Source organism: Choloepus didactylus, chromosome 27, assembly GCF_015220235.1.
Source record: "Choloepus didactylus isolate mChoDid1 chromosome 27, mChoDid1.pri, whole genome shotgun sequence".
Taxonomy (NCBI): Eukaryota; Metazoa; Chordata; class Mammalia; order Pilosa; family Megalonychidae; genus Choloepus; species Choloepus didactylus.
Genome location: NC_051333.1, coordinates 19072843 through 19205369, shown reverse-complemented (window position 1 = coordinate 19205369; position 132527 = coordinate 19072843). Strand labels below are relative to the sequence as shown.

Below are 132527 nucleotides of genomic sequence, written 5' to 3'. Positions count from 1 at the left end.
CCCACCCCATCCCCTTTGCTGAAGAGCCTAGTGGGTGGGTGAGGGAGGGGGCTGAGGGCTCAAGTCAGAGCAGCCTGGGTTTGAATCCCAACTCCACCTCTTCCCAGCTGTGTGACCTTGAGCAAGTCACTTTACCTCTCTGTGCTTTCATTTCCCCATCTATAGATTGTTGTGTGGACTAAATGGGTTGATCCATGTACGACCCTCAGCTCAGAAAAAGTGCTCCACCAACATCAACATCATTATGGACTTAATGTGACTGCTTGGCCAAAATGATGTCTTTTAATTAATGTCGTTTTTTAAAATATATGATCCCTGCACATGGTTCTGGGCCCAGTCAGCCTGGGCTCAAATCGCAGCTCTGTCACTTTCTAGTTGTGGGATCTGGGGCCAGTGATACATCTGTAAGAGGAAGATAAAATAGAAATACTGGGAGAACAAAATGAGTTACAGGACCAATGTGCTAAGAAGAGGGCTCAGCCTGTGGGAACTATTCGCATTGGCCCTCCTGGCTGTCACACTACAGCCGCCCCCTGGCAGCTCTCACGCCCAGCAGCTCCTTGGGCCAGTGCCTGGCACCCAGGAAGAGTTCCATCCACTGGGAACCCTCCCCCCTTGCTCCCCAGCCCCCACTCTACTGGTAGTCAGATGCTTAGCTTCTCCTATATTTCTTTAAGCAAATAGGAATATGTATGTACCTACTTTCTCCCCTTTCTTGACCAAAATGTGGCTCCCTCCACATCCTGTTCTGCACCCTGTCCCCTTTCCTCCTGATCATTCCGCCGCAGTCCTCAGAGAGCCCCCTGCCCTATTCCACACTGCCCAGTACTCCATCGCGTGGCACCCTGCTCCCCTTTTCCACCACGAGTCAAGGAATAACCTTGTGGGTTCCTGATTTTCCCTCTTGGGTGGGTGTATCTCTAGACTGATTCCTGAAAGTGGAATCACAGGGCCAAAGGGGATGTGTTGGTGATTTTTGTGGCCAGTTTCCCTCCTCAGGGAAGAAGGCACGGCACCCGGGAGGGCCCCGGCTCTGCCACTCCTGTTAGGTGCCCGCTTTACGGCGAGGCGGGGAGGAGACTGCTCAGCGGTCGCGCAGCCGGGATGTGGCCCTGAGCCCGCCTCCCCGCCGCCCTGTCCAGCTGGCAGGCCTGGCCCTGTTTGCCGAGACCGTGTGGGTGACCGCCGACCAGTACCACGTGTACCCGCTGATGGGCGTCTCGGGCAAGGATGACGTCTTCGCTGGCGCCTGGATCGCCATCTTCTGTGGCTTCTCCTTCTTCGTGGTGGGCAGCTTGGGCGTGGGTGCCACGCTCTGCCGCCGCCGGTCCATGATCCTGACGGTGAGGCCCCAGAGGCGGGGACACGACGGGTTGGCGCGAAGAGGGCAGCGTGCCAACGGGGCATCGCCATAACCACCACCTCTGCGGAACTAGGCTGTGTTTAGTGCAACATCTCACTTGGGCCTCACAGGCTGCGCTGCAGTTAATCTTCCCATAACCCGAAACCCTGACTTGGCTGTTACCCCCATGTTACAAAGGGGAAAACTGGGGCATGGGAAAGGAGGGGAAACCACACGGGAGAACTGCTCTTCCTTTGGGTAGCATGGCTGGGATTTGAACCCCAGTTCATTGTTCTCCAGAGTCTATGCTCATGAGCTCTGCCAGTGACAACAAAAAGTTCACAGCTACCATTTAATGAGGACTCACCACTGCTAGGAGCTGTTCTAGATGCTTTTATTCCTCACAACCTACCATGAGATAAATATTATTTTTGTTACCTGAGCCCATTTGACAGAGATTGAAACTGAGGCTCAGAGAGGTGCAGTCACTTATCCAGGGTCACACAGCCAATGAGTGACCCAGCCAGGATCGGAACCTGAGCAGTTCAGCTCTTGAGCTTGCCCTCGATCTCTGCCAACAACAGACCCCCTTCCCGAGCACCCCATCCTGTGTCTGACACTAAGCTAAGCAGTTTAGAGACCTGAGTTCCATCATTCCTCCCAGATGCCCTCAGAGGTGAGTGCTTTTCTGCCCATTTACCAGATGAGGAAACTGAGGATCAAAGAGACCAGCAGCCAGGTGGTTGGGGAAACAGGGATTCCGACCCCAGTTGGGTTGGCACAGAGCAGGTGCTGTGCTTTTTTAGAGTCCCAGGAACAGCTACTTCTTCCTTCGTGGGCCCAGCCCAGTGCTAGGCTAGACAAAAGCCCTTGCCCTAGGAGGGCAATGTTCAGATGCGGGAGACAGAGAACAAAGAAGGGAGACTAGAAGCTGGGGAAGGGGAAGGGAAGGCCTCAGGGCCAGAGCAATCCAAGACCTGAAAGAGGTGAGGAAGTGAGCCACGTGTATATCTGGAAGTGCAAAGGCCCTGAGGCCAGAGGGGGCCAAGAGGCTTGTGTGACTGAAGCTGAAGGAGGAAGAGGAGATAAGGAAGAGAGGAGGAGAGGTGGGGGTGGGGGGTGAGGGATGGAGACAGAGGATATGCCGGGAGACAAAGTGGACCTTGGGGGCCTTGGTGGAGATTTGGCTTTACCCTGAGTGAGATGGAGCCATGGAGGGGCTTTTTCTTTTCTTTATGATTCTTTTTAAAAAAATCGTGTATTTACTCTGGCATAACAATTTAACCAGAGCCCTAGAAGTTCACCCAATTGGTAAAAAACAAACAAACAAACAAACACAAATTAAAAAGAAAGCATTACGGGAAATCGAGTTGCAAACATAGACTAGGGGACCCACCGCCTGCGCCAAGAAGCCAACCTTGCTCCTCTCGCCACCACCCTCTGCCCACCCGTGGTTTTTTCCCCTGGGGTGTTTGGGAGCTCATTCCAGTCACAGTAATTTACCTGTAAATACTTGAACATGCATTTCTTTGAGTGATAAGGACATTGTTTTACAGCAGCCACACGGGTTTTGCAGTATCATTCCTCTTTTGGCTCTTTTCAGGTCAAATTCATCTTAAAGTCTGAATGCATCTCAAAGGTTAGGCAAAAAGGGTTTTGCTTTTGCAGAAGGAACCAGGTGTGGGGAAGTGGGCTGAAAGGGTGGTGTGATCCGATAGTAGATCTGAGAATCTTTTATGCTGAAGCAGCCTGTTTACTGGGAGTCCCCCTTAAAGGTCGGGGGTTCTGGAGGAAGGAGAGAAGCTAACCCAAGGTTCGGTTAACAAGCATTTTGTTTCTAGTGATCAGTGGGGACCGGCAGTTCAGCAAATCATTTATGGGAATTTGGAAGGTCTGTAAGAGTTATTTAAGTCTTACCTGGAAGGGCAATTTGGTGCCCTACACCATTTTCTGGAATACGTCGGGTGGGTGGGGGTATTTCTTAGACTTTGCGGTTTCCCAGGATCACCAGGCATAAGTAAAAATTTCACATCATCCATGGGCTGTGCCCTGCTCGAGCTGGCCTTCTCTCTGCCTCTCCCCAGTACCTGGTGCTCATGCTCATTGTCTACATTTTTGAGTGTGCCTCCTGCATCACATCCTACACCCACCGCGACTACGTGAGTCCACAGGGCAGGGGGCTGACTTCAGTGGGGGAGGGTGGGGAGGGGGCCCCCTCCGCACCTAGCCTTGCTGGACGCTGTCCTTGCGGCCCTCCACAGATGGTGTCCAACCCATCCCTGATCACCAAGCAGATGCTGACCTTCTACAGCGCAGACACAGGCCAGGGCCAGGAGCTGACCCGCCTCTGGGACCGGATCATGATTGAGGTGGGCGAGGGTGGGGGGGGGGGGGCACTACGCCTGGCTGGGGGTGAGCGAGTACTTCACCCCATGTGGGAGACGCCCGGAAAGGAAAAGTCTCTTGCACAGGGACACAGGGTTGGTAAGAGGCAGAGCTGGGATTCGAACCAGCGGCCTGGATCCAGACCTCCGGCTTTTAAACAGGGCACACCCTGCCTCAATAACGACAATAAATAGCAAACCTTTTTGGAGCACCATCGCTTAGCGCCTTTCAAAGCCCTTGTAAAGCTTATTTCATCCTCACCAGCACTCCATGAGGGGTGAATTATGATCAGCTTTTTACGTATGAGGTTGAGTGACTCGCCAAGGTCACACGGCAAGAAGGACTCACGCCTTGCTCTTAATTAAACCCAACGTGATGGTGCATCTCCAGAGGAGGAAATCCATCACACAGCTCACCAGCTCGAAGGATGCCAGAGCCTATGTTTTTATCGTTCTGGGGCCCCAAATTCAAACACCCATTTTTGGCCAAGAGAAGTCAAAAATCTGTGTTTTCATGTCATTCACCCCAGTTTTTGTTTGTCAACAACTAATTCAAAAGAATTTTAAAACAAAACGCGAATGTGATCCAAATCCCCCACCAGTCTCCCGGTCCTGGGACAAATATCTTCTGATCCCTGGCCTCTCTGTGCCCAAGCCTGCCTGACCCGCCTCTCTCTCCAGCAAGAGTGCTGTGGCACGTCGGGGCCCATGGACTGGGTGAACTTCACATCGGCCTTCCGGGAGGCCACCCCGGAGGTGGTGTTCCCCTGGCCCCCACTGTGCTGCCGCCGGACAGGCAACTTCATCCCGCTCAACGAGGAGGGCTGCCGCCTGGGCCACGTGGACTACTTGTTCACCAAGGTGTGTCCCCGCTCCCTGTGCCCGTCTGTCTGTCTGTCCTTCTCTGGTCTCTGCTCCCCCTTGCTCCCTCTCTGGCTCCCCTAGCTCTCCCTCCCTCTCTTCTCTCCAGCTTTCTGTTCTCTCTCTCTACATCTGTCCTGCCTTCCTTATGACTGTCTTTTTCTGGGTCTGTGTCTCTCCCTCTTGGTGTCTGATTCTCTTCTTGTCTCTCTCTTTCTGGGCCTTTCTCTTTCTTCTTCTCCCTTTCTCCCTTTATCTCCTTCTATCTTTCTCTCCACTTCCCTCTCTCTCCCCCATTTGGCTCCCTCTCTCTCACATCTCCCCACCCCTGCCTCTGCCTCTCCCCAGCTCAGTCCCTCATTCTCCTTCTCTCTAAGGAATAGAGTCCTTCCATTCCTCCCCCCCAGTCCCACCCAAGTGACCCCTCTGTGCGGGCTCCTTTCCATGCTGCTCCCCCTGATCCTTCTCATCTGCCCTGACTTCACAGGTAAGAGGGCCCATGGTCTCAGCCTTTCTGGTATATCAGAATCACCTGGAGGGCTTGTTAAAACCATTCCAGGGTTTCTGATTCAGGCAGTCTGGGGTGGGACCCAAGAATTTGCATTTCTAATAAATCTCCCAGTGAAGCCAATCCTGCTGGCCACACCCTGAGCACCGCTTGTCTCAGGCCACCAGGCACGTCAGCGGGGTACACTCAGGGCCTGGGGAGCACGCAAGGGCTGCTGGACCCAGAACCAGCACCTGCAACTTTTCCTGGCTGCCTGGACCAAGACGGGGAATAAGGGAAGCGGCTATCAACATCTATGGAGTCTTTACCCCCGTGCTAGGCATTGTTCTAAATGCTTTACGTTTTTATCCTCTTTAACCTGGTCCCCAACCTTGTAAGGTAAAGGTGGTAATTCCTTCCCCCCACTTGACAGATGATGAAAGGGAAAGGCCACTCCCTAGTGGTTAGTGAGGGAGGGAGCTGGGACCCGAGTTCAGGCAGTCAGGCTCCAACCGGGAGTATTGAACACTCACTGCAAGGCGAGGGCAGGTAGGGAGAGAAACCAGAAGGAGGTTAGACTGAAAGGAGAACTGGCCCCAGAGGTGCCTGTGGCTGCTTTGAGCTGCTTGAGGGCCCTTCAGCCACTTGTCTTGGATCAGGTGTCATGGGGAAGGGGCTACTGCTCAACCCCTGAGCCTGCAGAGCCCTGGCAGTCCTCTTACAGAATCCCTGCCACCTCTTGGAGGGCGTTGCTTTCAAGATCCCCACCTCACAGATGGGAAAACTGAGGCTCAGAGGGTCAGAGTCACACCCTGGCCCCAGAGCCAGCAAATGGAAGATGGCCCCCAATGTGGTCCTGCCTGAGTGCAGGTACAGACCCTGAACCTCTGACCTTGGCCTCTTGCATGGCAGGCCAAGGGTTTGAGAGAGGCCAGTGGTACGGGCTCTGGCTCCCACAGCCTCATCTTTAAATGAGGAAGTATCAGAACTGGGCTGATCTTCAAGGTGTGATTCAAAGACTTGGAACTTGTGGGCAGCTTAGAAAGCCAGCCTTTAGTCCGTCATAGTCAGCCTGCTTGTGCAGGGCCTGGGCTCAACATAACCTCCCTGGCTCTCCAGAACCACCCTGGGAGATAGACACTGCCAGGATCCCCATTGCTCAGGTGAGAAAATCAAGGCTCGGGGAAGGAAGTGACCTTCCCAGGGGCTCATAGTGACTCGGCCCCAGCTGCCGGCCTCCCTGGGCATTTTCTCATCCCACACCCACTTTTGCCCCTGCCCAGGGCTGCTTCGAGCACATCGGCCATGCCATTGACAGCTACACATGGGGCATCTCGTGGTTTGGGTTTGCCATCCTGATGTGGACGGTGAGAGGCGAGGCAGGGAGCCTGTGGGCTGGGTGGGACGTGGGCGTGGGGCTGGAGCACCCCTCACCTGACTGCCTTCTTGCCCAGCTCCCCGTGATGCTGTTAGCCATGTATTTCTACACCACGTTATGAGGAACAAGAAGGGCAGGCCACGGGCAGAGCTCAGCCTCCTCCTCCTCCTCCGGCTCCTGCCTCCTCCCGGGGCTGCATGGTGGCCTCCCCTCTCCCCTCCCCAGCTCCTGTGCCCATCCCTCCTTCCACTCCCAGATCTCCCAGTTTCTGAGCCCTGCTGATCCTCGGGGGTGCCCTGAAGCTCCTGGATATGTGTGCCTGGACCCTTTGCCCCTGATCCCATTGCCCATCTTTCAGGTCTCAATTTAAAGTCCGGTCCTCAGGAGACCCTGGCCTGATCCCACCCCCACATTCACAGATACCTCTCTTTCAGCTCCCTGAGCTGCTCCTTCATGGCAGGGTCACCATTGTCCCTGAATAGCTTCTATATGGTTGTTTGTATAAGCTCGGGAAGACTGGGGTTGCCACGAGAGGAAGGACCAGCTCTGTCACTTTACCTTCCCCAGCATTGCCCAGCACCAGGCTGGGAGCATGGATTAGATATTCAATAAATACTAGTTGAATGAATGAAGTTGCTTTTTTCTGAGGCAAGGGTGGACAAACAAGGACTCTTTAATGGAAGCAGAAACCCAACCGGCATTGGCTGAAACATAAAATAGAATTTATTGGCCCATGAAACTGAGTCAATAGGACTGGCTCCAGGCATGTCTGGATCCACGGTTCAATCTAGGCTTACAGGAAACCAGCTTCATTCTCAGGCAAGATTTCTCTGGCAACATCAGACTTACATCATTATAGCTGAGCACGGCAGCCGAGAGAGGGTTTCTCCCCCAATAGCTTTAGTCAAAGTCTGGGAACTGACTCTCACTGTCCTGGTTTAGGTTCTAGGCTCAGTGTTTGGTTGGGGAGGGGAGGGCACCTTGATCTGTTGTCCTGCTAAGGATGTATCTGGGTGTTGAGGAGAGGGCTTGTTTATCAAAGGAAAAACGGGGTGCAGGACTGTTAGGAAGGTACAAGTGACAGAAATCTTCCTCTGAGGGGCTGTGGCTTCCAGCAAGTTCTCTAAAGGGTCCATGACAGCAAATGTTTAAGGACCTCATTATCCCTCCTTTATCCTCCCTGAAGCAGCCCCATCCTCTGGCCATTCTGCAGTGATTAAGCCTTGCCAAGAGGGCCTGGTTTCCTTCCCCATCAAATGAAGTTTCCCCGGATCCTCATTTATTCCTGTCTGCAGATAATATGCACATGTTGGATTCAGATTTTGGAGCTTTAAAATACTTAAAAAAAAAAAGTCTGTAATGGTCAAAGAGGTCATTATTTGCAAGAGTGAAAAGTTGGAAACAACCTAACATCCAAAAGTAAGGGATGGCTTGTATAACTCATGTTAAGTCCTTCAACTGAAATTCAGTTTGCCTGTTAAAAAGAAGATAGATCTGTGTGAGCTGATACAAAAAGACATCATAATGGATATAAATAATCAGAAAGCACATATTAGGATGTTCATTACAGTAACCTAAATGATGATGGATATCAGTCAGCTATGCTGTATCTATATTCTAAGGTACAATGCAATGGTAAAAATAATAATAATAATAATAATGACATAGAGCTGTATGTTTCAACCCAGTGCCCATCCGAGATGATGGCAACACATCTGGAATGCCCAACATCCCTCACCCCCCACCCCAAACACCCAGGGTCCAAGCTTGGGGTGAGAATCCGTGAGCCCCTCTGTTGACAGGAGGCCCCCTTCCCTGTGGCCCTCAATAAAAATGTGAAAACAAAAAAAGTGTATACAAATTTAGAAGCAGATTAGAGTTGGAATTCTAATTAGAATTTTATAAATTATAAAAATGTATCCCATGTTCCACTCCCCTAGATAACTGCTCTTAACACATGAGATATGTCCTTTTTTGGCTTTCAAAAGTTTATATGGACGCATCTCTATATATTTATACAAAGCACACATATTTGAAGATCAAGTTACTTTTCATAAACAAAAACACAGGGATTTCTAAAACACTGAACAACATACAACTTTACTTCAAAACCAGAGAATTTATGGACACTGCTAAATGTGATCCACTCCGTATTTTAACATGGGAGCCCCCCCTGTTAACTGGCCTAACTGGCTTTTCTGCAGGCCCTGAAATGGAACTTCTACCCCATCACTGAGCACGTATTTGACCTGCTTGTAAATGTGTCAAAGGAAGGGGGGATTCAGCCCTAATCTGCTTTTAAATCCAGGTGTGTCCTTTGAGCAAGTTCATAGTGGCTTTGCCTGTGACCCGGTTCTCTGGGAGAGGTAAAGAGCCAGCCCTGTGTTCTCGCCAGACCAGTGCACCACGCTCAGGCCAGTGATCTTGGCCAATGAGTCCCCTCTATGAGCCCCGACATGCCCCTCTGTAAAATGGGGGTATTAATAGGTCCCTAATTCCTGATGTAGGGTCCACCACTTTCTAAAAACCAAGAAAATGGTAGATCTTTGAATTATGAATCAGGGATTTTGTCTATCCTGTGTATTCAGAACCAAATGCAGAAGTAAACTGCCAGCTGAGGCTGCAGCCATATCTGGTGAACCCTAATTTCAAATGTTTGGGGTTCCACCCATCCTCGAGGTGCAGTTGCTGATTCACCCAAAAAACTCTTGTAGTCACACTTGAAAATGCTTGATGTTTTCACTAAGATGTATGTTAGGGTTAGCAGGGTGTTTTTGTGGGTTTTCTTTCTTTCTTTCTTTTGGAGGATATTTAAAGAATCTTTGTGGAGTCCATGGAGATTGATGCATGTAAAATCAGTTTTTTCCTTAAAAGTCACACTGCAAAAGAATATTTAATGGCACAGGAAAATATTCAGGAAGTTGTCAAGTGAAAAAAACAGATTACAAAATAGCATGCCAGATATGATCCTTTTTCTGATAAAAATATAAATACATGTGTTTGCATTAAAACAAAATTTAAAAGTCTCTCAAAAGTAAATATTGGTTATTGAGGAAGAGGAAGCACCTGCAGGGGATTTTTATTTCATTCCTTGGGCATTTGGGTTTTTTCCAAATTTTCTATGATTATTATTCTTTTGTTTTTTTAAAAAAATCAAGAAATACATGCTAATGAAAATGCCACTGTGGGATATGAGATGGGCATTGAAAAAAGGGATATTCCACGAAACACTTTCATGCTTTTCCTGAGCAGCTAAGACAGGCCAGGCCTCGTTGGATGCTGGTGCTTTGGGGTTGAGTGGGCCACTGGTCAGGCAGGCAGCCTGGGAAGTGGGGAGCCAAGGGACAGCTCTCCACCACTGTCCCACGCCTCCTGCTATCCTCCCTGGTCACATACTTGCAGAGTGTGGCTCAGCCAGCCTGGCAGCTGCATGGCCTGGCCGAGGGCACCCAAGCCGGCAAGACAGGTCTGTCTGCCCTGCCCACCCCACTCAGAAGCCTGCTCCTGTGGGTGAGAGGGGAGCAGAAAGGTGAGGTGGCCAGGTCAGGGCCGCGACTCCCGAGGGAATGGCAGTCACTTGATATCGCATCTCTACACAAGACCTCATCCTTCCATAGCCCCCACCACAACCCTCAGCACAAAGTCCGGCTCCTTGGCCTGGCACTGAAGGCCTCGTGCAGCCTGGCCTCCAGCCGCCTCCCCAGACTTCTCTGTCTCCTGTTCCACTGAGGCAAGCTCTGTGTCCCCTCTGTGATCATAGACATGGAAAGAAGCAATTATAATGTTACACAGCAGTCACGTAGGGTGTGCATCTCTCACCACATCCACTGTTGCTTACAATCCTTCCTTGAGGGCAAATTGGCTTATCCACCAAAATGTAAGGCCCACACCTCTTTGACCAACTGATTCCCCACTCCGGGAATTTATCCTGCATATGTAAAAGCAAAAACAGAAATGGCCTAAATCACACCAGAAGGGAACTAGTTAAATAATTGATTTCTTGCACACCTTAGAATACCAGGCACCAAAGTTGACAGGGAGCTGCATTTAGATTTGCTGCTCTGAGCCCATCTCCAAGAAATATCATTCATTGAGAAAAAAGCAACATGCAAAACAGAATGTATGCTAAATGCAATGTGGTATCCTAGGTTGGATACTGGCAAAGAAAGACAGGTATTAGCAGAAAAACTGGTGCAATCTGAATGAAGCCGGAGTTCAGTTAATCGTATTGTACTGATGTTAATCTCTTAGTGTTGATAAATGTGCCATGGTTATGTAAGATGGTAAAATCAGGAGAAACTGGGTGAAGGTTAAACAGGAGCTCTCTGAACTATCTGTGCAACTTCTCTGAGAATCTAAAATTCTTCCCAAATAAAAACCAAATATATGTTTCTATTTTTATACAATTCTAGAGAAGAGAAAAAGACAAAAAAAAAGTTTGTGTATGCACAGGGTATGTCCTTTCTTGTAAATTGCTTTATTTTCATGGTTAATTTTCCTTCACTCAGGAGGAATGATCCAGTTTGACAATTATCCCCAGATCGCTGATGAATATTTTTAAAACAAGAGACAGAGAGAGATAGCAGGAGAACAGGCTTTCTAGAAGCCTGGGAAGCTGAATGTTCTTCAGGTAAATCTGGCTACTGACTTTGTTGTCCCCGCAATGTGGCCTTGCTGATCCTGAGTTATGGGTGAGAATAATCTCCCATAAACGGAAAAGCTTGTATTGTTGGGTAAGGTCTTTGAGAATGATGACGTAAGTTCTGCCTATTCAAGAACTGATCTTTCCCTGCCCAGTGAGAATCCTTTTAAGCAGATGTCACTGATCTGAGAGCCCAGGAAGCTATGCTGAAATGGGCTGGGTGGTAAAATCCTAGGTGAATATCTTTCCAGGTTGATAATCACCCAACAAATTTTATTTCTTGCTTACCCTGCGTTCCACTGTTCCAGGCTCTGGGGGCCCAGCATGGGACAAAGACCCCAATATCTCCCCTCATAGACCTCATCTTCTGGCAGGGGAGAGAAGCAAGACCAATAAGGAAAGGAGATATGCCAGAGGATAATGGGGGCTAAGGAGAAAAATCAAAATAAAAGGATAATTTTAAAACATTAGCCAGGCATGGAAGCAGGGAGTTTCAGCACCTCATGTGTGAGCTTCCAGCAGTGGCCGTGGTGCCAGTTCCGGGTTATTTCCCACCATCCTGTTGGATACTGTGCCGTTCAGTTCCCACGTGCGCTGAGCGACCATTCCTGGAGCACGTCTGCCCTGGGAGCAGGGACGGAAACAGCCCCAGCCCGAGGGCCCGGCCTGGGAGCAGGCAAGGGTTGGTTATCCAGAGCAGGCTCAGGGCCACTTCGAATTCAATGTCAGCCGCTACACTGGGGTACTCATCACTCACTTTGTGCCAGTTATCAACTTACTGCCTCTCAGTTCAATCTGTCAGCAGACACAAGGCCAGGCCTTGTCAGGAGAGGGTGCCGGAGGGGCCCTGCAGAAGGAAGGGGCTTCTCTTTCAGATTCCAGGGTTTGGTTCTTGTTCCTATTGGGCTGTTGTTCTCCATATTGTAGCTGGTGACTTCCAGTGCCTTCTTCAACCTCCGCTGCCTTCTGGGGCGCATGTAGGGGCACACCACTTACCCCAAGCATATCTGTTGAAAACACAAAAATACAATCGCTAGTCCTCACTGACACTGACTACCTTCTCAGATAGTCTACATCTGAAATATGTGGAAGATATGTAGGAAATAGAAAGGTACAAAACAGAAAAAGTAAAGGAACAGGAAAATGGTCTTCTTGGAGGGCCACTGCCAGTCCTGCTAGAAAAAAATGAGCAAAAGAAGATTCCTGGTATTAAAGTTCCCTTAATAGAAATTCATTCAGAAAATAGAGAAACAAGTCTGGAAACTGAAGGAATTAGGAATTTTACATCAAGATCTATATCCAGAGTCATGGCAGGTGTGGCAAGCCATGGCCTGAGCAAAACAGGCCTGCACAGCAGTCTGCCTGACCAAGGCAGCTAAATGTTTAACCTATTGTCTTTGTAAGCCAGTAAGGAGAAAAAGGGTAAATTGACCTTCAAATGTAACTTTATGGGAAGCAGGCAGGAAGTGAGAGGCTCTTAGTCTCACAAAAAGAGCAAAATGTAATTGTTCAAGTGTTATTCTAGTCCTTCCTGCAGCACCCTTCAGGTCAGAGTGACCTATTCCTGCATGGATGTGCCCCCCACCCTTAGGCATGTCTTTGTCTAAAACCCATATAAAAGGGCTTGCTGTTCTCTGAATCGAGAAAGGGGTATCTGCCTGGTGAGAGAACAGCTGTTTAAATTCTGCCTCCCTGTGAGTAAGCCCTAAATAAAGTTCATGTTTCAGCAGATGCTGGGCATTTTCTTTGGTCTTTTGACTGGTAAAGCCCCCTTGGGCTGTGACAACAGGTGATACCTGTTGCTTAGAAACTGCTCTGGTCTGTGGCATGTCAATGCTTTTTGCTAAAAAAACTGTTTTTTTTTTTAGGCATTTTCAAAGTATTTCACAAAATGTGCCATTTAAAATCATATGCCATTACTAGATAAAGCCAAGTATGTGTGTATGTATTCTCCTTCTCAAGAGCTTGTTGTCCCAATAACTTTTCATCATTAAGAAGAATGTGTTCAAAGAGAAAATTCTTTAAAAAAAAAAAAAAAATTGAGAGTGTGGATGAAAGAAGAGAAGCAGAAAAGTTGATAACTCTTGCATCTGGGTGATGGGTCATGTGGGTTCATTAAACTATTCTCTGTAAAAAGTAAACACCTGCTGTGGCTTTGCCAGCACTTGGGCTTCCAGCCCCACTCTACCCGCCTGCCCACTGCTTCCCCTGGCTTTGCTTTCTCTGCCCTAGCCACACTAGACTTCCAGGCCATGCTTTCTCCTGCCTCAGGGCTCTGGATCCTGCTTTCCTGCTGCCTATAAGTCTCCTCTCTCCCCAGGCTGGTCAGCATGTGCTCTTTCTGCAGATCTTACTGCAGGCATCACTTCTTTCAGTAAGGCTTTTTTGAAAACACTGACCAGGCCAGAGTCCCGTTTTACTTTCTTAAAGCATCCATCTTGGGGTTTTTCTTCAGAGCATTTAGCAGTTTTAATGTGTGAGAATGAGATTAAGTTTAGCTTCACACAGGATAGGTGTGCCTGGTGGGGTGGGGCAGTTCAGGAATTGGCAGAAGGTTAAAAAGACAAACTGTAGTCCACAGTCAGTCCCCCTGTTTATCCACCCACTATCCACAGTCAGTCCCCCTGTTTATCTGCCCACTATCTACTATCCTTGGATGGTGGAGACTCAGGGTAGAGGTTCCCAAAATAGCCTCATAACTTGTCACCAAACTAGCCCAGACTGGCTCTAAAGAGGCCTGGGCATACCATTATACTCAGGGGTGGAGATTTGTTCCAACCATTCCAAATGTTGCACATTGGTGCAGAAACTTATTTCAAATGTTTCCAATTTGCGCAGGCTATTTAGGCTTGTTGAATAGAATGTAACCTCTGGAGTATCCAGCCCTGGAGAAACAGGGGAGGGACTTGGGGTTAGGTGTAAATACTGCTGGGTCTACGGTTCTGCGCACCAACCCCCACATTTTGGTTGGGTGTCCGTTCTTGCAAGATGGTGAATAAATTCTTTTCTTCTCGACAATACGGTGAGCGTTTATTCCTTTTTAAGAATAGTGCTTGTTTCTCACAAATGTGACTTGTAATTAATAATATTAGCCAACACTTAATTCACTTACTCTGTGCCATGTCCATTCTTAGAACTTTCTAGGCCTCAGCTCAAGTAATTCTCCTAAGGCACAGAAAGTAGAAAAAACCTGCTCACAGTCACACAATTGGTAAGTGCTGAAGGCAGGACCCACCCCACCAGTCTGGCTCCAGAGCTGGCTTCTTAACCATTCTGCTCTGCTCCTGCCCCCCCTGAGGCAGATAATACACATCTCTGCCACCAGACATTGAGGGCCTACATGGTGGATATTTGTTCTTTTCCTTGCTTGCCATTATATTCTTAGTACCCAACACCACATGGTAGTTAATACACACACACACACACACACATACACACACACTAAGGGGTCACTCTCTCCCCTTAGTCCTTCTTTGCCCTTCTCCCTTCCCCTGCTGGCTTGTGTGCTTTTCTGGGCTTCAGTTGCTACACTTGGCACATGGTTCTGGAGGGAAATATTTTGAGGTCTAATTCCCTTCTAGAAGATTAACTCTTTGAAGACAGGCGCTGGGCCTTCTCCAGGGCTCAGCACGGGTGGTACACGCCATAGGCGTTTGATAATTCTTTTGAGTGAATGCAAAGTCTCTTGACCACTGCAGCTGGGCCCTGGATAGGGGGCAAGAAGACCTGCATTCTGAGCACCAACTCTAAATTCCTGTGAAACCTTGGGTAAGTTCCTCCAACCTCACTCTGAGCCTCAAAAGTAATTATGACCTTGGGTTTTTCCAGAGATGAAAGCTTGGGGAAAGTCCTTTAAACCATGAAAAGTACAGGATTATTGTTACAACTGATATAAACACATGCAGTTGCTGAGCTCTTGCATCTTAGTCATCAACGTAGCTCCAGCTTCCTGCTGTTCCTCAAACATATTAATTCATTCCTGTCTCAAGGCCTCTGCACTGGCTCCTACACCAGTCAAGGCAAGTGATGTTGGCTGCAAGGAAAAAACTCAGTTTTAGGGCACTGGGGAAGAACAAAGTTTCCACTGTTCTATTAATTCATTTAATCCTCCCATCAACCTCAAGAGGCAATTACTATTATCCCCATTTTACAGAGAAGGAAATCAAAGCTTCAAGAAGCTTTTGCCAAAGGTTGCACAACTTGTATGTAGCAGAACCAGGATATACATAGAAGCAGTCTGGACCCAGCATCCAGCTTCTCAACTGCATGGCTGTCTGCTTCTCAACATTTATTAAAACTTAATTAGCAAAAACAATACAAACCCCATACACAGAACTCCTGCAACTGTTCCTATAACTTTGAATTTATTTCAAAATAAAATTAAAAAAAAAAAACTTAATTAGCATAGGGTAGGACAGGGTAGTCACTCAATAAGTAGCAGTTATTATTTGTGCCAGTTTGAATGTATTATGTCCCCCAAATGCCATTATCTTTGATGTAATCTTGTGTTGGTGGACCTATCTGTGTTAATTAGACTGTAATTCTTTGAGTGTTTCCATGGATATGTGCCCCACCCAACTGTGGGTGATGACTCTGATTGGATAATTTCCGTGGAGGTGTTGGCCCGCCCATTGGGTGGGTCTGAATTAAATTGCTGGCTCACTATATAAGATCATACAGAGGGAGTGAGCTTGCTACAGCCAAGAGGGACACTTTGAAGAAAGCACAGGAGCTGCAGATGAGAGACAGTTTGAAGACAGCCATTCAAAGCAGACTCTTGTTCCGGAGAAGCTGAGAGAGGACAAATATCCCAAGTGCAACTAACAAGTGACATTTTGGAGGAACTGCAGCCTAGAGAGGAACGTCCTGGGAGAAAGCCATTTTGAAACCAGAACTTTGGAGCAGACGCCAGCCATGTGCCTTCCCAGCTAACAGAGGTTTTCCGGACACCATTGGCCATCCTCCACTTAAGGTACCCAATTGCTGATGTGTTACCTTGGACACTTTATGGCCTTAAGACTGTAACTGTGTAACCAAATAAACCCCACTTTATAAAAGTCAATCCACCTCTGGTGTTTTGCATTCTGGCAGCATTAGCAAACTAGAACATTATTTCTCTACTCCTTTCAGATATTTGACTCTCTTAATCTTACAGTCCAACCCCCAGAACCAAGCTGACACCTCTTCCTACTTCACTCTGTCTTCTGGAGTCAGGGTTTCTGGGTTTCCATCCAGTCTCCACCAACCACTAGCTCTGTAAACCTAGGAAGGTTACATCCCACTCAAGGTCCGATTTTCTCACCTGTAACATGGTGGCAGTAACCATCCCTATGTCCCAGAACCCACTATGGGGACTGGTGAGATGATCAGACCAGCCATTTCTGGCAGCAATGTGGTCCAGGGGTTGAACTCCTGGGTTTGTCAGACCTGGTTCCAATTTCAGCCCTGATTTTTCCTTCCTGCCTCTGTTTCTTTCTTTTAGAGAAACAGCAAGGCCTGGTCAAGAAGCTTTTATTTTTTCCTGATGGCTTAAATTTTCTTTTATTCATCATATGAGAGTGAAGTCAAGTTTACAGTTTTTTTTTAAATTCAGTTTTATTGAGATATATTCACATACCATACAATCATCCATGGTGTACAATCAACTGTTCACAGTACCATCTTATAGTTGTGCATTCATCACCCCAATCTATTTTTGAACATTTCCCTTACACCAGAAAGAATCAGAATAAGAATAAAAAATAAAAATAAAAAAAGAACAGCAAACCACCTCCCCATCCCACCCTATTTTTCATTTAGGTTTTGTCCCCATTTTTTCTACTCATGCATCCATACACTGGATAAAGGGAATGCGATCCACAAGGTTTTCACAATCACACTAAGTTTACAGGTTTTTAAACAGAAAAAAACACTGCTAAGTGACTTCTTCCCCTGCTGGATTCCTGTTGGGTATTGAAAAATACTATCCGTTGGGTAAGGCAGAAATGGTTGCCTTGTTCAGGTGGCCAAGACCTCAAGGTGGGGTGGGGGCAACGTCAAAAGTAGTTAAGGAAGTGGGGAAAACCGTGTATCTTTCTAGTCCTTGCTGAGCAGGTTGTCTGTTTCAATGTGTGTTGCCATTATGTCTCTTCCTAGGGTGACTGTGAGGATTCCGCAGGATCACACCTGTCAGCACTCCGGACACTGCTCTAGCTGTAGCTGTCAGGATGGGAAACAGGGTATAGCCAGTGGTTAGGAGTTCGGGCTCTGCAAAGGGATTGGAATAGACAGTTCAAATTCCAGCTCTCAAATTTACTTACGGTGAGATACTTAAATAAATCAATTTCTTCTCCCGCCCAGATCCCCAGCTAGCTGCCGGGAAGAAGGCGCCAGACACAGTCCGCAGAATCTCGGAGCTTGAGCTAAAGCATAAGGGCGGAATCCAGCAGCCTGAAATCTTTGGTCTGGGCTTCCGCTCCCGGACCTCCGATCAATCAAAGGTAAAAGCCAGACTCGGGACCAGTCAACAGCGGCACCGGCGGAGCAATGCCCGCCTCCTTAGAGCGCCCTCTCTCCTTATTGGATGTGTCCAAGCGCGAACCCAAGGCTAAGCCACCTAAGAGAAGGGAGACAGCCAATCAGTGGTGCAACTGTAGCCGGGCTTGTGCGAGAAGCGGCGCGGTCCACAAGTCACGGAAAACTGGCCGGCGGTTCAAGCCCCAGAACCGATCAGGGACGGGGAGGGCTCAAAGTCTCCTCTACAAACCTGTCCACCCCGCCCAGCGCGTGCCGAGATGGGGGAGTGATGCGAGCTCGCAGCCTGTCGATGCCAAAGCCCTGCTTCGGCGAAAAGCCGGCTGCCTGGCGCTAGCCCCCGGGCCAATTAGCGGCGGGGTCCGCGCAATGGCCCGTTGTGTCGAGCGGTGGTGAGGGGCTGGTACAGGAGGTAACGCAGCACGGGAGGCCTGGCTTAGCAGGCCGTTGAGGAGGCAGCGAGAGTTTGAAGCGCGAGCCTCCAGGCCACCCACAAGCCAAGGCACCGCCCCCTCCCCCGTCTTTTCCGTCCCCGCGTGCTTCCGGGTGAGGCGGGGCGCGCTCTGCAGCCAATCAGTGGTGCGGCCAGGCCAGACGCGGGAAAGAGGAGCTGTCCACAGACCCCTGAAGCCTAACTGACCTTTGGGGTGTAGTGGCAACCTTCACGTCCCCTTACACAAGCACTTCTCCTCAGGGACTGAGAAAAAGGCTGCATGAGCTATTCAAGGTGGCATCCCTGGGCACTGGCATTGGGAGCCTCTAGGGTCAATCAAACGAAGGATGTTCAGGGCCCAGCCTCTTCACAGAGAGGGCGGGAAAGGGCAAACCTCGCAGCCAATCAGCATAGGGGGGCCGGCTGGACGAGGGATGAGCTCTCAAAGAGGCCTACACCCCGGGACCAATCAGACTCAGGGCCTTGCCCCTTCACAGGCCAGCAGGCAGGCGCGCACTCCGCAGCCAATCGGCGACTGGCCCGAGGCAGAAGCGAGGCAGCAGCCAGGAAAAAGAGAGCGGCAAGCGCAGCAGCCAATCAGCGTCCGCCTCGGGTTCCCGGCGCGAGGAACGTTCGGTGCACGCGCTGCGCGTCGCGCTCCTGGCCTCGTGGCATTTCCCACCTTCCAACGGCCACTCGGGATTGCGCCGCCCTGAGTGTATCTTAGGCTGAGTGGGGAGGACGAAGGGGCTGAGCCGGTGAGTGCGATGGTTTTTCTCACTCTTCTTCTTTGAGATTGGACCCGGCTCAGGTAGAGCTGGGGTTTGGGGGTACAAGTGGCCGCCATGAGGATCGGGGAGTGACGGCAGAGGGTTTTAGGCCCTGGAGGCTCCTTCTATCCTGGAAAGGCTGAAAGTGGGGGCTCCTGGGCACCCGTGGGCCCAGGCTGGACGGAGGCCAGGCCAGCATGTCCTTTTGTGTTGATCTACCGCCCCTGAGGGCAGCCTGAGTTGGAAGCGTGTGCTGGGGCCATTGGAGGGCCTTGGAGCTCTGCATAGGGTCTTTGGCCAGGAAGTGTGGCCTCTGGGCTGTGGCAGTTTGTCAGGGGTCTCTGAACTGAGCTTGAATCTGGTTACTGGAAGGAGAGGACTGTGGCTCTCAGCAGGTTACAGGGAGTCACTAGCCAAGAGATAACTAGCAGGTATTTGGGAGGTTTTCTGGGGCCTTTGGACCCAGCCTAGGCTGGGAGTGAGTGTTGTTGAGGTTGAAAGCACAATGAGAAGTGGTCAAGGGTCATTGGATCCAGGCTGTGCTGGGAACATGAGGTGTCAGGGTTTTGGGGGAGTCTCTGGACTCCATGTTCAGGTGATCTTGGCAGATTTTCCAATTTGGGGTCTGGGTTGGACTGTGTGGCAGGAGATTAGGCCAGTGGCCCTTTGAGGTCTCTGGGGAGAGGGCAGAAGGTGGTGTCTCTGAATCCCAGCCAAGCTATCTGCCCTGCATGGGGTAATGCCCTGTGGTGGCTCTAGAAAGAACTGGGATTGGGTCATGTCCCCACTACTTCCCCATGTTCTTTCTGGTCATTCTCAGAAGATGTCAGTCTGAAAGCATAGGGCAGGTACCTTCGGAGGGTGGCTGTTGTTTGAGAGCACAGGAAGAGGTATGTGAGAGATTCTGCTCTTTAAGAAAACACCCAGGTTGTCTTTACTGAAGATCTTTTTGTACTCATGGGGCAGGGTGTTGACATCTAATTCCACTCAGCTTTCAAGCTCTACATGGTTTAAGGCTTGCAGAGTGCTTTCTTGTACACACAGAGTTTTTAAACTGGGGTGGGGGAAGGGGAGAGCAGGCAGTCGTCTGCGAATGAATTTAAAGGGTCTGTGGAGCCCCTGGAAACTGTTTGTGTGTATGCATTTGGGGGGAGCAAAAGGGGCCACAAAGATAAAAGAGGATTATTTAACCTGTCTAAAGATGGGCTTCAAAGCAGTCTGGGAATCTTTTGTCATTCACATACAAAATGGTATGAGCATTCACAGTTTTCTGAGGTAAAGGGTTGATTCCATGGCTTACCTTCTCAAAGGGATAGTGACCCCACCCCACCCCCACCCCACCCCCACCGAGAGGTTAAGAGCTACTGAAATCAGCAGGCTCCAGTTATTACTTATGGGGCCTGGGCAAGACTACAAATGGAGATTCCCACTTTTCTTCCCACACCTGACAGTGCCCCTCACTTTCAGGCGTCTTACACATTAGCCTGCATGTCCAAGCTCAGTCTATGCACCCTCAAACCCACCCTGCCCCATCTCAAGTCAGGGCCTAGAGTGTGCACAGCAGTTGCATGATTCACTCTCATGAGCACAGACCTGGGGTTGAGGCCCACGAAGGCCCTGAAAATAGGCTCAGAGCTATTTGGGCTGGTAAGTTCAGAATTCTGGTTCCCATTGCATGATCTAGAAGTAGGGGGTTGTGGGCTGCAGGGGGCACTTCCTACGGACCCTTGAACTTTTCAGCCCATGGAGAGGGACACAGTCAGTCAGAGGAGGCTGGAGTGAAGCCCTCTTGCAAATTTAGGACAATACTGGTGTTCAGTATTGATCTTGAAAATAGCCCCTTTGAGGAAGCTGAGGGTCTTGAAAGAGTTAGCCCGTTTTAGGGTAAAATAAAAAGGACATCCACTGTGAAGATGCAGTGGAGCCTGTTTTCCAGCTTCTAGTCTAGTTCTTTTCCCACTTATCCCATAAAAAGGCATGGTATTTTAGGGTCTCACTATATCTGGTTTTCATATCATGAAGAGCAGAGATTTAAGGGATGAAAGGAACTAATTCACCCTATGATATCTATTATCTGGTATAAGCTGAATGTACTTAACTAAGAAGAGTGAACATCTTGAAAATTCATGTAAGATTTGGATAATTGGTCTTAATCTCTGTAAAATGTTGTGGAGAGTTTAACCGTCTTAATTTTCTTAAAGAGATGTGTTCCTGGAAGGAGTGGCAAATTCACAGAATTTTTCAAAATTGAATCTTGTTTAACTTGGCTTGGAGATGGGGGAGAGCTCAATATTTAAAATAAGTGAAGTACAGGGAGAACACATTTTATAAAACAAGTAATCATCCCTCTAATGGATTCATTCTGATGGTTTCATTTCAATTATGTGTTGAAGAGAATTATGTTTTGTATTGCTATGCTAACTTTTTTCATTTCTTTAATCATGGTAGCATATAAATAACTTAAAATTTTCCATTTTAACCATTTTTAAGTCCACAATTCATTTGTGCTGACATTTTTTACATCAAGCTGGATTGTGCCTGAAGGGGTTTATGATGCCAGGATCTCTAGGAAGCTTTTTGTTGTTTTCTGCAGACAGGGTGTGCCCAAAGCCCCTCACAGATTTCCCCCCTTACTGTCCCTATGGTCAAGCCTATCCATGAGAATTAAAAAATATCAGACTTCAAACTTTATTTAGTAGTATGAGTATTAGAAAGTACTGAGAGGCAGAAGTCATATCTCCTTTTACCACTTACTCCTCTTCCTATCCTTCCTACCCACTCTACCTTCTCTCAGGATGCAGGCTTATGTCCTCTTGGCCTGTGGTTTCCTGGCTCCACTCAAAGGGGACAGCTATAGGCAATTCCTGCTGAGTCAGCGGGGGAAGTAGAAAGTGGGCAAGGTGTCTGAGGCTGGGAGCAGAGATCTTTCAAGAATAACAACAGTCATCACTGTAAAGGGCTATTTGCTTCTGTTGTCACTGCTCCGTGCCGAATGGCCTGGGCTGTTCTGTTAGCAATGTTGGGAGAGACTAGAAAAGGGCCTAGAGTATCACTGGCATAAGGGTTGAAGTACAAACGGTTCTGGAGATAACCTCTGAGGAGGTATCTCTAAGGGGATATCCTTCGGTGGGGTAGACACCAAGTGAGAGGCAAGATGGGGTTTCCCATTCTTGGGGACTTTTGCTCACTAAATGGGGAGTCCCCTTGCCCTTTCTCCCTTTTAGGCTTCCCCAAAAGCCCACTGATAGTCTTTTCACCTACATTTGGCCTACAGAGGATGCTGCCCTTCAAAGCGGTCTCCAAGTCTATTGATCATCAATAGGCAAACCACACCAATGAGGGAAGCTGAGTCACAGGCATGTGATGTAGGGCTGGGAGGTGAGGGGGGACCACTGGGTGATGACGTGATCCCTCAGACCCCTTACCCCAGCTCTGTTACCTCTTCGCCGACACTTGGGTTATCTCATGGCTTTCCTCACTCATTCCATATCTTTAAGCATCATGTGTTTCTGTGTTGGAAGAAGGGGGTTTCTCTCCCTGTACATACATATCAGGGATTGATTGTTCCTTTATGTGTCCAGGCCAAGTGTCTTTTATGTGGGTGTCTGACGCGACTCTAGGTGTGGTGATGTGAGGTATTAGAAAGCTCAGAAATGGAAAATATTTAACATTCAGAGGAGTAGTAGATGAATACAACTTACCCATTTGCATTTTCCCTTTCACTTTGACTCATCTTCCCCTCTCTGCACCCCATTGCCCCTCTACCAGCCCCACCCACAGGCACACCCTGTATGATCTAAGATAGGTTAACACCTACCTGCACACAAGCTTGGATGAGAGGTAGAGGGAGGACAGGCATAGAAGGAGAGAGGAGGCGGCTAGTCTGAACATTTTGTGGTCTGGGAGCCAAAGGGAGAAACAGGAACTTAGAGACTTAATATTTGTGTCTAGGAGGGGACCAGAATCTCAGTGGGAGGCCAAGAGGGAGCCAGACTGACTTTTTTCAGGAAAGCAGCTTACCAGTGCCTGACATTCTTGTTTATCTTCCAGTTATTTTGTATGATATGCCAGGTATATGTCATGATATGCCAGGTATATGTCATAAATTCTTCATGATATGCCAGGTATATGTCATGATATGCCAGGTATATGTCATAAATTCTTCATCAGCATTTGTTGAATGAATGAAAAATTTACTACTGGAGCAGGAATTGAATAATAAGAAACAGAAAAAGAAATGTGAGTCTCTCAGACCTCATCCCTTCCCCAGATTAAAGAGTGCTAAAGTGTGAAAAGAGGGGAAATCTCTGGGGACCTTGACCCCTTGGGCAGGAAGTGAAAGAAACCCGGAGTCCTGATTTCAGAGAAATGTCATTTGTCATCAGCCAAAGAAAATGAGTTTTTCTCTCCAAAGACCACCACAGGCCTTTCCTGGGGTTGCCCCCTCCAGAGCTTGATGGGAGGATCTGAGTCACTCACACATCCCATTCCCCTATCGTGGCCCAGACGACAGGGGTCATTCCCACAGAGCAAGTGATGCCTCTTGGTTCCAAGTCAGGGAAAGGGAGGAGGCATGCCTTTGGCCCTCCTTCCCCTTCTCCTTGGAATTCAGATGTTTCAGTCCTTTTTACTTCTGAGGTAGAAGTAGAAACAGCTTCCAGCTACTACAGCTCTACTGTCTCCTCTAAGAAACAGAACTAATATTATTTGAATGACGTTATGTTATGAACTTAGAAACCACTTTCACATACATCATGTCATTTCATCTTCACCCCACCTGCAAATGAGGTAAGCAGAGATTATCCCTATTTCGTGGATGAGATAAATGAGGCTCAAAGAGGAGACTTGCCCAAGGTCACTCAACCAGTAAATGATAGAGATAAGATTCAAGTGCGGGTCTGATGTTGCCTCAGATGCAGTTCTTTGACTCTAGGAGTTAACAAATGAAATAAGGAGCTAGGAGATCAGGAGATAGAATGTCTGGATTCTGCAAGTAGAAGGGGTGAAGCAGAGTCAAGGGTATAAAAACCACACCCCTTTGGGGGACTGTGGCAGACTGATGAGTGGGGCATCCAATAGAGGACTATGAGGTCAGGGGCGGAGCTAGCTCCAGGGGCCCCCCCAGAAGTCCCAACAGCGTTCAGAGCATGCGGTGTCCAGGGAGGAAGCTACAACTGGTGAGTGGTTGCTTCTCCTCAGCTGAGGCTTTTCTCCTATTACCTCCCCCCAACTCCCACACTCCCTGCCAACCTGCAGCCGTCTCCCTGAGGTGTCCAAGTAGCAGGTAGCCCTCTCTCCCACAAGGGTCCTTGCTCATGGTGAGTCCACCCCCAGGAATATGGCTGTTGAGAACTGAAACATTTAGGTTCTGTTTTTCTATGTAAGTAGATTCCCAGTTTTCTTTTTGTAAGTCAATGTGGTGGATTTGATGTGTGATAAACTCCTGCTTTACTGGGTTCTATCTTTCAATTCTCTACTTTTTGGCTCACAAAAAACAAAATTAAACCATCTCCTTATCCTAATCTTGAGAGGAAATAGCCTCCCCCTCTACAGTTCCCATTTCCCTTTGTCCCACTTCCTCAGGGATCAAAACCTTCTCCAAAACCCCTCTCCATCCTTGGATCAGGAGCCTTTTCTCCTGTGGTTTTTGCACCTGCTCTCTTAACTCACTGGAAGGTAATCTTTGGTCTCTTTTGGTTCCTTCTCTGAGGATACATTCTAGAAGCTTCAGCCTCAGGGGGAATGCCTTACAACCTGCCTTCCTGTAGCCATGAACCCTCTCTTGCTTCCCTCTCCACCTCTCAGGAGACTTAACTCCACTTGATGGGCTTGTGGTAGGAGGACACACCAGCTCTCTAAACTCTGCACATGAAGCTGTGTCTTCACAGGGCTGGCTAGGTTTGGTGGTGATCTCTATTTGGCCTGCCCAAAGGTCTTGCTCTGCAGAGGGGCTTAAAGAAGCGGAAATATCAGACTGCTATCTTTTAAGTCAGAGATTGCCAAGTGGCAGCCCCCACCTATACTAGTCTTCGTGGTTTTGTTAACTGCCTGGTCCTTGCTCTTTAAGTCCTGAATTTAACCTGATTTCCATCCCCACGCCCCCATCCCTGTTATGATTCTGCATAAGCTTAGGCTCTCCCTTGGGCTTCGTTTATTTGCTCTGTTTCATGTCAGAGAGTTCTGATCCAGGACCAGCAACTCACTCTTTCTCCCCTCACCTTCACAGGCTTGAGAATATGCCGTTCCTCCCTCCCCTTTCCACCATGGACCCCACACTGTCGCCTTCCCCTCAGAATCTCTGAGATTGGTACCCAGACAAGGCACAATGCCCTTGAGCCACACAAGACTGCTCAGCCCCTACAGCTCTGACCGGCTAGTACGGTTGGCAGCCAGGCTCTGGCCAGCACTATGTGATGCCCTGATCACTGTGGGGAGCCAGGAGTTCCCTGCCCACAGCCTGGTGCTAGCAGGTGTGAGCCAGCAGCTGGGCCGTAGGGGCCAGTGGTCTCTGGTGGAAGGTATTAGCCCTTCCACCTTTGCCCAGCTTCTGCACTTTGTTTACGGGGAGAGTGTGGAGTTGCAACCTGGGGAGCTAGGGCCCCTTGAAGAGGCAGCCAGGGCTTTGGGGGTACAGGCTCTGGAAGAGGCATGCAGGAGGGCTCGAAGGGACAGGGCTAAAAAGGAGTGGGATCCAGGGATGAAGAGACAACAGGAGGACTCAGAGGAACCCTCAAGGGATTTTGAGAGAGGACTGGGGGGCCTTGGAGAGAAGCAGAGACCAGAGAAGTTTTTCAGAGCTGGTGGGAAAGAACAGGAGATGTTGCACAAGTCCAGGCCACCAAGAGAGAGCCCCAAGGTAGCAGGGGCATTGTGGGAGGGGCAGGGGGAGCCAATGAAATCAAACGAGGAGAAACTCAACCAATCCCCTGTTGGCCATGGGGGAACAGATGGGAAGCCAGGAGTGATCATGTGGGTGAAAGAGAGTCCAGGGGGCTCTGAGGAAAGTCTTCAGGGACTATCGAGCTCCCTCCAAGCCAGCATCATCCCCAAGCCCTGGAGGGCTGAGGCTCCTTGCTTAGGGAAGGACCAGCCTGCCCTGTGGAGCATCCTGCTGTGGCCGCCCAGATATGGCACTCCCTTCTCCCATAGCACCCCCAACAATGGAGCCTGGCAGGAGGTCTGGCCTTGGAACCAGAGGTGAGTGAAGAGCATAGTGCAAGACCTCCCAGGCTGGGAGGGAGTGGCCCAGAAGAGGCAGTGGTGATGGCGGAAGGGTGCCACATCTCTTATCTCTACTGTACATTTCCTGAGTTGGGGATGGGACAGGAAGCTCCCACCACAGGGGAAGCCAGAGCCCAGCCACTGAAGGAGACCTAGGACACCCACCTCCCCAGGAAGGGGACAGGGTTGGTCAGGCCCCTAGGCTTTGCCAAAGCTGTAACTCTACCCCCCCTCCCCCCACCAGCAACTTCCCCAGGACCCCACTGTCCCTGAACCCCCACAAAGGGCTCTGGAGCCAGAACCTGTTGTCCTCCAGCCCCACCCCAGGTAAGCTCCTCGCTGCCCTGAACATGCCCTATAATATGATCTCTTCTCTGGGGCAGGGGCTCCAGGAGTTCAGCCTGAGTAGGGCCCCTACCTCACTCTGCTCCCTCTAGGTTCCCTCCCCCAGGGCCCCCCACAGCTCAGCCCTGGGGAGATCAAAGCCTCTGATCAGGGGGACACTGGTGAGTAGGGTAAAGGTGCTTTTGCCCCAACCCCACCGTAGCCCCTGATGTCTTGCCTGGGTGTTCCAGTGACCCGGTTCTGGGATGCCCAGCCCTGCCCTCCTTTGACTCCTTTATGCCCACAGGTGCTCTTGAAACCTGCATGGGTCATGACAGGAATGCAGGCCACCCATCTTGCCAACATCCTCCCTCAAACCCTCCTGTTCGGGAAAGGCCCTATTCTTGCTCTGTCTGTGGAAAGAGGTTTTCACTCAAGCATCAGATGGAGACGCACTACCGAGTCCACACAGGTATGGGCTCCTGCCCAGTGTGAGTTGCCTGCTTTCTTCCCAACTCGTCTGTGCGCTCCTGCGTCCCTCTCTGCGTGCCTGGCTCATGCGCACCTGCTGGCCCCTTCGCCTGATGTACCCCTAGCTCAGCTGGCTTTTGCCCTCTTCTTCCCTGCGTCACTGGCCTCCCCCTCTGTCCGCCATAGGCGAGAAGCCCTTCTCCTGTGGCCTCTGTCCCCAGCGCTCCCGGGACTTCTCTGCCATGACCAAGCACCTCCGTACGCACGGGGCCGCGCCCTACCGCTGCCCTCTGTGCCGGGCTGGCTGCCCCAGCCTGGCCTCGATGCAGGCACACATGCGCGGCCACTCGCCCAGCCAGCTCCCGCCGGGATGGACCATTCGCTCCACCTTCCTCTACTCCTCCTCCTCTAGGCCGTCCCAGGCCTCGACTTCTCCCTGTAGCCCCCCTTCCTCCACCATCTGAAGGGGTGTCAGGAGCCTCTTTAGCCTTAGCCAAGAGCCTAATGAAAGAATGAGAAGTGTGCCAGCGGTCCCGCCCGCCTCCTGACCCGGCAGCTAGCAAATTCGGCTCCAGATGCGCAGCAGAAACGGTGCCGAGAGCCTTCTCACGGACGACCGCGGGCTGCAGAAGTCTGGGCCGGCAAGCCTGAGTGGGGTGAGGGCAGTGAAGTTTGCACGAGTGAAGATCAACTGTACGGGCGCTGATGACTACATCATCATAATAAAGAGTTTCCTGTGTTCTCCACTAACGACAAGAAAGCCGAGTCCAGACTAGTCTGTGTGCCGGGGTCCCCAAACCTCGAACGTTGTCCTTTAGCGGCCCCTGGTGGCCATGCGGGCCTCGAGGCTTCGGTATCCTGGCAGACATCACAGCAGGCCCTGAGCGGGTTGTGAGACCCCAAGTCACTCGACCCATTCACAGCAAGCAGGCCACGGGCACCGCGCGCAGAGTCTGTCTGGGCGCGCCCGGCCCGGGGCTCCAGCGGAACGCGTGCTCCGCCTTGCTTTCGGCCAGCCGCCCTCTCTCCCCTAGCCTCTCCCAGCCTCCCTCCTCCCAGCGGTGCCGACCGGCCTCCGGGTCACGCCTGAAACTGAGACAACCCTTTGCCCCCGCCCCTTCCGAAGCCCACGCCTTCCGCAGTCGCGAACTCCATTCCCCAGTGTATCCGGGGTCCCCAGGACCGAAGCCTGCTGCACCTTGGGAATGGCAGTCCACGCGGGCTGGCTTGTCGGGACAAGGGCAAGGGAAGGCGTCTGGGGTGGGACCACACCTCCCAGCAGGCCCAAGATTGCTTTCAGGACCTTGCTCGGGACGCCATAGTTCCAGCTCTCGCGGCCCTAGCTCCCGGCGGAAGAAGCAAGGCGCCTGGACTACATTTCCCGAAGGCGCCTGCGCTTCGCACCTCTCCGAAGGCGACGCGGAGTCTATGTTCCTCAGGTGCAGGCTGAGGGGGACGACCAACGGACCGCGGACTCCCGCTCCCGTGGTGCCCCGCGCGTGGCCAGCCCAGCCCTCGGCTCCCGCCAGCCCCGCGGCGTCGCTGGTTGTTGTCGTGATCCAGAGCCGCCCCGCCCCTCCTCTCCCTCCCCTCCCCCCGGCCCTGCGCACGGGCCGCCCCTCCCCCCGCCTCCCCGGCCCCTCTCACGGTGCCAAGATGGCGGCGGCGGCGGGCGGCGGCAGTTGCCCCGGGCCTGGCTCCGCGCGGGGCCGCTTTCCGGGCCGGCCGCGGGGCTCCGGCGGGGGCGGGGGCCGCGGCGGACGGGGCAACGGGGCCGAGAGAGTGCGGGTAGCTCTGCGGCGCGGCGGCGGCGCGGCGGGGCCGGGCGGAGCCGAGCCCGGGGAGGACACGGCCCTGCTCCGTTTGCTGGGACTCCGCCGGGGCCTGCGCCGGCTTCGCCGCCTGTGGGCTGGCCCGCGCGTCCAGCGGGGCCGGGGCAGGGGCCGGGGCCGGGGCTGGGGCCCGAGCCGGGGCTGCGTGCCAGAGGAGGACAGCAGTAACGAGGAATCCGACGATGAGGTGAGGCGGTCGGAGGCGTCCCCAGCGCGGAGCGGGGCGGAGGCAAGGGGCTTCAGGGTCTGCGTGGCTCCCGGGTGGCGTGGGAAAATCGGTCCTCAGGGCTCCTACCGGGAGAAGGAGCCCTGGAAAGAGGCGTGAGAGTATTGAAATAGGCTGCACGGAGCTTTCGGTGGAAGGGGCTTCTGAAAGTGTATAGAGAAGTCCCGGTTGCAGCTGGCCACTTGGGCCCGAGGCGGGTCCTGCTGAAGGATCCTAGGCTGATTCTTCTTGGTAGTCAGCAAAGCTAGGGCAGTACAGGTTTCAGCGAGGAGGCAGTGGGGACTACATGCCGTCTCCGTGGTGGTTGACAGCAGCAGCGTGGCTTTGGTGGACCGAGGCCAGGGCTGTCTGGGTTGTAGGCTTCCCCCCGGACCCTGTAACCTGTGACACATCCCTGGTTTCACCAGTGCCCCAATTTCCTTTCTGACCTAAGGTGGAGGGTAGAGTGGTGGAGGGCTTCCTCCTGGGGCATGGGTTGAAAGGGCACTAACAACTGTGGAATGGAGTGAAGGGTGAGACTTGGCTTTCTGGCAGGTCTGAGTTCAGCTCAGTCCAAGCTCTCAGAAAAAGCAGGAAGGTGCAGGTTGTATTACTTAGGACCAATGGTTAGTAACCAGTTGGGGGCCCTCCTTTCTCATCCTTGGGTACCCCTATTCCGTTTTTCACTCATAAAGAAACTATGACCCACGAGGATGTAAAAGGTGGGTCCCATTTTTCCGCGAGTTGGAGTATGAGGGAACTCTTGAATGTAGTGTCTACTGCCTAACCTGAGGGGACCATGTTTTGTTCCCCTTCTGAGCCAGTGGGCCAATGACTGACGGCTGTGCTGGGGTGGGGATCAAAATACCCTGTGGTTCTGTCCGTAGAGAGGGAGCTTGTTTTCTACTCTCTTTTAGACTTAATTCTTTTATAAATAGGCAGGGGTATGTTAAAGGGGAAGCTGGGGATATTCCTTGATATCTGAGTCCCAGGTGGAACGAGGGCTTTGGTACTGACTGCTGTTTCTCCCCTCCACCCCTGGCCCCCTAAATCAGGAGTTTCAGGGTTTTCATTCAGATGAAGATGTGGCCCCCAGTTCCCTGCGCTCTGCGCTCCGATCCCAGCGAGGTGAGTGATGGGAAACTCTACCTCTGTAGCTCTACAGAAATGTTATTCTCGCTCTTCATGCCAGCTCTTCCCTATACACCTAGAGTCTCCATCAGTTACTGAGTGTGTTCTTTGTTCAAAGCCCAAACTAGGCTGGGCTGTGGGGGAAATAGACAAGTAAGATTTAGTCTTTGCCCCGCCCCACCCCAGTCCCTGGAGTGCCTTCCTCAGTCTTCAGGGCCAGGTTGACCCATCTCCCCACACCTATTCTCCTTTTAGGTCGAGCCCCCCGAGGTCGGGGCCGCAAGCATAAGATGACCCCCCTTCCGCCTCCTCGCCTAGCAGATGTGGCTCCTACACCCCCAAAGACCCCTGCCCGGAAACGGGGTGAGGAGGGCACAGAACGGATGGTGCAGGCACTGACTGAACTTCTCCGGCGGGCCCAGGAACCCCCAGCCCCCCGGAACCGGGCATGTGAGCCCTCCACCCCCCGTCGGTCTCGGGGACGGCCCCCAGGACGGCCAGCAGGCCCTTGCAGGAAGAAGCCACCAGCAGTAGTGGTGGCAGAAGCAGCTGTGACAATCCCCAAACCTGAGCCCCCACCTCCTGTGGTTCCAATAAAACACCGAACTGGCAGCTGGAAGTGCAAGGAGGGGCCAGGCCCAGGACCTGGGACCCCCAAGCGTGGAGGACAGTCTGGGCGTGGAGGCCGTGGAGGCCGGGGCCGAGGCCGAGGAGGGCTCCCTCTTGTGATCAAGTTTGTTTCAAAAGCCAAGAAAGTGAAGATGGGACAGTTGTCCTTGGGACCTGAATTAAGTCAGGGTCAAGGTCAAACTGGGGAAAGCTGGCAGGATGCCCCCCAAGGAAAAGTTGGCTCTGGACAGGGAGGGGGTCCTTGCTGGAAGAAGCAGGAGCAGAAGCTGGAGGAGGAGGAAAGGGAGGAGGAGAAAGAAGAAGAGAAGGCCAAGGAGGAGGGGGGAGAGAAAGAAGAGAAAGTTATAGCTGAGGAAGAGATGGTGCTAACCAAGGAAAAGGAGGAGGCAAAGCTGCCATCACCACCTGCAACTCCTCCAGCCCCTCCTCCTCCACCCGGCCCACCTCTGTCAGCATCTCCTCCCCCCCCACCTTGCCCTCCACCACCCCCATTGTCCCCCCCACCCCTACCACCTCCTCCACCGCCGCCTGCCCCAGATGAGCAGGAAGAATCCCCTCCTCCCGTGGTTCCAGCTACCTGTTCCAGGAAGAGAGGCCGGCCTCCGCTGACTCCCAGCCAGCGGGCGGAGCGGGAAGCTGCTCGGGCAGGACCAGAGGGCCCCTCCCCTCCCACTTCAACCCCTAGCATCACCACGGGAGGCCCTCCAGAAGACAGTCCCACTGTGGCACCCAAAAGCACCACCTTCCTGAAGAATATCCGGCAGTTTATTATGCCTGTGGTGAGTGCGCGTTCCTCCCGTGTCATCAAGACACCCCGGCGATTTATGGATGAAGACCCCCGCAAACCCCTAAAGGTGGAAGTCTCACCTATTCCGCGGCCTCCCATTGCCATCTCCCCATTGGCCCCACAGGAACCAGCACCAGCTCCCTCTCCACCACGTGCCCCAACTCCCCCACCTACCCCAGTTCCACTCCCCGAGAAGAGACGTTCCATCCTAAGAGAACCCACATTTCGTTGGACCTCACTGACCCGGGAGCTGCCCCCTCCTCCCCCTGCCCCTCCGCCAGCTCCACCCCCAGTGCCTGCCCCTGTAACCCCATCTCGAAGGCCCCTGCTCCTTCGGGCCCCTCAGTTTACCCCAAGCGAGGCCCACCTGAAGATATATGAATCGGTGCTCACTCCTCCTCCTCCTCTTGGGGCTCTTGAAGCCTCTGAGCCAGAGTCTCCTCCTGCCGATGACTCTCCAGCTGAGCCTGAGCTGCGGGCAGTGGGTCGCACCAACCACCTCAGCTTGCCTCGATTTGCTCCTGTGGTCGCCACTCCTGTTAAGGCCGAGGGGCTCCCTCATGGGGCTCCAGCTCTAAGCAATGGGCAACAGCCCCAGACTCAGCTACAGCAGCCCCTGCAGGCCTCGCAAGCCCAGCTACTGCCCCAGACACCACCACCATCACAGCAGGCACAGCCACAGTTACAACCACAACCACCGCTGCCACCACCACAACAGCCACCACCATTGGAAAAGACCCAGATTGTGGACCTGGGTTCCTTACCACTCTCTGGGGTGGAGGAGAAAATGTTCAGCCTTCTCAAGAGAGCCAAAGTACAACTATTCAAGATTGACCAGCAGCAGCAGCAGAAAGTGGCATCTTCTATGCCGGTGAGCATGGGCCTTTGGCCAGGCTCCTGCACCCAGTCCATCTAGCCGTGATTCTCTGCAACCCCTTGACCTGCCTCCCTAGGCACCCTCCTTCCTGCATTATAGGGACCCCTTAGTCCTTCTCCCATTCCCCAGATTCCCGAGTTCCTTTTCTGGCCCCACTTCTCCCCATGCTATCCCCCATCCCCATCTTTCCAGCCATGACCTTGTTTATTCCCTCCTACCCTCCAGCTGAGCCCTGGCGGGCAGATGGAGGAGGTTGTGGGAACTGTCAAACAGATGCCAGACAGAGGTCCTGTCAGGTCTGAAGATGAATCCGTGGAAGCTAAGAGAGAGAGACCTTCGGTATGGAGTGGGAGAATGGCCTCCTGAAGAAGGCTGATTGGAGGAACAGGGCTGCAGGAGCACAAGGAGCAATTCCCCATGTATATTCCCGGTTTCTCCTCCCCCAGGGCCCTGAGTCCCCTGTGCAAGGCCCCCGCATCAAACATGTCTGCCGTCATGCTGCTGTGGCCCTAGGTCAGGCCCGGGCCATGGTACCTGAAGACGTCCCCCGCCTCAGTGCCCTCCCTCTCCGGGATCGGCAGGACCTCGCCACAGAGGGTAGGAAGGGAGGTGTGGTGGGAGACTTGACAGTTGGGTCCGGATTGGGGGTGAGAATAGGAGTATGCTGAGAGTGGGAGCCAAGTCAGGTGCTAGGGGCCTGGTGGCAGGTGGGTTGGAGTCCTGGGTCTTAAACAAAATGGGTTTGTCTAGGGGTACCTGGGACCTGAACAGTGTGGGAAAGTGGGAACCAGAGAACTGATTGAATAGCAGAGAATAGGGCAACTAGAGGTAGCAGGCCTGGTAGCTTTGTGGCTCCATGCCCTCCTCTCCATCTGCTGCAATAGATACGTCATCAACATCTGAGACGGAGAGTGTCCCATCACGCTCCCGGCGGGGAAAGGTGGAGTCAGCAGGGCCCGGGGGGGACTCAGAGCCTGCAGGGTCTGGAGGGGCCCTAGCCCACACGCCCCGGCGCTCACTGCCTTCTCACCACGGCAAGAAGATGCGGATGGCACGGTGTGGACACTGTCGGGGCTGCCTGCGTGTGCAGGACTGTGGGTCCTGTGTCAACTGCCTGGACAAGCCCAAATTTGGGGGCCCCAACACCAAGAAGCAGTGCTGTGTGTGAGTAGTTAAGGTGCAGCCTCCATTCCCACCTGTGATTGTTTGTCCCTCAGGCCTCCTGCCCTAGCTCCTCTTCTGCCCAGCCAGAGCAGTGGGGTTGGCATCCTTGTGGAGGGCTTCCTCTCTTCCCCCAGACCACCAGTCACCTCCCCTGGTAACGTGCTGCTCCCCTCCCCAGATACCGGAAGTGTGACAAGATAGAGGCTCGGAAGATGGAACGGCTGGCTAAAAAAGGTAGTGAGTTTTGAGGAGCATTTCTCCCCAAAACCTTTAGATTTGTGGTCTGAAGGAAACCACGTCTTCTTTATTTCCCTGTCTCCCCTTATCTTTGCAATCCACCACTCTTTTCTTCTTGCCCATCATATGCTTTTGTGTTTCTCCCATATTCATTCTCTTTTGCCTCACTTTCTGGCTTTTTGCCATCCCAGCTTTGCCTCTGTCCCTCGCTAGCTCTAATCCCACTAAGTCCCCTGTTCCCACAGGCCGGACGATAGTGAAGACGCTGTTGCCCTGGGATTCCGATGAATCTCCTGAGGCCTCCCCTGGTCCTCCAGGCCCACGCCGGGGGGCGGGAGCTGGGGGACCCCGGGAGGAGGTGATGGCCCCCCCAGGGCCCGAGGAGCAGGACCCCCTCCTACTGCAGCGCAAGTCAGCCCGGCGCTGCGTCAAACAGCGACCCTCCTATGATATCTTCGAGGACTCAGATGATTCAGAGCCTGGGGGTCCTCCTGCTCCCCGGCGTCGGACCCCACGAGAGAATGGTGCGAGTTACCTGCTGCTTCCTCTAACAGTCAGTCCTGTGTTTTTGTGGAAGGGACAGGGTTCCCAGACCCAGGGCTCTGTCAGTCTGGTAGAGAAAGTGGCTGAGGGCAGAGAACGGAGAGGTTTTAAGGTAGACACGGATCTGGTATGTGAGGTTTTCAGTGAGCTTATTGAGCAAGGCCTAAGAGTCATCCTAGTGGTCCTGGGAGTCTAGGTAACAGTGGAACAGGGCTGTGGAAGAGGAGGTTGCTGGCTGGGCAGGGCAGGGCAGGGCAGGGCAGGGACCTTACTGCTAATGTGTCCCACCTAGAGCTGCCAGTGCCAGAACCTGAGGAGCAGAGCCGGCCTCGCAAACCCACCCTGCAGCCCGTGGTGCAGCTCAAGGCCCGAAAGCGCCTGGACAAGGTCAGCACAGCCCCACACAAGAAACCCAAGCCGAGCTCAAGGCATGACTCCTGTCCTCCAGGAGCTTCCCGGCAAATCAGAGTAACGGGCACACCTGATTGCCGTGGTATGTCCAGAGGACTGGCACAGAGGCATGAGGTGGGCCTGCTGGTGTGGAAAACAATGTAGGATCTGGGGGAAAGGGCAGTGGGGAGAGGAGTCTGCAGAGAGCAGGGTCTAGCAGCCTTCTGACCACCACCCCCATCCCTTCCTAGGATGCTTTGGCCCCTGGCCCCTTTGCTTCTTTTCCCAATGGCTGGACTGGAAAACAGAAGTCCCCTGACGGTGTACACCGGGTCCGTGTGGATTTTAAGGTACAGAGTTGAGGTGGGGTTGGTGCACAGGTGATATTTGAAAGAAACGTTTGGATTGTGTCAGGGAAGCCAGGACTTTATGCATGGTCTGGCTTGTACTCCTGGCTGCTCTCTGATCTCTGTCCTGTCTTCCCTTAGGAGGATTGTGACCTGGAGAATGTATGGCTGATGGGCGGCCTGAGCGTGCTCACCTCCGTGCCAGGGGGGCCGCCAATGGTGTGCTTGCTATGTGCCAGCAAAGGCCTGCATGAGGTTGGAGCCTTGCCTTTCTTGAGCCCCCTCAGAAGGGTCCCCTCCCCTGACCGTCTGGCTTCAGCCTGTGCCTGTCATTTATTCCCACCCCAGCTGGTGTTCTGCCAAGTCTGCTGTGACCCTTTCCACCCATTCTGCCTGGAGGAGGCAGAGCGGCCCTTGCCTCAGCATCATGACACTTGGTGCTGCCGCCGCTGCAAGTTCTGCCATGTCTGTGGGCGCAAAGGCCGAGGAACCAAGGTTTGGTCCCAGGGGTCAACTTGGGGATGGGGCGGGGGGAGGCATGGAGGAGAAGGCTGTCCCTTCTGCCAGTAGGTGCTGCTATTGCTGTCTTCTCCAACATCCAACAGCACCTCTTGGAGTGTGAGCGCTGCCGCCATGCTTACCACCCAGCCTGCCTGGGGCCCAGCTACCCAACCCGGGCCACACGCAAACGGCGCCACTGGGTGAGAGATGCAGCCCACACCCCTTGCTTTGGGGTCTGATTAATGCCACCACCACCCCCAAACTCGGTGTATGTAGGCCAGGACTGTCATGAAGAGGGGAAGCATTGGGGAACCTTTTGACAATTTCCTTCTGAGAACTTTGATAAGCAACAAATTTCCTCTTCAAAAATTTCATATAGACATAATTTGTATGCAGAATTTGTGTATAGTGGCTTTGGGGCTCATGGATTCTGTAGTCCCGGGCTCAGAATCCTCTGCTTTAGCCTAATTTCCACTCCTCCCATCTTCCTGTTGTGAGTTTCCCCATTTCATTTCTCTCCTACCTTTCCTCTCTCACCTCGTGCCCTTCTCCTCTTTCTCTCCCTTCCTCCTCTTTGTCTGTCTTTATCTTCCCCATTTAACTGTTCTCTTATCTGACCTTCCTCATCTATTTCCTGCTTCCTTCCTCCCCGCCATCTCCCTTTCATACTGCTCCATCCCAGTGTCTGGCTTGCCCCTAACACACCCCGTTTCCCCAGATATGCTCAGCCTGCGTGCGTTGTAAGAGCTGTGGGGCAACTCCAGGCAAGAACTGGGACGTCGAGTGGTCTGGAGATTACAGCCTCTGCCCCAGGTGCACCCAGCTCTTTGAGAAAGGTGGGGACCAGGAGGGGCCCTGGGCCCTGGGGCCAGGGGTGGGGCAGGATCCTAAACACACGGGACAAACAAATGCTCTTCTGGTGGCTTTCCACCTTTTTCTAGCTAAGGAACATTTTCTTCCTTTCGAGGTACTTCTCCACGGATGCCCATCTAGTATGTAAAACAGGAACACAGAGCTACTCAGAAGGCGGGGAATAGGGGAGTGGGGTGGGAGAGGTGGAGGGCCTAGGACCTTATCCTCTCGATGGTCCCGGAGATGCTACCCAGAACCTTAAGTCTGCAGGAGCAGTTGGGAAACCCTAAACCCTCATTTGTTTAGGCAGCACGTTTTGTAAGGTTTTGTTTTTTATGAGGTTTTGGGGCTGCAGAATGAGAAAGGAGGTCAGGTCCTCACCCAGCTTCTTGTCAGTAAGGCCAAGTAAGGGCCAAAGATGAGGGCATAATGGAGGCAGCCCTTGCGCAGTCAAGGGTTGGTGGGTCTCTGAACTAGGACTCTGAGGGGTAGGTAGTAACCCCAGCCCCTTTGACTCTCCCTTTCCTGCCTTTTCATCCAGGAAACTACTGCCCAATCTGCACACACTGCTATGAAGACAATGACTATGAAAGCAAGATGATGCAGTGCGCGCAGTGTGACCACTGGGTGCACGCCAAGTGCGAGGGGCTCTCAGGTGAGGGGGCAGAGTCCCAGAGCACGCCTCAGCCCTTAAGAGGACAGGTGGGCTAAATATTCCTTGGCGACTGAGAGGCTGCTGGGAGCCCTCGCATCTTCCCTAACCGTTTTCTCCTTTTCCACCCCGGCTTTTCCAGATGAGGACTATGAGATCCTTTCAGGGCTGCCAGACTCAGTGCTGTACACTTGTGGGCCATGTGCTGGGGCCACACACCCCCGCTGGCGAGAGGCCCTGAGTGGGGCCCTTCGGGGGGGCCTACGCCAGGTGCTCCAGGGCCTACTGAGCTCCAAGGTGGCAGGCCCACTGCTGCTGTGCGCCCAGGTCTGGAGGGCTCAGGAGGCGGGAGGGGGTGAGGCCAGGCCCAGCACTGGCCCTACTGACCTTCCCCCTTATTGCAGTGTGGGCAGGATGGGAAGCAGCTGCACTCTGGGCCCTGCGATCTGCAAGCCATAAGTCAGCGTTTTGAGGAAGGTCACTACAAGTCTGTGGTGAGAAGGACATGGGGAGGAGCGGGTGGGTGCCAGGACGAGAGGTCTGGGAGTGGGGTGGGGGCTCAGAACCTGACAAACCCCCTTACAGCACAGCTTCATGGAGGACGTGGTGGGCATCTTGACAAGACACTTGGAAGGAGAAACCCCAGAGCGCCGGGCTGGAGGCCAGATGAAGGGGCTCCTGCTGAAGGTGAGCTTTCTGGGGGATGCCTGAAGGATGTGTTGAGTGGCAGCGGAGGTTGCGGGGGGGGGGGGGTTGTCCTTCCAACCCTGCCCCCACCAACTGTTCTGGGGAAGCCAGTTCTTCTCACCCTGTTAACCTACTCCTCAGCTGCTAGAATCTGCATTCGGCTGGTTTGACGCCCACGACCCCAAGTACTGGCGACGGAGTACCCGGCTGCCAAAGTGAGCAAGGCTGGGTAACGGGAGGGGAACCGGGGAGTGAGGGCAAAGGCACAGGCATCTGGGAATCTAGGGTTCAAGCAGGCTGAAAATAGATGAGGAGCAGAGTTAGGATCGGGAGGCTGGAGAGGAGGGTAGTGGAACAAGAATGAGATTCCCCAGTGTTTCTAAACTAGCAGAGACAGATTTTTGGTTAACTCTCATTTTGTTGCTACTCTCTGCGAGGCAGTGTTACGGACACAAGTAAACAAGTCAGATTGGGCCCTGTGCTTGAAAAGTTCATGTTTAGGGGGCTGGGCTGGCACTGGTGACCCATGTGATAACGGTAGGGTAGGGAAGTCCAGGGGACTGTGCATGCCCAGAGGAGGGCCCTGCCTGAGCCTGGGATCAAGGAAGGCTTCCCAGAAGAGGTAATATCTGAGCTGAGATGTGGAGGAAAAGTATTCCAAGCATGGGTTACAGCATTTCATGTATGAAATGGCATTAGAGCCTGAGTTGCTTGGGGGATTGAAAGAAATTTCCCATGAAGAGAGGACAGAGGGTGTGTCATGGCATGTTTAGGCTGATATTAGTGGGTGGGGCAAGTCCAACAGTATTTATTAAGAGATGTCAGATGCTGACCTTGCCTGTCCACAGCGGAGTCCTTCCCAATGCGGTGTTGCCCCCATCCCTGGACCACGTCTATGCTCAGTGGAGGCAGCAGGAACCAGAGATCCCAGAATCGGGGCAGCCTCCGGGGGGCCCCTCAGCAGGTATTGGGAATTAGGGTCTGGATACTAGGGCTCCTGAGTCAGTGGGTCAGACTCCAGGTCCTGATTCTTGTACCTCCCTTCCCACGTCCCTTCCAGCTTTCCAGGGCAAGGAGCCAGCTGCTTTCTCACACATGGAGGACCCCCGTCAGTGTGCCCTCTGCCTCAAGTATGGAGATGCGGATTCCAAGGTGAGGGCTGCTGTGTGAAGCCCCAGGACGTGGGGTCTGGTCCCTGGGATCCCCCCTTACACCATCCCTCTTCTGCCCCAGGAGGCAGGGCGGCTCTTGTACATTGGGCAGAATGAGTGGACACATGTTAATTGTGCCATCTGGTCAGCCGAAGTGTTTGAGGAGAACGACGGCTCTCTTAAGAATGTGCATGCTGCTGTGGCTCGAGGGAGGCAGATGGTAAGGGCATGAGCCTGGAGAGGTGGGTGGCCCTCAGGGTCCCAGCTCTTCTCTCACATTGTCTTCTAGGGCTCATCCTTTCATTGCTTGTCCTAGGTGCCTTTTTTCATTGTTCCAGGACTCTGGTGCTGTAGTGATAGCAGCTTTTTTCCTGTTTGTGACTTCTGGCCATAGCTGGGCCTGAAGCCTGAGAGACTAAAAGTTAAAAGACTCCTGTTGATTGGACCTGAGGGCTGGATGCTTCCTATACAGTATGCCCTTTAGCTTTTACCATGTCCCTGTGAGGTGAGCTGTAGCCTGCGACAGAGGCATTCATGCATTCTGTCGGTGATGAGAGTTATCTATCGTGTGGGGTGGTTGGGAGGATTAAGTGAAATGATACAGGCTCCATGTTGGAACGGTGTGAGAACGATGATAAATGCTGCTCAGTAAATGTTAACTGTTGTTATTTTTCACTCTAATGCAACAGTCTGTGTCAAAAAAAAAAAAAAATCTGCAGTAGTTTGTTAAACACCAGACCCTGGATGCAGTTGGGGAAGAGGTTATGTTGGATGACGGCCTTTGCTGGGCTAGATGCTGGGCCAGGCGGGGGCCTGAGCAGAGCCTCAAGGACAGAGGTGACAAGTGCGCCAGACTCTGGCCCCGGTCACTGGCTTCTCCCCTTAGCAGCCCCTTCCACCCACAGCGCTGTGAGCTCTGCCTGAAGCCTGGAGCCACGGTGGGCTGCTGCCTCTCCTCCTGCCTCAGCAACTTCCATTTCATGTGCGCCCGGGCCAGCTATTGCATCTTTCAGGATGACAAAAAAGTTTTCTGCCAGAAACACACAGACCTGCTGGATGGCAAGGTGAGCCAGAATTGTGGGGGAGAGAGCTCTCCATAGCTCTTGCTTCCCTTTGAATACCCTGATTTCCTGGGGATGCCTCATATCCTCTCAGGGATCTCAAGCCCCTCAGTCTTGGCCCTTGCTGCCTCTCAGTGCTGCCTCCTTGTATGTTCTCCCAGAGTCCTTTAGGCCAAGTCCCCAGCTGTTCAGTCCCTGCCTACAGAGCCTTCCCCTCACATCTCCCCCCACCACCACTACCACCACCACCACCACCACCACCAATCCAGCACCCCCCATTCACCAACCCACCTCCCAGGAGATCGTGACCCCCGATGGCTTTGATGTTCTCCGCCGAGTCTATGTGGATTTTGAGGGCATCAACTTCAAGCGAAAGTTCTTGACGGGGCTTGAACCTGATGCCATCAATGTGCTCATTGGTAAGCCACCCGGTTCCCACTTACAGTCTTCCTGACCTTGTCTGGCCCCACCCCTCCTGACCTTCACTTTGTACCATAGGCTCCATCCGAATTGACTCCCTGGGTACTCTGTCTGATCTTTCGGACTGTGAGGGTCGGCTCTTCCCCATTGGCTACCAGTGAGTAGTTTGGGGATGCTCAGTGGGGTTGGGGGACCAGGGGCTGGATTCTGTTCCCAAGTCATCCTACCTTCTGTTCCCATACATCTACCCATCAGGTGCTCCCGTCTGTACTGGAGCACAGTGGATGCTCGGCGGCGCTGCTGGTATCGGTGCCGAATTCTGGAGTATCGGCCATGGGGGCCTAGGGAAGAGCCAGTTCACCTGGAGGCAGCAGAAGAGAATCAGACTATTGTGCACAGCCCCGCCCCTTCTTCAGGTACAGTCTTGGTACTACTTTCTTTTTTTCCTCAGTGCTGTCCTCCTAAAACAGTTACCCACCGATCTTTATTCCCCTCTCCTCTAAAGTGACTCGGGGGGGGTTCGCTAGTTTTCAGTTGTTAACAACGGCAATACCAAATAACTTATTGGCTGCTTGTTATGAGTTGGGCCTGTGCTCAGCATTTCATAGGAAATGAGGAGGAGAGAGCACCATGGTCTTAGCTTGTGAGTTGGGGACAAATGTAGCAGACATTTATGGCTTCCTGACTCAGGGCTACATGCTCACATAATGCTCCCCATCACTCTCTGAGGAAGGTACAAGCTCCACTTTACTGTGGTAAATATGGTGGAGTCAGGTGACAGTGGTAGAGCCAGGATTTGAACCTGGATCTGCTCCGTACCCAACTGGTGCCCTTACAGCCATGTTGGCACTGAGGGATGGAGCTGGGAGCTAGAAAGGGCTGGGAGAGCTATAAAGGGAGAGGCTATCATGGGCTGAATGGGAGAGGAGATTGGGGTGGTGGTGGTGGTGGTAAGGGGTTTATTCCAGTTAGGAGCATGACATGAAATGGAGATGGGAGGAGGGAGTACCTGCCCTGGCTGGAAACGGGAGTGTTGGGGGAAGGAGGAGGCAACAACCAGCTTGCAAAGATCGGGTGGAGCCAGGTAATGGGAAGCCTCAAGCACCAGGATGGGGCGGATGCATTTGATGTGGCAGGGATATCCAGAGCAGGTAAGAAAGTGGTGGAGAGAGGACAGTGCCCCTCGTGGCATGTGGGAGCTGACCCAGAGAGACCAACAGGCAGCCCTGACATCTTCCAGGAAGGTGGGGGAAATGGCAAAAGATGGGTTGGGTGCAGTCACCAAAAGACCTTGACCCAGAAGTATGTGTGGACGTTTTGCAGTTGTCACAGTGGGAGTTTGGGGCCTGGGTGACATCTGGCAATGTGTGGGACAAGGGCAGAAAAGGCCCAGTCAGCTCAGAAGAAGCAAGGGCATATGAAAAGGCTTTACCAGAAGAGCCCCTGCCTCCCTGACGCAGTTCTCTCACCTCTTCAGAGCCTCCGGATCATGAAGACCCCCTGCCAGATACAGATGCCCTTATCCCTAGAGCACCTGAGCACCACTTGCCTGTTCAAAATTTGGACCCCCCACTTCGGCCAGATCCCAGCAGCATCCCTCCAGCTCCCCGCTCTTTCTTGGGGGCTCGAATCAAAGTGCCCAACTACTCACCATCCCGGAGGCCCTTGGGCGGTATCTCCTTTGGACCCCTGCCCTCCCCTGGTGAGCACCTGGGAGTGTTGGGGGGAGGAAGGGTGGGGTGAGCCAGGAGCTCTTGACTGACACTGACCCTTCCCCCCACAGGAAGTCCATCTTCTTTGACCCACCACATTCCTACAGTGGGTGATCCAGACTTCCCAGCTCCTCCCAGACGCTCCCGTCGTCCCAGTCCCCTCGCCCCCAGGCCACCACCATCACGGCGGGCCTCCCCTCCTTTCAGAACCTCCCCTCAGCTCAGGGTGCCCCCTCCTACCTCAGTCGTTACAGCCCTTACACCTACCTCAGGGGAGCTGGCTCCCCCTGGCCCAACCCCATCTCCTCCACCACCCACTGAAGACCTGGGCCCAGATTTTGAGGACATGGAGGTGGTTTCAGGACTGAGTGCTGCTGACCTGGACTTTGCGGCCAGCCTATTGGGGACTGAGCCCTTCCAGGAAGAGATTGTGGCTGCAGGGGCCATGGGGAGCAGCCATGGGGGCCCAGGGGACAGCTCAGAGGAGGAGACCAGCCCCACTACCCACTATATCCACTTCCCTGTGACTGTGGTGTCTGGCTCTGTCCTGGTTCCTGGTGGCCTCCCTGGAGCCCCCCGCATTGAACAGCTGGATGGAGTGGATGATGGCACAGACAGCGAGGCTGAGGCCATCCAGCAGTCTGGAGGCCAGGGGGCTCCCCCTTCAGGGCCAGGAGTGGGCCGGGCTGGGGTCATCGGGACTTCAGGAGACAGAACCCGACCTCCTGAGGACCTGCCATCGGAAATTGTGGATTTTGTGTTGAAGAACCTCGGGGGGCCCGGGGAGGGGGGTGCTGGGCCCAGAGAGGAACCACTCCCCCTACCGCCTCCCTTGGCAAATGGCAGCCAGCCCCCCCAGGGCCTATCCCCCAGCCCAGCAGACCCTACCCGGACGTTTGCCTGGCTCCCTGGAGCCCCAGGGGTCCGGGTGTTGAGCCTGGGTCCTGCCCCTGAGCCCCCCAAACCTGCTACATCCAAAATCATCCTTGTCAACAAGCTGGGGCAAGTGTTTGTGAAGATGGCTGGGGAAGGTGAACCTGTTCCACCCCCTGTGAAGCAGCCACCCCTACCCTCTCCCATTCCTCCCACAACCCCCACCTCCTGGACTCTGCCCCCAGGACCTCTGCTGGGTGTGCTGCCAGTAGTAGGGGTGGTCCGCCCCGCCCCGCCCCCACCCCCTCCTCCACTGACGCTGGTATTAAGCAGTGGTCCCCCCAGCCCACCGCGCCAGGCCATCCGCGTCAAGAGGGTATCCACCTTCTCCAGCCGTTCCCCTCCAGCGCCTCCCCCAAGCAAGACCCCCCGGATGGATGGAGATGCAGAGTTGTTGGAGAGTATCCCTCAGGTTCCAGGTCTTGGTAGCAGTGGGTAAGTGAGCGCTGGGGGTGGGATGGGGGAAGGTAAGGGAAGTGAGCAAGAGAAGGTAGTTCAGCCTTTTCATGGTTCCCCCCAGGTTTAGCCGAGTGAGAATGAAAACGCCCACAGTGCGTGGAGTTCTCGATCTGGATGATCCTGGGGAGGAAAGCCCTGGGTAAGTGGAGTGGCCAGTTCGCCTTTTCCCAAAGGCCCTGGACCTGTGTCCCTTTCCCCTGCTGACAGGTCTCTCCTCACAGGCCCCTCCCGGAACGGTCCCCTCTGCTGTCACTTCCAGACAGTCGTCCTCCCCAGGTCCCCGATGGTCCCCCTGACCTGCTGCTTGAGTCTCAGTGGCACCACTACTCAGGTAGGGACCAGCATGCTCCCTTGCTCTTTCCTTTCATGTGCTTGGTTCATCTGGGTCACAGACAGATACAGGATTGATCCACTTCAGAAAACACTGCACACTGAGCGTGAGCCAAGGCTAAATGCTAGAGTTACAGAGATGCCCTCGGGGAGCTGATGGCCCAGTGGCAGAAATGGATGAAATTACAGCTCATTGTGAGAGGTCTTTTGAAAGTCCTTTGCCCAGGATGCCCAAGAGCCCAGGGGAGGTCCTCAAAGCCTAATCTGCCAGGGCCAGAGGCTTAAGTACCTAGTAAAGCCAAAGATGAAGTTCCAGGGAGCATCCAGAGAAGATGGAGCCCATCTAGGGCCTAGAGGAGGGACAGGAATGGAGGGAAGAAAATCAGTAGGGTCGAGGACTGGTGTACCGCATGGGTAAGTGGTGCAGGGTGAGGTGGAGGGTGGTGGTGTCTGAAGACAGAGTGGTTGATGAAGAAACCAAAACACACACAGGTACTCACCATATAGCTCAGCTAAGGATGGGGGTGAGGCAGCAGTTTAGAGGGGTTTGGTGAACTCTGAGCCAGCAAAATCAAGGATAAGGAGGACGGATGATCATGGATGGAAAGGGAGTTGGGAGGGGGCATGATGGTCTATTTTGAACGGGAGTCCCCTGAGATGGAGGAAGGGAGGTGAGGATTTGTAGAGATAATTAGTTAGGTCACAGGGTGGGGGCAGTTAGGTGTAGTTGCAACCAGTGACTCAATGAATCTGGAAATCCAGGTCTCTGCTAATAGAGGAATCTGTTAAGATCATGGTAGCTGAGGGCAGTGGGAGAGTGAGAGGGCTGTGGTCAAATAAGCTGGTAATAGAGCAGCCTGAAGCCCAGAATTTGTTGTGGCCCCAATCCTGTCCAATTGTGTGGATTTTGTCATTACATAGAGTTCAGCTGCCGAGTACGGAAGTGAAGCAAGGTGGACTGCAAATACTTAACTGAGAGGCTGCTTGTGGGGGTCACAGGTGGCATGAAGATGTGGCAGTGATCATGAGAGGCAGGCCCTGCCCTTAGGGACCAGGCCACATTTTGTTAGGAGAAAACAGACATGGACGTGAGCAAGTGCACTGCAGGTTAGCTAGGGGACTGTGAGAAAGTCCCTGGGGAGGCCCCTATAGTCAGTCCTGCTGTGTTCAGGGGGCAGGATGGAGGTGAGGATGGGGAGCACCATGAAAGGAGGAGGAAGAAGTTGTCAGGGGTAGATCCCTGGGGTGTTGAGGCCTGGAGACAGTGGGGGTCACCCAGCAAGAGTCAGGTTGACAGCCAGGCCTCTAAACCTCACCTGGTTCCTGAACTCCAGGCTCCTACACCCTGCTGCCTGCTCACCTTCAGCACCTGTGGGTTGACAGGGAGAGTTTCTAAGAGGCATCTCAAATTCAACATGGCCTAAGTTGAGCTCTCAACCTGCACCCCTAATCTCATCCTCCCCACCCTTCCCATCTCAGTTTTATCCTTCCAATTGCTCAGGCCCCAAACTCATCGCCCCCTCCTTTCCCTTACACGCTTGTCCTTGACCTCCCCTTCTTTCCCTTACACCGACATCTCCTGCATCAGCAAGTCTTGTCTGCTCCCTAAAACCTGTCCAGAATCTGACCACTTCTTCCTCCTCCACTCCACCCACTCCAGGCTGAGTCTCTTCATACTCTCCCGCCTGGACTACAGCAGCAGCCTTCCCCGTGGTCTCCCTCCTCCTCTTTTGCCCCTCACAGTTTGTTTCTTACACAAAGCCAAAGGGATCTTGTTATTACCCGAGTGGATTCGGGGCCCTTCTTGGCTCAGAGCCCTCCCCTCATTCTCACCACAACCCACCGGGTCCTTCACTATCCGCTTCTCCCCCACCTCCCCACCCCCCATTACCTTGCTGGTGACTTCTTTTCTTCTGCACCTTATTCACCTTGCTCCACCCACACTGGCCTTCCTGTCATTTCTTGAACATACCAAACGTACTCTTGCCTCAGGGCCTTTGCATTGGCCATTCCCTCTGCAACAGACACTTCCTGATTTGTCTGTATGGCTCCCTGTCTCGGTCCTCCTCTCTCTGCTCCCAGTAGAGTCCAGTTCCCAGTGAGACCTTCCCATGCATCGTGAGCATGCATGCACACACTCCTCTCATCTCCCCAGCTTCCTTTTCTCTACTGCTTTCCACCCTTGTCTGACCCCGTACGTTATTTGCCTTTTTCTTTATTGTTTCTTCCCCAACTAGAATGTAAGCTCTATAGGGTAGGGACTTGGGTTAGAAAACATTTGTTGAAAAAACAAACTCAAAGTCCACATGTAAAACAGAACTATTACCTAGTCAGAATTAACCCTCAAGAAATCCGTTAAATAGTTCGTCATATACAACATACTTACTTCCATGAGTATGGACCTGTGTGATATATGTATGATATTTACAGAAATGTGTTATATATAAACAAAACCCATGTGCAAAACATAAATCTCCAGTATTTTCAGTTTTGTGTGAGAGACAGCAGAATGATGGGGTCAACGGGCACTGACAGAACTGGCTTTGTATGAGCCACAGCAAGCCACAGCACTCCAGGCCTCAGTGGGACTACTTATGTGGCCAGGAGGGCCTGCAGAAAAGGAATCACAGACCCCTTAGGAAAAATAACCTCCATGCTGCAGGGCTCTTTTGGCAATTGGAGCAGGAGGAGGGCTGTCAGATCCTGGAATCTATTCTTGTGCCTGGGGAGGAAGGGGGCACGACATCTGCTAGAAGGGCATGGGGGAGCCCGGGGTGGGGTGTGGCTTCTGAGTCCAGGAAGGGTGATCCCACCAATTCTGACATGCTGCCTGGGACAGGTGAGGCTTCAAGCTCTGAGGAAGAGCCTCCATCCCCAGAGGACAAAGAGAACCAGACCCCGAAACGGGCTGGCCCACACCTGCGCTTTGAGATCAGCAGCGAGGATGGGTTCAGTGTGGAGGCAGAGAGCTTGGAGGGTGAGTTGGGCGTGCCTTGACCGGGAGGGCAAGTGTCTGGCAGAACACCGTTCTGACTCGGCCCTCTCCCCAGGGGCATGGAGAACTCTGATTGAGAAGGTGCAAGAGGCCCGGGGGCATGCCCGGCTCCGGCATCTCTCCTTTAGTGGTAAGTGGGGGGTGGGATGACTCCCCAGGGGCAAGATGGGCCATGCCACTCATGTGTTCTCACCTTTGACGCTTCCCAGGAATGAGTGGGGCAAGGCTCCTGGGCATCCACCACGATGCTGTCATCTTCCTGGCAGAGCAGCTACCTGGGGCCCAGCGCTGTCAACACTATAAGTTCCGCTACCACCAGCAGGGCGAGGGCCAGGAGGAGCCACCCGTAAATCCCCATGGGGCAGCCCGTGCTGAGGTCTATCTCCGGTGAGAGCTCTGGAGGGTCCAGATTAGGTCAGTACATATTGGGAAACAGACCCGGAGAGAAGACCCTAGACTACTCCAAAAATTATTTCTAGAGTTGAGATCAGAAGAATGAACTCCACCCATTTCCCCTTTGGCTGTTTCTTAAACAGCAGCCATATTGTCTCCTGCCAGCAGCAAGTCCAGGCAAAGAATGGGTCCGCAGCATCTCCTTGAAGGAATGGCTGTGAGCCTCCCCCCCCTTGCTCCCTCCTGCAGGAAGTGCACCTTTGATATGTTCAACTTCCTGGCTTCCCAGCACCGGGTGCTCCCTGAGGGAGCCACCTGTGACGAGGAAGAGGACGAGGTGCAGCTCAGGTCAACCAGGTATGGAGGGCAGGCTGGGGTACCGGGGGTGGTCTGGGAGGGTCCTAAAGAGGGTGGCCAAGGGTGAGAGAGAGTCTTTCCTGGGTGCCAGCCTGGGTGACATGGCCATCCCCCCCCAGACGTGCCACCAGCCTGGAGCTGCCCATGGCCATGCGCTTTCGTCACCTCAAGAAGACGTCCAAAGAGGCTGTGGGGGTCTACAGGTGAGTGGGTTGGGCGGGGGGGGGTGGGGGATTGCCCCTTAGGATGGATGAGCACCCTGCCAGGGCGGTCTCCATTCTGTCCCCCTACCTCTGAGCTCCCCCTCCCCACTCTGCCCTGCAGATCAGCCATCCACGGGCGGGGCCTGTTCTGTAAGCGCAACATCGACGCTGGCGAGATGGTCATTGAGTACTCGGGCATCGTCATTCGCTCTGTGCTGACGGACAAGCGGGAGAAGTTCTATGATGGGAAGGTGGGCTCCACCCAGTCATGGAAATGAGGTGGGGGAAGCTGGGTGGCTCACAGGGTCAGAGCTCTGACCCCCTCCCCCTCCCCGCAGGGCATCGGGTGCTACATGTTCCGCATGGATGACTTTGATGTGGTGGATGCCACGATGCACGGCAATGCTGCCCGTTTCATCAACCACTCTTGTGAGCCCAATTGCTTCTCTCGCGTCATCCATGTGGAGGGCCAGAAGCACATTGTCATCTTTGCCCTGCGGCGTATCCTCCGTGGTGAAGAGCTCACCTATGACTACAAGTTCCCCATAGAGGATGCCAGCAACAAGCTGCCCTGCAACTGTGGTGCCAAGCGCTGCCGTCGGTTCCTTAACTGAGGCTGGGGCTGCCCACCATGGCCCCCCACGACCCCGCTGCCATCTTGCCCCTAGTCTGGGGGCTCCCAAGTCCCTCCCAGAGCATCTCACCCCACCCATATGTTCAGGGTGGATGTGGGCATGCAGGTGGCAGGGGCCCTGCCTCCACTCCTCCAGCCTACTCAGCAATTGCCCCCTTCCTGCCCTGGAGGCCCAGGATGTAGATATTGTACAAAAGTTTCTAAATCCCTTCTTTTCTATGCACTTTTTTATTTAAGAGGGTGGGGTCCCAGGTGGGAACCCCCTCACAATAAAGTCTGTCAATGTTTGGATAGGTGGTGGTCTTCCCATTTGTATGGTGCTGGGTAGATGCAAATAGGAGCTCCCTGCTGCTGAATTCAGGAAGCCCATCACCCTCAACATTTAGGTGAGAGGTCACTATTCAGAATTAAAAGTAAATTGTGGGGTCTCTTAAGGCTTCCAGGTTGGAGCATAGCTGGGTCCTCGGGTTGTACTATTCCTGGGATAGCAGGACTTTCTTTCCTGGTACATCACAGGAATGGGTCCTTCTCATGGGAAGGGGAATGAGAGGATGTCTGTTCTCGCTTGGCCTAATTAATTAGGACTGTACCCTCAAGAGGGCCCCTGAATGAGGTCCAGACAGCAGGCATTTATTTCAGGGCAAACTTTATGTGGAGTACTAGGCTCAGCACACCCCAGATCAGCTGAGCTTGGACAGAACCTGCAGCTTATTTGTCCATGTAGTTCTCAAGCAAGGCCCGCAATGGTGAACGGCTGGGCAGCAGCAGAGAGTAGGTGAATGTTCACCTGGCAGTGGGCAGCCCGTATCTCGCAGCCAGGTGCCAAGTGGCACCACAGGCCATGCTCCCACCCAGCCCAGGCTTGGCCCAGCAGCACCATCAGCACTTCAGTAGGCCTGACAGCTGTGAAGCCAGAGTTGGTAGCTCTGGGGGACAGAAGCAGGAGTAAAGGGGGAGGGAGAGCAAGCTTCCAGTCCACCTCCTCTAGTCGGGGCCCCATCCCTGACTCGCCAGAGCACTGGAGCAGAAGCAGAGACTTCCTTACAGGCGTCCCCTGCCTCCTCTAGGAAGACTGGAGAGGACAGTGCAAGAGGAATGGGGTGTTAGGGCCACTGCAAACCAAGCCAGGATAAGGGGAGGGAGCCAACTTCCCCTTGGCAGCAGCGCGAACAGGACGACAGAAGCAGGGCCAGCACCACGGGCAGGGGCAAGATCCTATAAGACCTGCAGAGAGTTGACTGGCCGGGATGGTTTGGTGCTCGGAAGTCCACGGCAGACTGGGAGCTGGATTCCTGGGAGCTAGGGACGCTCGCCTTTCCAGATGTCAGGACACAGGAGTTGAGAGCAAAGCGGTGTCTGCCCCATTCCCACATCGTCAGCCCAAACCTCATCCTTATCCTTCGAAGGGGCTACACCCTCGCCTTTAATCCCTTGGCTAGCCTTTGAGTCCCGGACCTCTCTAGAACCCCTTCATGGCGCACCACCTCCTTTTATCTCTAGGCTCCTTCAGTGGGGCTAACCTTCCTCCTGGATCCAGGCCCCGCCCGCCCGACACCTAGCCACGCCCTCCAACCCCGCCGGGCCCCACCCCCACCCCCGCAAGCGGCGCCCTCGCCGTGGCCCTCGGAAACCCCACTAGCACCTTTCTGCAGCTCAGTCCGGATTGGCCGCGGCTCCCCGCGGGAGTGGAGGCCGTGGCCCCGTCGCCGCAGGGACTACACAGCTCCGCGCCGATGGGGTTGCTCTGTTCGGGAGCACATCCTATCTACGAACGGGTATTGCCGGAAGTCGCCGAGGTCATTGAGTCCACAATTTTCCCTAAGCTCGTAGCCTGGGGGGCGAGAGGAGCTCTCGTTCAGCCGCCAAGCCCGCCCCCCTTTGCCCAACAGGCACCTCCCTTCGATTGTACTCACCCCAACCTCTCAGTTATGTCCCCGCCCCTGCAGTCCCGCACAAGCCCGGTTTTCTGGACGCCGTCTCTACACAGGGCCCCTCTTTTCACTACCCTACCTTGGCCACGCCCCCTAAGACCCACCCGCTTCTGCATCAAGCTCCGCTCACAACCGGATCATCTGCATAAAGCCCGCCCTTCCCACGGGCCCCTCCCTCGCCTCTCATAGGCCTCGCCCCTTTCGTTGCGCTTTCCGAACTCACACCGTCCCCTTTCGCTTAGGCCCAGGCCCTTACCACTGTCTTCCCTGCCAAAGGCCCCCCGCCCCTACCTCTAAGCTTGAGGTCGCACCCTATAGGGTCGCACCCCTTACCCCGCCAGTTCCGCCCGGATATGTGCGCATGCCCAGTCGCTGCTCCTCACCTGCACAAGGGGTAACCCGAAGCTCTGGAACTGCCGCAGCACACGTTGTCTGAGTTCCATTGCTCTAAGCGGCGGATACCGGGAGGCTTCGGGCGGCGCTGCCTAGGCCAGGACGATTGCAGCCGTCCGGAGGTGGTGGTGGGGCCCCATCGGGGCGGGGCTGCAGCCTGGGGTGCCGGGACCACAGGACTTCCGACTGGGGCCACTGCCGCACTTTCCAGGAAACCAAGGCGGAGGAAGGAAGCAGTGGACGTGGGGGAAACGGGGAATCTGCATCCCCTCCCTATTCCCAGCCCCCGGACCATCATGAGAGAGGCCCACAAGCCTTCAAGGTGACTAAGAGCAAGGACTCTGGTGCCAGACTGCATAGATTCGTGTCCCATCTCGACCAATACTCACCTTCCCACACCACCCCCCTTTTCCCAACCGTAAAATGGGATAACAACGGTAACTGCTGCATAGGATTATTGGGGAGAATTAAACCCTAACTAGAGATAAAGTGTTTATAAGGGAGCATCATATACAGGATGCCTGACATTGAGGACCCCCCCAACTCCCAGCCACTCCACCTTAGTTTCTAACCCTCATCTCGGGGCTGGAATCCTCCTACCTGCCACAACTAGTGTCTCTCTTTTGAGTGGCCTCAGATGGAGGTGCAGAGGTTTCCAGCACAAAGGTGTCCCAACCCCACCAGTCCCATTTAGGAGTCTCTGGGGCCTGAGCCCTGAGCCTGCTGCTTCTCCACCCATTGTGCAGAGCACAACAGCTGAGGTTGTGGCCTGAGCCCCAGCCCCACTTCCCCTTTTCATCAGATATGGGGGTGGAAGGAAACTCCAGTCCATAGACAGTCCCACGCTAACTACAAAACCTCTCAACCCTTGAACAAATATGGAAATTTATTAGGGGAGGGGCAGTAGGAGACAGTCCCTGCGTCCAACAGAGTTCCCTGTGAGCCCCAGAGCCTGGGGAAGACTGGGATGGGGGAGGGAATGGAGCTTTGAGGAGGGGTCGGGGCCAGACACATCTGTGCCTGTCATGGATGGAGGGCAAGGGGGCCAGGGTCTCAGAAGCGGCCATGCCGGTGGTCCGGGGAGCGCCGTCGATTCCTTTCTCGGGGACGGTGTCCAGTATGGGACCTCGGGGGTGACCTGAGGGCAGAAGTGGAGAGTGAAGAGTCAGAGCCCCCAGCTGTCTCCCTGCTCTGAGAGGGGGCAGGGAGGTGTTGAGATAACTGGGGTTCCGGGGATGGTTTTGGGGTAGGGACTCAGAGGCTGACCTCAGATTTGGAGATTCAGGTTGGTCTTGGGGTGGGAGTGCAGGCTGGTTTGGGGGTCAGAACTTAGATGCTGGTCTCAGGACAGGGCTCTGGGCTACTCTTGGGCTAGAAGGGCTTGGGGCACTGTTATTGAAGCACAGGATCAGTTGTCTTGGGGCAGGGTAGTCCTGAGGTACCTGCGTCGGGGTCCCTGCCCATAGAGCTGCCGCCTGAGGTTCCGGGAGATGGGCCGCAGGTGCATGAAATTGCAGAAGCCACCACGGGTACATTCCCTAGGCAGAAGACAGACAGATGGAGCAGGCCATGATCACTGGCAGCCCTGCCCACACCCACAATCAGGAATTGGGGACTCCAGATGCCCATCTCACCCCTGCACCACCATACCCCATCTCATACTGCCGACAGCATGACTCCCGGAAGTCGGTGACAGGTGACAGCTCAGCATGCACAGCCTGCCCATTGAACCAGCGGTTATTGAGTTCAGCCACTGCCCGCTCCGCATCCTCCTCCCGCCGGAACTGAGGGAAAAGTGGATCGGGGTCAACAATCCAACTCAAAGATCTTTAGGGGACTGGTTAGCAGTTCTGGGGTTGGATGGGATTGAGTGGTGAACACCAAACTATGAGGCTTCAGTGGTGGCCACTGGGCAATGAACTGCTTCCACCTCCAGGCACCTTGACATAGACATTGCCCACGAGGTGGTCCCCGAGGTTGTCACACACATTCATCTCTTCAATCTCCCCATACTTCTCCTGCAGTTCCGTGAACACCTCCTAGGAAAGAGGAGGAAGAACTCAGCTGAGCTCCTAGGTCACAGGACCTCCAACCCACCCCTACTAACCCTTACCTCAAAGAAGTTATCATAATGTTCCTGCACCTCCACGTCGCTCACGTGACCTGGAGAAGGGGGTCAGGGTGGGGTCAGGGAGTGGCCTCTTGGGGCTTTCTGCCCTGCCGAAGCCCAGACCCTCACTCACAGTGCGATCCGTCTGCAGTTTGGGCAGTGTTCTGTGGATTCCGGTACAGGTTGAGCAGCACTATGGTCTGAACAGAAATTAAAAGGGGGCGTGGCCTGAGCTTGGAGGGCGGGGCTGCGTGCAGAAGGGGCGGGGTACGAAGGCTGGGGGTGGAGCCTGGCGAGAGTACGGAGCCTAAACCCCATGAGCATTATCAGCCAGGCTTGGCCCTAAGGAAACCAGAAAAAAGGAGAACCTAAGCAGTGACGGACAGCCCAGAGGTGTAAACTGTAATGTGGGGGCGTGGCTAAATTCAGGGGGAGGAGCCTGCAGAAGAGGCCCGACAGGAAAAAAGTGGGTGGGGTTTAGAAACCCGGAAAAGGCGGGACCTCGCGATGATGGACAGCAGAAGGGGACCAGCCGAGCGGCTTTAACCCCCTCGGTTCCGTGCCGGGTCTCACCTGACTGAATGTCGGTTTGTTGTGAAGCCGGGAGCACCGGTCCCCGTGCCGGCAGGCCCCGATCTTAAAGTAAAAAGAGCAGTTAACCCTGGAAGAGGGGCAAAGACAGAGGTGAACCGAGGGCGGGGAGGTTGGGCATCCCAGAAACACCGCCCCGAGCCGCCCAGACACCAGGGACTCCAGTGCCCCGGCCCCGGCCTCCCAGGGGTCACTCCCCGCGCCCATTCTCACTTGTCCTTCTCAGTCCCGAATATCGAAGCTAAATATTCAGCCATTTTTACCCGAAGCCGCCGACTCTGGCTGCGATGACGTCACTTCCGCTCTTAGAAGCGTTGGGAAGTGTAGTTCGTCTCTGCCTGTGAGCCCTCCTCGCGCTCTCAGCAACCCCTTAGTGCCCTTGCTCACTGGAGGCCCTCGCTCTCCCCACAAAACCAGACAGGAGTTCCCCGAGAGCGCATGCGTGCAACAGTGCCTCGCCAGAAAAGACTACAAACTCCAGAGATCCCAGCTGCATCTTGCGGAAACGTCCGTAGTCGAAAGTAGCAAGAGTATCCAAGCCCGAGGAAGTAGGCTCCACTGGTGAGTTCGCGGTCGTTTCGTGAACCCCAGTATACATAAAGAGCGTCTCAACCCAGCCAGCTCGCTGGTGGGGGGCGGGGGTGCCCATCTTTCAGCAAAGCCACCCCTACGTTTGTCTTCGTTAGGAGCGTGGTCGTTCGCGATCCTCGAATCTGTCACTTGGGTCTTGCCCGCAGACCTTTGGAAAGACTCGGTCCCAGCGCAACTATGAACTTGGAGCGGGTGTCCAACGAGGAGAAATTAAACTTGTGCCGGAAATACTACCTGGGTAAGGGCCGGTCGCCTGGGGTGCCGGGAGAAGAAAGGGCTGCGGAGCTGGACAATACGCCTGAGGGAGGAAGGACCTAGACTTGTGGTTCTGAGATTAAGTGGGTAGGGACGCGGACTCCTGGGTCTGAGGGAAGGGAAAGCTTGCGCCTGAGGAAAGAGGCTGGGGCCTCAATTTCTGGGTACCAAGAGAAGAGGGAGCTTGGGGGGGGGCGGGGGTTTGCTGGACTCCTCTGAGGGAAGAGGGCATTGGGACCTGTGTCCCTGGGGGAGGAGGAATCTGAGGGAGTAGACTCCTGGGACATGAGGTAGGAGGAGTCCGGGGGGACTGGACTCCTGAGACACAGGGAGGAGGATGCTGAGGTACGAACTTTTGGGTCCTGAAAAAGAGGTGGCTGGAGCCCAGGAAGGATCCAGGATTCCAGAGATTTCCATTTGAACTTGGGCATGGGAGAGCCTTTGGACTAAGTCTTGTCAGAGCCTGCAGAGCCTGGTGAGTGATGAGGAAGGTCCTTGTTGCCATATGCGCCACCTTGTCTTTTTTTCCCTAGGTGGATTTGCTTTCCTGCCTTTCCTCTGGCTGGTGAACATCTTCTGGTTCTTCAGAGAGGCCTTCCTTGCCCCAGCCTACACAGAGCAGAACCAAATCAAGGGCTGTGAGTCCAGGGCCCCAGTGAAGGGAGGGCATCGGGTGCAGGGAGGAGGAAACTGCAGTCTTGGTGGGAGGGGATGACTGAGGCTCCAGAATCCTGGGGCTTTGTCAGAGAGAAGAGAGGGTGAGAACTGCCATGGGGTGGCCCAGAAAACAGTTGGAGACTAACCTCCCCACTACTGTTCCCCCTACAGATGTCTGGCGCTCAGCTGTGGGCTTCCTCTTCTGGGTTATTGTGCTCGCAACCTGGATCACCATCTTTCAGATCTACCGACCCCGCTGGGGTGCCCTTGGGGACTACCTCTCCTTCACCATTCCCCTGGGCACCCCCTGACACCTTCTCCTTCACAGGCCTGGTTGCTCATTCTCCTAGGGTGGGCTCTTCTGCTCTAAGCCCACTCTTGAGCCTCCTAAGACTTATTGTCCCCCAATAAAGGACCCTAATTCTCAATATTGACTTCCTGGGATCTTTTGGAGGTAGAAGCATAATATGATTATTAATATCCAGAAACAATTATTGAGTGCTTACTTTGTGCCCAGCAGAGCTTCACACGTGTGCATCTTTCACTGAATACTACTCACAGTCCTCTGAAATAGAAACTTTCTGCTCCGGAGCCTCTTTTACAGATGAAGAATCAAGAAAGCAATAGTGCTTCCATTTCTAGGGGCTGCTGTCCTGTACTGGTAGTGTGAGAATTTGAAAACGTAACTTTCCCACCCTGGGTCTCAGTAATCTCAATAGGAGTGTGGATCACAATACTACCACTTAGGATTGATCTGGGCCAAGACTTACTATGTGGTTATCAGAAGTTTCCCATTCTCTAAAGGAGGTGTTGTCAGCAATGGAAATATTCAAGAACTTTCTAAGAGAAGGCTTCTTTGACATTTAAAATTATTTAATTTAAATAAAATTTAAATTATTTTTAATTTAAAATTTCAATCATCACCTTAGCATGCCCAGTGTCCTTTTTGGGACATTGTTTCTTTCTCCTTTCACACTTCACATAAAATGTTTTATTTCTTTATTGTCTATCTTTTATCCTCTAAAAGGTAAGCCCCCTTAGGGCAAGGGTTTTTGTCTGTTTTCTTCCCTGTGATATCACCGGTACCTAGAAGAGTGCCTGGCACGGGGTAGGCTCTTACTATTTGATAAATGCATGAGGTTGTGCCAGAAGAGAGATTAACAGTTAGCTGGCACAGAGAGAGGTCCTGCTCTGAAATCCAGCTCTAATTCCAGACTCGTCTTCCCTCTTAGGGACAGGAGGTTAATTAAATCTTGACAATAGCTAACTTTGGGTTACTCAAAGCTTCTAGCACTACAAGTCCCAAGAAGCGTCGCGATGCCCGACCCTACGTCTCCCACCGTGCCCTGCGCGGCGCAGGCGTCTTTGCTCCATCTGAGTCTCAGAAGCTAAAGCTGTACCTCTCAGGAAGCGCCCGGGCTGTCGTTGGTTTGTTTCCGGAAATGGGGCCGCAGGAAGGTGGGACTGTTGGGCTGGGGCCGACGTCGGCAGCTCCCAAGTGGTCGGGGTACAAGATCGATGGGTGCGCTGACCAATAGGAACAAGCGGCTGCAGAAGCGGCCCGCCCACAGAAGGCGAAGCAGGGAGGTGGCAGCAGCCGCGGTGGTCGTGGCCGGACGCTGCTCTGGGCCGAGGACTGTCCGCACACAAAGCTTACCTTTGACCTTTCCCGCCAGCCTCCGTTCTTGACTCGTGACCTTAGGCTCATCTGACCCAGCTAGCCAGACCCCGGGCCCAAACCATGTTCCCGGTGAAGGTGAAAGTGGAGAAATCAGGTGAGGAGCCCGAGATCGGGGGCCTGTAGGGGAGCATCCGGCTGATCGGAATCTGGAAGTTCCGACAGACATGATTATCGCGATAATGCCAGCTACGCGACCAGTTCCCGCAGCTCTTCTGACCATCGCTAACCCGGGCAAAGCGCGAGTCCTGCCACCTTCATACTCTCCCGGTCTGTGTTCAGAGCAGCTCTGAGATTGATGGTGGTGGCTCAGGCAGTATGGTGCGGTAAGACTTGGGGACCTCGAGCCGCGTGACTCTTGAGACGGTCCCTTTTCTTGGCTCTGCCTCAGTTTCCCCATCTCCAGCAGTGGTCGTGAGCCAGGCATTGCCTGAAGCACAGGGACGCTTTTAATCCTCACAGTCCCTATATCGCAGTAATCTTGGGAAGTAGAAGGTGTGGCAGATGGGGGAATTGAGGGTCAGAGAGGGAAGGTCATTTTGGGTTGGGACAGAGCGCATGGGCACCCTGGACTGTGGTGGTAAGGGTGGTGGGAGGGGCATGGAATCCAGACAAAAAAACATAATAGTAAGATTAAATGTGATGTTAGAAGGGATGAGTGTTACTTCAAAAACAAAATTGGAGAAAGCAAGGAGAACAGGAGTGGGGCAGGATGAGGGAGAGCTATGAGGATATGTGGGGGAAACAGTGAATCAAAGAAAATAGCTGAAAAGTCTCTAAGGGGGAAGCCTTGTCTAGCATGTTCAGGGAACAGCAAGGAGGCCAGTGTGGCTGGAGTAGAGTGGATGAGAGGCGTAGTGTGAGGAGATGGGGCAAAGAAGTGATGGGAGAAGGGAACAGATCCTGTGGGGACTCTTGCGCCACAGTGAGGACTTTGGCTTTTGCTCTGAGGGAAATTGGGAGCCAAAGGAGGGTTTTGAACCACGGAGTGAGTTAATAAGGATGCCCCCACTCTCACCCCCAATACCAAAAATTTATGATTGGAAAAGTGAAGGGGGCCTGACCACAAGTGGTGGGGTAAGGGGCTGGTGAACACCAGGCTGAAGGGCTCAGATTCTGTCCCCCAGGCACTGAGACATCATGGAGGTTCTAAGCAGGGGGGGGAGCTAGGCCAGATTTAGTTTTATGATGATTCTCCTGGCCACCTTGTGGAGGTTAGGTCAGAAGGGGAGACTGAGTCTGGGAGCCCCAGGGGAGGACAGGGCAGGACCAGGGTGGTGGGGTAGGGATAATGTAGGTGGGAGAGACACTCAGAAGGCCAAGTGGACAGGCCATGGGGCCTTTGGATGGCCCCGTGGGGTAGGGGTGAGGAAGGGAGAGAGGTGTCCAGGGCAAGGCCCAGGGAGACAGTGGGGCCATCCCTGAGATGGGGACCCAGGAAGAGGGGTATGTTTAGTGAGATAGCAAGGCCAGTGTGGAACCTGGTGGATGGGAGGGTCCTGGAGGATGTCCAGGGGAAAGGGTTCAGGAGAAGCTGAGGACAGGGATGTGGGCATTATCCATCTCCCTTGGCTCCTGCCCAAGACTCTGCTACAATTTCAGCTGCCCTCAGAACCCCAACTCCACCTTGTCTCTCCTTTGAGCCATGTCAGGACTCATCTGTGTCCCCTGTTCTCCTCAGGAAGTCCCAGGGCTGGCAAAGCATGTCCCCAAGTGTCCCTCCAGACTGTGAGCACTGGAGCCAGAGCTCCTGCCAGTTGGAAGGGGAGAGTGAACACCCCACAAGGGTGAAAGGAGAGTATTGCTAACATCATCAACTCTGTAAGTTCTGTGACAAGGGGAGGCAAACAGGTCCATAGCGCCAGGCAGAGGCCATAAGTGAGTGAAGTGGGCAGTGGGGCCTGTGGCATGCAGGAAGGTGGGCCCCGGAGCGCCTCGTTTTCTGGAAAAAGCCCAAAATGGGTATTTTAGATGAAATCTCTCAATCTTTACCTGTTGGCAGCTCACTGAATTTCAATCCAGATGGAAAGTAACACTACTGCCTCAGCCATACAAATGCATCGGGAGGTCAGATTCCCAGTGTGAGCTCCTGCTCTGAAGCCAGAGGTCTTGGGTTCAAACATCCAACTCTGTTGTCTCCTAGCTGTGTGGCTGGGCAAGTGGCCTAACATCTCTGTGCCTCAGTTTCCTCATCTGTAAAATGGAGATAAAAATCATATCTGCCCCCAAGGGTTATTTAAGGTTTCAGTGGGTTTGTGTGTAGGATGCGTGGAACAGTATAAGGTAATGAGCACTCGGGACGTGTTACTGTTATTGCATCCTGCCAAGAGACTCGTACAGCGTGAGACTTATTTAAACCTTGCAACAATCCAAGTGTGTAGGGATCACTCAGAGACCCACTTTCATGATGAGGGAAGGGGTTCAGTCAGGTGAGGTGATTTGCCTTGACTCATGCAACAAGCTGGTGGCATAGCCCTGGAACCCAGAGCTCTTACTCACTGCCTCCGTTGTCTCTGCCTACTGTACCTCTCGTAGCCTGGGCCTGGCTGTATGATGGGCTGGGATGGAGGGCATACCTGCCCTTCCCTGGCCCAGTCAGCTGCCCACCTGCCTAGGGCCTGGGCACTGACTCCCACTGGGTACCCTCTTCCCCCAGAGTTGGAGATGGCCAAGGCCCGGAACCAACTGGATGCTGTTCTGCAGTGTCTGCTGGAGAAGAGCCACATGGACAGGTTAGGACCTGGCCCCGCATGGGGCCACAGGGGGCTGGGGACCTGGGTATGTTGGACCCTCTGGTCCTGGGCAGATCTGGGTAGGCAGGTGCCCAAGTGGGAAGCCACTCAGTGCCTTCCCACCCTGGGCCCTTGGGACCCTGAGCCAGCAGTTCTTTTCTGCTACCAGGGAGCATCTGGATGAGGAAGCTGGGAAGACCCCCTCAGATACCCACAATAAGTACGTTTGTTTTTTCCTGTTTTACGGGATCATCTGGATCTGAGGGTTTGTGGTAGATAACTTCTTCCCCCATCTCAGCCCTGACCACTGTGCTCTGTGCTTCCCCGTCCCAGCCCTGAGCACTCGACATGTATAAAGGCCCTGTGGCAGAGGAGGCTTGGCTTCCCTCGTGGTTGGCACCTGGAGCCCCAGAGACATGAGTGGGACGCAAGGCCCAAGGGGTCGGTGGGGTTCATGTGAGCATCTCATGCCCCAGTGGGGGGTTTTGAGTAGGTGTATGTTCAAGGTGGGATCAGCTTGTTGACACCGTCTCTCTCCACAGGGACTGCTCCATGGCGGCCACTGGCAAACGGTAAGGTGACGGGGACCAGCCAGCTAATGAGGGGTTCCCAGCCCCCGCCCAGATCCTGACGCTCCTCCTCCCTTCACAGGCCATCCGCCCGCTTCCCCCACCAGCGGCGGAAGAAGAGGAGGGAGATGGATGACGGGCTGGCGGAGGGAGGGCTGCAGCGATCCAGTGAGTGGGTGTGAGTGGGCAGCCCGACAGGACAGCAGGGGACCAGGGGGTTGCATGGGAACGTTCACACACCTCCCACCCCACCACCCCCAGACACGTATGTGATCAAGCTGTTTGACCGGAGTGTGGACTTGGCCCAGTTCAGTGAGAACACGCCGCTGTATCCTATTTGCCGTGCCTGGATGCGCAACAGCCCCTCAGTGCGTGAGCGTGAACGCTCACCCAGCTCACCGCTGCCTCCGCTGCCTGAGGATGAGGAGGTGGGATGGATGGTGGGCCCCGGCTCGGCAACCAGGGAAGCAGTGGGTAGATGGGCACAAGGGACTCCCTCCCTGAAGCTAGTGGGGTGGGTGGGCCCAGGTCCCTGTGTCCCTCAGACATGATCGAGTGGGCGTCACTGAAGCCCACACGTGAACCCCTAGGCTGGAGGTATAGCTAGAGGACCCCAGGGCTAGAGGTATGGGGGAGGGGACAGGGTTCCCTGGAAAGGGAGATACAGCCTCCAGATCAGGGGTGCCCAAAGGCTGAGGGCTGGACAGGGGTCCTCAGGGAAGAGAGATGTGGTCACCTGGCCTGGGGGTAGGGGCAGATGGGAACCCCTGGGCTGGGCAGGGTGGGTGAGGTTCCTGACCTGAGGAGGCGGATAGAGTTCCCCTGGGCAGGAAGATGGGACTGCCTGACGGGGGTGGAGAGGGATCCCTGGAACAGAGAGACATGGCCACCTGGCCTAGGGAGTGGTAGGAGGTCCCCAGATGACACAGGCGTGAGCCTCTGGACAGGGTTCCCTGAGGTAGGCAGGGATAGATGGGGTCCCTGGGGCTGGCAATCCTGACCCCTAGGCTGGGTAGGGTCCCTGCCTTTCAGACATGGCTCCTGTCAGTGAGGGTCTTAGCAAGTCTCAAGTCTCTGGTCACTGGGAAAGGCTGGAGGAGTGGCATGTATACCCTGGCCATCTTTTCTGACTGTCTTGTGCTGGGTGCGGGCCCTTGTGTCCTAGGGATCAGAGGTCACCAACAGCAAGTGTCGTGACGTGTACAAGCTGCCTCCACCCACAGCCCCTGGGCCACCTGGAGATGCCTGCAGGTCCCGCATTCCATCCCCACTGCAGCCCGAGACCCAGGGTACCCCTGATGATGAGGTGGGTATGCAAGGTTGGGGGGGGCACACATGGCCTCGGGGCACAGCCACCCAGTCTAGCCTCTGTCCCCACAGCCCTCCGAGCCTGAGCCTTCACCCTCCACACTCATCTACCTCAACATGCAGCGTTGGAAACGCATCCGCCAGAGGTGAGCACCCCCTGACCTGCCTGCCCCCCAGTGGCCTCTGCCCCAACTGCTGAGCCCTCCCTCTGCCCCCAACCCCACCCCAGGTGGAAGGAGGCATCTCATCGGAACCAGCTCCGTTATTCAGAAAGCATGAAGATCCTAAGGGAGATGTATGACCGACAGTGAAATACCCGTCCCCCCACCCCAATAAACATCTCCCTCCTCCACACTGGCTTCCGCGTGCTCCGGCCCATCGGTCCAGACACGGGGCTAGCACAGCTCCAGCACATTTATTGGGGGAGTGGGCCGACAGGAAGTTCAAGGAGTGAGAAGGGTGGGGAATGAAGGGGAACGTCTGCCTGGTTAGGTCTTGGAGAACAAAGGGAGGAGGAGAGTGGGAGGTGGGTTGCCTGGGGTATCTGGCTGGAGACTCAGGGGTTGGGACAAAGGCTGAAGGGGTCTAGTTAGAGTTGGGGAAGGGCTAGTGTATCTGTGCAGAGTCTGGGGAGACTGGAGGATGTGTGTGCAGTTTGAGGGTCCGGATCCCTGTTGACCTGGGATAAGTGGGGTGTGTCCAAGGGTGGGGATCAGAAAAGGGGTTCAAAAGTCTAGGGGTGGCTAGTTGGGATTCCAGGTTAGAGGATGGGCTTGGGGAGAGTGGAGTGTCTGGCTGGATTGAGGGGAGGATCCAGAGTCTGGAGAACCATGCCTGGTTGGTCTGGGGTGGGAGGTCTGTGCAGTCTGGAACAGTTGGGGGTAGGGTGGGGGGTGTGGGGGGAGTAAAGCCTTGATTGATCTGGGGTCAGTGGGGAGGGGAGCTGGAGGCTGGGGGTAGTGCTGGTATAGGGTCCGAAAGTTGGAGGGATTGTCGGTGGAAGGGTCTAGGACACGGTATCAGGACTCGGTCTTCGATGGAGGGGGCGGGGTCCCGGATGGGGGTGTGTGGTCTTGGCGCCCGCGGGACATCTGGCTGGGCGGAGTCAGGTCGGCTTTAAAAGAAGGGGCCGGGGGCGGCCCCGGGGTTCAGGAGTGCCCGGACCCCTACTTGGCAGCAGCTGGCGGCGACAGCGGAGCCTGGGCCGGCGCGGGAGCCGCCTGGATGGACAGGACGCCCTCGGGGGACAGTGCGGACGTCACGGCGGCTGGGTCCACCCCGGATGGCAAGCGGTAGCGGCGGTGGAACTCGCGAGCGATGTATCCGTGTTCATCCTGGGGGCGGGGAGAGGCCTGAGCGGCCCCGCCCGGTCCCTCTAGAAACCGCGCCTTCGCCCCGCCCCGCCGGCCCGGGCTTCCCGTGGGCGCGTTCCGGCCCCTCCCCCGTCGGCGGGCTCACCGGGCGCTCCTCGTGCCGCGCGTGCACCTCCACGTGCTCGCCCACCACCTTGACTGCGATTTCCTCCGGCGAGAAGTGCTTCACGTCCAGCAGCACCGAGAAATGGCCGGGGTCCGTCGGCACCTGCGCACGGCCCGCGTGGGGCGGGACTGTCATCGAGAGCCCCCGTGGGCCTCGGCGCCACCCCTGTGACCAGGCCCTCTGACCCGGGCCTCCGGAATAGGGGAGCCCTCCGGGTGACCGAGTAGGGTCCCCTCTTCTCCTGTCACTGGGATTCACCTCACACACGGGGTGGTGCGGCTTCCTTTTCCTGTACGGTCGGGGACTTCCACCCTCACAGGGTAGCGAAGCCTGCCCCCTCCCGCAGTGTCACTGACCCCATAGTGACCACGCTCCCTGGGGCACTGACTCCCCTCTGCTTCTCAGAGTCACCGGAGCCCCTCCGCACCCGGGCCAGAAATCACCAAAATTCCTCTTCCCCCAGTCTCCAGGCTCGAGTCACAGGACCCCTCCCACCCTCAGCAGTTACCGGGTCTCCTCCCCCACTTCAGAGCCAGGCTCCTTCCCCAGGTCACAGGATCCCCTTTACCTATCCGGGAGACACCGGGTCACCACACTGTGTCTCTAATCTCTCTTCCCCCAGAACACAAGAACATTCCTCCCCTTGGGAGTCACTGACCACCAGCACCCCCTCCCAACCTCTCATAATGACTGCACTCCCCCCTCCTTCCATCTTCCTTGGGTCACCAACCCTCTTCAGAGTCACCAAGACTCCCATCAGAGTGGACGCCCCACCCTAACAGTGATGAGCCTTTCCACCCCCTCAGAGCGACAGAGATTTCCCACTCCTTTCAGTAGCCCGGTGCCCCCACTGCCCTCGGAAGGCTGGATTCCACCCACAGGGGGTTCCGGAAGCTCCTCTGAGTGGCCGGGACTCTCCAGCCCAAAGTCACCGGACATTGCCTCGGCCCCCTCAGGATGACCGGGACCCCTGGCCTTCGGAGTGACCGGGTTACTGCCCCACCCCGAGGCTTGGCACCTGGGCAGAGGGCAGTGCCACGCTGGGTGCGCGCAGGTAGTAGGGGGCGAGCGCTGCGGGCCAGAGCGCAGCCAGCTCGGCCTCGAGCAGCCCCTCGCCGAAGCGCTGGTCAAAGAGGCGCCCGGGCGCCGAAAACCCGGGCAGCGGGGCCGAGACGCGGCGCATCCAAGTCGGCTGCACAGGCACCGGGATCTCCATCTTGCTCCGCTGCCTCCCCGGACGCCGCAGTGCCCCTATGTACGCGGCAGCCGCCTTATAGCGCTCCCCTATGCCCGCCCCTCGGCGAGCTGCCCAGGGACACAGGGACCGCGGCCAGACCCGGCCATTAGTAGAGCCTTATTTAGAAACCCCCAACAATGACATGACCATTTATTAAGCGCCTGCTGCATGCCTACAAAGGCGGCCAGGGAGGTGTCATTAAGATCCCCCAACTTCCAGAAGGGAGGCAGCCTTGACAAAAAGGGGAGCACAGCGAGGTGACTGGGACCCAAAGCCAAGAACCCCACCGCAGAGACCCCGGTCTCTTTAATCCACCCCCACCCTGCAGGCAGCTTTGGAGATGACGCAGATGGCGGCCTTGGGGGCAGATTCCTGGGTAAGGGAAATGCGATGGCCGAGCCAGGCTGTCAAGAAGACACAGAACAGATCCTCCGCCGCCGCCCCCCCCGCCCCAGCTGGGTCCTGGGCTCCGTCCCCCGGCAGGCCGGACCTAATTCTGTGCCTCTGACTCAGCCTCGGGTACACAGGGCAACGGTATCTGCCAGGTGAGCAGCGGCCAGGGGTCGCAGGCACGAACAGTCCAGGCAGGCCCCCCGGGGGCCGGGCGCCCGGGGCCGAGGCCCGAAATAGCTCCTTTTGATCCTGCCACCTCGGCTAGGAGCCCAGGCCTGGCGCCTGGCTCAACCAGCTGCTCCTGCATTAAAGAGGGAAGTGGTTAGATGACCGGCAGGACTGGCCAGCTGACTCAACAAAATGGAGGGACGGCGGTTAGAGAGGGGACAGACTCCCTGATTGCCCTTCAACCGGAAGAGCGGTGTTTAGACTGGAATCTGAAAGAGATTTCCATAGCAAGACTCATAGCGGTCAGAAAGCAGGTCTGCGGGAAAGCGCGCAGGCTTTAGAGCCCCTCCTAACCCCAAGCCCAGCCTCAGATCCTTTCCATTGGTTCACAGGCCTGCCAATCACTGCTGCTTAGTACAGATTCACCAATCAAACCTGCTCTCTCAGGCAGGCCAGTGTTACAGCCAGTCATGAGACTTCTCCCTTTGGCCACTTTCCAGTTAGCTTTATTTTCATCTAGTTCATTGGCTGTCTTGAGGGCCACTCTTTTTCCGCGCTGGCACTACGGGAGAGGGGTGGGGCTGAGGGGCATTGCTAAGCGACAAAGATGCGCACGGCGTCTGCGGGTGAAGGAGCCGAGCAAGCCGAAGCGCCCTGGGGGCTGCGGGATGCACCGCACGTAAGATCCTTCTTCCGGAGGCCACAGGAGGCCTAGAGAGGACAGAGCCCAGGGGGAGGGTCGCGATCCTCGCGTTCAACTGCCCTGGAACCACAACTCCCAAGATGCTTCACGGCCTGTGGCCTCTCCAGCCTTGGACTTCATCATGCCGAGGGGCTTTCTAAGTGTCTTATGTTGTGCTTTGTGGCCCCAAGGGCTTCTTTCCTCTACGGGTGTCCAAGGGCATCTTGGGAATTAAATCTCTTTCTTTTGAAATTACCCCTAGACGCCCATGATGCTGTCTTTCAACTTTCTTGAGTACGGTGGAGCCCAGTGATTCGTGGGGATTGTAGTCCATCTGTGTTTTCTCCTTAGCGCCCCAATGATTTATGGTCTAGCAATGGTTCTAAACACGACGGGCTGCGCTTTGAAATCACCTGGAACGCTCTGAAAAGTATACGGATGCCTAGCCCCACTTCCAGATACCCTGATTCTTTTGATCTGGGATGAGGACCGAGCATATATGTATTTTTAAGAGGACTTCCTAGGCTGGATCTCGCGTGAGAACCATGGGCTAGCAGTTTCTGGGTCCTGCTCTGACGGCTCATGGGAATTGTGCCTCCAGTATATTTATATTGAATGAGCATTGCTGCCTCATGGGAATTATGGTCCATCTCTTCCAGGGGTCCATGGGAATTGTACTTTGGTCCTGCATCCCCACCCCACCCCCGACTCCATTTTCCCCTTGCAGTCTGCCTTGGATGGGGGTGAGGGGTTAAGAAACAGCCCCCTCACACTCCCCCAAGGGCCCTGCCCTTGTCCAGCCCTCTACCACCGGGGTCTTCTATCTCTGTCCCGATCCCTCTGGGTGGTTACCATTATGGGATGTGTTCCTTTCTCTCTGAACTGAGACATCATGTGTGTCTTTGTGCCCTTACAGGAATGATTCCTCAGACTTTACTTTTTCTTCTCCTCCCCTCCTCTGACTTAGGCTGTGAACCCATCCCAGCCCCAGAGATCCAGGGTACCAGCAGTTCCCAAGGCTCCAGCCACAGTTCCCAACTCCCCTGAGCTGCTTGAGGAGTCCTGGACATCCAGCACAGGCACCGCTTCCTCACCTAGCACCTCCGAGGGACAGATGGGAGCCCCACCACCACCCATCCTGGCAGACAGCAGGGACTCCGTGGTGGCCAAGTAAGTACCAGCAGCTCCAGGGGGGTAAAGAAAGTTTGGGTCAGAGGGAGGAGGAAAGCATCCCATAATAGTTATCATGCCAGCGCTGTTTATGCAGCACTTTTTTAGGAGCAGGTACTTCATGCGCGTTATTAAGAGCTTAGGTTCTGGAACTAGACTGTCTGGGCTCAAATTCCAACTCTGCACCTTATCTGTATGATCTTGGCCTCAGTTTCTTCATCCCTAAATTGGGGATACTAAGAGCCGCTATCTCCTAGGGCTGTTCTAAACTTTCAATGAGTTACTGTATGTAAAGCATCCATAACAATGCCTGTCACAAAGTGAGCACTTTGATTTGTAGGATACAGGTTCAGCTGCTATAACAATGAATCTCAAATTAATCAGGGCTTAAGCAAAAGAGAATTTTTGTCTCTCTCTCCCAACAGTCCAGGCAGATGCACCCGGCACTGATAAAGCAGCCCCTAGGTTCCTTCTAACTTGTTCTCCCATCCCTAGGCTGTCGCCTTTACCTTCATGGACCAAAATGAGCCCAACCACATCCACTTTCCAGAATCACATCTCCTCATACCTTGTTAGTCCAAACCTAGTCACATAGCCACAAGGCTACAAGGACATCTGGGAAGTGCAGGCTATAGTAGAACAGCTATGTGCCTGGCTAAAAATGGCATTAGTATGTAAGAAAAAACAGAGAGGGGTGACTATCAGGCTCTGCTGTATTGCTTGCTAAACATTAGCTACTGTGATTATTATTATTTTTATTATTTGGCTCACCTCACCCCACCCACTTCCCATGCCTCGATGCCCACAGGTACATAAACCGGTTCCGCCAGGCTCAGCCCACAAGCCGAGAGGAACGCCAGCCTGCAGGCCCAACCCCAGCCGACTTCTGGTGGCTGCAGTCTGAGTCTCCAGCCCCCAGCTGTCAACTTGAAGCAGGTACCTGTCTTGGTCACATCTACCCCAGCGCCTAAAACCTTTCCTGATCAATGCCTTTGGCAGCCCCTTCTCCTGGGCCCCCTAACTCAATGGGGGCTTCTCAGCAGGGGCCAACAAACCAGAAGGAAGACCCAACACAGCAGTCCCAACTCCTGCCAAAGTGGCCAGTGCATCCAAGGCTATGGCCCCCCTTCAGGAAATGAAGCAGGTGACATCTCTGTCCACTCTCTGCCCCCTCCATGCAACTGAACTGATGGCACCAGCCCTGGGAAAGAAATACAGCAGATCCCCAACTCAAAGAAACTTAACCAGAAAGGAGGATTTGTTGGCTAGTGCAACTAAGAAATCCAAAAGTTGATGCTTTCAGGCATGGCTGGATCCAGGTGTTAGGACAGTATTGCCAGTGTTGGCCCTCTTTTATGGGCTCATCTCAGGCAGGCTTTCCCCACACAGTAGCCAAGATGGACCCTGGAGGCTCTCAGCTCCCATGGTATTAACTTAGCTACTCCAGGGGAAAGAGAGGTCTTCTCCAGTAGCTCCATCCAAAGCCCCAGGGCTCACTATTATTTGCTCATCCTTGTACCAAGCACTGAACCAGAGGACAGAATGTTGTGATTGGCCAGGCCTGGTCAGGAAGATGGGGTCATCCCTTGGCAAACAACAGGGACTGCACATGTCAGGAGGGGGGATTCACAGATGAAAACTGGATCGAATGCTCTTGCCCAAGGAGGCCATAGAGGCCAGCAGGTGAGGGTAGCAGGTGGAGGGCAGACCTGAACGTCAGGCCCTCCATCCACAGCCCCTTTCAAAGCAGGCTTTGAGGTGGGGCTGGCCTCTGACCCCTCTCACCCCACAGAGGCTCAACACCTGGGACTCACCCCTCCTGGACCTGGAGACGCTGAGCCTGCAGAGCAGAGCTGCTAAGCTCCTCAAACGCAGGTATGCCTCCCAGCCCCATCAGCCTCCCCAACTCCTTCAGCTCCAGGCCTGGCCTCTGGGACCCCCAGTGCCTCCCTTCTGCTTTCTTTCTGCAGCAAGGCCTCCATCTCCTCCTCCTCCCTTAGCCCCAGCGATGCCAGCGGCTCCTCATTTCCTGGCAGCTCCGATGGCATCTCACCCTTCTCCGTGACCCTCACCCCTGACTTCAGCAAAGACCCTGGCCCCAGGGTACCCGGTGAGTGCTGGGAGGCCAGGACTGAGGGCAGCCCGGGAGTGACTCCCAGCTCTGTCCTTTACCAACTTCGAGAACTTCGACCTCTCTGGGCCCTATTTCCCCTACTATAAATGGAATAATAATTGTACTCCCTCCTATCGATAGTGTGAGGATTAAATGGGTTGGTGAACGCATGGAACGTATTGGCACAGCTCTGTTAACAGTAGCCATCAGTAGTGTGACAGATCTGCCATCCTCTGTCTGCAGTTCTAAATTTGACGCCATGTTTGACTTATCAGCCAAATCAACCTGAAGAACACAAGGCTATTTATAATCCCCATTTATCTCGCTTAGGGTGAATATTCATACTTTTTGCTATGGATATATTATGTTGAGCTATATGAAATTTTTGTTTATGTACATCAGAAAATGGTTGAATATTGGCAATTTCATTCCTCTCAAATTTATGCCCCCAGATTTCAGAGATAAGACCAAGACCTGGGTTACTATTACTGCTGTTGTAGTTGCAGATTTATTCTGTGCCCAGCAGTGCACACACCAGATTCTATCCACATCTCCTGGGTCTCCCATTCCAGTGGAGGCAGGCAAGCACAAGTAAACACAGGTGCTTGTGCCCAACTCCACCATTTTTTCACCTCTCCCTCCTAAGTCTCAGTTTTCTCATCTGTAAAATGGGGCTAAAACTAGTACCTACTTCATGGGTTGTTTTGGAAGTTAAATTCACTCATTCATTCATTCATTTACTCATTTCACAAACACTGAACACCTTCTACTATGAGCAGCACTGGGTATTTCACAGCCTAGTAGCGGGGACAGATGGATGGGAGTTGGCCAGAGAACAGCCACAAAATGTCGCAGACAAACATGAAACTTAAGCAGAAGTGAGGACCATTCAGGAGACGATCATGGAGCTGGGAAGTCAGGGAGGACTTCCCGGAGGAGATGCTGTATTAAGTAGAGACCTGAATGATGAAAGCTGGCACAAGAGCTCTCCAGCATATACATAGGACCTGAGATGGGAGGGAGCACAGTGCAGGCAATAGACAGGAAAAGGCAAGAGCCAGGAGTGAGAGTGGTGTGGCATAAGGCAGGAGAGGACAGTGGGGGTCAGATTATATTGGGCCAGGTAGGCGTGGTGAGACATTTGGTCATTATATTAGCACTGGGGAGCCACAGAAGGGTCCTGAGCAGGGAAGGGACATGATCTGTCTTGAGTGTCAAGAGACTCCCTTTGGCTGCTGTGGACCCCAGCAAGAAATACTAAGGTTTGACTTGGGCCAGAGTATGAGGGCAGAGAAGAATGAAGTGACCAGGTTTGGAGGTGGCAGGTTGTAGCAGGTGAAGGGGAGGGAGAGGTCTGGGATACTGTGGCCCTTTCTCATCTGTGCAGCATCACATGGCAGGGCCTCTGAGAAACGATGGCAGCCCTGCCGATCGTGGCTGAGGAAATGATGCTCTGGTGATGGGAATGATATCTCTCTGGTCCACTGCACTGAGGACAGGGCCCAGGTCTGTCTTAGTCACTGCTGTGTCCCCAGCATAGGGCTGGACATGGGTGGAGCACAATTAAGAGTTCATTTTGCATTCATGTCACAAATATTGATTGCACCAGGCCCTGATGGGGATATGGTAATGAACAAGACAGACAGCTCCTTGTGGAGCTGGCATTGTGAAGAGAGAGACTAACAACAAATAAGCAAGGCTGTGTAATGTTTAGTGTGTTAGAAGATGGTAAGTGCTAAGGAGAAAAATGAAACAGGCAAGAGGATAGGGAGGGGTAGGGCTGGGGGTTGCTGCCATTTTGCATGGGGTGGGGGGCAGGGAAGGCCTGGTGAGGCAGGAGACATTTGAGCAAAGATCCAAAGGGTGTGAGGGAGTGAACCCATGGGATACCTGAGGGAAGAGCATTCCAGAACATTTCCTTTTACAGGAGACAGGTGCAGCCAGGGGAGGGTTCTGAGCCGAGGAGGGCCCTGGTCTGACTCCCTCTGGCTGCATGTGGGGAACAGAGTGGGGGGACTGGGGGAGTAGGGAGCCCAGGAAGGAGGCTGCTGTGCTGGTCTAGGTGGGGGCAGTGGAGGGGAGACTCTGTTTTATTCACTACTGTAACTCCACTGACCAGAACACATAGTAAGAGCTAGATAAGTATTTGCTGAGTGAATGATGACAGGCTGAGAAGCCAAGCCCATGGGTGCTCTCTCCTCTGACCCTGCCTCCCTGCCCTACTTCCCAGCCCTGGGAAGAGTTTGGACATTATCTGGAGAGCACCTCTGAATAATCTGATACAGCAGAAGAGATGGAAGCTGAGCAGGCCCCTGCCTTACCCCCACCCCGACTCCTACTTTCCCCACAGCAACCCTAGCAACGGCCCCCACCCCTGCTCCAGCCCCGGCCTCCTCCCGGGCACCCTTGCGGCCAGAGGATGACATTCTGTACCAGTGGCGGCAGCGGCGGAAGCTTGAACAGATTCGCGGGGGCGAGGGTGACGGACCCTGGGTGTCGTCCCGGAAGCCTGCCCTCACCACTCCGGTGAGATGAGGGGGTGGCGGCGCCTGCGAAGGGCTGGAGGGGGGAATCTGAGGGGGACTGAGGACCCTCCACCCTCCTTCTCGCCCTCCCAGGTCCCTGCTCCCAACTGTCTACAGACCGCTCCTGCCCCTGCGGGGACCCTCGGCGCTCTGGGGACCCAGCCTAACTGCAGGCCCCAGTGGGGCAGGGTGGCCCGGCCCGGCCCCCCGGAGGCCTTCTGTGTGGAGGCGCCTCCTACACTCGCGGGAGCCCCTCCGCACATCTTCTGGGGCCCCAGTCCCCACGGGTTCTTCTGGGTCCCGCAGCCCAGTCCCTGGGCATCTCTCGGGGCGGTTCCCCTAGCACCGCCGGTCCCCACCCCCGCCCCCCCGGCCGCCCCCCAGGGCCCGCCCGACCCTGCGCCCGACAGCCCCGCCCAGCCCGAGAGGAGGGACCCCAAGCCTCGGAGGGGCAGAGCCCCGCGCCGGGAGCCTGCTGGGCGAGTCACGGCAGCCGGCGAGGGGCCTGGCCCGCAGCTCAGGGGCGCCCTGGGCCAGGTGGTGAAGGCTCGGCTGCTCCCCGACAGCCTGGAGGACACGCCCCCTCGCCTGGAGGGCCCGCCTCCCCCCGAGGCCGGACCCCCCAAGGTCAAGGGCACACCCCCTCCAGCCAAGGCCCCGCCGCCTCCGTCGGAATCGCAGTCGCCAGCCGCCGAGGCTCCGCCGGGTGGGTCTAAGGTCGCGAGGCGGAAAGCCGAGGCCACGCCCCCCACGGCGGAGGCGGAGCCTGGGGAGGCGCAGGAGCCTGTGGCCACGGCCCCGCCCCCCGCCGGCCACGCCCCCCCGGAGTCGCTGCTCTCGCAGGCGGCCCGGCTCCTGGAGGCCGCTGAAGGTGAGCGGGACGCGCGGCCTCCGGGATCTGGGTGGCGGTCCAGCCCCCTCCGGTCCGGTCCCCTGGAGCTCTTTCTCCACCCCCCACCACCCCCTAGACTCCGACGGCAGCGAGTTCCAGGGTGACCCTGTGCTGCAGGTGCTGAGGGCCCAGAGGGCAGAGCTGCGGCGGCGGAAAAGGTGATCCTGCAGCACCCGGGCCTCCGACACCCCGCCCTGCGTCCCCCTAGACCTCCTGGTTTGCCCGCCCTCCCTGAGCAACTGAGCACATGCCCCAACCTCTCCTCTTCCGCTTTTTCTCCAGGGCCGTGGACGCAAGATTATCCCACCTGCTAGAGCACTCTGAGGACCCCGAGAATGGGTCCCCTCCGTCCAGGTCTCCCCCTGGGTCCCCAAGGAGGCGGCTGCGGAGGGAAGGAGACTCCCTCCAGGCCAGGCGGCTCTGAATTGTACACATTCTATTTTCCCCAATAAAACCTTTTCTCTTTTTTTCAGGGTGTTGCTGGTTGTCTCTGACAAATGGGTGGTTCTGAAAAGGCACAAGGAGGGTGTCAATTGAGGAAAATACACTCGCCCCCAGTTCTGCCCTGGCCCCTTACACATAAACACAGCCCATTCCTGACCCTTGAAGCAGAATCTCTTGTGGTTTCATCCCCCTTGGGAGCAGAGTAGGAGGTCCAGTCCAGTCTTCAGGCAAGGCTGCCATCTTCCTTATCTTACTCTCAATTAGGAGTGGGTTGTCCTGTCTCAGATGGTACCAAAAGGACTGTTGTTGGCATGAAGCCATTAGAGTCATCCAAGTGTAGGACAATGGTCAGTCCTCAGTCCACATCCTGCTTGAGTCACCGCAGCATTTGATGCAGCCAGTCCCTCCGTGAAGCACCTCCCCAGCTTCCAGGACCCCACACCCTCCTCTCACCTCTGGTCATGACTCAGTCATTGCCCAGTCTGTCAACTGTGGCATGTCCCAGGGCCCTGGCCTTGACTTTTCTATCCACACCACTCCCTAGGTGCTGTCATCTAGTTTCATGGCTCAAAACCTCATCTCAATTCTCTTAGTCCCCAGATCTCCATCTCCAGCCTAGACCTTGTTTTCGATGTCATGTGAAAGTTCTTTGGGTGATGAGGCAGATACTCAGCCCGCTGAGAATGCATGAAAGGACAACTTTATTAGACGAAAGGCCCTGGCATGGAGGGGGAGAATGAGGGCAGTGGAGGGGCCCAGTGGGCTTCCCCAACCTAACCTCCTGCTGGCAGGGGGTGGGGGCTTGGTGAGCACATGTGGGTCCCAGGCTCTTGCCTTTATTGTGACCCAGAGGGAGCAGGTAGGACTTTCCCATGGATACTGGGGATTGGGAATTTTAAACTATAAGGTGCAAAAAGTAGAAGCCCCAGGGCCTTTTGGAGAAGCTGAGGACAGTTTCTTATCACCCAAGCCATATGGAAGAAACTGCCCTGCTAGTGAATTAGGCAGTATGAAAGGGCAAGAGGCCTTTTGGAGAAGATGTGGTAGGAGAAGATGTGGTAGGAGAAGACGTGGTAGAAGTGCACCAAACCTTGTAGAGGTGCAGGCCTTGCTAATCAGAATTACACCCAGGGCAGGGCTAGCCGGGGTGTTACAACTAGGCCAGGCGGGTTGACATGGCACCAAATATATTTCTCTTATGCCATTACAATCTACCCTGTGGCATTTTCAGGATGGTCAGGGTCTGAGGACATTTGGGGACATTTAAGCCGTTCATTATGTTTGAAACGATCAGCCTAAATAAGTGCACCATAATCATCATTAGAACTAGTCCTATGACTTACTGATCATTGGAAGACCTGGTGGAGCCGGTCTCCCCAGGTAATGGGGCTTAGCATGAGAAAAGGGCCCCCACAGGCCTGAAGATAAGTGAAGGGGTGGGAGGAATTATACTTTTTAACAAAGATGTTGGAGATATTATTAATCATGTGTGTTTGTCATTGCATCTTTTGTAAATTATATTGGACTTGCCCTGAGTTGTTGATGTATATGTGACAGGCCGTGGTGGTCACAGCACCTACGTGGCCAGCAGATGAGTTGACCATTGCGGAGGGGGTGGTTTACAGTGTTGCCTTAAAGCACAGGTCCGCTGGGCAGGCAGTTGGCAACCTCTGCAGGTGTAATCCCAAGTCCAAGTCCCAGGGCTGCAGCAACGCTAGGTCCTGTAGTCCAGCTCCATGGTGGATTCAACCAGAGGCAAGGTCCTCTCCAGCAACGAGCTCCTGGGCAGGGGCAATGTCGCCTGATGTGGGGATCGCCAGGGGCCAACCCAGGGGTGGGTATCCCTCCCAAGTAGCAACCCATAAAGGATGGGAAATTTTGTCACAGGCTTCTAAACACCACTGGGCAGCTCTAGTCATGACATCTCTGTAGATTTTGTAAAATGCTCTTAGTCACAGAGCTCCATGACTTTTAGGGAGTTGTCTAGGATGCACCCAGCAAAGGCTTTGGCTGTGTGTTCTGGTGCAGACCCCTGCACCTCCCTCCGCAGGAAGGACTTGTTTGCGGGTGTCAATTTTTTTGTAGGCCCTCTTTGCAATCTAAGCTCCTACCTTAGAATAGTATGTCTGGCAAGTCGGGGTAGAGAACAATTAGCTATGCAGGTTTGATTTGATTCCAGTCTTGAGGCCATCAGTGCTGACTGAGACTCTTATTTAGGGTACGCTGGGTTGAGAATCATTTGTGCATTGGTGCCGGTGAACCCATTTGATATATAGGTTGCATAGCTTTGGGTCCTCAGCCATGCCTGGCGGCCTGCAAGACACAGGTGGTTGAGGAGTGACTGCCAGAAATCTCCTCTGTCCCATCCCTGGGTCCAATTTTAGGATTAACTGAGTACTTCCTGAGCCTTCCTGGGCCTGCATGGTGAGGCCTTGTGGGTCAGTCAGTAAGCCTGTAACCCGTGCAGCCAGCAAAAATATCAAAAATATCAAAACCCAGAGCTGGAATGAACACTGACATCATGCCAGTTGGCAAGGACTGGTTTCTGGGGCTGCTACTTATATCCTGACACCCGAACCTGGCATTGTTTTCTCCCTTGCGGCAAGATTGCATAGTGCTTTCTCTCGGGGCTTGCTGTACGTCATGTTTGCCAACCTGGATGTTGTGCCTTGTATGGGTAATGGACTCTCACGGCAGGATAAAAGGAGGTCATTTTTGCTGTGACTGGCATCCACTAGACATAGCTTTTCTTCACCTATAAAGGTGACCCAGACCGTTCCCCTGCTTGGGTTTGGGAGCTATAGTCTCTCCTTCCTGATGGCTCTGGCAGTGATGGGAAGTGTCCCATGTAACTGATACGGCAATGGGAGAAGGGTTTAATCACCACCCCTTGGAATGCAACCCCATCTGTGGGATGCCAATGTTTGATTTTGGAACAAAAGTCACAGTCTTTAGAGACTATTTTGGCCAGTGATGTGTCTAGAGGCAAGATTTTTTTTTTTTTTTTTAAATATGCACACTCTGTCAGGGCAGAGGAGCCCTGGAGGCCTGAGGTCCTTTGGGCTGAGACCACCAGTTGGTAGGAGAAGTTTGGAGGGCCTGAGTGGGCAGTCTCCGAGGGACTCACCAGATGTGCTATGTAAGAATGAATTTAAGGTCATGTCATTGAACAGTGTGATTGGTGTGGTGAGTGGAGTGTTTGGAAATGGGTGAGGCTACAAGCTGTTTCTAAATGTGGAGCCTCCCATAAGAGCCTTTCTTTATGAGAAAATTACTTTGTTTCCATTGGCCTGACTCCCTTGCAGCCTTTTGGCCACCACTCCAAAATCAGTGAAGATTTGGAGATTGGGCAACTGGCAGCTCAGAGCGTCCTGGAGCACTAACTGGACCACTTCCAGCTCTGCCAACCGTCTTGGGTAAGCACAGTGTTGAAGCTGGGTGATATGTCGGGATATGCTGTGGCCCTCCAGGGAGCTGTGTCACGTACGATAGCATTGCCATCGGTGAGATACACTGACTCTCTTTCCCTGTCAGACAGTTGGTTCCAAGGAGCTTCTCCACTTGGCTGGAGGAGGGGGCAGTCGGGGCACCATTGCCAGCATCACAAGATCCATGGGCAAAGGGCTGAGTGTGGGGGAAACCACATCCCACTGCAGTTAGGAAAGGCCCTGCGTGCCAGGTTTAGCCCTCCACTGCACGTACCATTTCCATTTTCCCAGTGAGACTTCAGTGGCCCTGCTGAGCTCCTGCTGGGAATTCTCTCTCACCCAGGGCATTATGGGAATCTGCGTGCTCAGGCTGACAGGTTGTGGCCCTGCAAGCACTTCTGCTTCTAAGAGCCCAGTGAGGAGCCAGGGTTTGCCATGCTTAGACCAAGGACCCCAGGGGGCATATTTGAAGGTAGCCAAGGCCTCTAATTTAAAATCTGTTCCTAGTGAGACAAGGGTCATGGTGTGGGAAATGACTGATTGTGCCAGTTCTAACATTTATTGTCAAGGCTCTCCCCAGTGTACATGAGCTGCCATGAGGGTGAAAGATGTGGGATGTGTTACCTCCAGAACATGAATCATCCTGGTAGCTGTTAATCCTAACATGTCTTAGCAGCTGAAGTGGGCTTGTGTTTGATGGTGTGGGAATCTGTCTGCCTCAGAGGACCAGACGATGTCCAGGACTTTGACAGTTTGATGGCCCTTGTGTTTTATGGAGTGCTATTGCTCAGCCTCATTTTTGTAAATGGTATGTGTGGCTAGATCCTCTAGGAGGCCCCTCTTTAGAGTCACCCCTTGATCAGATGTCAACTATACAGTGCCAGTATTAAGTATTATTTTTATTCTAGTAACATATTTAATCTCAAATCTCCCCTTTTAACCACATTCAAATATATAATTCAGTACTGTTAATTATGTTCACAGTGTTGTACTACCATCACCACCATTCATTACCAAAACTTTACAATCAACCCAATAGAAACTCTGTACAGTTTAAGCCTTAACTCCCCATTCCCTAACCACCCCTGTCCCCTGGTAACCTATATTCCAGATTCTGACTCTATGAGTTTGTTTAATCTAATTATTTCCTATCAGTGAGGTCATACAATATTTGTCCTTTTGTGTCTGATATTTCACTCAACATGATGCCTTCGAGGTTCATCCATGTTGTCACACGCATCAGAACTTCATTCCTTTTAATGGCTGAATAATATTCCATTGCGTGTATATACCACATTTTATCTCTCCATTCTTTGGATGGACACTTAGATTGCCTCCATCTTTTGGCAGTTGTGAATAATGCCACTGTAAATACTGATGCATTAAGCAATTTTTTAAAGATTATTTGTTAAGGTCCTGGCAGTAGCAGTTAGGAATTCATCTCTCCCTCTCTGTCTCTCTCTCAAGTATTGGCACTGAGTAAAATGTTGGCCAAGTCACTCACAGCAAAGCAATTGCCCGTGCTTCTGAATATATCTTTCATTACTTAGGTGATGCTAGGAAGAAGAGCTTTGCTGGGCAGGACTGGTGCGTTATGGTTGATAGAACTGATGGGTAATTGCCTTTCATTGGTGGAGAGTTTAAGGAGATCTTGGATTACAGGCAGGAGCCCCGCAGTACTTTGTTTCATGTGAAACTGTGGTGTTTATCCCCTTGATTGACAGGGGCAGCTCCACGGGGGGTGGGGTGCGCGTTTGGCATGGCCCACCGAGGAAACCAAAGATTTGATCTTATTCCAGGTAGTGGTTAAAGCATCTATGGTGCGGAAAGTAAGAACAAAAGTGCTACAACTCGGGGTAGCTGTTTAATAAGTGTTCCAATAGTCACCGCTCCCAGGAGGGCAGGGGACTCCACCTTTGCAACTCAGAAAGCCGAGGCTGATAAGCCAGGATCTGTGATGCTGATGTGAGTCCCTCACCTCCCACCAGGGGCTCTACCCCACCCACAGCCTCCCTGGGAGTATTGAGAATATGAGCTTTGCCCATAAGGCTGAGCAAGACTCCCTGTAAGAAAATTTTCCATGACAAAGGAGGCCTTTTCCCAGGGCCAGAGATAAACTCTGGATCTCTTTTGTCTGAATGCTCTAGAAATGTTATGCCCATTGAATCATCTCAATCTTCTAAAGCAACACTCGGGCCTCATTCGTTGTTTCCCAGCAGGCATCTGCCGTGGCAGTAACACCTTCTATGGACAGATGTGTCTCATTTTTTTTTTTAGTCAATAAGGGAGGGACTTGGAGTCTTTAGTGATACCAGCCAATCACCTCACTTTTTTCTTTCCCTTTGGGGATGAGAGTGGCAACTTGGACCCCATGTTAAAGATGCTCAGCATTTTCCCTTGTTCTTTTGAACAAAATTTTTATCAAAATGATATGCTCATTATGCCATTCCTGTTTTATGCAGGAGGTCCCTTAACTTCCTCTATATCATTGGCCTTTTGCCCCAGGTATGGGTATGGCCCTCCTCCCTTTTAAATACGGTGGGACCCTGGTGGTCGAGGATAATTTTAGCACAGAGGCCAGAGGCTGGGAGGGTCCTGGAGTTAGTTGTCATTTAGATTCCTTGTCACTGCCTGATAATTGTCTCATCTCCTGTTGTTGGGAGGGGGGTGTATTCATAATTCAAACCCCTTAGCAATCAGTCACCTGTCAAAATTTGGGGGGAGGTCCCTCTGCCCTGCCTGCCACCTCTCTCTGTCCATGGTTTCCCAATCGACCTCAGAGGGGTTAGGGCCTGCAGCCAAGAATTGTTCCCCCTATAGCCCCTGGGTTCAGGGGATGAGAAGTGACAGCAGTGAAGACAACGGCAACAGAAGAGTCACAGACCCTTGAGTCCCTTTAGCCAGCCAGATGCCACGTTATCCCAGTCAGGAGTATTCCCCGTCCCCATGAGCTCTGGCAGGGAAAATAGTCCCTAAACCCAGAGATGTATAATGCCCTGGACTAGGGCTGGTAGACCCAGGTCACACAGAAGGATCGATGAAGGCTCCCATCTCATATAATGCCATCTCCAGGCCTTGAGGTGACTTGGCAAACACAGCCAAAGGCGGGCCTACAAATCCTTCTCCCCAGAAAACTAAGACGTATAGACCTGGGAATGGTCCCTCCTGTATTTTAGGGAAGCCTCCATGTCTTCACAGAACAATAGCCAATTAATTTACACCAAATTTGCACTGACCTCACCCCAGTCTTGTTCTCTCTTTTGGAGGAGCAATAGGGACACATCGTCCCCCTTCTTGCCCTGGTGAGGCAGGTGGCCAAATTAAGCAGTCTCCAGGGAGTGGGCCAGGCCTCGCTGCAGGGCCATCTTCAATGGCACCGCAATTGGGGAGGGCATCCTAGGCAACACCTGACAGACACAAAGGGTAAAGCCAAGCAGCGCCTATGAACACCAGCAAGCAGGGAGCCTTCCCAGGTGGCTGACACCACTGGGGCCAGCAGGTTGGAAAGCCAGAGCAGCATGAAGGCAGTTCTACCCAGCTGCCATCAGTCAGCGTCCAATCACCAGGCTTGCTGTGCCAATTGTTTTGGATGTTATGTGAAAATTCTTTGGGTGACAGGGCACAAACACAGATACCCAGCCAGCTGAGAGTGCATGAAAGGACAGTTTCATTAGATCAAAGGCTCTAGAAGGGGAGAGGGGAGAAAGAGGATGGCAGAGAGGCCCACCAAGCTTACGTAACCTAGGCTCCTGCAAGGGTCCACGGGGGTGGGGGGTGGGGGTAAGCACATGTGGGTCCCAGGCTATTTCCTTTTTTGTGACCCAGAAGGGGTGGGTAGGACTTTCCCATGGATATTGGGGATTGGCAGTTTCAAACTATACTGTGCAAAAAGCAGAAGCGGCAGGGGCTGTTTGGAGAAGCTGAGGACAGCATCTTATCACCAAAGCCGTATGGAAGAAACTGCCTTGCTTGTAAATTAGGCAACATGGAAGGGCAAGGGGCCTTTCAGAGAAGTGGCAGGGGCCGTTCAGAGAAGCTAGAAGTGGCTCTTATCCAAACCATATAGAGGTGCAGCACTTGCTAGTCAGGTTACACCCAGGGCATGGCTAGCTAGGATGTTACAATTAGCCCAGGCAGGCCGATGAGGCACCAAATAGAATTTCTCTTACGCCATTACAGACCTGACTGCTGAACCTCAGGCTTCCTCATTCTGCTGCTTGCTTACCATCTCCACCCAAAGTCTGACATCGCCAACTCCACAGGGCCTAAACCAAGCTCCCCATCTTCCCCCCAAATCCACTCCTGCCCTGCTTTCCCCATCTCCATCAATGGTGGCTCCGTCCTTCCAAGCCTCATAGTCCCCTTCGACTCTTTTTCTCTCACACCCAGTCAGGCGAGCAGCAAATCCTGTCCCTTTAAAACCTACCCAGAATTCAACCCCTTCTCCCCTCTCCACTGCCCTCATTGCAGTCTAGGTTTCCATCACCTCCTGTCTGGACGATTGAAAAGTCTTCTGTTGTTATAAAACATGCCTGCAAGTTCTTTGACATACTTCCCATCAAGAGGCAGAGTCTATGTCCCTTCCCCCTGAAACTGGCTGGGCCCCTGGGACCGCCTCAGCAAATGGAATGCAGAGAAGTGACGCTGCTTGACATCCCAAGCTGGACTGGGAGAGGGGATACAGTTTCCGCCGGGTGCTGTCTCTTCCCCCACCCCCCTCTCTCTCATTTGCATTAGAATAAAAATTTGAGTAAAAAATCTGACTGCCATGCCAGGAAGGGATTTGGGTTACAAGGCTATAGGCATTTGTCAGGACTCAGTGAAATTTATGAGTTTCATTGTATGTAAATTTTCCCTCAAAAGAAAAATAAAAAATATCAAACTCGAGTTAAAGATATGTATGCTGATGTATTTAGGGGAGAGTGTACCAAAGTCTGCGATTTACTTTGAATGCATCCCAAAATTAAATGGATTGATGGATGAAAAGGTTAATGGATAGATGTGAGATAAAGCAAATATAATAAAATTTTAATGGTAGGATCTAAGGGGTGTATATACGGGTTTCCACTGTAACCTGTTTCAACTCTGCTGTATGTGGTGCTTTGGAGCTTTATGTACCCCCAGAAAAAACATGTTCTTAAACTTAATCCATTAAGTGGGTGTGAACCATCATAAGTAGGACCTTTTGATGAGGTTACTTTTGTTAAGGTGTGGCCCAGGATGGAACTGGAGTCCTTTATAGGAGAATGAAATTCAGACATGGAGAGAAAAAGCCCTAGGGGGTGCAGCCAGAAGCTGAATATCAAGGGAACCCGGAAGAGAAGAGAAAGACCAGGAGACACTGCCATGTGCCTTGTGATGTGACAAGCTAAGGACCAGGATTGCCAGTAGCTCAGCCCAGAAGGCCAGTTTTGGGGGAGAAAACATTGCCTTGATGATGACTTAATTTGGATTTTTTTTCCTAACCTCAGAACCGTGAGCTAATAAATCCCCATTGTTTAAGCCAGCCCATTGCATGGTATTTGCTTTGGCAGCCAAGGAAACGAAAACACTGTACACTGGAAGTTTCTCAAAATAAAATGAAGGAGAGAATATAGTATCAGGCATACTTTGATATCCACGTTTATAAAAAGGGGGCATGAGATGGATTTCTGTTAAAAGCAGCTGCTACATGTCACAGATGTGGCAAATGTTTTCAGCCTTTTGATTCAGCCTTTTGAACAAACTATACATTTATGCTGAAATGAAATCCACAAGAAGGAAAGAGCTGTATAGCCATAAGGAGAAATAAAGGATGTTTATAATAGCAGAACCTGTTCTGGTTGGGAAGTGAGTGGGGATGAAAGAAAGTGTCACTTAAGCTGAGACAGGTAGGAATTAACTAGTGAAGAGAGCCACCCTAAATATTCATGTTGGGTAACAAACCACCCCAAAATTTAGCAGCATAAAGCAAACCATTTTATTATGCTCATGAGTTCTATGCATCAGAAGCTTAGAGCGTAGTAGGGACACTTTGTCTCTGCTGCATGAGGTCTGGGGTTCAGCTGGAAAGACACAAAGGTTGGAGGTGATTTGACAGCTGGGGACCAGAATCGTCTAGATTTCCTCTAGATTTTACTCACTGAGATGACTCCAAGGCTGGCTAAGCTGGGACTGTCAACTGTTTTGTCCACACATAGTCTCTTCATGTGGCTTGGGCTTCCCCAAAGCATGGCTGCCTCAGTGTGGTCTCACTTTTTACCTGGTGCCTCATGGCTCCAGAACGAGTCATTCCCATGGACCTAGCCTTAGAAACCACACAGTATCAAGCCCACTATATTCTATTAGTTGAAGCAGTCACTATCCTGTCCAGATTCAAGGGGAGGGGGAAAAAAACCCACAACTTGATGAGAGAAGTGTCAAAGAATCTGTGGCCACGTTGTAAAACTATCACAGTGGTTGTTGGGGGAATATTCCAGGAGAGAGAAAAACATGTAGGAAATCCCTGTGATGGCAGTGAGGTCAGCAAGTTCAAGATGTGGAAATAAGTCCAAACTCCCTCAAGCCCCATTTTATACTCACATAGGACTATAAACCTCTCCTTCTCAGTTGTCAACACAGTTGTTTGTCCACCATTTGAGGGGTGTTTTTATTTCTGCTTTAATGAGCTCAAAAATTAGGGATACTCACCCTGTTGAAAGAAGCCTCTCATTGTGCCATCCAAAGCAAATTTCAGGTGGTGACATCCAAGTGCAATCTACTTTTGCCTTTTTTGGAACATTGGTATTTTAGAGAAATATAAACATAAAAGGAGCGAGCAAGCAAGACTTTTTCTAAATGTAAGTAGCTGAACAAGGCATTTGCAAACATTACATATCCCCCTACTTCATCCCAACCAAAGACAGACATGCTATTTCTTGGAAGGGGCACCTAGGCTTTAGCACATCGTGCTTAAGAATAAGAGACAACAGTCACGCAGCCCAATTTTCTGTCACTCCCACACCTAACCACATCAGTTCTACCTTCAAAAAAGATAGAGAAACCAAAGCCTCTCACCACCTCCACTGTTAGTAGCCCACCATCAGTTTCCTGCCTGAACTATTGCAGGAGCCTCATCCCTGATCTCTCTGATTCTCCCCTCCATCCCCACATGTATTCCCCAGTAGCAGCAGAGGAATCCTGTCAAACATTCAAGTCAGATTCCATCCCTTCTCTGCTCAAATACCTCCCATGGCTGTCATCTTAGAGTACAACCCAGAGTTCTTACAATAGCTGAAAGATGAGGCCCTGTACGATCTGCCTCTCCTTTTCTCTCTGTTTGCATCTCCCCCGCCTCCCGCCCTCCACTCAGACCACCTTGTTCCCTTGCTCTTCTCCAAATCCTTCTGGAACACTCTCTTGCACTTGCTGTCCCCTCTACGTGTGTTTCTCTCCCACCATATACCCATATAGCTTGCTTCTTCACTTCCTTAAAGTCTTTGCTTCACACTTCACCTTCTCCATGAGGCCTTTTGACCACTCTATTTAAAACTGCAAATTCATCCCTCCCTCAGCATTCCCTTTCTCCAATCCCAACCTACTTTTCCTCTGTAGCACCTTTCCCTTTCTAACATCCTATATTTAAAAATATTTATTTTGTTCATTGTTTGTCTCCTCCCATCAGCTTTTGAGCTCCATGTGACAGGGTATATTTTCCCGTTTTGTTTAATGATGTATCCACAAATTAAGTGATCAGAGGTTTTGCATGAACAAATGAGCGGGCCAAGGACATACCTTCTAAGGTGAGAGCCCTGGCGGGGGCGTGACCAATGGGAGAGTCTTCTTGGAAAGGGCGTTGTCACAGACAGGGCCCGCTTCTTGGGGTGGGACTAATCCCGGAGACCATGGGACAATCCAAGGAAGAGTGTCAGATGAACAGCGCCTGAGAGTGGACTCAGGAGAGGGTCCATGGCTTCATTGTGGAAATATCGGAGGCAGCGCATAAAGACCCTGGGGGTGTGTCTCATCAGGAGGCGGATGAGAGCCAATGAAATGCAGCCATGGGCGCGGTGCTGTCAAACTCCGGGGGGCGGGACCAAAGGGAGCCCGAAATGTGACCCAAACTGAAGCCAATGGAGACGCCAGGTGGGCGGGGCGTCGCCTCAAGGCCCCCAGGTGGAGCCAATGAGAAGCCGCACCGCCTCCCCGCTGTCCCGCCCCCGTGGGGCGCGCGCCGGAGCCTTGGTAGCCGTTAGGGGCGGGGCCTGCAGCCGCCCGCGCGCGGCTCGCGCCCTCCCCTTTGTGTCGCCATGGCGGCGGCGGCGGCGGCGGCGAGGACGAGCGAGGGGTCGAGCGCGGCCGGGGCCTGAGCCTGAGGAGGCTACGCGACCATGGTGGTGAGGGGCCCACGCGGCTGTCCGTCCGTCCGCGTGTCAGTCCGTCCGTCTTCGCGCGGCCCCGCCCCGCGCGCCCCGCCCCCGGCCCCGCCCGAGCCCGCGGCCTGCGCCGCCCCTCACCCCTTGTCGCGGTCCCTGGCGTTCCGCAGAGGGGTCCTGGCCCGAGCCCTTGCCCCGGCCCCGTCCCCTCAGCGCGCATCCTCATCCCAGCCTTGAATGGGGGTGACAGTGGTCGGGGACCGCGGGCCGGGGAGGAGAAGCTGGTTCAGGGAAGGACCCGCTCCCCGCAAGCGACCCCTGCAGGGGCTGCTGAGCACCCTCTGGGTCCTTCCCCAGCCCCCACCCCGGCGCCGTCCTCAGCATCCTCATCCCAATCCCCACCTCTCCGGGCGCCTGGCCTCCTGCTCCTCAAGCCTCCCCCCCACCACCAGCCCCCTTTTCTCATCCTGGGCTCCACCCCCACCTGGCTCCATCCTCAGCCTGACCTTTTCTTCTCTTTCTCCCTCATTCTCACCCGGTCCCGGTCCCTGTCTGGATCACCCCTCCCCCATTAGCCTGGACCTTTACCTCAGCCTCTCCAGCCCTTCCCCTCCTCCCTACCCACCCCAACCCCAAGCCAGTACTGTACCTGCAGCCTGGTCCTTGGGTCCTCTCCATCTCTTCCTCACCCCCTCCCCCACCATCGCCCTCTCCCATCAGGCTGCTCCTGCTCATTCATCCATTCATCCCTCCTTCGCTCACTTAACAGACGTTCTCTGAGGCCTCCTCTGTGCAGGCCCCAGGTTCCAGGCACAGAGAGAGTCAGATCCCATCCTACCCTGGGTTGCTTCATGGGTTGGAGGGGGACAGATCCCCCAGGGTGGGACCTGAGGATGAACTTGGGGTTGCAGGGACATGTAGGAGAGGGAAGCTAGAGCCCAGTCTGGGGAATCCCCATCTGGCTGCTGGTTAATTTATTCATCAGATTCCACCCAGCCCCAGCTGTGTGGCTGGGCTGGCACTGGGCACTGGAGACCCAGAGGGGAATCAGAAACAACCCTGCCTGTGAGGAGCCCCAACTCTGTCCTGGGCAATGCTGGGGACTGAACCCAAGGTCCTGCTCCTGGGGAGGTCACAATCTAGTGACATCTCCCAGTGGTCAGGGCTGTAATGGTGGAAGCACAGCAGTCATCCAGGTGGAGATGGGGAACCTCGGGGGTTGGAGAGAGCCCAGAGGAGGTGCCTGATCTAGCCTGCAGGGTCCAGGTGAACTTCCTCGAGGAGGGCACATGTGAACTGAGACCTGAGGGATGAGGAGGAGCGAACCTAGTGAAAGGGTGGGGAAGGGGGTTCCAGACAGAAGGAGTGGCCTGTGCGAAAGCCCAGAAGGAAATGAGAAGACAGTGCTTTTGTTGGACTCTTAGAAGTTCATAGAGTGGGGATGATGGGGAGAGATGGGGCTGGAGAGGTAGACAGAGACCAACTCAGGGAAGCCCAGAATGTCAGACCAGGGAGTTCAGACTTTATCTTCAGGACAACAGGGAGCCATCCAAGGTCCAGGATATACAGAGAGACAGGGGCAGGTCTGTGTTGTGTGCAAATGCTTCTGGTGCTTGTGGAAGAAAAGCTGGTGGGATGGGGAAGGCTGGAAAGAGGAAGACTGATGAGATGAGGGGCTGTGATTGTCCTGAAAGCTGCTGAGAGGCACACATAGGAGGTGGGGGCTTCAGAAGGGTTTTAAACAGGGAGGGATGGGACCAGCGTGCTCTTTCCCTGTGCGCCTGCCTCGCCCTGGCTGCTTTGCCCCCGAGCCCTGCTCCTTCAGCCCCCCATTGCGGACCACACATGGAGAAGCAGACCCAGCCTCAGCCCAGCGCTCATCGCCCCGTGACCCCCGTGACTCTGACCTACCCTCCTGCTCCGAGCTCAGGGTAGGGTGCAGAGGAACCCAGGCCTCTGGGCTCGGGCTGGCAGATAACAACGCTCCCGTTGTCTCTCTGCTCGCACCTCGGGGGGCCGCCGCTGCCTCTCTGCTCTGCAGGCTCGCAGCACTGACAGCCTGGATGGCCCAGGAGAGGGGTCTGTGCAGCCACTGCCTCCCACGGGGGGTCCCAGTGTGAAGGGGAAACCTGGGAAGAGGTGAGGAGTGAGGGAAAGGCTCAGCTTTGGAGGAGGGCCAAGCACAGGAGCCGCTGGTGACGTGTCACCTGTCTCCTAGGCTCTTAGCTCCTCGAGGGCCCTTCCCCCGGCTGGCCGACTGTGCCCATTTCCACTACGAGAATGTTGACTTTGGCCACATTCAGGTATGGGGACTTTGCACCGGTTGGGAAGATGGCTCCCACCCCACCCGAGGCAGTGTCAGCCACTTTACCCCTGAAACATATCCCTGGGACTGCCTGCTCTACCGTCTGAGCCGTCAGTGGCAGCAGGGTTGCAGGGGCCAGGACAGAAGGGGAGAGCTGCTCATTCATTCATTCATTTGTTCCTTTGTTCATTAAAAAAAAACAATTTTTTTATTGGGTGCTCTGTGCTGGAGTCCTGCACTCTGACCCAGATATCACCAGACCCTGTCCCTGGGGAGGTCTCTGTGGGAGACACAGACTTCTCAGATAGTGCCAGTCTGAAGTGGTTAGGATTGGGACAAAACCGAGGCCCTCACTTCCCTCTGCAGCTCCTGCTGTCTCCAGAGCGTGAAGGCCCCAGCCTCTCTGGAGAGAATGAGCTGGTGTTTGGGGTGCAGGTGACCTGTCAGGTGAGGTCACCCCTGCCTCTCGTCTGGCGTGAGGGACTGCCCAGCATGGTTCTCAGCTCAGCATAATGGGACCACTGTGCCCGTCTGTCCCTTCTGCTCCCACAGGGCCGCTCCTGGCCGGTCCTCCGCAGCTATGATGACTTCCGTTCCCTGGATGCCCACCTTCACCGGTGCATATTTGACCGGAGGTTTTCTTGCCTCCCAGAGCTTCCTCCACCTCCAGAGGGTGCCAGAGCTGCCCAGGTAACCTGCTTGTTGTCCCAGCCTTTGGTGTCTCCTCATCAGCCCCGTGCAAAACCATCAAGGCAGGGGGATATCTAAACACTGGTATGGCTCAAGGCCCCACAGTCAGGATGGAGAAGCCCTAGAACTGAAGGAGGATTCTAGAAACTCCCTTTAGTTTTTGGACCAGGAGAAGGTCCACCTTCCATGGGAGGGTCCGTGGGCCACGTCACTGGGAGGCACTCAGGAGCTTGGGACAGCCCGTGTACAGATTTGCCACTATTTCAGTATTTAACAGCTGGGCAGCGTCCATGCCTCCAGGCCGAATTTGAGCCTGCCCAGAGGCAGGCTAGGGCAGTGGGGAGGGCAAGGAGGGGGTCTCTGTCAGGCAAGCTAGGGCAGTGGGGATGGCAAGGAGGGGGTCTCTGTCAGGCAAGCTAGAGCAGTGGGGAGGGCAAGGAGGGGGTCTCTCTCAGGCTAGCAACCTGCCCGCAGACGCTGGTGCCGCTGCTGCTGCAGTACCTGGAGACCCTGTCGGGACTGGTGGACAGTAACCTCAACTGTGGGCCTGTGCTCACCTGGATGGAGGTGGGCTTCGGCACGGGAGGAGTGGGAAGTGTCTGAGGGGCAAGAACCAGGCTGGGGGGGTGTGTGGGCAAGGAAAGAAACAAGCCAGAGGAGAGGAGGCGCTGGTATTTTAGTGTCTGTGTGGGCGCATGCCTGAGAGAGAGTCTGTGTGTGTGTTAGCAGGTGTGGGGATGTGGGGATGTGAGGATTTAAAGGTATATCAGATAGAAATGGGTTTGGCTATCACTCATTGGAAGCTGACTATTAGTGGCTTAAACCATAGTTTTTAGGTAGCAAATGTGCAGTGCATGCTGTGGAGGATGAAGTTACAGGGATGGAGGGGAGGACTTAGGGGCAGGGGAGTAGTCAGATGTATGGGGAAGGAAAAGGGTTTGTGTTGGAGGGAGCAAGAATTCAGGGGTATGGCCAATAGCTCTACCTTCCAGGGGCTCTTAGGTAGGAGACAGGTGGTGGCTACCACTGACCACGGAGGAACCTTCTGTGCCTTTATCCTCACCTGCTCTGGCCTCTCCCTGCCACATCCGCCCTCCTTCTCAGCTGGACAATCATGGCCGACGACTGCTACTCAGTGAGGAGGCCTCCCTCAACATCCCTGCCGTGGCTGCCGCTCATGTGGTCAAACGGTACACGGCCCAGGCGCCCGACGAGCTGTCCTTCGAGGTGAGGCTGTGGGGGAGCAGACTCCAGCTGGCACCCCCACTGCCCCCACCCCTTTGACCCCACTCCTCTGCACATTCATTTCCAGGTGGGAGACATTGTCTCAGTGATTGACATGCCACCCACAGAGGACCGGAGCTGGTGGCGGGGCAAGCGGGGCTTCCAGGTGAGCCTGGCTTGAGTGGACGGGCGAGGCGTGGGTGCTGTGCCGGCTGGAGTGGCCCCGCCACTGACCCTCAACCCTCCTCAGGTCGGTTTCTTCCCCAGCGAGTGTGTGGAGCTGTTCACAGAGCGACCGGGTCCCGGACTAAAGGCAGGTAAGTGCCATGGACGGGGCGGGGATGGGGGCCTCCTGCATTGTTTGCCTACTCCCCATCCTTTCCATCCCTGTTCACCCGCAGATGCCGACGGCCCCCCAGGTGGCCTCCCAGCTTCCCAGGGTGTCTCCTCTTTGACCTCAGGTAATGGAATTGAGGGGCCAGGCCCCTGTCCCGCTGCTCCCCTGGACCAGTGGCTGTGCTGACCCCATGTGGCCTTTGCTCCCACAGCTGTGCCCCGGCCGCGTGGGAAGCTGGCCGGCCTCCTCCGCACGTTCATGCGCTCCCGCCCTTCTTGGCAGCGGCTGCGGCAGCGGGGAATCCTGCGGCAGAGGGTGTTCGGCTGCGACCTTGGAGAACACCTCAGCAACTCAGGCCAGGATGGTGAGGCCCGGGCCAGCTGCCTCCCCTGCCCCTCCTGCCCCCTTCGCGGCCTGCCCAGCCCCGACCCCACAGCTTTCTCCCAGTGCCCCAGGTGCTGCGCTGCTGCTCCGAGTTCATCGAGGCCCACGGGGTGGTGGATGGGATCTACCGGCTCTCAGGCGTATCCTCCAATATCCAGAGGCTGCGGTGAGGCCACCAACCCCTTCCTTTCACGGACATTTACTGAGCACAATCTCTCTGCCAAGCCCTGTGCCGTGTTTTGGGGACACGTGTTACTGGGAGTTGGGAGGGCATAGAGCAGAGGTAGACTGAGGCTGGGAAGAGGGAGGCTTCCTTTAGGAGGTGCTGCCCGGCTAAGGTCTGAAGTGGGGAGTAGAGTCACTGGCACCTGTCTTGTGCCAGGTGCTCTCCTAGGCCCTGGACACCCAGCAGGGAAAGAGACAACCAGAAAACTCTGCCCTCCTGGGTGGTTTCTAGAGGGAGAGACAAGCCAGGAAATGATCATTTACTAGAAGGTGACAAGTGCTATGGAGAAAAATAGATTGAGCTAAGGAGAATACTAGAATGAATCAGGGAGGAGAGTTGCCGTTTTAAATGGGAGGTGAGGAGGGTACGGAGAAGGCCTGAAGTGGGGGAGCTTTGAGGGGCTAGGAAACAAGCCAGGCGGATAACCTGGGAAAAGTATTCACAGTAAAGGCAGAAGCTAGTGCAAAGAGGAAAAGTGGTAGGAGATGATGTTCGAAAAGTAGTAAGGGGCAGATTGTGCAGGGCCTTCCTGACAACTCTTAAGATTTGGCTCTAACTCTGAGTGAGTGGGGAACTACCAGAGGGTTCTGAACCCAGGAGGTTCAATACGCATAACCATCCAGGGGTGGGAAGCAGTGGGGCAGCAGCAAGGGGCTGCCAGGAGTTCTTGAGGTCAGAGCGTGAGGCCTGGGGGAAGCAGTGAAAGATGAGGCCCAGAAGTCTTGGTGGGTAAGAGCCTTTACCCGCGAGCCGTGGTACTCCTGCTTTTACCTGAGCTTTTACTCCTTTGTGGTAGGGATCACGTCACGCTCTGGAGTCAGACAGCTTTGGGTAGAGGTACACACAGGGAATCTCCCACCTGGACCTCGGTGTCCTCCCCTGTAAAATGGGGCACACTTGTCTTTGCCACACAGTCCTGTTGGGCAGTTCAGTCGGGTTCTGGGGAAGAGGATTGTGGCCACTGGGGCACTGGGGGAGGAACACAGTCAGGTGGACCAGCTTGGACCTGAATCTTCCTCTTCCTTGGCCTGGTGGCCTCAGGCATGAGTTTGACAGTGAGAGGCTCCCGGAACTGTCCGGCCCCGCCTTCCTGCAGGACATCCACAGTGTGTCCTCTCTCTGCAAGCTCTACTTCCGAGAGCTACCAAACCCCTTGCTCACCTACCAGCTCTACGGGAAGTTCAGCGTGAGTAGGGGGCCAGGCCAGGTGGGAGGGGTTCTGGGATGCATCTGGCCCAGCCCCCATCATGCCTGTCCCCCATCCCAGGAGGCCATGTCGGTGCCTGGGGAGGAGGAGCGCCTGGTGCGGGTCCATGATGTCATCCAGCAGCTGCCCCCGCCTCACTACAGGTAAGCCCAGAGGGCTGGCGCGGGGCTATGGTAGGGTCCTTAAGGGGGTTGAGGCTCAGGTGTTCCCCTCGGCTCCCACCCCAGGACCCTGGAGTACCTGCTGAGGCACCTGGCCCGCATGGCGAGACACAGTGCCAACACCAGCATGCACGCCCGCAACCTGGCCATCGTCTGGGCACCCAACCTGCTGCGGTAAGCAGGCAGAGCCAGCCTGTCCCCTCAGCTCCCTGCCACGGGGCAGCCTCGTCCTGCTCTCCACCCCGTCCCCCCCATCCCAGCTTCTGTTCTCTGTTCATTCATTCAACGCACATTTACTGAGTGCCTCCCATGTGCCAGGCCCTGCTCCCAGCACTGGAGACATGGTGGCGAGCAACACCTTGTCATTCTGAGGCTCACGTTCTTGCGGGGGAGATGGACAGTGACCTATCAGCAAGAAAAGTGCAGGGTGGTGTCTGATAGTGAGGAGTACTGGGGAAAAATGTACGGAGGAGGATCAGGGCAGCTTGACATTTTTTAGATGAGTGGCAGGGAGGGCCACAATCAGGGGCTCTCCCTGACCAGCAATAGGCAAGATCTCTGCCTGGGAGGAACTCATGTTCTTTTGAGAAATAGACAATGAATAAGTAAAATAGATGGTACCTCAGATAGTCGGTAAGAACAGTGGAGGAAAACCCATACGAAAGAGAGACCAGGAGCCAGAGAGGTTTACAGCTTTTAATAAGGTGGGTGGGGAAGACCCCACTGAGAAGGTAACATTTGAGTCAAGACCTGAAGGCGGTGAGGGAGGGACCCGTGTGGACATCTAGGGAGGAGCAAGCCAAGCAGAGGGGGCAGCAAGGGTGGGGGGTTGCTGGGACGGTGCCTGGGGTGTTGGGGGAACAGCAGGGAGGCCAGTGTGGCTGGAGCTGAGAAAGTGAGGGGTTGCGGGGGAGGAGATGATGAGGTCAGAGAAGGGACAGAGAACCAGATGGTGAGGGAAAGGAGTTTAGATCCTGGATGGTTTGTAGAAGGAGCCACCAGGGTCTACTGGATGACTGGATGTGGCTGAGAGGGAAAGGGAGCTGTCAAGGAGGACCCCAAGGTGTTGGAGCTGAGCCACTAGCAGGACCACATTGGCTGAGATGGGGAAGGTGGAGATGCAGCAGTTTGGGGGAAGGTTGAGAGCTCAGTTCTAGATGTGATCCATTTGAGGCCGGTGGTGTTGAGTAGACGGTCATGGCTTCCACTGGCTCCCCACTTTGCTGAGCCAGAACCTGCCAGCTGGGCTCAAGGCACCTGGCCTCCCTCCCCCCCTCCAGGTCCATGGAGCTAGAGTCAGTGGGGCTGGGTGGGGCGGCAGCCTTCCGGGAGGTTCGGGTGCAGTCAGTGGTGGTGGAATTCCTGCTCACCCACGTGGACGTTCTGTTCAGTGACACCTTTGCCTCTGCTGGCCTCGACCCTGCAGGTACGCCCACCCCCCACCCCCATGTCCTGACCGCTGCCCCCTCTTTGTCAGTGGGAGGGCAGGTGGGCCCCCAGCCCCGACTCCTACGGCACTGACGCTGGGCCTCCCTCCCAGCTCCTTGAGGACCCCGCCCCAGCCTCTCCCCCCCACTCTGCCCCGCCCCAGCCTCCTTCTCATTTCAGCTCCTCCGCTCAGGATCCCCTCTTCTTGGCCCGGACGCTGCTCTTCCTTCACCCCTTGTAGTTCCTGGGGGCGCTCGGGGCCATGGGTCCACCTAGGAGGAGGTGGGAGGTCCCCAGACTTGGCCCCACCCCCGCCCCTCCCAGACTCCCTGCCCCGCCCGGGACCCCAGCCCAGTCAGGACTCAGCGCGTCGGAGGGCCCTGTGGGCCGAGGTAACTGAAGCCAGAGCCGCTGCCCTCGCTGGCTGCTGGGAGCTGCCTCCTCATCAGCTCGTTCCGCCTCACTCCTCCTCCTCACCTGCCTGCTGCCCGCCCGTTCCCGCCCGACCCACCCTGGCCCCCTGCCTTGCCAGCCCGGGTGGGCACGCTGCGGGGCCGGGGCTTGGGCTGTAGCGCTTGGCTTTGCCTGTGGCCTTGGGTGGTCGCAGGGCTGACAACCGCCTCCTTTCCGCATTCCCCAGGCCGCTGCCTCCTTCCCAGGCCCAAGTCCCTCGCGGGCAGCGGCCCCTCTACTCGCCTGCTGACGCTGGAGGAAGCCCAGGCTCGCACCCAGGGCCGGCTGGGGACACCCACTGAGCCTGCAACCCCCAAGGCCCCGGTTTCACCCGTGGAAAGGTAGTAAGTGGCTGGGAGAGGGGAGGGGCAGGCCTGGGGGCCCCGGCTCCTCACACTGCCTCCTGTGTCTCACCCAAACCCCAGGAGGAAGGGGGAGAGAGGGGAGAAACAGCGGAAGCCAGGGGGCAGCAGCTGGAAGACCTTCTTTGCACTGGGCCGGGGCCCCAGCGCCCCCCGAAAGAAACCTCTGCCCTGGTTGGGGGGCACCCGGGCCCCACCACAACCTTCAGGTCAGAGGCTGGGCATTGGGTGTGGGGTGGGGGTGGCAGTGTGTGGAGTGCCCCTGTGACCCCCCTGCCTTTCTCTGCAGGCAGCCGAACTGACGCAGTCACGCTGCGGTCAGCCAAGAGCGAGGAGTCGCTGTCGTCACAGGCCAGCGGGGCTGGTGAGCACAGGGGGCCATGCTGGGCCCGGGTGGAGCTGGGTGGGACTGGGGCTCTGGGGGTTTATCTCCAAATGCTCCACTACAAATTTGGGGGTCTTAGAATTTTAAAAATTTTTTAGTCTGGACATCAGTACAATGATGTGGATAAAACATCATCTTTGGTTCATGACACAGCGTAACCATTGGTCCATGCAGGGCCCTTTAAAACAGTCTTTTATTTATTCATTCCTCTAAAAAATTTTTAAATAATATAATGAACACCCATGAACTCACAGGCCAACGCCAGAACCAGAAGAGCCCCAATACCTTACCTGTGAGCCCCCCACCTTCCCACCTGGGCCTCCCCACCAGACGCTTCTTCTAAATTTAATGTTTGTCACCCCCTTGATTTTCAGGTTTAGTCTCATACAGTTGTAGAGCTAACATATTGCTCAGTCCTTTCTACTCACTTTTGAGGCTTTATTTAAGGATATCATAAGAATGGGGCTATCGTGTGTGTGGAGCTTGACTTTTTCAACTCACCCCACCACATTACGACACGCCCCCCCACCCCACCCCCACCATGTGGCTCAGGCTCACTGCTTTCCATTGCTCCCTTATATTCCACATGACTCTCCCATCACGAGTGGCTCCCCCATCCTTCTCCCTGCGGGCTGGGGGCTCTTCTGAGCAGTCCCTAGCGGGCCCGCGTTCCTGGGAGGTGGCTCGGGAGCAGACGTGCTGTCCTCTAGGGTGCGCCCGCAGTCAGCTGAACCCGACAAGATCCCATTGTTTCCAGAGGTGGGGCTGTCCACGCTACTCCCAACAGCCACACCTGAGAGCCTTTGGGGTTGTCATCTCTTGCCTTTGGGTCTGGAATGGTTCTTTTTGTCATGCTATTCATTTCCCTCATCACCCCCGAGAGTCTGAGCTGGATTCACAGCCACCATGGCCCTCTCCAGGGAAGGGCGTCCTCGTCATTTCCCCACCTTTCCACTGGGCTGTGCACCTTGTCCTCACTGATGTGTAGGTGTGTAAATGTCTGACTCCCAACCTCCCCCACTTCCAGGTCTCCAGAGGCTGCACAGGCTGCGGCGACCCCACTCCAGCAGCGATGCTTTCCCTGTGGGCCCGGCACCTGCCGGCTCCTGCGAGAGCCTGTCTTCCACCTCCTCCTCCTCCTCCTCCTCCTCCTCAGCCTCCTCCTCCTCCTCAGCAGCTGAGCTGGGTGCACCTTCCGGGTCCCCCTCACACCGCACCTCAGCCTGGCTAGATGATGGTGACGAGCTGGACTTTAGCCCACCTCGCTGCCTGGAGGGACTCCGGGGACTTGATTTTGATCCCCTTACCTTTTGCTGCAGCAGCCCCACCCCAGGGGACCCTGCACCTCCTGCCAGCCCAGCACCCCCAGCTCCTGCCTCTGCCTTTCCACCCAAGACAACCCCCCAGGCTCTTTCACCCCGTGTGCCAGCCAGCCCTGCCTCATCCACTGTCCTGGACATCTCTGAGCCCCTGGCTGTATCAGTGCCACCTGCCGTGCTGGAGCTCTTGGGAGCTGGGGGGACCCCTGCCTCAGTCACCCCATCACCACCTCTCCCGTCAGCCCTCAGTCCTGGCCCAAGCCTGCGCCCCCGTCTCATCCCTCTGTTGCTGCGTGGAGCTGAGGCCCAGCTAAGCGACACCTGCCAGCGGGAGATCTCCAGCAAGCTGTCACTGCCTGGCCCCCGGGCGCCCCCGGACCGGCATGGTGAGTCCTGCCCGGCCTACCTATGCCCTCACAGACCCCCGAGGCTGCACCCAGGCCCCGGCTGACCCTCCTTTCCATTCCTCTCTGTCTAGGTCCTGGAATGGATTCACCACTGCTGCCCCCACCCCTGTCCCTCCTGCGTCCTGGGGGGGCCCCACCCCCACCCCCCAAGAACCCAGCGCGCCTCATGGCCTTGGCCCTGGCTGAGCAGGCTCAGCAGGTGGCCCAGCAACAGGGCCAGCAAGAGCATGGGGGCCCTCCACCTGTTCCCCACTCCCCTTTCCGCCACTCACTGTCCCTGGAGGTAGGCGGGGATCCTCCAGGAACCTCAGCGAGTGGGCCACCTCCCCACTCCCTAGCCCCCCCAGGTGCTTGGACCCCAGGACCCCCATCCTACCTACCAAGGCAACAAAGCGATGGCAGCCTGGTGAGAAGCCAGCGGCCCTTGGGGGCCTCAAGGAGGGGACTCAAAGCCCCTGCCCAGGTTGGCGCTCAGCAGCTCAGGGTGGCTGGGGGGTGCAGGGATGCACCAGGGACGGCAGCCCAGTCCCCATGTTCTGTCCCCTTACAGGGTCCTACCCCCGGCTGCTTCTCCTCAGTCCCCCGAGAGTGTCTACCACCCTTCCTTGGGGTCCCCAAGCCAGGCTTGTACCCCTTGGGTGGTCCCCCATCCTTCCAGCCTAGCTCCCCAGCTCCAGTCTGGAGGAGACCCCTGGGCCCCCCTGCATCACTTGACAGGGGAGAGAACCTGTACTATGAAATTGGGGGTGGTGAGGGGTCCCCCTATTCTGGCCCCACCCAATCCTGGAGCCCCTTCCGCTCCATGGCCCCCAATAGGCTCAATGCCTCATACGGCGTGCTTGGCCAGTCGCCGCCGCTTCACGGGTCCCCCGACTTCCTCATCGGTTACCCACCCCCTCCCTCCTGTCTACCCCCTGACCACCTCGGCTATTCAGCCCCCCAGCACCCTGCCCGGCGCCTCACCCGGCCGGAGCCCCTCTATGTCAACCTAGCCCTGGGGCCCAGGGGGCCCTCACCTGCCTCCTCCTGCTCCTCCTCCCCTCCCACCCATCCCCGAAGCCGCTCGGATCCCGGACCCCCAGCCCCTCGCCTTCCCCAGAAACAGCGGGCGCCCTGGGGTCCCCGCCCCCCTCATAGGCTGCCTGGGCCCTGGGGCCCACCTGAGCCTCTCCTGCTCTATGGGGCAGCCCCACCAGCCTACGGGAGGGGGGGCGAGCACCTCCGAGGGTCTTTGTATAGGAATGCGGGGCAAGGAGGGGAGGGGGCTGGTCTCCCACCCCCTTACCCCACTCCCAGCTGGTCCCTCCACTCTGAGGGCCAGACCCAAAGCTACTGCTGAGCCAGAGCTGGGAGGGACCTTCCTCACCGGATCTTGGCCCAACCCTACCCCTTGTTTTGTATTTTCTTGAGCTCCTGACCCCTTCCCCAGGTTTCTAACTTTGTAATTTGCTTCTGATGTGGTCCCTAACTTTTAATCATAGCTCCCCTACCCTGGGCTGAAGGGCACCCCCACCCCCATCATCCTCCACCCTGGGGGCCCTCGCACAAATCTGAGAGGTCTAGGCCGACACCCTGACCTCCTTCTCCCCCCAGGAGCCCCCAGCATGTCCTGACCTGTGCACAGGGGTGGGGGCTGGGGCAGCTCCCACCCTTCCCCCACCCCACCCCCATTCCCATCCCCACCCCACTAAACCATCTGACAAAATTAATAAATAAAAATGGTGAAAATGTAGTTGCTGGTGTCACACTAGAGCCGGGCTCAGTGAATGAAGAGGCAGAGACACCAATGGGTTGCTTTATCGCTTTATTTCAATTGGGGCAGGTGCTGAGTGGGAGGGATCCTAGGAGGCTCTAAGGGGCGATATCTGTGGTGGGGAAGGGGGGCACCCTAGAAAGCTGTGTCGGGAGTGGGGCCGAGGCTGGGCCTCTCGGGGCTGGCATCCACCTCACAGCTCTGCTATGATCTCCTCCAGCAGATCCATCCTGGGCAGTGGTGGGGTGGGGGTAAACCTAGGGTTACCTCAGAGACGAAAGGGGCCCAGGGATCCCCCCTCCCCCAGGGCCCCGTTTCTTACTTCTGCAGGCTGGAGAAGAGACCTCCTCCGAGCTGCTCAGCGCTGGGCCCCTGCAGGAGAAAAGGGCTGGCACTGCCACCCTGTGGCCAGGGGGCTTGGGGCAGGCCTGGGGTGGTGAGATGGGCAGGAAACGGGCTCGGGGTCCCCTGCTCAACTGCCCCCTTGGCCTTCCCTGCCAGCAGCCCCCAAAGGCCTGGATCTTGGCTGAGAACTTTCTCTCAAGCTGCTCTCCAGAGCCCTGGGGCCCAGCAGGGAAGCAGGGCTGGCCAGAGGCCACAGGCCAGGCGAGGGTCTCTAGGGCTCATCCGTCGGAGGAGAGGCATCCAGGGAACTTGACTGAAGCGGGGCGGGGTCCCAGGTCAGCAAGGGGACAGTCACATAGGGCCCTGCAGGTGTCCATACCATTGAGCTGAGCTCCAGGCGGCTGATCCTGGCTGTGGTCTCCCGAGACTGCAGCTGACAGCAGGGGCTGAGGTCGGGCCGGGGGCTGCTGCCCAGCGTCAAGCTGCTGCCCGAGTTCCAAGCTGTGCTCTTCTGGACGCTGCCATGGCCTGTGGCCTCAGGAGTTGCTGGGGCCTGTGGAGCGCAATGGCCGGTGGCCAGCATGGCTTTCCCAGGAGCCCCACGGCCCCACTGGTCCTGCATATCCCTGCCCTGGCTCTGACCTGGGATGGGATAGGGCCTGGAAGCACCACAGGGAGCCTGGGTCTGAGTGGAGTTTTGGCTCTAGAAGCCACCTCATAGTACAGTGTCTCTGAGGGGTGAAAGCAGTTGGTTGCAGTAAGGTGGGAGGGGAGCACAGCTTAGCCGTGCCCAGTACCCACCATCACCCCCTCCTTGCCCTCTTACCTGGTGGGGAGCTCTGGGATGGGGGGCCCAGCGTGGCCCAATCCATCAGGGAGCTCACCTCAGGAGCTGAGTCCTGTGGAGACGAGGCTGGGTATGGAGACATGGGCCTCACTCCACATAGCTCCCCCCCGCCCCCACCCCCTTGTCCTGTACCTGGGCCATAGCCTCCCGCAGCAGATATCGAGTACTCTGCAGGCTGCCCCAGCGGTCAGCAGGCACTAGGCCCAGCCCAGCCCAAACCAGGGCCTGGTAGGGGGCTGGCACCAGGGGGTCCAGGGCCGGGCTCTCACCTGCCTCCAGCCTGGCCTTCACCTCAGGCCCCTCTCTCCCAGCCCAAGGCAGCTCTCCTGTGGGGGAAGCATGATTGGGGACCCAATGGTGGGATGCCTCAGTGAGACTGGGGTGTAGGGTCACTCACTGACCAGTGAAGACCTCCTGGGCCAGGATACAGAAGCTGTAGAGGTCTAAGGTGGTGGCAGGCATGTCACCGCAGATCAGCTCGAGCGGCAGCCACGGGTATAGTTCTGGGGGTGGAGGCAACCCTTGGCCTAGGCCTCCCCAAGGGCAGCCCTGCTGTGGCCTGTAGAGCCCAAGGGGCCTGATGAGCTGGTGGCTGCTGGACAGCGCCATAGGCACAGGCCGTCAGGGCGGAAACCCACCTGGGCCACAGCCAGTGTTGGTGCAGAGGGCGTCCGTGCTCCAGGCTGCCCACCTTGGCCAGGCCTGGCCGCACCAGCTGCACGGCGTGGGAGCTGAGGCCGCCATGAGCACGCCAGCGGGCCTGCAGGAACAGCAGGGCCTCCAGCACCTGCAGCAGCAGGCGGCCAGGCGGCAGGCCCAGCAGAGCCCAGGGCGCCCCCTCACTCGGTCCCCGTGGGTGCAGCGCTGCATGCAGGGAGCCCAGCCCCACAGGCTCAAAGAGGAGGCACAGCCCCAACAGGTCCACCGAGGGGCTCAGGGCCATCAGCAGCAACAGGTTGGGGTGGTGCAGGGTGCTGGGTGGGAAGGGAGCAGGCCACTCACAAGGAGGCCCCAACCCACACAGGATGGGGGCTGCTCCTGGGCAGAGATCACCCTGTCCCAGGGACAGACAGTCTGCACCAGCCACCGGACAGAGGGCAACCTGGCACCCAGGATCACACTGCTCAACCGGGGACCCCAACCCACACTCACCCCCTCCCTAAGGCGCACAGGACTCAGCCCTCCCCAGTGAGGGGGGTCACTCCAGCAGGACTCCCTGGCAGGCCCTGGCCGCCAACCGGGGTCCTTCTCTGGCTGTTTCTGCAGCACCCGGGTGGGGTGGGTGGCAGGTGGCGCAGGCTGCGGTACCTGCAGTGCTGAAGGTCAGCCAGCAGCACATCAGGCGGGCTCCCGGGGACCTTCAGCTGCCGCACGGTCACGGGGTGGCCCCTCCACAGCAGGCTGGGGAAAGGGAGGGGCAGGGGGGTGTAGGTCTGAGACTTGGGGACTGGGTTTTCCCTGAGAGGGGGGTTGGGTGAGGTAGAATCTCTCCCAAGCCCTCCCCAGAGCCGGGCAGGGGCTGACTCTCACTTGGACAGGAGGGTATGGGAGCTGCTCTCATAGGTGCGGTCAGGCTCACCCTGGGCTGGCAGAAGCTCCTTGGGGTCCGCCAGGGGTATCCCCGTTACCAGCCCCAGTGGCCACAGGCTGCTCAGCTGAGGATGGGGAGCGGAGAACATGAAGCACAGAGAACAGGAGTGATCCTCACTCCCGCCACCTCTCCCTCATACCTGGCCAAACCCCAGGGCTGGGATTGGGGGAGGCCCCCTGATCTGCTTCGGCCTCAGTGCCCTGGGGGAAAGAGCAGACAGAGGGTAAGTCTGGAGTCGTGTGGGGTGGTGGGTGGGTGGGTTTCAGGGTGTGGACAGTTACCTCTTGGACTTTACGAGCTGCAGCGAGGACAGAGGGCCACGCGGGTTGTGCCCAGAGCCGGCCTGCAACTTGCCCAGGAGTGCGGTGGGTGCCCACTCTCCGCCGTGCACTAGCGCTGCCATGTGGGCGTGGCAGAGCCGCAACAGCTCCAGCACCTGGATGCGACCCGTGGGCTGAGGCTGGGTTGGGGATGGGGGTGCTGGCCCTGATGTCCTTGCCCGCCCAGGCCACTGCTCACCTCCCACGTCTGCTTGGCACCGCCCAGCTCAGCCCAGTCCCGCGGTGTGCGGCCCTTCTGGTCCCGCAGACGCAGGTCCCCGCCCGCCTGCAGCAGGTGCCGCATCACCAGGCTGCGGCCCGAGATGGCAGCCGCATGCACGGGTGTGCTGCCATCCAGGCAGCGGCTGCAGTGGAGCAATGAGGGCGGGGACAGATCAGGAGAGGGACGGGACGGGGACGGAAGGTGGCAGGAAGATGGTACTGGGGGATGGGAGGAGTCACTGAGAACTTGGCGGGGGTTGGAAAGGGAGGGATCACTGGGGGTCAAATGGAGTCTCTGAGGGTTGAGGCACCAGGAGAATGGGAGGAGTCATTGCGGGATGAGACGGGGTTAACTGGGAGGACAAGAGGGGTCACTGGGGGACGAGAGGGTCATCAGAGAATGGAAGGGGCTGGGGCCGAGGGAGGGGGGCCTCTGGGGAAGAGAGCCCTGGCTCTCAGAGGCTCAGACTCAGGGTCCTGGCAGTGTGGGGACCTTGCCACCTGTCCACTCACTGGTTGGGGTTGGCCCCAAAGGCCAGGAGGAGCTGCACGGATGAGCTGTGGCCCAGCAGAGCCGAGAGGAAGAGTGCCGTCTGTCTGGCCGAGTTCTCACCATCCACCTGGACAACTGAGACACAGCAAGGCTGGGGACTGTCCCCTCCCCAGACCCTTGCGGCAGAGGTCCTGGGGGCTGGGGGTCTCGCCCTTGCCAATCCTCGGCCTCCACAGGCTCTCCTTGGGTGGGTGACCCTTGACCACAGGTTCAATCTCTGTGTTCAGGAATCCCCATCCTCCAGTTCCTAGGGACTCTGCCTCAGAATCCATCTCAACACACTGCTCCGGGATCACCATTAAGTCCACACATTTGGAATAAGGAATGACAACCATGTGCCAGGCCGACATCCACCCCCCATCCTAGCAATGACAAAATCACCCAAACGTCCCTAGGGGCCAGCAGGAAGCGGACTGTGTGGGCACTTTGCTAACAGGAGCCTCCACCCAGCTCTAACTCAATGTTGTAAACACTGTCCCCACATGGCCCAGTCCAATTCTTCAAGAAAAGCAACACTCTGGATTTTATCAAGAAATCTCTCAAGTTTATGGTTGAACACAGCATCTAAGGACTGAACTCCAGATGCAACTTCCTCTGCATTCCCACCTCCACACCTGTATCAACCCCCTCCTTCCCCTACCATCCTGCTCAGATACCCCCTCCCAACCCCTCCTCCTCTGCCCCAAGCCCTGGATCTCCAATCTCATCATTCCGGAGTCCCTCTTCCTCCAGATCCTGCCCCAGGGAGGGGGAACCCAGGCATGGTGAGGGGCTGCCCTCCCCGCCTAAGGGCTTGACAGACATGGCTCATCAATCGCGCCTGCTCCCACCCAGCCTGGTCTCTGCTGCAATATCCCTCCAAGCACGACCCTTCAGGAGCCTCTGAATACTGCATCCACTCAACATCATTACACCCCATTTTACTCAATAGCCCGCCATCTTTTGCAATGGCATCCTAACTGGTTTTCTGTGTTTACTTTGCCCCACAGAGGGATTTTCTTAAAACACACATCATTTCAAGGACTAGATAACCTTATCCAAGTTGTTTCCATAAAAGAAAAATAGAAAAAGAGGCAAGGCACATTTTGTGAGGCTGGTATGAACTTCATTCCAAAACCAGATGAGAGTTTCCACAAACAGAAAATAAAATTGTACATCAAGTTCACTTATAAACTTACATGCAGAAAGCCTAAGTAAAGTAAGAAGAGTAACCCAATTGGTTTTTCTTCAGAAAGCAATGATGATTCAACCTAAGAAAATCTATTAATATAAGACACATTCGTGGATTTAAGTTTATGACTCAGTAGATACAGAAAAAGCTCTTGATAAATTCAATACCTATTTATTAGGAAGAAAAAACTGAGAATAGATAGGGACTTCCTTAACTTGATAAAGGCGATAAACCAAAAACCAACAAGCAAGCCTGATACTTAATGCAGAAACACAGACTCACTCCCTTTGCTATCAAGAATGACACCAGAGGTGGTTTGGGAGGTCTGGCCAATACCTCAGGACGAGAAAAAGAATTAGGAGTTTAAGGATTGAAGGACTGACTGAATTGTCACCGTCTGCAGATAACAGAAAAACTAAAAGAATAAACAAACTATTCTCGGTTCAGAAAGTGGCCAGACACACAATCAACTTATGAAAATCAGTGAACAAGGGAAATGGCCAATTGGATGATGTCAATTTCCTGCCTACAACTCCGGTGGTTTCCCACCGCACAAAATCCAACCAAACTCACTCCTTTCCAGCCCCTTTGCGCTCTGGGCCTGCTGCCTCTCCAGCCTCAGTCCTGTCCCGGAGTACCCCGGCTCCCTGCTGCTGCTCACACGCGCCCAGTCCCTTCTGATTTCAGAGCCTCTGCCCTGGACGCTGCACCTTCCTGGAATGCTCCTTCCGCAGCTCTGCAGCCCTGATGGGCTCCCATAGACGCGGGACTCCGCACCACCTCTTCCTCCAGGCCAGCCTGAACGGCGTCTGCCTCAGCCCAGTCACCTGGATTTCAGACACGGCCACCCAGGTCGGGCTCACCCCACCACCGCCCTTCGGTCCCCGCGGGCGCTCTCACCTCTCCGCAGGAGCCGGGCCAATCTCCAGCCCGGGCCCCCGGCCATAGCCAGGCGGTGCAGGCGGCCCACCAGGGCTTCCGGATCCCCAACGGAGCCCAGCTCCACGGGGCAGAAAGAGGGCGGTGAGGGCATCTAAGGGCTCACTCGACGGGGACCAGGTCAGAAGCAGCAGAGTCAGAGCTGGCGGTGGGTTCTGCGACGGGGAGGGCAGGCCGGCCGGGTCCGAGGCGGAGGGAGGCGTCTCAGTGCGAAGGGGTGGGCTCTGCGGGCTGGGAGAGCTGCCTGCAGGAAGGCGGGGGGCCCAAGGGAGTCTGCGGGCTGAGGGCCGGGAGAAGAGGGGCTTCAGGATCCGAGCGAGGACGCGCCCTCCCGCAGCGCCCTGAGAGCCAGCCAGGAGGGGGCGGGGCTGCCGGCGGGGGCGGGGCCTGAGGGCTGGGGGTGGGGTCAGCAGGCTGCGAGGGGAGGGAGGGGTCTGAGGACTGTCTGTGGGCTGGGGGCAGGGCCTGCAGGGTCGGATCTGATAATAAGGAATTGATAAGGCGAGGGTCTGCGCGTCCCGGTGGGGTTTGCAGACTGGGGGTGGAGTCTGAGAGCTGTAGGCGGGGTCAGAGGGAAGGGGCACCGAGAGGGGGCATCTGCGGGCTGGGGGCGGGGTCTGCTGGAGATCTGAGGGCCCAGTTAGCTCTTAGGGCTTCCTCCGGCCCAGACCTCAGTCCAGATGGCTTCGCACCTACCGTTAGGCTCTGCTGATGGTCCCCACGTGATGCCCCGTGACCCCGGGCGCACAAGTTGTGGAGTCTGGGCGGGAACCCTGGGCGCATGCGCATCAAAGCCCTCCTGCCTCTCTTGCGCAGTAGTTTCCGTCCCCAGAGTGTGGTCGCCACAGTCCTGGGGTGACTTCAGGGCAGTCTGCGGTGTCCGCCTCAGAGCTTTGGGCTCATCCGTGAACATCCCCTAACTCCAAGACTTATTCCGAGGCATCGCGCCCGTCCTATAGCTGTCCCTGGGCTGTCTTCTTCCCATGCTTCTCACGTACCCCGCAGATGCTTCTTTCTATCCTTGCTGCATCCTCTCTCTTGAACCCCAGACCTGGGGACTCCGTGGTGTCCTGGATGCCTTTCCCTGGATGTCACGGGACTCTCACACCCAACACTGACCTCAGCATCTCCCCAAACCTGCCCCTCCTCTGGTCCCTGTCTCAGCATTGGCCCCACTGTCCCCCTCTCCAAGCCAGAGTCGGGGACCCCACCCTGGACATCTCCCTCCAGTCCTGCCCATCACTCAGCCTCCTGACTGTCCTTCCACTTGCCCCCTCCTCCCCTCTCCTCAGCTCCATCCTGCTCCAACCTCCCCAGATAACCTGCCCTGGCTTCCCCTGAGTTCCCAACCTCAGTCTCCCTCCTCTGGGCCCCTCTCTCCGTGGCAGCCAAACCTGACCCTGACCCTCCCCTGCATGAAACCCTCCCTGGCTCCCCAGTGCACCTGGGCAGAGTCTAAGACTGCATCATCTGGCCCTGCCCGCCCCTTCCAGCCTTCCTGCCCCCTTCTCAGACAGGTTCACATGTCTCGTTTCTGCACAAGCCCTTGAAGGTGAACATTCTTCTCAATATTGCTCTTATGCATTCTCTGGAAAGCCCTCTTGGTCACCACCAGCCTGGATCAGGTGCCTCCTGCAGCCCCTGGGTCTCCCCCAACGTAGCCCTGATCACACCGGCCTGTGCCTTCCAGTCCCCGTCCTGGTCACTCTGGGCTCTCACTGTCAGAAGATGGGTTTGTCAACCCCCACTGGAACCCCCCCCCACTACCACCAGGCAAGGCTGGGGTCGTCTTTGTCACTCTTGTGTCCCCAGCATTAGGGCCTCAGAAAAATACCTGTTAAAGAGAGATGTTTGGCTCTTCCCTCTGTCCTTCCTGAATGTGTGGCCTGGATTTAGCCTCTTAATTTCAGTGCCCCAGTGTCTGCTCTTCACCTATGAAATGGACACCCACTGGGGTGAAGAAATTTCCTGAGTCAGCCATTGAAGGCCCAAGTAGACAGAGCCCAGGCCCATCCCAGGACAGGATGGAGGGAGCATTCATTACTCTTTGTCTGGTGCCCTTGCTATGCTCTCAGGTCCTCTAAAGACCCCCTTGTTGCTGCAGAGACCCCCCCCCAGCTTGGGTTGACTGCAGTCGCAAGGAGCTCCCGTCTCCCCCACCCCCCAGGAGGCGGCGTCAGTGCAGGGCAGCAGCCTGGGCGGTAGCTGGGGACTTTTATTGACCACGTGGCCCTGGGGTTGCAGAGGGGGTCCCCTTAGCGCCCCCCTAGCAGCCTCCGCCGCAGTTCTTGGCCGAGCAGCTCCTGTTCCCGGTGGGCGCCCTGCAGCACACTCCGGTTCTCCTGGGCCCTCCGGATCAGGTAGGGGATCACCTCCTCCAGGGAGCCATAGGGGATGGACTTATACACTGCATAGCCAGCCTGCCCTGGGAGAGAGGGTGGGCAGGGTGTGGGCTCCGGCTTGAGGAACGTGACAGAATGGGTGAGTTGGACAGACTTTCCCACTGAAAAAAAAAACCCTAAAATTTCTAGAGCAATCATTTAAAAGTATATGCTTAAAATTATTAACATGCCTCCAAGAGAGTAAGGAATTATTAATCCAAGAATTAAGAGAAAGTGAGAACAACCAGGAGAAGGAGGGTTTGCACCGGAAGGCACGTCTTCCCTGAAAGCAAAATCGAGCTGTTTGGTGATGACTTTGCAGAGTTTAGGGGTACAGACTCAGAGACCCAAAATCTGACTGATGTGAGAGTTACAAAGGGGACCTTCCCCCAGGGAGGGGGCTTGGCATCAAGCACAGCCAGGAAGAAATCAGAAAAATCCATCCCTCAGAGGCTGCAGCTGTGGATTAGCCTCTTCACAGATTTGCAGCCCAAATTTGCCTCAGTGGGATGCCTCAAAAAACCTCAAAGCTGTGAATTTAGGGTAGAGAGTGGTTTTGTACCCCTTGGGACCTGGCAGAGGAAAACATAAATCCTCTCTTCTCAGGCCCTGGGGAGTAGCACGGTAAAGATAACAGAGCACCCAAGAAGCAAGACACCATGATGGAGAAGCAGCAAAAACAGCCGACAGCAGAGACGCTGGCCTGCCAGGCCTTCAGCTGCGGGAACAGCGGGTCTCTGGGGAAGGAGGCGGAGGCTGGGCCAGCTGCAGGGATCTGGCTGGGAGGCAATGAGGCCTGGGGCTGGGAAGGGGGGTGGTCGGTCACATACCCAGTGCCAGGGAGACGTGGTCACACATCCCTAGAAGTTGTCCAAAGCAGACGGGTCCATCCGGAGGAATGCCCAGTTCCCACATGCTAAACGGAAAAGGACACACCCTCAGTCATGCAGCGGCTGGAGCCAGAGGGCAGATCAGCCATTGCACACCCATAGGGCTGTTTCATGTACTCAAATATTGAAATACTTGCAAACTCAATGATAAATCACTGCTCTGAGAGCCCCCAGGGAGTCCCAGTCTGTTCCCTGGAGCCCTCAGATCTCCCATGCTCCAGCAAATAAGGGGTGATGCCTTGTGTTGCCAAGGGCCTACAGGCTCCCGCTGCAGTGCTCCAGCCACACGAGGCCTGGGAGCGGTGGGGGTTAGATATTTTGAATCCCCCCACCCAGAGCCCCCCCGAACCTGCTGATGCCCCACTGTTCCTCCCTTATTTCACCTCCACCACCTTCCGCCTGTGCCCAGTGTGAGAGCTCAGGAGAGGATGGAAAGGGACCTTCCGGTGGGCATCTGTCTCCCCTGCCCCGCCTCATACCGCTTGGTTGCCTGGCGAACGGATTCCTCATTGTGGGAAGCCACCATGAGCTGGCACCAGGGGCCCCGGCGGGACACGTGGGTCAGCATGAGCTCCAAACAGCGGCTGTAACTGCGGGGACACGCTCGGTTCAGCCAGGTCACCTGGCGAGGGCCCGGCCCTGGGGAGTGGGGATTCCTGCCGTCCCCCGGGGAGGTGGGTGCCAGTAGGGCAGGGTCTCTGGAGTCAGAAAGTGTCCTCATGTTGCCACCTGCATCAGCTGCAAGTGGCATCCCTTCTCTGAGCCATTTTCCTCTTCTGTAGCAACCTGAGTTTACCGGACAGTGCTGCGGTGGAGATGGAATGAGGTGCGGGTGCCAAAAGCCCTTGGCACCACAGCAGTCTCACAGGAAAGGGCCACAGCATGTGCACAAGGTGACGCTTTCCCACGGTTATTCACTGTGGCAGTGTTTACAGAACAAGCTTAGAAATGACCCACATGTCCCTAAGTGGGGACAAAGGACCTGGGGCATGTGAGAAGAGTCTGGGGCATGCGCCAGGTCTCTGAAGAAGAGGAGGACATGGTCTGGGAACTAATATGGAAGAGTACAGAGACTGATGGATGCTTTGTGAGTTTTCCGGGGGCCAGGCAACCCTGATGTACTTCTTCTGTGGTAGTCCTCCACTGCCCCCCCCAGATCTGTCCTCTGCCCTGCTCAGCCCCCTGGGAAGCTGGCTTCTTATGTCATGCTCACCCGAGGGGTCCTGGCCAGGAGACCAGAGGCAGGAGAAGAGAGAGCCCAGGGGAGTTCACACCTCAGCCCCCTCTGCTCCCCACAATTCCTGCCAGCTGCTCATCTTCCTCAGCTTCAGCACTGGGGTTGTAACAGCCTTCCCCTCTTGTGAGTTCTTGGGTGCCCCAACATTTCTGGAGAGTTCCCCTAACACACTTCTGTAGTCCCTTCACTAAATCCTCTTCAGTTAAACCGCTTTGCGTGGAATTCTCTCTCCTCTGGAACCCTGCCTGACACTCATATCCTGGCTCATTGATTCCTCAGATCAGCTGTGTGAGGCAGTGGGTGTTTACTATCCTCATTGTACAGAGGGGAAGACGGAAGCTGAGGGAGGGTAAGGAGGGCTCTTGTCTGCAAGTGGCCGAGCTGGGATTTGATCCCAGGCTGTCGGGTGTTCCGGAGTCCAGATTTATTACCACTCCACTTTACTGCCTTGAAGATGTGCAGGGGAGTGGGAAAGCAAGGTTCAGAGTGGTGTGTAGGTGTGCTGGTTTGGATCTATTATGTCCCCGAGAAAAGCCATGTTCTTTTAATCCAGTCTTGTGGGGGCAGACTTATTGTGGGTGGGATCTTTTGATTATGTTGTTTCCATGGAGATGTGACTCACCCAATTGTGGGAGGGACCTTTTCATTAGATTATTTCCATGGACGTGTGACCCCACCCATTCAAGGTGGGTCTGAATTAGTTTACTGGAGCCCTTAAGGCAGCTGAGAGCTGACCCAGACCCAGACAGTTGGAGATGCAGACAGAAAGATGTTTGGAGATGCTAAGCTAAGAGATGAAGCCCAGTTTGCCCTGGAAAAGCTAAGAGAGGACCCCTAAACACTTAAAGAGCAAGCAAGGATGCATAGGAGCTGAGAGAGAGAAGCTAAGAGAGACAGAAGCTCACAGACATTTTGGAGAAAGCCATTTGAAACCAGAACCCAGGAGCAAAGGACCAGCAGACACCAGCCACATGCCTTCCCAGCTGACAGAGGTGTTCCAGACACCACTGGCCTTTCTTCAGTGACAGTATCCTCTTGTTGATGCCTTAGTTTGGACACTTTTATGACCTTAGAGCTGTAAATTTGTAACCTTATAAATACCCTTTATAAAAGCCAATCCATTTCTAGTATTTTGCATAATGGCAGCTTTAGCAAACCACAACAGTATGTATGAGGCTTTTTGTGCTCCCCAAAAAGGGGGGAGGGGGATAAGAAAATCTCTTTTGTGTTTGCTTGTATATACATAAAGAGCTTCAGGAACACATGTGAGAAACTAGCACAGGTGGTTACCTGTGGTTGGGAGCCAGGAGCCTCTGTGTGTCCATTTACATACCATTTTGTTTTTTGAACCATATGAATTTACTATTTATTCAAAATCTATATTAAAAACTTAATAGTACCATGATGGAGAAGATGTGGAGAAATAGGGACCCTCATCCATGGCTGGTAAGAATGTAAAATAGGGCAGCCACTGTGGAAAACAGTTTGGCAGTTCCTCAAAAAGTTAAACATAGAATTACCATGTGACCCAGTAATTCCACTCCTACGTACACACCCAAGAGAATTGAGAGTGTATGTTCACACAAAAACTTGTACATGAGCGTTATAGTGACATTATTCACAATAGCTAAAAAGTAGAAATATCCCAAATGTCTATCAGCTGATGAATGGAGAAAGGAAATGCGGTATGTCCATGCAATGGAATATTATTCAGCCATGAAAAGGAAGTGTTGATACGTGCTACAGCATGGATGAGCCTTGCAATGCGGAGTGAAGGAAGCCAGACCAAAAGACCACATACTGTATGATTCTGTGCATGTGAAATGCCCAGAATTGGCAAATCCATAGAGACAGAGAGTGACCACGTGGTTGCCAGGGCTGGGGGGTACAATGGGGAATGACTGCTCATGGAGTTTCTTTTTGGGGTAGTGAGAATGTTCTGGAATTAGATAGTGGTGATGGTTGCACAACCTTGATGTTATGCCAAAAATGACTGAATTGTATACTTTAAAATTGCAAGTTTTATGGTATGCAAATTATATCTCAATTTTAAAACTTAATGGTACTAATTACTAAGCCAATGGGACACAGACGTGCCTAGGAACTCTCTTGGGCCTTGGAGGCGAGCCCGGGTTTCAGTCATGGCTTGGCCACATGCCCTGTAACCTTGGGTAAGTCCCTGAGCTCTATGAGCCTCTCTTTGATCCACTGTCAAATGGACAGGGGCTGTGATGAGGTTCTGGCACAGGTCCTGATCTATATCAGGTGGTCACTGAGTGTGTGTTGAACGAATGAATTCCTTCTCATCAGAGCCATGGGATAAGAGGCCCCAGGAGCTCCCCGATATCAGGTCTCCAGCACAGGTGATTGAGAATACAGGTCCTTGAGGCAGCCTGCCTGGGCTGAAATCCTGGCCTTGCCACTAATGATTTGTGTGATCTCAGGTAAATGATTCTCCCTCTCTGTGCCTCAGTTTCTTCCTCTGTGAAATGGGGATAATAGTAGTACTTACCGCTTGGGGTTGTTTGTTCATTCATTCAACAGGTATATACTGAGTGCTTATCAGGTAGCAGGTGTGATTTTAAACTGGTGGTTCAACAGTGAACAAATCAGAGACCCCTGCCCTCCTGGGCCCACATTCTAGTGGGAGAGACAGAAATGAGCAATTGAATACTAAACTATATAGAAACTCAGATGCTGGTAAATGCTAAGGGGACAAATAAATCCAGGAAGAGGACAGAGAGTGGGTGTGGGAGTGTTCCAGTTTTTGATCTCGGGGGCAGGTAAGGCCCCCTGAGAAGCTACTGAAAAGTAAAGATGGAGGAAGGTGAGGGATTGAGCTGTGCACTGCTCAGCGCTGGCCAGCGGGTTCGGCCCTGGTTAAATGCTAGATGTTGTTACTGTTCCCGCAGAGCCTGGCCTGGCCCAGAACTACCTCCGACTGGTGGCCTCATAGTCAGGCTGAGTGGGGTCCTCAGTGCCCTGGAGCCGGGCAACCTCTCTCTCCTTGTCCAGATAGGCCCCTCGGACCAGCTTGACTCCAAAGGCCAGGCCGGCCCGGTCTGCGGCCTTGGTGTCCCGCTGCAGGCGCTCGTGTGTGTCCTGGCAGAGCAGGTGGGCCAGTCGGGCTAGGGGCGCTGGGAGCCCAGCTCGAGGTCCCCCAGAGCCCGCAGCCCCCCGGACCCCGCCACGCACCTTCAGGTAGGCCTGGTACGTGTTCCACACCCAGGGCCCACCCTCGCTGGGGCAGTTCCAGCGCACGGCCAGGCCGGCCACCAGCAGAGAGAGCGCAGGGTTCAGCGAGGTGTACTCGGCGTCCACCAGGAGCCTCACGTCCTGGGCCCGGGCATGCTGGGGGCAGAGACCGTGGTCAGAGTCCCAGGGGCCCGGCAGGTGCAGGGAGCCAGGCCATGGCGGGAGGTGTTACCTGTACCACCCGGTGCAAGCGGCTCAGAGAGGCCCGGAGATGCCGGTTCTGCTCAGCACTGAGGCAGGAGAGCCGGAGGTCCTGGGGGGTGGCAGGGGAGGTGAGAGGGGCTCAGGGCCACCCGATCCCTAAGTCTCCAATTCCCCCATGATTGGGCAGAGGAAAAAAGTTTAGTAATTGTCAGAAAGACTGAAAGGAGCAATAACAGAGAGATAACTATATATTGAAGTATAATGCAGTGATTATGAGCCTAGAATCCAGGTTCAGATCCTGGCTCCACCACTTACTGTGTGACCTTGAACAAGTCATCTGACCTCTCTGGACCTCAGCTTTCCCCTCTGTAAAGTGGAGATGACATAGCACCACCTCATGGATCAAATGGCTTGACTTACGTGATGTGCCTGGCCATATGAAGGCCGAGACAGGGCCGGCACATAATAAGCACTCAGCACATTCTCTCATTGTTATAATTAAAGATGACCTAATATAGCCTCTCATTTAATCCTCCCGATGATCCTGGCAGATAGGTGTTATTCCAAACCCCATGTGCCAGTGAGGAGACTGAAGCTTGGAGAGCTGAAGCGACTTGGAATGGACATGTGTCAAGTGCTTAGGAATAGTGGCTGCCTTCCTCCCCTTAGGACCTTAGCATCTTCATCGAATGTCCAAGTCCTCCTTGGCAGCAGCCCACAAGGCCACCTGCTCTGGCCCCTTGATTTCTCTGCCCATCTCCTCCAGCCTAACCAGCTACTCTGCTACAGCCACACTGGCCTCCCTGCTATTCCTTGAACGTGCCAAGTGGTTTCCCACCCCAGGTCCTTTGCTCTGGCTGTACCTTGCCCCATCTACCTGGAACACTTCTCCCAGATATCCACTTGCCATGTTCCCACCCCTCCTTCAAGTCTTTGTTTCAAGGTCACCTTCTCAGTGAGGTTTTTCCTGGTTTGAATTTGCAACCCCCTACCATCTCCCTTCCTCAGTCTTATTTTTCCCCACTTTTCCCTTATCAATACTTAATATGTTACATATTGACTTTTGTTTTCATTATTGAGTGTCTCTGGCACCCAGCTAGCAAGGAAGTGTCTCGGGGACATAGATTTTCTATGTCTTGGTCTTCATCGTCTCCTCTTGACCCAGCACAGTTCCTGGCACAGGATACATGTTCAATAAACAATTGGGGAATTTATAAATTTGTAACGTGAGAATAATAACCATCCCTAAATCACAGTCTTGTTATGAAGATTCAAAAGGGCTAATCTGAGCTGCTGGTGACTCAAAGGACTCCAGCTGGGTTTGAAGAAACTGAGAAGTAAAAGAAAGAGGAACAGGTGGGGCATCAAGCTTTATCTTCCCCTGGATCCATGTGAATTGTGAATGACATCAGCCTAGCCCTGCTCAGGGAACCCCACCCGGGGAAGGTTAGCTGGGATGTGGGAACCTCCCAGTCCAGGGAGTAGAAATTACTCTCCCGGAAGAGGGATACGCTGGGGGAAACTGCTCAGTTACCTTTTCTCCAATCAGAATGCTCTCCCCCTGGCTCCAGCCTAGTCTTGGGGAGCTCTGGGGTGTGAGCAGCTGGTGGGGCTCCCTATAGATAACACCCACCCTCATCCAAGAGTTACTCGGAGCCAGTTTGTTATTTCAGGTACTCACCAAATGTTAACTCATTTAAACTTCACATCCCTCTGAGGTAGGGACTGTTATCTCTATTTTACACATGGGGAAACTGGGGCAGAGAGAGGTGAAGTCACTTGTCTGAAGTTACACAGCTAATCAGGGGCAGACCTGGGATTTGAACCTCAGCCTATTAGCCTCAAAGTCTGGGTTTTTAACCATCACTCGACCCACTCAAGGGCAATAAATGTTTCCCTCTAACATGTGTAAAGCACTTAGGGTAATGCCTGGCATGTTACGGGTGATAAATACATTCTCCACTATTAATGTACCTTTTAAAAAATCACCTGATTCATTCATTCATTCATTCATTTATTCATTCAACACATGTTGACCAGGTGCCAAAGGCTGGGGATATAGCAGTGAATGGGACAGTCATGAATTGTGCTGTGAAATCAGGGAATGGGGGGGCTCTCATCTAGGGATGAGTATGGTAGGGCTGCCTCTGAGATGGGGACAGGAATGAGGGGAAGGTTTGGGGAGACATTGAGGCCAGTGTGGGACTCAGGAGGTGTGAGGGGCCTGGGGGGATGTCCAGGGGAAGTGCCCAGGAGACTGTGTGTCTAGGGCCCGGGGAAAGGGCTGGGGCTGGAGACCAAAAGGTGGGCAATCAGGAATCTGAGGCTGCAGGGGTGGGTGTGAAGAGCCATGAGGTAAGGAGTAAGAGGGGAGGGAGCCAGGACCTAGCCCTGGGGAGCCTCCATATTTAAGAGACAAGCAGAGAAAAACCCAACAAAGGTTGAGAAGGAGCTGATGGGGAAGAAAGAGGAGAACCAGGTGTGATGGTATTGGGGAGGCCAAAACAAAGCACAAGTTCAGGACAAGAGGCAGGCTCAGAAAGGACAGAGAGGTTCCTACACTTTGCATTTGTCTCAGGCTGATCTTCTTGATAGAGGGACTAAACTCTGAAAGATGTCACCCGCCAAACTGGCAGAGCCAATTTGCAAAAACTGTGAAAGGTGTTTTTTGCTTTGGATTGTTTTTGTTAGCTCTTGCCACACAAGGAAATCTCTGTCCTATAACTACTTGGGTATAAAATTAAGGAATAGATAGCTCAGGAACTAAATCCCAGAGTTAACAATTAAAAATACTAAAATGTAGAGCATGTAATAAAAGATGACAAGACAAACAAAGAAACAGGAAGTGCTGGCCCATCCAAAGGAACAAGATAAAAATCCAGAAACCATCAATGAAGAAGACAAGACTTTAGATATACCAAACAAAGACTTTTAAAAAATGATCCTCATATGCTCAAGGAGATAAAAGAAAAAATGGAGAGAGAATTAAAGGATATTGGGAAAACATGGAATGAGCAATATGAGAGTCTCAATAAAGAAAAATTTTAAAAAGGAACCAAACAGAAATCCTGGAGTTGAAGACAACAATAACTGAAATTAAAAATTCCCTGGAGGATGTCAACAGCAGATTGGAGCTAATAGAAGAAAGAATCAGTGAGCTCAAAGGCAAGACAATTGAAATGATTCAAGCTGAGGAACAGAAAAAAAAAAAAAGAATTTTAAAAAGCAAACAGAGCCTAAGAGACCTGTAGGATACCACCAAATGTACCAATATATGCATTATGGGAGTCCCAGATGGGACTTGGAAAACTGGATATTCATATGCAAAAGAATGAAGGTGGGCCCCTACCTCACACCATATAGAAAAATTGGTTAAAAATGGACAAAAGACCTATATATAAGAACCAAACTATAAAACTCCTAGAAGAAACACTGGGAAGCATCTCAGGACCTTGTGTTAGGCAATGGCTTCTTAGACTTTATACTGAAAGCACAAGCAAGAAAAGAAAAAATAGATAAATGGAACTTCATGAAAATTTAAAACTTTTGTGCATCAAAGGACTTTGTCATGAAAATAAAAAGACAGCCTACAGAATGGAAGAAAATATTTGGAAACCACATTTCCTATAAGCATTTAATATCTAGACTATGTAAAGAAATCCTACAACTCCACAACAAAAGGCAAACAACCCAATTTAAAAATGGGCAAAAGACTTGAATAGACATTTCTCCAAGGAAGGTAGAAAAATGGCCAAAAACACATGAAAAACTCCTCAACATAATTAGCTATTAGGGAAATGCAAATGAAAACCACAAATAACATTTCATGCCCACTAGCATGGCTACTATTTACAAAAATGGAAAATAAGTATTGGAGAGGATGTGGAGAAATAGGAACACTTGTTAATTGTTGGTGGGAATGTAAAACCCACAGGCACATCCTTATTATTAACACTGTGGAAAATAGTTTGGTGATTCTTTGGGAAGTTAAGTATAGAATTACCATATTATCCAGCAATCCTACTTCTAGGTATATACCCCAAAGAATGGAAAGCAGGGTGTCCTAGTTTGCTAATGCTGCAGAATGCAAAACACCAGAGATGGATAGGCTTTTATAAAACGGGGGTTTATTTCACTACACAGTTACAGTCTTAAGGCCACAAAACGTCCAAGGTAACACCTCAGCAATCGGGTACCTTCACTGGAGAATGGCCAATGGTGTCCAGAAAACCTCTGCTAGCTAGGAAGGCAGCTGGCGTCTGCTCCAAAGCTCCGGCCTCAAAACGGCTTTCTCCCAGGACGTTCCTCTCTAGCAAGCTTGCTCCTCTTCAAAACATCACTCCCAGCTGCACTCTCTTTCCTCTTTGAGTCAGCTCATTTATATAGCTCCACCGATCAAGGCCCACCCCGAATGGGTGGGGCCAAGCCTCCATGGGAACATCTCATCAAAATTATCACCGACAGCTGGGTGGGGCACACTCCAAGCAAATCCAACCAGCACCCAAGGGTCTGCCCCACACAAGACCACAAAGATAATGGCATTTGGGGGACACAATACATTCAAACCGGCACACAGGGTCTTGAACAGATATTTTCACTCTGATGTTCCTAGTGGCATTATTCACAATTACCAAAAGATGGAAGCAACCCAAGTGTCCAACAGCAGATGAGTGGATAAACAAAATGTGGTATATTCCTACAATGGAATATTATTCAGCTGTAAAAAAAGGAATGCAGTTCTGATGCATGCTACAACATGGATGACCCTTGAAGACATAATGTTGAGTAAAATAAGCAACACGGAAAAGGTGAAATATTGTATGATCTCACCGATATGAAATAATTAGAATAAGCAAGTTCATAGACTCAGAACCTGGAATACAGGTTTCCAGAGAGAGGGTAGGGAATAGGAAGTTAGTGCTTAAATGGTGCAGATTTCTCTTTGGGGTAATGTAAAGGTCTTGGTAATGGATAGTGGTGATAGTAGCATTACATTGTGAATGTGATTGACATGACTGAATTGTATATTTGAAAAGGTGGTTAAGAGGGGAAATAGCAGGTGTATATATGTTACTAGAATAAAAATCAAATTAAACAATAGGCCGGAGGCAGGGCAAAATGATGGCATAGGGAGGTGTGGAATTTAGTTAATCCTCTAAAGCAACTAGTAAGTAGGCAGGAGCAACTAGTAAATAGTCTGGAACAACTGTTGGGGGACATCCGTGACTAGACACACATTTGTATACCAGCCTGGGATGGGTGTAATGGCTGAGATTGCAGCTTAGAACTGTAAGTAAAGCACTCTGCAAACTGCAGAGCCAGTGTCCCTCCCCCACTGGCATGGCAGGCTAAACTGAAACACTTCCCTTTGGAGAAAAGAAGTTGGTTACCTGGAGTGAGAGAAAGTAACTCAACCAAGCTCCAATTATGGTTTCAATTACAACTCTGGACTACTAAATACAAGCTATAAGCACAGATAAACCCAGAGCAAACAGGAAAGAAATCTGAGGTTCCTCCCAGCAGAGAGGAGGCAGGGATGATGGAAAAAAAATACATACACAAATAAAAACAGAGGATTTTGGAGAAGGCTGAGCTTAGAATACTGGAAAACAGCTGTATCCCAAGAAAAGGGGCACAGAGAACCGGGTACCAAAACCAGTCGACTGGTGGAACTTGGGGGCTGGGGACTGGCTCTGAAAAGGGGCTTTTGCTCTTTTTCCTTTTTTTTTCCTCTCATTCTAAGCAGCTCATTAGAGAAAGCCTCAGGCATTTTCAATTGTCAGCCTTGACCCAGGCAAGGGTGGAGTTAACAAAGTAAGAGAGACAAAGGAGGAATTCAAGTGTAGAAGATAACTCCCTAAAGGGTGTATCTTCCCTAAGAAAAGGGGGGTGGGGCTCAACTCAAGTAGCTGCCCTCCCTCAAAGAATTCAGACCCCAGGGCCTTTGGTGGGGGTAACCAGAAACAACTTAAGCTTGGCTTCTGACATCCTCAGGGTCCATCCCAACAGAGTCTACTGAGAATTAAAGAGACTGCACCTCTTTACACCAGAGGGGAGCTGTGGGCTGGCAAGTGCCACCTGCTGGACAGGACTGGGAAAGCACTGAGTCTAGAGCCCTCACAGCAAAGTCTGACAACTTGCTTCTCAGGGAAACTTGATACTGATTAAATCTTCCTCCTGAGAACTGGGCCCATCTGGTCTGGAAAAATCTGATTGGGGTAATCAAGGAAACCAGATGCCTAGACAACAAATATTATGGCTCACATTAGGAAAAATGAAGATACATCCCAGTCAAAGGAACAAACCTACACTTCAACTGAGAGACAGGAATTGAAACAACTAATTATTAATAAAACAAATCTCCTAAATCAATAAAAAAATAAATGAGTTGAGGGAAGATAAGGCAAAAGAGATCAAGACTATAAAGAAGACATTGGGTGAACATAAGGAAGAACTCAAAAGTCTGAAAAAAAGTTGGCAGAAATTATGGGAATGAAAGGCACAATGTAAGAGATGAAAAACACAAAGGAGACATACAACAGATTTGAAGAGGCAGAAGAAGATTCATGAACTGGAAGACAGGACATCTGAAATCCTACATACAAAAGAGCAGATAGGGAAAAGAATGGAAAACTATGAGCAGCATCATAGGGAACTGAATGACAACATAAAGTACACAAAAATACATGTCATGGGTGTCCCAGAATGAGAAGAAAAGGAAAAGGGAAGAAACAATAATGGGGGAAATAATCACTGAAAATTTCCCATCTCTTAAGAAAGACATAAAATTACAGATCCAAGAAGCACAGCATACCCCAAACAGAATAGATCTGAATAGACCTACATCAAGACGCTTAATAATCAGATTATCAAATGTCAAAGACACAGAGAGAATTCTGAAAGCAGCAAGAGAAAAGCGATCCATCACATACAAGGGATGCTCAATAAGACTGTGTGCAGATTTCTCAGTAGAAACCATGGAGGTGAGAAGGCAGTGGTATGAGATATTTAAGATACTGAAGGAGAAAAACTGCCAACCAAGAATTCTATACCTGGCAAAACTGTCCTTCAAAAATGAGGGAGAGTTTAAAATATTCTCAGACAAACAGACACTGAGAGAGTTTGTGAACAAGATACCTGCTCTATAGGAAATACTAAAGGAAGCACTCCAGACAGATAGGAAAAGACAGGAGAGAGAGGTTTGGAGCACAATATTAGGTGAGTAGCACAATAATGTAAAGTACACTGAACAAAGATAACTGCGAGTATGGTTGAAAGAGGAAGGTTAGGGGCATGTAGGACACCAGAAGGAAAGATAGAAGATAAGGACTGGGACTGTATAACTTAGTGAAACCTAGAGTGGTCAATGATTGTGATTAAATGTACAAAAATGTTTTTACATGTGGGAGAACAAATGAATGTCAACTTTGCAAGGTGTTAAAAATGGAGAGGTATTGGGGGAAAATACAATCAATGCAAACTAGAGTCTATAGTTAACAGTAATATTGTAATGTGCTTCCATTACATTAATTGTAACATAAGCAATATACCAAAGCTAAATGTCTATAAGAGTGGGATATAAGGGAGGGGTATGGGATTCTTGGCGTTAGTGTTGTTGTCTGACTTTTTAATTGGATTTTATTTTTTTAATTCATTTTTATTGAGATATATTCACATACCATGCAGTCATACAAAGCATACATTCAATTGTTTATTGTATTGTATTGTATTTTTTCTTTTGTTGTTTTGTAGTTGTCATTTTTTTCTTTCTTTTTCTTTTCTTTTTATACTTTTATTTTTGCCTTTTCCTCTTTCTTTGGGGAAGAAATGGAAATGACCTTATATAGATAGTGTTGATAAATGCATTAACTATGTGATTATACAGGGAACCATTGAATTTTTTTTTCAGTTCCAAATGGATCAAAGACCACTGATTGTTTACTTAGGATGGAATGTATGGTGTGTGAATAAAACCATCTAAAAAATAAACAGAGGGATACAAGTGCTGGAGAAATTATGGAGAAAAGGATGTACCTAATCACCTTTGGCAGGGAAAGTAGAACACTGCAACCCATCTGGAGGGCAATGCGGTGGTTCCACAGGAAACTAAGCATGGGGTTGCCATATGGTCCTGCAACTTGTTTGGTATATACTTGGAAGAACTGAAAAGAGGGACACAAACGGACATTTGCACAGTGGGGTTTATGGTGTCAGTATTCACGATCTGCAGTGGATGGAAGAGGTGGCCTAAGAGTACACCAACTGATGCACAGAATGGTGAACTGTGGTGTATACATACAATGGAATATTGAGCTGCTACAAGAAGGTGTGAAGTTGTGAGGTGAATGGGCATAGAGGGCAGTATGTTGAGTGAAATAAACCAGAAATGAAAAGAAAAACATTACAATGTTTCGCTAATATGGACTAACTATGATGTGCAAGCTCTGAGAATTGAGTCTGAGAGCACAGGTTATCAGGGGAAGGCTTATTGTAAATGTTCCTAAATTGTAAGCTCTTATAGCAGTTACATCTATTCCTGAGTTGTAATGGTTATTTCTAAATTCTGAGATGCTGAGCTCTTTATGTATAATCTGGTTGGTCCCTGGAACTTTGGATATCTGTGTGACACCTGAGATTCAGAGCCAGAGTCTGGCAGCTATGAATGTCAGCATTACCCCATACAGCAAATTTTATAAAGAGTCTGAAAAAAGAGATTAGACTAAAGGGTAAAGGACAATATTGATGGTATTTTAAAAACTTCAACTTCTGTGTGAGACCAAAGGAAGAGATGTTCGTTATGTGAAAAATCTATATTTTTTGTAACACACTATATAATTTAATTTGTATGGTCAGTTTATTCAAACAATATAATTACATGGAATGTTGAATAGGGAGTGAAATCTGGTTGGTTTGTACAGGTTAGTGAGAAGCCCCAATATATCCCAGAGTAATTTGGGCAGAGAACAAATACGTATTTGTAAAGCCCCCTTGAAGGACTGGGGGAAAATGTGGAAATATTAAATTCCCCACTCAGGGAATTAATAATATTCTCACAAGCATTGGGGGCTACCAATTTAGAAAGTCGAAACCTTGACCTTGGGGCTTGCCTTTATGAAGTTTGTTACTGCAAAGGAGGGGCTACGCCTACTTAAAATTATGCCTAGGGGTCACTCCCAGAGAACATCTTTTGTTGCTCAGCTGTGGCCTCCCTCTCTAAGCCAACACTGCAGGTAACTCACTGCCCTCCCCCTTATGTGGAACTTGACTCCCAGGGGTGTAAATCTCCCTGGCAATGTAGGATATGACTTGCGGGGATGAGCTTGGCCCTGGAATCATGGGATTGAGGAAGTGTTTTTGGACCAAAAAGGGGAAGTAAAAGGAAACAAAATAAAGTTTCAGTGGCTGAGAGAGCTCAAACAGAGTAGAGAGGTCATTCTGGAGGTTATTCTTATGCTTTACAGAGATACCCCTTTTTAGTTTTTAGTGTATTGGAATAGCTAGAAGGAAATACCTGAAACTATTGAACTGCAACCCAGTTATATACATAACTATATAACTTACAGTGTGTGACTGTGTGTTTGTGAAAACTTTGTGGCTCCCACCCCTTTTATATAGTATTTGGACAGATGAATAGAAAAATGAGGACAAAAAGTAAATGAATAATAGGGAGAGTTGGGGGGTTTGGGATGTTTTGGGTGTTCTTTTTTACTTTAACTTCTATTCTTGTTCTCTTTTGTGTGTGGTAACAAAAAATGTTCAAAAATTGTGATGATTGCACAACTATATAATGGTACAGTGAACAACTGATTGTACACTGTGGATGATTGTATGGTATGTGAATATATCTCAATAAAATTGAACAAAAAGAAACCCAGATAAGCCTTTACAACACAGTGAACCCTAGTGTAAACTACGGACTATGGTTTAAAGTGAAATTATAATAACATTCTTTCATGAATTGTAACAAAGGGACCACACCAATGCATAGTGTTAATAACAAGGAAGGGTATATGGGAACTCTGTATTTTCTGCATGATTTTTCTGTAAACCTGCAACTTCTCTAATAAAAAAATTATTTAAAAAATTAAAAATTAAAAAAATATATATATCAAGATCAAGGAAGGAAACATCAGCATGTCCATCATAGCATTGTTCAGAGTCTCCAGTCTCATAGCCCACCCTACTTATTCCCAGAGAAATAAACTGTGCAGTTACAAGCAGCAATTAGAAGCAATGTGTTAGATGTACACAAAGAAACATGAGTGGCTCTTAAAATCAGAGTGGTCAATGGAAAAAGCAAGAAACAGAATGACACAGAGAAGTATGGAAGACTGATTTATGCACCCCAGAAAAAAGCATGTTCTTAATCTTAATCCCATTCCTGTGAGTGTGAATACATTGCAAATAGGACCTTTTGAAGATGCTTTTAGTTAAGGTGAGTCCACTTGAATCAGAATGGATCTTAATCCTGTCACTGGCTGCCTTAGAAAGAGAAAGCCAAAAGGAGAGGACATCGCCATATGATGTGAGGCACTTGAGGCAAGATTTCAAGCCACAGAACCCCAAGGATCACCAGCAGCCAGCATGAGAATGTTACAGACTTCGGGCAGAAAGACCTCCACTTTGGTCTTCTCCTAGCTTTAGAACCGTGAGCCAATAAATTCCCGTTGTTTAAGCTAACCCACTGTGTGGTATTTGCATAGCAGACTGGAAACTAAGAGAATAACATGCTATTTGCGTAAAATTTTTTTAACGCGCCCCCCGCAGGTTGATAGAAAAGGGACATGAGGGAACCTTTTCAGTGATGGAAATATTCTATATTTTGAGAAGGATTTGGATTGCTCAGGTGTGTGCATTGGTCAAAACTCTTCAAAGGGCACATTTATGACTAGTGCATTTTGTTGTATGTAAATTTTACCTCTAAACTGTAAAGAGTCACTGCACTCTAATTAATGCTATGCATCCTGAAGTATTCCCATGTATGCAACTTATTTTGAAATGCTTCAAAAGATAAGATAGATTGAAGGATGGACAGCGGAATGGATAGATGCATCGATATGACTTAAAGCAAGTATAGTAAAATGTTAATGGTAGAATCGAAGCACGGGTATATGGGTGTGCACAATGCTTTAGACTTTTTTGTATGTTTGAAAATTTTCATAATAAAATGTTGGAAAAATATGTCCCCCAAACAGTATGCACTTGGCAAAAAAAAATCCCAATAACCAAAAGATGCACATTAAACAGGATGGAGAGGTTGCTGGTGTCGGGGTGAGGGATGCAGAGGGAGGGATAGAAATAGGATGTGGAATGAATGAAAGAATGAATGAATGAACTAATATCCCATGAGTTAACCAGAACTCATGTCTGGCCAGCACACACCAGTATGGCTGCATTGACTGATAAAATATTATGGACTTTCTTCTGTTGGTAAAGACCTGCTGTCCCAATACCCCCACGGAGGGGTCCTGCCACCCCCACCCCTCCCCTAGATCACCCAGATGACTCGTATTCCAGCCAGGGCCTTCCAGGATCCTGCATTGGAGCTACAACTACATTTATTCTGATTGTCCTAAGCCTGGGAGTAGCCGTGTTTAAATATTTTGAACATCCTGCTTGTAGGCACCTGCCACATCCAAGTTCAAAGGGGTTCTGCTTCTGCCCTCCACCAACGAGCCGACCTCCCCGAGGTCCTTACCTGCCCAGAGTCCATGGCTTCTGCCAGCCTCTCAGGGCTCAGCTCGAAGGAGGCCCCAGGCTCCCTGACCCAGGAGGTTAGTGCCTTCTGAAACGGGGTGGTGGGGAACGGTGAGGGGGTGGTGTCCAGTGAGCAGCCACCCCCTCCCCAGCCCTCATCTTGCCCGTCGCTTACACAGAGCCGAGTGCTGGTCAGCGCCGTCACCTTCAGCTGCATGAGGGTCTTCCCAGCCGGGCCAGGGGTCTCCAGGAGGCCCCGTGACAGGTCTACACACCGCAGCATGGCGTGGAGGTTCCCCTCGTACCAGGCCTCACTGCCCAGCCAGCAGGCGTCAGGGCCTGGAGCCTGCAGACCCCCACCTGCCCCCTCCCTCCCTGGGCCCCGGGCCCCGGCCCCCTACTCACCCAGTCTTGGCAGCTGAATCCGGTTCCTCCTCAGTGGGCACTGCCAGCAGGGGCCGGAGACCCAGAGTCTGGAGCTGCTGAACGCAGCCCCTCACCTCCTCTGCCGTCTCGCCAGCCACAAACTGCCCATAGATGGAGGCTCGGAGAAGCGCACCTGAGATCCGGGAGCCCAGCAGTCGCTGAGACCAGGCCTGGAGCTAGGGTGACAGGGAGCAAGGGCTCAGAGCCGGGCCCTGGGGAGCATCCAGGCCAGTCCTGGGGGGGGGGTTTACTGCTCACCGCCAGCCCATGGGTGACCAGCGGGGGCCAGGCACACAGCCGCAGCACCAGCAAAGCCCGTGTCAGCTCTCCGGTGCCCTTCAGGTGGAAGGCCCCACCATCAAAGCTCAGCGGCTGCCAGCCCCCGGCGGAGGGGCCAGCCCGGGAACTCAGCACTCGGCAGGTCTGGAGCATCATGAAGCCCTCGGTGCTTCCGCAGCTGGCGAAGGGACTCCAGAGGCAGCAGGTTCACAGCCTGCACCTTGCCGAGCCAGGAGACAGTGACTGATTAACTGGGCAGTGGGCAGGGAAAAAAGTCTTAATTATCCTGGTAGGGGGCAATTAATTATTAACTGATGGGGACAGAGTTCAGAATAACGGGAACAGGAAAGGAAACCCCCAGTAACAACCCCCAATTACCTTCAGTGTATAAGCTCCTATTTATTTGGTGCGCTCTATGAGCATATAGCTGCTAAGTGGGAGCGTGGGCTCTGGAGCAAGGATCTCTGGGTTCAAGACACTCTGGCTTTGTGATCGGCCATGCAGGGGCATTCCCAGCTCATTTCAGAATGCAGATTCCCGGTTTCACCAAATGCACGGTCCCTGTGGATTTAGCAGTCCTTGTCCGGCTGGTGCATCGCTGGAACTGGTGTTCTGGGTCACTTTCTGGTTTTTATCTAGTATTTTTCACAGAGGTGTTTTTTTGCCCCGTCTCACCTAGCCGCCATCTTATTTTCTCTATATATATATATCCTTTTAATAACTATAGAATCTGTTGTGATGCCCTCTCTTTCATTCTTGATATTGGTAATTTCTGTTCCCACTCTCTTTTTTTCTTCATCAGTCTAGCTGGGGATTTTATCAATTTTATTGATCTTTTCAAACAACCAATATTTGACTTTGTTAACTCTCTGTAATTTGCTGATCTGATTCACTTTTTTTTTTTTTTTTTTGCTGCAAAAAACACCTTTATTGTTTATACTTGGTTCATGGCTTGTCAGAGGGGTGCAAGCAGCTGGTTAAAAAGATACCTCCTGGCTGCAGGGCGGGGCTCAGGAGAAGCCTGATGCCAGGAGAATACAGAGCCCTTCTCCCCCACGCCCCAAGGACCTCCGGGCTCTGGAGGCTCCTAGTCATGCCTGAGGGTGAGCATTTCTAGCAGATACTCTCCCAGCCTTGGCTACGGCCAGCTAGCCTGCACAGCTTGGTCAGGTGGTCACTCATCTTCTTGATGAGTTTCACCTGCTTCTCTAGAAAATGACTACCCAGGAAGCCACAGAGATAAGGGTCCATGTTGGCAGAACCCAGGACACGACATGCAGACCCAAAAGGGCCTGGTTCTGGCTCTTCTCCAGGGCCATGGCAGCTCCCATGGCATCCACTCATCTTGGAATGGCTTCTGCATGTCCTGCACGGCCACAGTGCTTGCTTTGCATCTTCAAGAGACACTCAAGAGCTCCTCTTTCACCAACTAATGGAAGAAGTGGTCTGTGCCCTCCAGGACCATATCTTCCTGATCAAAATAAAAGCCCAGAGAGAAGTAGGTGTAGGAGGCCCACAGATGCAGGTTGACCAGGTGACTGACAGAGGCCTCCACTTCAGCTGAGTGATACTAACAGATCTGGGAGCTCATGGTTGGTCAACAAGGAGGAGCTAATCGCACACACACAAAAGGCATTAGCTGGTCCTGGAAGCAGGGGATGGCAGAGAAGATGGTCCTGTAGATTGCAACGGGAGAGGATGTTGGAGGATGTTGGAGGATGGTCTGAAGCTGAAGGGGTAAATGTGTTGGCTTGCGGTTATGTACCCCAGAAAAACATGTTCTTAATCTCAATCTATTCCTGGGAGTGTAATGGTGATAATTACTATTATCTCTGCATCCTCCAGAGTGGAGCATGGGCTAGTTGCTCCACAAATTCTTAGTGAATGCAGACGATGGGCATCCCAGCTGGAGATCACTGACAAATGAAAGCAAGGAGGTAGGAACAAATATGGCTCATAGAGGAGAAAGTGTTCTCCAGACCTACTCTAGGCCATAAAACTTGGATTGGGAGAAAGTGACATTGAATTGGAGGGGAGGGGAGGGGACAGACCAGGCTGGGTGTCTTCACTGCAAAACAGAAAACACTAGACTACTCAACAGTAGCCATGGAAGGTTTTTGAATAAAATTCCCAGATGGTCCAATCGGTGGCCAGAGGGAAAGAGACTTTAATAACAGTATAAGGGAAAGGCCTAAGTGAGAGAAGATCGGCAGGGTCAGAGTCCTTCTCTCATTGGTTCTGACGAGGTCACCTGACTACCCCTCAGCCAATCACAGAGGTTGGAGAATGAAATACTCTGATTGGCCAGGCAGGAGTGCGATGCCTTCTTGGGAGCCCCAAGTAGAGTGAGTTACATCCCCCGCTCAAAGCTTACCCGGAGCGGAGAGGGGTCACCGCTGCTTCCCAAAAGGAGACTGGAGAAAGGTGGATGGACACTGTACGACAAAAACAACTAGACTTATGGGTGATCCTGATGGTTCCAGGAGATAATACATACAAAGCACTGACGGGCCTGTGGACCAGCTCATAAAAAATACCCGTGGTTAATGTTTTGAGCATTCAGTGGCTTCGCCATACCCACAGGATAACGTGTGAACGCTGTGAAATGACCCTCGTGATATATCCTGGCCCACTTCACTGCCTCAATTCCTACCACTCCTTGCCTTGACTGCTATTCTCCAGCAAGTATTAGGAAGAACCTGTCCCCTCTCTGTGCTCCTGCAGTCCTTTCTGCCTCGATGCCTTGCCCAGCTATTTAGGCTTTCATATTGGCTCTCAGAGGACTCTTCCCCACTCCCACCCCTACCCCAGCTTTTATTTCTCGCGTGGAGCTTTCGCCTGAGGTTTTGACCCCCATACACCGAAAGGTTTATCTGAAATCTCACGCCAAATTGGGTCTTCTCTAACGGGGCAGTACCGCCCCCTGGTGGGAGCTTTGCAAATTTGCGCAAAGGTTTTCGGTTGGCGGGTGGGTTGGAGGGCGCTGCTGGCACTCAGGGGGCGGAGACCCAAATGCAGGCCACGTGGCACCACGTCCCGCCTCCAGGACAACTTGATGTCCTGAAAGGTAGTCATATGGGTAAAAGAAAAGCTTGTAATTATCCGAAATTATTAATATAGCACACGGACATATACATGAACATTTTCGGTATGGTTTAAAATACACTGACGTTTTTTGAAATGAAACTACGATGCAAACAGAGTAAAGATTGCAGTTTTTGGGGTTTGGAACATCACCAAAGGTCGCTCACCATATTGGAAAAATCACAACTCCAACCACAAGGCCACCTACAGGATGTAATGTAAACTGTTAACAAAGTATAGCCCTCGTGAAGAAAGGTGTCCATAGCATAAGTATTAGTGTGACAAAGTTTCAGAAAGTGACCACACCCGTGTAACTAGCACGCAGATCATGAAACAACATTATCAGCTTGGAGACGCTCTCCTCTTGCCCGACCCCAACCACTATCCGCTTGCTTGCAAAGGTAACCACTCTTTTGGCTTCTAATGACACAGATGAGTTTTGCCTGGTTTTCATTTTAAGCAAATGAAATCATACAGTATGTTCTCTCTTGGGTCTGGCATTGTTTCATTCAACATCATGTTTGTGAGATGCTTCCACCTTATGTATCAGTATCTCATTCATCCTCATTGCCGTAGCGTTCCGTTGGAGGACTACACCACAATTTAGTTATTCATTGTCTTTTTATGAGCACTTTTGGGTCATTTCCAGTTCAGAGCATTTATGAACTTTCTAGTTCATATCTTTTTGTTCACGTATGTAAGCATTTCCATTGGAAACATTCCTAGGAGTATATTTATAGGATCATAGAGTACGCATATGTTCAGATTTAGTAGATAGAGCCAAACAGTTTTGCAAAATGGTTGTATCATTTTACATCCCATCCCCCAGCACATGCTGGTGCCTGAGCATTTTTGCTTGTTTTAGTTTTCTTTTTTCTTCTGAACCTCAGGACTCAGAACGGATCAACCATTATCCTTGGCTCATGATGCACTCTTTTTTTTAAATTAAATTCAGTTTTACTGAAATATATTCACATACCATACAGTCATCCATGGTGTACAATCGACTGTTCACAGTACGATCATATAGTTATGCATTCATCACCCCAATCTATTTCTGAACATTTTGCTTACATCAGAAAGAATCAGAATATGAATAAAAAATAGAAGTAAAAAAGAGCACCTAAGTCATCCCCCCCATCCCACCCGATTTTTCTTTTAGTTTTTGTGCCCGCTTTTCTACTCATCCATCCATACCCTAGATAAAGGGGGTGTGATCCACAAGGTTTTCACAATCACACTGTCACCCCTTGTTATCTACATTGTTATACAATCGTCTTCAGGAGTCCAGACTACTGGGTTAGAATTTGATAGTTTCAGGTATTTACTTCTAGCTATTCCAATACATTAAAACCTAAGAGGTATTATGTATATAGTGCATAAGAATGTCCACCAGAGTGACCTCTCGACTCCATTTGAAATCTCTCAGCCACCGAAACTATTTCATCTCATTTTGTATCCCCCTTTTGGTCAGGAAGATATTCTCAATCCCATGATGCTGGGTCCAGATTCATCCCTGGGAGTCATACATGATGCACTGTTGTCCATGCAAGGCCTACTTTTTTGTGAGTTTCTTTGTGAGTTTTTTGTATTGTGATATGCATCTGCAAAATTGCCACTAAAAACTAAAAGCCGGACCCCTGATAGTGTCCTGCCTCTAACCGTATGGTCTCCCTTTCCCACCCACCAGAGGGAAACATCGTGCTGAATCATATGTTCATTGCTCACTTGAATTCTTTTTGATGTATTCTTAAGAGTATACATTTTATTTTAGTTGATTTAACTTGATGAGAGGGGTATCATGGTGTATGTAATTTTCAGGGACTTGTTCACTCAACATTACGTGGCTAAGATTCATTTGGTTTATTCATTGTAACCATTGTATAATATTCCATGGTGAGACTTAGCACAACATATGCATCCACTCTCCTGCTAATGAGCAAACGGGTTATCGAAGATTTTACTATTGTGAGCAGGGCTGCTATGAACACGTGCAGGAGTTTCTTAGACATAAACTTAGGAGTGGAATCATTGGATCACAGAATATATGAACTTTAGGAGACAGTGTCAAATGGGTTTTCAAAGTGGTTGCATCAATTTACACTCCAACCAGCAAAATAGAAGACCCTGTGAATCCACATCCCCTCTAACAACTGGTATTGTCACACTTTTTAAGTTTCCTATTCAAATAGGTAAAAACTGGTATCTCACTATCTTCTTGATGTTCATTTCCCTGATTGCTAATGATGTTGGACATTTCATGTTTTATTGGCTGTATGTATTTCTTTTCTTTAGTCCATTCTTCTATTAATTTGTTAGGTATTTTCTTATTGATTTGTAGGAGTTTTAAATATGTATATATATGTGTGTGTATATATATGTATACGTACATATATATTTGATTTTAATCCTTCTTTCTGTTGTGTATATTATGAATATCTTCTCCCCAGTTTGTAGCTTGTGTTTTCACTTTCTTTAAGATATCTTTTTGATGATCAGAAGTTCTTAAATTTAATAATCAATTGCATCTGTTTTTTAAATGATCAATGTTCTTTGTGTTGTTTTAGTAATCTTTTCCTCCTCAAAGATCAAAATATACTCATCTAAAATTTCAACTAAGAATTATAAAGTTTTGTTTTTTATGTTTAAATCCTTAATTCATCTGGAGATTATTTTTAGATGGTGAAGTATAAAGACCTGATTTCATTTTTTTAAAAAGATAACTATTTTTCAAGCTCCAGTTACAGTCCCACTTTTCCCACAGATCTGATACCTCCTCTTTGCTATATACCAAAGTTCCCAAAGTTCCAAATATGCATAATCTGAATGTAGGCTTTCTGTTCTATTCCATTAGACAATTTGTCTATCCCTGGGCCAATATCACATTGTCTTAATAACTATAGCTTTAATTATTCACAATAACCAAAAGATGGAAACAACCCAAGTGTCCAAAAGAAGAATGGATAAAAAAATGTGGTATAGCCATACAATGGAGTATTATTCGGCTGTAAAAAGAAATGAAATTCTGATACATGCTACAATATAGCTGAACCTTGGAGACATTATGCTGAGTGAAATAAGCCAAACACAAAGGGACAAATACTGTATGATTCCACTTAAATGAGATATCTAGAATAGGCAAATTTATAGAAACAGAAAGTAGAATAGTGGTTACCAGGAGCTGGGGGGAAGCATTAATGGGGGATTATTGCTTAATGGGGACAAGAGTTTCTGTTTGGGCTGACAAAAATGTTCTGGAAATAGATCTTGGTGATGATTACACAACACTGTGAATGTGCTTAATGCCACTGAATCATAAATTTTTAAATGGTTAAAATGGTAAATACTATGTTTAAAAAATTATTGTTATATGTTTAAGTCCTTAAGTCTGGAGGATCAGGTCCCTAGTTCCAACCTCTTCCATTTCAAAAGCACTTGGTTATGCTTGACCTCTATTCTTACAATTAACTTTTAGAATTATCTTAACAAGTGCTATGAAAAATCCTATTGGAATTGCATTGAATCAACAGATCAGTTTGGGAAAGAATTGATATCCTCAATATATTAAATTTTCCTATCCATGAACATGGACTACCTCTCCATTTATGTTAGTCTTTAATATGACTTAATAAGGTGTTACATTTTATAATTGATCATCTTTTGTTTATTCCTAGATACTTGAAATTCTGTAATACTGTTGTGAATGGTATGTTGACTTTATGTTTTCTAGTTATATGTTGTATATAAATGCAACTGACTAATTTCCAGCCTCCTTGCTAACTCTCCAATTATTTTTTTAGTTCAGTTTTATTGGGATATGTATTCACATACCATATAATCATCCAAAGTGTACAATCAGCTGTTCACAGCACCATCATATAGTTGTGCATTCATCAACACAATCAATTTCTAAATATTTTCATTGCTCCAAAAAAGGATAAAAATAAGAATAAAAATAAAAGTATAAAAGAACACCCAAAACATTCCATTGCCCCATCCCACCCTATTATTCATATCATTTTTGTCCCCAGGTTTCTACTTAGCTGTCCATACATTGGATAAAGGGAGTGTGAGCCACAGGGTTTTTGCAATCACAAAGTCACACCATGTAAGCTACATAGTTATACAATTGTCTTCAAGAATCAAGGTTACTGGATTGCAGCTCAACAGTTTCAGGTATTTCCTTCTAGCTATTCCAATACAGTAAAAACTAAAAAGGGATTTCTATATAGAGCATAAGAAAATCCTCCAGGGTGACCTCTCGACTCCATGTGAAGTCTCTCAGTCACTGAAACTTTATTTTATTTAATTTTGCTTCCCCCTTTTGTTCGAGAAGATTTTCTCAATCCCATGATGCTGGGTCCAGGCTCATCTGGGGGAGTCATGTCCCATGTTGCCAGGGAGATTTACTCTCCTGGGAGTCATGTCCTATGTAGTGGGGAGGGCAGTGGGCTTAGAGAGGGAGAGGCCACATCTGAGCAACAAAAGAGGTTCTCTGAGGGAGACTCTAAGGCACAATTATAAGTAGACTTAGCCTCTCCTTTGCAGTAACAAGCTTCATCAGGGCCAGCCCCAAGACTGAGGGCTTGGCCTACCAAATTGGTAGTCCTCAATGCTTGCAAGAACATCAGTAATAACACAGGTGAGTAAGTTTAAATATTTCCACATTTTCCGCCAGTTCCTCAGGGCGGCCCTGCAAGTACGTTTTTATTCTTTGCCCAAATTACTTTGGGATGTATCTCTGATTATATTTAATAATTCATGTGTAGAGAATTTTGGATTTGTTTCTGGGAATGAGCATATAATCTGGAAATAGTAAGTCTGACTTCCTCCTATCTTAATTGTTGTCTCTAATTTTTTTGCTTTTCCTATTTTATGGCTGGTATCTCTAATACAATATTTTTTTTTTTTTGTAGGAAGATTTTTGATGACTGATTGGATCTCTTTGCTTGTGATGGGTTGGTTGAGGTCTTCTATTTCTTCTCTGGTCAGTCTAGGTTGTTCACATGTTTCCAGGAAATTGTCCATTTCTTCTACATTATCCAGTTTGTTGCCATACAGTTGTTCATAATATCCTCTTATAATTTTTTTAATTTCTTCAGGATCTGCAGTTATGTCACCTTTTTCATTCATTATTTTGTTTATATGGGTCTTCTCTCGTTTTGATTTTGTCAGTCTAGCTAGGGGCTTGTCAATCTTGTTGATCTTCTCAAAGAACCAACTTTTGGTGATATTTATCCTCTCTATTGTTTTTTTGTTCTCTATGTCATTTATTTCTGCTTTAATCCTTGTTATTTCTTTTCTTCTACTTGGTTTAGGATTGGTTTGCTGTTCATTTTCTAGCTTCTTCAGTTGATCCATTAGTTCTTTGATTTTGGCTCTTTCTTCCTTTTTAATATATGCATTTAGTGCTATAAATTTCCCCCTTAGCACTGCTTTTGCTGCATCCCATAGGTTTTGGTATGTTGTGTTCTCATTTTCATTCGTCTCTATATATTTAGCAATTTCTCTTGCTATTTCTTCTTTAACCCACTGATTGTTTAGGAGTGTGTTGTTTAACCTCCAGGTATTTGTGAATTTTCTAAGTCTCTGATGGTTATTGACTTCTAATTGTATTCCATTGTGGTCAGAGAATGTGCTTTGAATAATTTCAATCTTTTTAAATTTATTGAGGCTTGTTTTATGACCCAGCATATGATCTATTCTGGAGAAAGTTCCGTGAGCACTAGAAAAGTATGTGTATCCTGGTGATTTGGGATGTAATGTCCTGTGTATGTCTGTTAAATCTAATTCATTTATCAGATTGTTTAGGTTTTCAATTTCCTTATTGGTCTTCTGTCTGGTTGATCTATCTATAGGAGAGAGTGATGTGTTGAAGTCTCCCACAATTATTGTGGAAACATCAGTTGCTTCCTTTAGTTTTGCCAGTGTTTCTCTCATGTATTTTGTGGCACCTTGATTGGGTGCATAGACATTTACGATTGTTATTTCTTCTTGCTGAATTGCCCCTTTTATTAGTATGTAGTGGCCTTCTTTGTCTCTCAAAACATCCCTGCATTTGAAGTCTATTTTATCTGAAATTAATATTGCTACACCTGCTTTCTTTTGGCTGTAGCTTGCATGAAATATTTTTTTCCATCCTTTCACTTTCAGTTTCTTTGTGTCCCTGTGTCTAAGATGAGTCTCTTGTATGCAACATATTGATGGTTCATTTTTTTTTATCCATTCTGCGAATCTATATCTTTTAATTGGGGAGTTTAATCCATTTACATTCAACGTTATAACCATGAAGGCATTTCGTGAATCAGCCATCTTATCCTTTGGTTTATGTTTGTCATATTTTTCCCTCTCTATTAATATCCTTTATTGTACCCATACCGAATCTCTTTAGTACTGAACCTTTCTCCAAGTCTCTCTGTCCTGTCTTTGTTTCTCTGTCTGTAGGGCTCCCTTTAGTATCTCCAGTAGGGCAGGTCTCTTGTTAGCAAATTCTCTCAGCATTTGTTTGTCTGTGAAA

General features: G+C 52.7%; 12 protein-coding genes and 3 long non-coding RNA genes across 46 annotated transcripts in view; 7 read left to right on the top strand and 8 right to left on the bottom strand.

Annotated features, from left to right (window-relative positions):
- Positions 1 to 6596, top strand: part of UPK1A (uroplakin 1A) — a 6692-nt gene extending 96 nt beyond the window's left edge. Inside the window, exons 2-7 of the mRNA XM_037820144.1 lie at positions 1143 to 1343; positions 3427 to 3501; positions 3604 to 3711; positions 4408 to 4587; positions 6358 to 6441; positions 6529 to 6596. Coding sequence (XP_037676072.1) covers positions 1143 to 1343; positions 3427 to 3501; positions 3604 to 3711; positions 4408 to 4587; positions 6358 to 6441; positions 6529 to 6573 — 693 coding nt within the window. The 3' untranslated portion in view covers positions 6574 to 6596. The remainder of the gene's footprint in view (positions 1 to 1142; positions 1344 to 3426; positions 3502 to 3603; positions 3712 to 4407; positions 4588 to 6357; positions 6442 to 6528) is intronic.
- A 10283-nt stretch (positions 6597 to 16879) lies between these two features.
- LOC119521610 lies at positions 16880 to 18185 on the bottom strand. Its single transcript, XR_005214384.1, has 3 exons — positions 17840 to 18185; positions 17394 to 17689; positions 16880 to 17292 (listed from the first exon to the last, which is right to left on the bottom strand). It is a non-coding gene; the product is annotated as an uncharacterized LOC119521610 (long non-coding RNA).
- Positions 18186 to 23734: 5549 nt separating this feature from the next.
- ZBTB32 (zinc finger and BTB domain containing 32) lies at positions 23735 to 27617 on the top strand. Of its 2 annotated transcripts, XM_037820528.1 has the most exons (6): positions 23735 to 23987; positions 25037 to 26007; positions 26276 to 26358; positions 26469 to 26537; positions 26663 to 26827; positions 27013 to 27617. In XM_037820528.1, exons 2-6 carry the CDS (start codon positions 25136 to 25138, stop codon positions 27288 to 27290), a joined length of 1467 nt encoding a protein of 488 aa, XP_037676456.1. In that variant the 5' UTR covers positions 23735 to 23987; positions 25037 to 25135; the 3' UTR covers positions 27291 to 27617. The 2 variants fall into 2 exon arrangements, with proteins under 2 accessions (XP_037676456.1, XP_037676457.1); XM_037820529.1 differs by lacking the exons at positions 23735 to 23987; positions 26469 to 26537 and having other exon boundaries at positions 24102 to 26007.
- An 865-nt stretch (positions 27618 to 28482) lies between these two features.
- On the top strand, positions 28483 to 48594 carry KMT2B (lysine methyltransferase 2B). Of its 5 annotated transcripts, XM_037819306.1 has the most exons (38): positions 28783 to 28845; positions 29919 to 29991; positions 30250 to 32282; positions 32514 to 32627; positions 32735 to 32885; positions 33173 to 33228; positions 33331 to 33452; positions 33631 to 33686; positions 33935 to 34213; positions 34525 to 34619; positions 34874 to 34972; positions 35111 to 35224; positions 35318 to 35464; positions 35575 to 35670; positions 36189 to 36306; positions 36864 to 36977; positions 37117 to 37301; positions 37379 to 37468; positions 37560 to 37661; positions 37803 to 37876; positions 38510 to 38625; positions 38722 to 38813; positions 38895 to 39032; positions 39718 to 39876; positions 40172 to 40292; positions 40372 to 40450; positions 40549 to 40709; positions 41771 to 41995; positions 42077 to 43373; positions 43459 to 43536; positions 43619 to 43728; positions 46567 to 46704; positions 46778 to 46852; positions 46932 to 47109; positions 47365 to 47472; positions 47592 to 47675; positions 47797 to 47926; positions 48014 to 48289. In XM_037819306.1, the coding sequence occupies exons 3-38, from the start codon at positions 30285 to 30287 to the stop codon at positions 48287 to 48289; spliced, it is 7575 nt and encodes a 2524-aa protein (XP_037675234.1). In that variant the 5' UTR covers positions 28783 to 28845; positions 29919 to 29991; positions 30250 to 30284. The 5 variants fall into 5 exon arrangements, with proteins under 5 accessions (XP_037675231.1, XP_037675233.1, XP_037675236.1 ...); XM_037819303.1 differs by having other exon boundaries at positions 28483 to 28845; positions 33173 to 33452; positions 48014 to 48594; XM_037819305.1 differs by lacking the exon at positions 46932 to 47109 and having other exon boundaries at positions 28483 to 28845; positions 33173 to 33452; positions 48014 to 48156.
- LOC119521236 lies at positions 38144 to 47331 on the bottom strand. Of its 2 annotated transcripts, XR_005214318.1 has the most exons (4): positions 46916 to 47331; positions 45044 to 45096; positions 40521 to 40654; positions 38144 to 39502 (listed from the first exon to the last, which is right to left on the bottom strand). It is a non-coding gene; the product is annotated as an uncharacterized LOC119521236 (long non-coding RNA). The 2 variants fall into 2 exon arrangements; XR_005214317.1 differs by lacking the exons at positions 45044 to 45096; positions 46916 to 47331 and adding an exon at positions 41945 to 42190.
- IGFLR1 (IGF like family receptor 1) lies at positions 47602 to 50954 on the bottom strand. The gene is given in 5 exon segments (XM_037819233.1): positions 47602 to 49665; positions 49952 to 50057; positions 50059 to 50140; positions 50640 to 50698; positions 50700 to 50954. Coding segments are annotated over 5 exon segments (504 nt in total). The 5' UTR covers positions 50900 to 50954; the 3' UTR covers positions 47602 to 49608.
- Positions 50955 to 51501: 547 nt separating this feature from the next.
- On the bottom strand, positions 51502 to 53613 carry U2AF1L4 (U2 small nuclear RNA auxiliary factor 1 like 4). Its single transcript, XM_037819309.1, has 8 exons — positions 53548 to 53613; positions 53317 to 53404; positions 52877 to 52943; positions 52747 to 52796; positions 52574 to 52672; positions 52284 to 52417; positions 52076 to 52171; positions 51502 to 51771 (listed from the first exon to the last, which is right to left on the bottom strand). The coding sequence occupies exons 1-8, from the start codon at positions 53589 to 53591 to the stop codon at positions 51687 to 51689; spliced, it is 663 nt and encodes a 220-aa protein (XP_037675237.1). The 5' UTR covers positions 53592 to 53613; the 3' UTR covers positions 51502 to 51686.
- A 121-nt stretch (positions 53614 to 53734) lies between these two features.
- Positions 53735 to 55265, top strand: PSENEN (presenilin enhancer, gamma-secretase subunit). Of its 2 annotated transcripts, none has more exons than XM_037819881.1 (4): positions 53735 to 53895; positions 54021 to 54163; positions 54714 to 54818; positions 55009 to 55265. In XM_037819881.1, the coding sequence occupies exons 2-4, from the start codon at positions 54103 to 54105 to the stop codon at positions 55146 to 55148; spliced, it is 306 nt and encodes a 101-aa protein (XP_037675809.1). In that variant the 5' UTR covers positions 53735 to 53895; positions 54021 to 54102; the 3' UTR covers positions 55149 to 55265. The 2 variants fall into 2 exon arrangements, with proteins under 2 accessions (XP_037675809.1, XP_037675811.1); XM_037819883.1 differs by having other exon boundaries at positions 53829 to 53895; positions 54072 to 54163.
- Positions 55266 to 56275: 1010 nt separating this feature from the next.
- Positions 56276 to 61476, top strand: LIN37 (lin-37 DREAM MuvB core complex component). 13 transcript variants are annotated; one of them, XM_037819700.1, is made up of 9 exons: positions 56286 to 56612; positions 59172 to 59247; positions 59417 to 59467; positions 59790 to 59819; positions 59899 to 59984; positions 60078 to 60244; positions 60982 to 61122; positions 61197 to 61270; positions 61354 to 61476. In XM_037819700.1, exons 1-9 carry the CDS (start codon positions 56579 to 56581, stop codon positions 61433 to 61435), a joined length of 741 nt encoding a protein of 246 aa, XP_037675628.1. In that variant the 5' UTR covers positions 56286 to 56578; the 3' UTR covers positions 61436 to 61476. The 13 variants fall into 13 exon arrangements, with proteins under 13 accessions (XP_037675629.1, XP_037675630.1, XP_037675627.1 ...); XM_037819699.1 differs by lacking the exon at positions 61354 to 61476 and adding an exon at positions 58197 to 58336 and having other exon boundaries at positions 56281 to 56841; positions 60982 to 61346; XM_037819691.1 differs by lacking the exon at positions 56286 to 56612 and having other exon boundaries at positions 58365 to 59247; positions 61182 to 61270.
- A 44-nt stretch (positions 61477 to 61520) lies between these two features.
- On the bottom strand, positions 61521 to 63888 carry HSPB6 (heat shock protein family B (small) member 6). Of its 2 annotated transcripts, none has more exons than XM_037819703.1 (3): positions 63622 to 63888; positions 62583 to 62705; positions 61521 to 62476 (listed from the first exon to the last, which is right to left on the bottom strand). In XM_037819703.1, exons 1-3 carry the CDS (start codon positions 63817 to 63819, stop codon positions 62291 to 62293), a joined length of 507 nt encoding a protein of 168 aa, XP_037675631.1. In that variant the 5' UTR covers positions 63820 to 63888; the 3' UTR covers positions 61521 to 62290. The 2 variants fall into 2 exon arrangements, with proteins under 2 accessions (XP_037675631.1, XP_037675632.1); XM_037819704.1 differs by having other exon boundaries at positions 61521 to 62458; positions 63622 to 63874.
- Positions 63889 to 64945: 1057 nt separating this feature from the next.
- On the top strand, positions 64946 to 72252 carry PROSER3 (proline and serine rich 3). 6 transcript variants are annotated; one of them, XM_037819686.1, is made up of 10 exons: positions 64946 to 65080; positions 66051 to 66253; positions 67062 to 67189; positions 67297 to 67397; positions 68046 to 68128; positions 68254 to 68363; positions 70717 to 70892; positions 70985 to 71762; positions 71860 to 71941; positions 72066 to 72252. In XM_037819686.1, the coding sequence occupies exons 1-10, from the start codon at positions 65009 to 65011 to the stop codon at positions 72205 to 72207; spliced, it is 1875 nt and encodes a 624-aa protein (XP_037675614.1). In that variant the 5' UTR covers positions 64946 to 65008; the 3' UTR covers positions 72208 to 72252. The 6 variants fall into 6 exon arrangements, with proteins under 6 accessions (XP_037675614.1, XP_037675611.1, XP_037675613.1 ...); XM_037819683.1 differs by having other exon boundaries at positions 68224 to 68363; XM_037819685.1 differs by having other exon boundaries at positions 67294 to 67397.
- A 710-nt stretch (positions 72253 to 72962) lies between these two features.
- On the bottom strand, positions 72963 to 83599 carry LOC119521432. The gene is made up of 3 exons (XR_005214349.1): positions 83408 to 83599; positions 74339 to 74540; positions 72963 to 74008 (listed from the first exon to the last, which is right to left on the bottom strand). It is a non-coding gene; the product is annotated as an uncharacterized LOC119521432 (long non-coding RNA).
- A 291-nt stretch (positions 83600 to 83890) lies between these two features.
- ARHGAP33 (Rho GTPase activating protein 33) lies at positions 83891 to 96568 on the top strand. Its single transcript, XM_037820360.1, has 21 exons — positions 83891 to 84009; positions 86030 to 86127; positions 86207 to 86291; positions 86660 to 86740; positions 86846 to 86983; positions 87458 to 87550; positions 88088 to 88210; positions 88296 to 88373; positions 88458 to 88524; positions 88609 to 88668; positions 88756 to 88908; positions 88992 to 89094; positions 90196 to 90340; positions 90422 to 90504; positions 90589 to 90696; positions 91803 to 91948; positions 92591 to 92744; positions 92829 to 92974; positions 93055 to 93129; positions 94178 to 94855; positions 94948 to 96568. The coding sequence occupies exons 1-21, from the start codon at positions 84004 to 84006 to the stop codon at positions 96213 to 96215; spliced, it is 3888 nt and encodes a 1295-aa protein (XP_037676288.1). The 5' UTR covers positions 83891 to 84003; the 3' UTR covers positions 96216 to 96568.
- A 104-nt stretch (positions 96569 to 96672) lies between these two features.
- Positions 96673 to 102958, bottom strand: LOC119521723 (inactive serine/threonine-protein kinase TEX14-like). Of its 5 annotated transcripts, XM_037820315.1 has the most exons (15): positions 102579 to 102958; positions 100468 to 100582; positions 99932 to 100097; positions 99694 to 99866; positions 99552 to 99612; positions 99352 to 99476; positions 99130 to 99222; positions 98460 to 98795; positions 98223 to 98380; positions 97954 to 98147; positions 97801 to 97873; positions 97617 to 97705; positions 97354 to 97527; positions 96952 to 97001; positions 96673 to 96859 (listed from the first exon to the last, which is right to left on the bottom strand). In XM_037820315.1, exons 1-15 carry the CDS (start codon positions 102709 to 102711, stop codon positions 96823 to 96825), a joined length of 1977 nt encoding a protein of 658 aa, XP_037676243.1. In that variant the 5' UTR covers positions 102712 to 102958; the 3' UTR covers positions 96673 to 96822. The 5 variants fall into 5 exon arrangements, 4 of the variants coding, with proteins under 4 accessions (XP_037676243.1, XP_037676241.1, XP_037676242.1 ...); XR_005214408.1 differs by having other exon boundaries at positions 96952 to 97527; XM_037820313.1 differs by having other exon boundaries at positions 96673 to 97527.
- A 1854-nt stretch (positions 102959 to 104812) lies between these two features.
- On the bottom strand, positions 104813 to 123158 carry PRODH2 (proline dehydrogenase 2). Of its 3 annotated transcripts, none has more exons than XM_037820317.1 (10): positions 122906 to 123158; positions 122627 to 122823; positions 122397 to 122535; positions 122223 to 122309; positions 110553 to 110633; positions 110321 to 110476; positions 110061 to 110227; positions 106368 to 106478; positions 105829 to 105914; positions 104813 to 105042 (listed from the first exon to the last, which is right to left on the bottom strand). In XM_037820317.1, the coding sequence occupies exons 1-10, from the start codon at positions 123080 to 123082 to the stop codon at positions 104873 to 104875; spliced, it is 1371 nt and encodes a 456-aa protein (XP_037676245.1). In that variant the 5' UTR covers positions 123083 to 123158; the 3' UTR covers positions 104813 to 104872. The 3 variants fall into 3 exon arrangements, with proteins under 3 accessions (XP_037676245.1, XP_037676246.1, XP_037676247.1); XM_037820319.1 differs by having other exon boundaries at positions 104873 to 105037; XM_037820318.1 differs by lacking the exon at positions 110553 to 110633.
- Positions 123159 to 132527: the final 9369 nt, after the last annotated feature.

Bases quoted from the DNA above. Each gene is read 5' to 3' on its own strand.
- PRODH2 (XM_037820317.1), bottom strand. From the start codon at position 123,082: ATGATGCTCCAGACCTGCCGAGTGCTGAGTTCCCGGGCTGGCCCCTCC. The intron at 122,824-122,905 runs GTGAGCAGTAAA...CTGTCACCCTAG, and splicing joins TGGTCACCCATGGGCTGGCG to CTCCAGGCCTGGTCTCAGCG. The intron at 110,634-122,222 runs GTAAGGACCTCG...GCCACCCCCCAG, and splicing joins AAGCCATGGACTCTGGGCAG to GACCTCCGGCTCTCCTGCCT.
- LOC119521723 (XM_037820313.1), bottom strand. From the start codon at position 102,711: ATGCCCTCACCGCCCTCTTTCTGCCCCGTGGAGCTGGGCTCCGTTGGG. The intron at 98,148-98,222 runs GTCAGTGAGTGA...CTTCCCCCACAG, and splicing joins GGCCCAGGAGGTCTTCACTG to GAGAGCTGCCTTGGGCTGGG. The intron at 97,874-97,953 runs GTACAGGACAAG...TCGTCTCCACAG, and splicing joins TGCGGGAGGCTATGGCCCAG to GACTCAGCTCCTGAGGTGAG.
- LIN37 (XM_037819689.1), top strand. From the start codon at position 59,066: ATGATGGGCTGGGATGGAGGGCATACCTGCCCTTCCCTGGCCCAGTCA. The intron at 59,468-59,789 runs GTACGTTTGTTT...CTCTCTCCACAG, and splicing joins CCCTCAGATACCCACAATAA to GGACTGCTCCATGGCGGCCA. The intron at 59,820-59,898 runs GTAAGGTGACGG...CTCCCTTCACAG, and splicing joins ATGGCGGCCACTGGCAAACG to GCCATCCGCCCGCTTCCCCC.
- HSPB6 (XM_037819703.1), bottom strand. From the start codon at position 63,819: ATGGAGATCCCGGTGCCTGTGCAGCCGACTTGGATGCGCCGCGTCTCG. The intron at 62,706-63,621 runs GTGCCAAGCCTC...GGCCGTGCGCAG, and splicing joins TGGCACTGCCCTCTGCCCAG to GTGCCGACGGACCCCGGCCA. The intron at 62,477-62,582 runs GTGAGCCCGCCG...GGGGCCGCTCAG, and splicing joins CGCGGCACGAGGAGCGCCCG to GCCTCTCCCCGCCCCCAGGA.
- ZBTB32 (XM_037820528.1), top strand. From the start codon at position 25,136: ATGCCCTTGAGCCACACAAGACTGCTCAGCCCCTACAGCTCTGACCGG. The intron at 26,538-26,662 runs GTGAGTAGGGTA...TTATGCCCACAG, and splicing joins CTCTGATCAGGGGGACACTG to GTGCTCTTGAAACCTGCATG. The intron at 26,828-27,012 runs GTATGGGCTCCT...TGTCCGCCATAG, and splicing joins GCACTACCGAGTCCACACAG to GCGAGAAGCCCTTCTCCTGT.
- KMT2B (XM_037819303.1), top strand. From the start codon at position 28,483: ATGGCGGCGGCGGCGGGCGGCGGCAGTTGCCCCGGGCCTGGCTCCGCG. The intron at 34,973-35,110 runs GTACAGAGTTGA...GTCTTCCCTTAG, and splicing joins GGGTCCGTGTGGATTTTAAG to GAGGATTGTGACCTGGAGAA. The intron at 46,705-46,777 runs GTGAGTTGGGCG...CCCTCTCCCCAG, and splicing joins GGAGGCAGAGAGCTTGGAGG to GGGCATGGAGAACTCTGATT.
- PROSER3 (XM_037819682.1), top strand. From the start codon at position 65,009: ATGCGCACGGCGTCTGCGGGTGAAGGAGCCGAGCAAGCCGAAGCGCCC. The intron at 67,398-68,045 runs GTGACATCTCTG...CTCACCCCACAG, and splicing joins CCCTTCAGGAAATGAAGCAG to AGGCTCAACACCTGGGACTC. The intron at 71,942-72,065 runs GTGATCCTGCAG...CTTTTTCTCCAG, and splicing joins GAGCTGCGGCGGCGGAAAAG to GGCCGTGGACGCAAGATTAT.
- U2AF1L4 (XM_037819309.1), bottom strand. From the start codon at position 53,591: ATGGCTGAATATTTAGCTTCGATATTCGGGACTGAGAAGGACAA. The intron at 53,405-53,547 runs GTGAGAATGGGC...CCCCTCTTCCAG, and splicing joins TTCGGGACTGAGAAGGACAA to GGTTAACTGCTCTTTTTACT. The intron at 52,673-52,746 runs GTAAGGGTTAGT...CCTCTTTCCTAG, and splicing joins ATTATGATAACTTCTTTGAG to GAGGTGTTCACGGAACTGCA.
- PSENEN (XM_037819881.1), top strand. From the start codon at position 54,103: ATGAACTTGGAGCGGGTGTCCAACGAGGAGAAATTAAACTTGTGCCGG. The intron at 54,164-54,713 runs GTAAGGGCCGGT...TTTTTTCCCTAG, and splicing joins GTGCCGGAAATACTACCTGG to GTGGATTTGCTTTCCTGCCT. The intron at 54,819-55,008 runs GTGAGTCCAGGG...TTCCCCCTACAG, and splicing joins GCAGAACCAAATCAAGGGCT to ATGTCTGGCGCTCAGCTGTG.
- ARHGAP33 (XM_037820360.1), top strand. The intron at 88,909-88,991 runs GTGAGGCCCGGG...GCTTTCTCCCAG, and splicing joins CAGCAACTCAGGCCAGGATG to TGCCCCAGGTGCTGCGCTGC. The intron at 90,341-90,421 runs GTGAGTAGGGGG...CCCCCATCCCAG, and splicing joins AGCTCTACGGGAAGTTCAGC to GAGGCCATGTCGGTGCCTGG.